The sequence below is a fragment of the Chrysemys picta genome, chromosome 1 (assembly GCF_011386835.1).
Source record: "Chrysemys picta bellii isolate R12L10 chromosome 1, ASM1138683v2, whole genome shotgun sequence".
Classification (NCBI taxonomy): Eukaryota; Metazoa; Chordata; order Testudines; family Emydidae; genus Chrysemys; species Chrysemys picta.
The window spans coordinates 63,158,783-63,302,961 of NC_088791.1; the positions used below are offsets into that span (position 1 = coordinate 63,158,783).

Sequence of the window (144,179 nt, forward strand, 5' to 3'; positions counted from 1 at the left end):
ACTGAAGCTGCCTAATTACATTGTGAGCTCCCTGGAAGGAACACCACTCATAGCTAGGAATGATCAGCTCCTATTGTCTAGTCTAAAGAAAACCCTTGAGTCATCAGTTTACCATAAACAAATCTAGTGTTCTCCCTTGAACCATTGTTGTTTCTCTACAAAAAAAAAAAAAAAACCCTACACATGCTCAAGTGTTCTGATGCATGGATCTAAACTCTGCATCAGTTCCACTGGGATTTCATCTTCTCCTGACTGATCGTGCTGGGGGCTCTGCCTGTCGCCAGCACTCAGGACCCTGAGCTACCACCATCACCTGGGAACCCTGACCAGTCCAAGTTTCATGGAGTGGTGAGACCCCAGCTCTCTCTCTTTCTCTCTCTCTCTCTGTTTTCTTTTCTACATCAGGTATAACTTTCTAACCCTGACTTGTTTGATCAGGTATAGTTGTCTATATATGACTTTTGTGATCTTTAATAATGTAACTATTATGTTTGTTTAGGCTCTCCTTGTGTAGTTATCACTATTATTCAATAAATAACTTTTATGGTTAAGCTGGTTGCTTCCCTCTCTCTCTGAACTTTACTCTTTTGTGTTTTTTGCTTCCCCAGAGCAGCAACACTCCTCTTACCTAAGCTAAAGATCCCTGTAGCCCCCAAAATACTGTGGGGTTTTCTCATCAAGTGGGCTACTACCAGTACAATTGTAACGTGAAAGTGGGGATAGAGACGTGCTGAGCCTGTGACATACCAGGGTGGCAGCTTGGAAATGCTGCTTGACCCAGACTACCGAGTAGGGTGACCAGATCACCAAAGACAAATATCGGGACGCGGGGGGGGGGGGGGGGGGGGGGCGTGGCGGGGGGCGGGGCCAAAAAAAAAAAAAAAAAAAAAACCTTCCTCCGCAAGTGCTGGAGGGAGGCCCGGGAGACTCAGGGGAAGCGCGGGGCCGGGGTAGTGAGAGTCCGGCCTGGCCCCGAGCAGGCAGGACTCAGTTGGGAGGTAGGGCGAGGAGGGGGGCGGCCCGTGGGGCCAGGCGGCGGCTGTTCTCACCCCCGGCCAGCGGGACTCGGGAGCAGCCGCTGCTGCAGCTCCCACTGCCGCGGGGGGAGGAAGCGGCCATGGCACTTGGCGGCTGCGGCTCTGGCGCCCCCGAACCCCCCGAGCCGGGGCCTGCTGCGGGGACCCAGCAGCGTGCACGCTGCGCCCAGCCCCTGGCCAGCGTCTGGGCTGCCCAGCTGGTGCTATCGCGCGGCGGCCCCGGAGTGGGGGCAGCAGGCCCCAGCCCCCCCGTCCCGCAGGGGAACGAACGGGGCTGGGCGGCCGATGCCTCCACCCCGGGGCCACCGCGCGATAGCACCAGCTGGGCAGCCCAGACGTGCCTAGCCAGGGGCTGGGCCCAGCGTACGCGCTGCTGCAGGCCCCGGCTCGGGGGGTTCGGGGGCGCCAGAGCCGCCGAGCGCCATGGCCGCTTCCTCCCCCGTCGCCTGGCCCCGCGGGTCGCCCCCCTCCTCTCCCAACCACCCGAGTCCTGCCTGCACTGGACCAGGCCGGACTGTTACTCACCCCGGCCCCGCGCTGCCTCTGAGTCTCCCGGGCCTCCCTCCAGCGCTTGTGGAGGGAGGGGGAATGGTGAGCCCGGGGAAGAGGCGGGGATTCGGGGAGGGAGCCAATCGGGGGAGGAGGGGGCGGAGTCGGGGCAGGGGGGGGGGGGCGCGAGCACTTCCGGGCTCGAGGCTCGGGGCATTTCCTTGTTTGTCCGGTTGTCCCGACCGCACGTCGGTCGGGACGCGGGACAAACAAGGAAATATCGGGACGGTCCCGATAAAATCGGGACGTCTGGTCACCCTACTACCGAGTCCAGGGGCATATAAGGGTGGCAGCCTGGAAGTGCTGTTCGACCCAGCCTGCTCAGGTTTACTCCATTCCAGTGCAGTACCTGTGGCATATAAGGGTGGCATCTTGAAAGTGCCGCTTGACCCAGTCCGCTGAGTACAGGGACATATAAGGGGTCAGCTTGAGAGTGCTGATTGACCCGGTCCACTCAGACTTGCTCTGTTAATGTGTTTGTGTGTTCATCTGGTTCTGGGGCTGGAGGAACCCAGCCCTGGGGAACCTAAGTCCTGCAGGATAGCTCCATTGGAAGGGGACTTGCAGAAGGGAGAAGTAGAGCTCCATATGAAAACACAAGTGACACGAGCAGTACATTAATAGAATTACAGACACCCCCCAGAAAAGTCACCCTAATAAATGAGCGTACCCCAAAGTAACGGGCAAATCTGATAACATGGTGCAGTGGGGCTGGAGCTGTCAGCCAGTGGGGTCCCTGGAGCTCTCAGCCACCGCAGGCAGCTGGGCCACCCGCAGCTCCCAACCGCTGGCCCCAGAGCTCCGAGCCATGGCGAGAGGCTCCTGCAGCTCCCAGTTGTTGCGGGCGTTGAGGAGACCCCTGAGTTCTGAGCTGCCATACGCAGTGGGGAGATCCTGGTGCTCTCAGCCACTGTGGGCGGCGGGAGGACCCTGGATCTCCAAACCGCCACAGGCGCCTCGGGAACCCTGGAGCTGCAGCAGCAGTGGGTGCTTTACCCCCCTCCCCATTTTGTCATAGTTATTTTTAGTAAAAGTCACAGACCGGTCACGGGCTTCCGTGAATTTTTGTTTAATACCTGTGACCGGTCTGTGACTTTTACTAAAAATAACCGTGACAAAATCTTAAACTTAACCATAACTATAGTAGTATAAATATATTGGTATACTTTATGTCAGTAAATTTCCCTTTCTCTGGTCTGCCTTTGAGATAACTGACAACACTGAAGAAAGAAGTACACAAGAGATTCAGCAATGCACATTACAGTGAAGATATAACAAAGGTGGGAGACATCTTAATATAGAAACCTTCATTAACCATTTGATATGGGACACAGAACTTACAGATGATGTCTGTGACAGGCAACTTAGGACATTTTGGGTTGCTGCACTGTATGTTGTAATTAATACATTAAACTGAACATAAAAACCATTTGGAAAAATACTGTATAGAGTGGGTGAACAGTATTTTGTTGTGAACAGCTGAGGCAAATGAGTGATCTCTGGTCATAAAAGACAGTTTCTTGCATTGTTTTCTATTACTGTGTTAGGCTTGGGATAGGTTGCTATTACAATGGCTCCCCCCTGGGGACAACTGTACAGTAGAACAGGTCATTTTCAGCAACTTTTGTTTTCTTTTGAAAATAAAATTGCCATGGTAACAGTGAAAAACAATAACCTGAATGAATGACTAGGCAGAGTTGAGGACGGGGGATGAAATTCAGGTGCAGTCTTGTGAGTCTACAGCTTCTGAATTGAGAAAATTATACAGGAGCCTAGCCAAGAAATATACTACACAGAGAATTTTTAAAGTGACTTTGTTAGCGCTACGCTGAAGTCCAGGGTAGCGGAGCTAGTGAAAAGAATCACAATTCCTATTATAACAAAACTAAATATTACTTATTGTTATGTTCAAAAGGCCAATGCCATCTGTGCAGCTGGCTACTGCTGAGTAAGGGAAAGAGAGAGTAGTGGACATAGCTTGCTGCTCTCCTCATGTCTGGCTCAGGTACAGTAGCACAAACATATACATCTAGCAGGCTGTTCAAAAAAGAAAGGTAATCAGGTGCTGTGTTGTCATGTCATGTGTCAATGGTGAAAAGATCACAGAAACAACTGCTTCCTTCTAATATTGAACAGAGAACTGTATTAGAATAAAGAAATCAGTGTACTCTCTAACACTACTTACTCACTCTGCATTTTCTCTCCAACCAGGTCATTCATTCCTGGGAGAATTTAGCTGCACAGCCAGTACTGAAAGTTAGTGTGGTTTTTCTCCTGGTGCTTCAGTGATGAATTTCCACTGCAGACCCAAATAACATTTCACTGGGCCCAAGCAAATTAATAACACGCCCCCACCCCATCCCACACAGCTAGATACATAGGTACAAACCTACTCTCACCAGGTTTATATAAATAACATTTAATCAAATTCAAATATCCATAATTTAGTCTGCATGTTTTTTCTGACAGGTGATGGGCTTGTGGCCCTGTGGCCATGCCCCTCCTTTGGACCAGGCCCTGCGAAAGTCGCCCCCCCCCCCGCAGCAGCTGCAGTGTTCTTGCAGGGGAGTCCGGGTCCCCACCCCTCTGCAGCAGGTGCAATGTCCCAGGACGAGATCCCCCGAAGCAGGTGCAATGCCCCAACCCTGTACCAGGGTGGCGTGTACCACTCAGCGGGGGGTGTTGCGTCTGGCCGGCAGCTCCTGCAGGCAGACAGGTACAGAGTCTCCCCCCGCTGCCCGGTGTAGAATAGGCTGAACCCGGAACTCGGCCCGACGGCCGCAAGGCAGGGGCGGGAGCTGCGAGCCGTGCTGCATGGCTAGTCGGCAGCTGGGGCGCGGGGCGAGGCGAGGCTGTGCCCGGCCGGGGCTGAGGACACGGGCGGCGGCCCCGGGGGATGGAGCTGCTGGAGATAGACCTGGAGGGCGGGAACTCCTGGGAACCCGCGGCAGGAGCGGGGAGCCCCGGCCCGCAGCGCCAGGGCGCTAGGGGCAGGGGCGGCAGCAGCGCGGACAGCCTGGCCGAAGAGGAGGAAGAGGAGGATCCCGCGGGCAGGTACCGCAGAACCTCGTCCCTAGTGAGCGGCCTCCTGACCGAGCTGTATAGCTGTGGGGGCCGCGCCCGGCACCGGGACAGCGTGGACAGCTCCACCGAGGCGTCCGCGGGCTCCGATGTCTTCCCCGGGGGCAGAGGCAGCAGCGCCGAGTCCCGCTTCCTCCAGGAGCTGCAGCAGCGGCGGAGCCAGCGGCACCAGCTCGAGTATCTGGGCCAGAAAGGTAAAGGCACTGGACCGCCTGCACCCACCTCCGCCCTACCCAGCTACGCCATTGGCACCGGGAGTCTCCCGCCCCGTGCCCCCTTTCCGCCCTGCCTGACGACTGCGAGTCTCCTGCTCTTCAGGCCAATCTCAGCCTTGCCCAGCCACCCCACTAACACCGGGAGCATCCTGGCCCTCACCCCAACCTTATTCTTACCCAGCCACTCCAACGGCACTGGCAGTACCCTGTCCTGGCTCGCATCTCCGCCCTGCCTGGCCACCCCAAGGCACTGGGTGTTTCTCGCCCCATGCCCCCATTTCCGCTCTGCCCGGCCACCTCATTGGCACTGGGTATACCCCATTCTGCACCCCCATCTCCACCCTGCCTGGCACCCCACCGCACTGGGAGTACCCTGCTCCACGGCCCCACCTCATGTTGCCCGGCCACCTAGGGCCGGATTAACCTTTTGTGGGCCCGGCACCAAACATATTTGTGGGCCTCCATGTAGTCGTTATGGGCCCAGCACGATGGCGCCATTGGTGCCATAGTAAACGTGGTACTGTTGGTATGGGGATGAAAACATTTATTCAAAAACAAAATAAGATATCTGAAGCCATGCTTGATTGAGACCTCCACTCAGCCCATAGAGAACAAACTAGGCTAGCATCAATATACCCAGAATATTCTTGAATTTGGTTTACTTGTGTGGGAGGGTGTTGTTTTAGTTTTGTCTTTTGTGTTTCAATACTGAGGGCCTGCTTGGCGACCTGAATACAAGTGTTTAATTTTCACATTTATGAGCCATATTAAGCCCTGATATAGCAGTCAATGGAGTTGCACCTACACCACCACCTCCTCCACCCAAAGTCATATTTCGTAAATACATTTTTTTAAAGCTGGATTTTCTATTTTGGTACAATAATGTTTAAAAACTTTTTTTAAAGTTAGTTTCTTTAGCCAATTTCTCCCTTTGCCTCACCATCCCTCATGACTTTAAGTGAAACAGTAAAGTTACTGGGGTGGAGTGTGGGGAGGAAAATTGTGGGGGAGAAGTTCCTGGGCATTCCCGCTGGTGGGAGGGCGGCAGTCAGCCCTGCTGTTACTGCCCCCTCTCCCCCCGGCCCTGAGGGCCACTGACAACCAGCCTCCCCCATGGCGGTCGAGAACATACACACACCTGGTGCAAAGCTGCAGGATCAAGATAGTGTCCAGGAGCCCACGGCTGGGCATCAGGGTTGCCAGGGGGCCGAACGCCGGGAGTCACAGCACTGCTGCCACCCCAGGAGAGTGGAGGAGACATGGGGGGGCGGAGGGGTCGAGCCAGGAGCCCCTACCCTATGCCCCATGGGCAGGGCTGGCTCCAGCTTTTTTGCCGCCCCAAGTGGCGAAGCAAAAAAAGATAAAGCCGCGATCGGCGGCACTTCGGCGGCAGCTCTACCGCGCTGCTTCATTCTTCGGTGGCAATTTGGCAGGGGGTCCTTCGCTCCGAGAGGGAGTGAGGGACCTGCCGGCGAAGACCCGGACGTGCCACCCCTTCCCATTGGCTGCCCCAAGCACCTGCTTCCTTCGCTGGTGCCTGGAGCCGGCCCTGCCCATGGAGAGGATCAGCGCCCCGGCAGAAGCTCACAGCATGGGGCAGGGAATTATGGGACTACTAGTGTAGCTGGCGGCACAGGTCTAAGGGCCCCAGTGGACAGCAACGGCACGCGAACTACAACTCCCCACACACCTTGCAGCGCACTGCTTGGCTGTGGCTAGGCTGGATTAACCGTTTGTGGGCCTCCAAGTTGTTATTATGGGCCCCTTCCAAGTGTGGGTCTGGTACCATTGGCGCCATTGTAAACCCAGTACTGTGGCCACCCCACAGCAGTAGGAGTCTCCTGCCCTGCAGCCCAACCTCAGCCCTGCCCAGCCACCCTGCCGGCACCGGCAGTATCCTGCTCTGGCCCCCACCTCATGTTGCCCGTTCCACCCCACTATCACTGGGGGTATCCTGCACCACACCCTCACCTCATCCCTGCCCTGCTACCCCATCAGCACTGAGTATCCTTACCCCCCCCATGCCAGCTTCATTCCTGCCCTGCCCTCCCACTGCCATCTGCAGGCCAAACTCATCCCTGCAAACAGAATAAAGTCCAGACCAGCAACATGTATACATGACCCTATTAAAGCAGCAGTTTCATAAAGCTGAAAACAACTATGAGCCCAATCAGCTGGGAGAGTGGATTTAATCATAAAAATGTGAACGATAATTGGGAATCTTTTAAGAACATCTTACTATATGCTCCAAAAACCACACTCTCACAATTGAAGAAGGCAGCTGTGCTGGTGGTTTTTTTTTTTTTTTTTTAAATCTGGTTTAGAGGGGAAGTGAAAGTAGCTATAATTTTTTTTAATGTAACAAATGGAAGATAGGGGAAATTGATAATAATGGATATGAATCAGAACTTAGGAATTGTAGAAAATTGATAAGGGAAGCAAAGGGACACAAGGAGAAATATATGGCCAGCTGAGTTAAGGACAATAAGAAGGAGTTTTTTAAATGTGTTAGGAACAAAAAGAGCCTGGACACTGGTATTGATGAAAATGGTAGAATTATCATTAATAATGTAGAAAAGGCAGAAGTGTTCAGTAAATATTTCTGTTCTGTATTTGGAGAAAACACAGATGATATAGTCTCATCATAGAGTGATAACACTCTTTCCATTCCACTAGTATTTCTGGAGGATGTTAAACAAAAGCTACTAAAATTAGACATTTTTAAATCAGCAGGTCCAGATATTTTGTATCCAAGACTTTAAAAAGAGCTGGCCGAGGAGCAAGCTGGACCAGTAATGCTGATTTTCAATAAGACTTTGAGTTTTGGGGAAGTTCTACGAGACTGGAAGAAAGCTAATTTTGTGCCACATTTTAAAAAGGGTAAACAAAAAGATCCAGGTAATTTTAGGTCTGTCAGCCTGATGTTGATTCTGGGCAAGATAATGGAGCAGCTTATACAGGTCTCGATTAATAAAGAATTAAAGGGGGGGTAAAGTAATTAATGAAAGTCAACATGGATTTATGGAAAATTGATTCTGTCAGACTAACTAGATATTTCTTTTGATGACATTACAAGTTTGATTGATAAAGGTACTGTTGGTGTAATATACCTAGACTTCTGCAAGTCATTTGACTTGGTAGCACATGACATTTTGATTAAAAAAACTAGAATGATATAAAATTATGGTACACATAAAAACAGGCTAATTGATAGGTCTTAAAATGTGATTGTAAACAGGGAATCATCATCATCAAGCAGGTGTGTTTCTAATGGAGTCCTACAGGGATTGGTTCTTTGCTCTACACAATTTAACATTTTTTATCAGTGACCTGGAAGAAAACATAAAATCATCACTGATAAATTTTGCAAAAGACATGAAAATTGGGAGAGTGGTAAATAATGAAGAGGACAGGTCACTGATTCAGAATGATCCGAATCACTTAGTAAACTAGGTGCAAGCAAACACTATGTGATTTTTAATGCAGCTGAATGTAAATGTATTGCATATAGAAACAAAGAATGTAGGCTATATTTACAGGATTGGGGATTTTATCCTGGGAAGCAGTGTGTCTGAAAAAAGATTTGGGGGTTGCGGTGGACAATAAGTTGAAGATGAGCTCCCAGTGTTACACTGTGGCCAAAATAGCTAATGTGATCCTTAGAGACATACAGGAGAATCTTGATTAGAAGTAGAGAGGTTATTTTACCTCTATATTTGGTCCTGGTATGACTGCTGTTGGAATACTGTGTCAGTTCTGGTGTCCACAGTTCAAGAAGGATGTGATAAATTGGAGAGAGTTCAGAGAAGAGCTACAAGAATGTTTAAAGGATTAGAAAACCTGCCTTACAGTGATAGACTCAATGAGCTCAATCTGTTTAGCTTGAGGAGTGACTTGATTGCAATCTCGAAGTACCTATATGGGGAACAAATATTTAATAATGGGCTCTTCAGTCTGGCAGAGAAAGGTATAACATGATCTAATGGCTGGAAGTTGAAGCTAGACAAATTCAGAATTGGAAATAATGTGCAAAAATTAACAGTGAGGGTAATTAACTGTTGGAACAATTTCCTCAGGGTTATGGTGGATTCTCCATCCCTGACCATTTTTAAATCAAGATTGGATGTTTTTTATGAAAACTATGCTCTAGGATAGTTAGGGGGCAGTTCTATGGCTTGTGTTATACAGGAGGTCAGACTAGAAGACCACAGTGGTCCCTTTGGCCTTCGAATCTATGAATTCCTGCCCCACTGATATGGGGAGCATCCTGCCCCACCACTCCACCGGCACAAAGAGTATCCTACTGTGCACCCCAACCTCAACCCTTGGGTCAGATTGGCAGAGACCCTGGGGGGTTTTCACTTCCCCCTGCAGCATGGGTCACCTGCAGGTTTAAACTAGTGTAAATGGTGGATTGTCTGTAACTTGAAGTCTTTAAATCATGATTTGAGAACATCAGTAACTCATTTAGAGGTTAGGGGTCTATTACAGGAGTGGGCGGATGAGGTCCTATGGCCTTTAATGCGCAGGAGGTCAGACTAGATGGTTATGATAGTTTCTTCTGACCTTGAAGTCTATGAGTCTATCCCTATGTAGCCGCTCCACTGACACTGGGAGTGTCCTGATCTGCACTCATCCCTGGCCAGCCACTAACACGGGGGTTACATTCCTCCAAAATTATCCATGACTTCACAGGGAGTAACCTATTCTGTCCGTTTCCCCCAGCCTCTTTTCTCTGCCTACTGTAAATCCCTTCCCTGATCTGCGTCAAACTCTTCCTCGTACAGAGGCACGGTGATATCACTCAGATCCTTCACATTTGCTGATGAATGACACCTTCTTTGATCCTGTCTCCTTTCCCTGCACTCCCATCTCGTCCTCTCTATTATCCTGGACTTATTTCTCCACTCACCTCTTCACCTTCTCTGCCTGTGCAAGTGGTACCTTTTCCTCCGTCTGCACAAAAGTTACCTCTCCAGCCTCCCCCTGCCCTTGCCAAAACAAACAAATCAACAAGCCAGAGCTGTTTCTCCTCTCCCAGAAACTGCCCCTTCCTCCACCTGGAAAAGGAGGGTGGGATAATCAGGATTTTATCAAAATATTCAGTGCTTGGATGGTGATAATGTCAGGTGCAGCATGAGTGTGTTAGGCCTTTATTTTCAGTTACACGTGTTCATATTTTTCTGGAATCTGTCACACAGAACATGGGTTCCAGATTTTTTTCTTTATGAAAATACATAAATCTCAAATAGTGACCAGCTGTCACTTGTTCCTGAAAGATTTGTTGACCTTAGCATTGCCAGATAGAGGGCGCCTTCAGGAAACCGGTTTTGTGAATTTATTTAGTTCTGTGTGACCTTATGCACAATTTCTATAGTTTTAAACCAGCGAAGCATAATAACTCTGTAAACTTGGTCATGCATTACAGATTCAATATTGTTCAAAGTAGTCAATATTTGGATCACCTTTTTTTATTTCTGATGAAGTTTTTGACATATTAGCTTGTTTGGAAATAAATTGAGTCTGAGGGGGGAAAACCAAAATTTTAAATGTAAAAAGTAAACAAAGCTGTTACACCATTTCCCTTACACTTTGGAAAACTTGAACTCAGACAATAGCAAAATGAATCTATCCAAGAATGTTCATGAAAACTAAGCAACCGTGGCACTAGATATTAAGAAAAGGAGGACTATACAAAGGCTGCTTGTCTCCCGATGTTAAATCAGTCTTGTTGTTGACATGGAAAAAACCAGGAAGTGAAACCTGCCAATTTCTTCAAATCTGTGCAAAGAGCTTTTTGCTTCTGTATCTGGCCTGTTAAGGTGGTATTGCTCCATCTGATGTTATGGATGGTAACCTCAGTCTCTAGTGGAAACTTGCAATTTCAACATATGATTAGTTCAATCTAGAATGTGTTTAATGAACCAAAACTTGTCAGGGTTTGCATGAGCGTAACTATAACTTAGGGAACAGCTCTAGTGAACGCAAGAAAGAATAAAATCCAGCTCACTCCCTCTGTTGATTCTACATGGTAACCAGAGTAAAAAAGTAAATTCTTACTCTTAAGTCCATGAACATGATTCTGAATACATACAGGGATCAGATATACGAATAAGAACGTTCCAGTTTTCCATACATGGTTTTTAGAGAACCATATTTTAAGGCATACATGTAACAGCATAACTAGTATGTATTTTTGGCTACATCTGTCACAATAAACACAAATTTATAAATTAGAAAAATTAAAATTCTGCCCTTATACAGCGTGTGCAAGTTTATTATTGACTTTGGCCCTGCTCCTAAAAGCACTTATGCATATGAATACTCCCATCCAATAAAGCTACTATCGTTAGAAAATCTACATATGTAAAAGTCTGCAGCAATAGGTCCTTGGAGTGGCTGCTATAGCAGTTACCCTAGATGACACACTGAACTCAAGTCATATGTCTTTCAGGCTGGACTGTAATAATTTTGTGTTCTGCTTATTGACAGATGCTGATGAACTGGCAACTATAGTACGAGAACTGAATTACAGAATTTGTGTTCAGTCAGCAAAGCTGCTTCGTCATCTGAAGCAGAAAGATAGGCTTTTACATAAAGTGCAGAAGAACTGTGATATTGTCACAGCATGTTTGCAGGCTGTTTCCCAGAAACGCCGTAAGTACTGTTTTGTGTATGTGTTTATTAGTTGTGAGTAGTTTATTTAATTAATATGGCAGTATTTCAATTAAACCCTTGAATTTCATAGTATGAGACTTCTGAACAAGTTCTAAAATCAAGAGGCTAGTTTATGCTATTAGATGCATATAACTAGCTCCCATTGAAGTCAATGGGAGTTGCATGTGAATCAGTTAAAAAGAATTGGTCCAAACAATTGATAAGATATGCTATAATAGTCCAAGATGGATGCATTGAAGAAGTTGTCTCTCTCACAGAGTACGCTCTGTAATGCTTTTTCAACTTAGAATAGGGGAAACATGTTGATTCTGCTTGCTGTGTTTAATTGTAAACTTTTGTATGGCTGGGGGGAGATAGTAAGTGCCATTATTTTCTCTTCATTAGTAACTGTGTGTTGTATGTATGTTTTTCATTCCAGAATAGTATTTCTAGTATGCCATTTCTTTACTAAGTGGATTCAGAACTATAGATATTGTTAGGAAGCTTGAATATCAACATCTGTCATTTATGCAAGGGTTTCAAAATAGGAGTTGTGGGGAAGAAGAGAAATGTTGCGTTCTGAGTGTTAGTTTTCTTCTTTAACTAAACAGAATATTTTTGTATTTGATTTTTCATCATTGTCGAAAGGCACTAAAATACTTTCAGTAGGTTCTTGTACAGTGAAACTGTAAAATGTCATATCTAAAACCTTATCATAGCTTTAGAAACAATATATGAAAATTACCTAACATTCCGTCTTATTTTTTTATTAACACGCAGCGTGACAGGTACAGTAAATGTTCAGGTAAAGTAACTATAAGCATGACCACTTAAAAAAATGCCTGCAGCAACTTTGAGGTGCATGTAAAAGATTTATTTTAAAAACTTACTGTAGTGACATATATGCTAATGTGGTGTAGTTAAGGGTTTGTCTGGTCCTCTTGTAAAATTAAATCTTTGAGAGTTTATGAATGTTGATGTGCTCTACGTGAAATTTAGCAAACGAGTTCTCAGTCAACATATAGTACTTAACATACATGTTCTTCCTCTAATCTCTCCTTTTCCCCCAGAAAAATCTTTAAGGCCTCAATTCTGTAAATGCTTAAGCACAAACATAACTTTAACCTTGTGAGTAGTCCCAAGATTGGGTCCTAAATTCTGACAGTGAAATCCTGGCCACAGTGAAATCAATGGCAAAACTCCCATTGACTTTACTAGATTCAGGATTTTCCCCTGTGAGTGTAAAAGAACTGTGAATCTGAGTTTTAGATGTTTTTGTTTTTATTCATGCTATTTGGAAAGTGGCACCGGTTTTTGAAAGAAAACCAACTAGCTATCCCTGAGAAAGCAATTTCAGTTTTGAAATGTGCAGTTATTGTTTAGCAGCTGTGTGTGTGTGTGTGTATGTATGTATGTATGTATGTATGTATGTTTGAAGTCTGGTTACTGGTATGCAGTATGTCTAGGGCCCTACCAAATTCACGGTGCATTTTGATCAATTTCACTGTCATAGGATTTTAAAAATCGTAAATTTCATGATTTCAGCTATTTAAATCTGAAATTTCATGGTATTGTAATTGTAGGGGTCCTGACCCAAAAAGCAGTTGGGGGTGGGGTGGGGTTGCAAGATTATTGTAGGTGGGGGTTGTGGTACTGCTACCTTTACTTCTGCGGCTGCTGCAGGCGGTAGCATTGTTTTCAGAGCTGGAGAGCTGCGGCTGCTGGCCAGGAGCCCAGCTTTGAACGCAGAGCTGCCGCCAGCAGCAGTGCAGAAGTAAGGATGGCAAGGTATAGTATTGCTATCCTTACTTCTGCACTGCTGCCTTCAGAGCTGGGCCCTCAGCCACCGCCGCTCTGGCCGCCCAGCCCTGAAGGCAGCAGCGCAGAAATAACGGTGGCATGGTCTAGTATTGCCACCCTTAATTCTGCATTGCTGCTGGCCGGGTGCTGCTTTCAGAGCTGGGCACCTGGCCAACAGCTGCTGCCCTCTAGCCTCCAGCTCTGAAGGCAGCGCAGAAGTAAGGGTGGCAATACCATGATTCCCCTAAAATAACCTTGCAACCCCCTGCAACTCCCTTTTGGGTCAGGACCCTCAATTTGAGAAACGCTGGTCTCTCCTGTGAAATCTGTATAGTACAGAATAAAAGCACACAAAAGACCAGGTTTCATGGGGGGGGGGGGGGGACGACCAGATTTCATGGCCGTGAATTTGGTAGGGCCCTAAGTATATCTCTTTAAATTAGGCTTTTATATTTAGTAAAAGTTGTTTAACATCTAGATACACAAAAATCAGGAAGTTCAAAAGTGTGTATCCCAAAGCAACTGTAATTTAGTCATCATGTACATTTAGGACGTAATCCAGTGCTCACTGAAGTCGGTGGAAAGATTCTTGTTGGCTTAAATAGGCTCTTGATCAGGTCCACACAGTGTTCATTTTTATGCCTTAATGTAAAAATACTAACACCATGTATGTACAAAATTATATTTGCTGTGGGAATATAACTTTAAATGTTCTGACATTTGTACATCTAAAATCTCAGAAATATTATGACATTAGCATAGATTTTTCCGCTTGTCTTCAATTTTTAAAAAGACTTTTTAGAACGCACAATTATTGTGATGACATTGAAATAAATGCATAATATGAAATAACCAAAATGAAACTGAATTTATTTTAGTGTATAGCACTCCAGCTATACACACGCTCATGAATGCATATTTTGTCTATATGCCTCAGTACCTATTAAAAATATTAGTAGAAATCACTGGACATAGTACATTATTGTACTAGAAGCATAACTTATTTTTGAAACTCATCAAAAGTACTTGTAATTGAAAGCCAAGTGCACAGCAAGTTCAAATGTTGTTTCTAATGGACACTGAATTTCTTTTTCAGCTTAAGATTTTAAATATCCAGATAGAGGAGCCAATAATTATGTTAAAAGTATTTGAAGAAAAATGTTGGCAAGCATCACAAAAGATTTAAAAACATTCCAAGAATACATTTTTATTATGTTATAGGCAGTAAAGCTTTCTAATGTGCTGCTCCATGTTAGTATTGGAGTGTCTTGTATTACTAATGTTTGTGTCAAGAACTCATTAAGGAAAATTGGGCAAACCACATCGCGCTCTAAAAAACGTCTAAAAGATTTTCTTAGTGACAGGCTAAAAAAATGCTTGGAAACATAAGTTAAGTCATTTAAAATATTGCCTAAACCTATATATTTATATAATGGCTCCGTGTCTGGTGTACGAAGTTTCGCACTATGTTTGTGCTATATTTAAAAAAAAAAAATGCACGCAACAGCACTGAAATTTGCATCTAAAGCTAAGAATCCAGTCTTAATTTGCCTGTGATGTTCAGTGGCCCCCTCCCACATATAATAATAGATCAAATTCAAACAAGTACTGTGGTGAAATAGTTAATGGTAGTGATTCGGCTCAACTCCGAGCTTTGTTTATGTGATATAATTCAGACCCTTAACTCAACATGGTAATCTAATTAATCCCTTATGCAACGCCACTTAATCAGTGGAGTTACATGACAGGGGTAAATTTGGCCCATTATTTTGTGGCTAACCATACCATACACTAATCTATTCCTCTGCAGTGAATAAACTGTCAAAACCCTTTACAATGATCATTTAAATTCTAAGTGATAACATAAGAATTTAAAATTTAAAACTTTTATTATACCATGCAGATAACTAATCATCGATCAAATACTGAGGGGGATTCACTCTCAGGCCTCTGCTGCAATTCATTAACTACTTAAAGTATGGTCTTCTGGCAGCTTTAGAGGCCTATGACTGACTTTATTATTCCAGGGCCATCAAGAATCCAGTACATTGCACATAATATTAACTTCTTTGGTAGTAAAAAGAACTAATAGAACAAGTGTGGAGGAATGAACTGTCAACATGCATGTTGCAACATTAGATTCTAACAGAGTGCACTTCATACTCTTAGACATTTTGTGTGTTGATATAAACATTTGTCATTGGTAGATGAAATGCATTGTGGTCACAAGTAGACACTGCTTTAGAATATAAAATGCATTGCAGAATGAAATGCATTTTGATTAGAAGTATACATTGCCAGGGTTCTGTTAGACAATGCATAAATGCTAAGAACAGTACACCATGTTGGAGTTTTAATTTGAAATAATTAGTGGTTGACTACCTTTATTTCAATGGAACCTGTTTGAAAAAACTAAAAATAAAAAAAATGTTAAGGGGTAAGTCAGTTGGATAGAATGTCATAGTGGTCTCCTGATGCCAGATATTTTTTCCAAGCAGACACTTACCTGTAATTTAGTAACTTTATCGTATTTATTTGATATAGTAAGAATGATGCTGAGGCATAATAGATGTCCATTAAGGTCCACATGCCTGAAAAGTAAATTGCCTAATATTATGTTGGCAGTTCTCATTCAGAGAATGTGTAAGGGTGACGCCTTTTTTCTCTAATGAGATTACACAAACTTTTTGGTTGATTTCTTGACAGTAAGCTTGTGTCACCTATTACATTTCCTTTGAGTGGCCAAAGTGTAAACCAGAGTTTCTTGAAACGACAAATTTTAACCCCATATTCTTTTTATTTTAAAAACATGTTTGAGTGGCTTAATTTTATTTCCATTTAACTTTTGTTTGTAAATAAAGGGTTAGCCATCCATCAGTTAGATTTCCACACATTTAATTTGGTTTCCTAATAGAGATGTTTAAAACTAAAATTGCATAAACTGGATTGAAATTGATGTCAAAGGAGTGAGTAGTAACATTTTTTTGTATTTTTTCCCCTTGAAGCAATACACTTTCTTTGCAGAACCAGATGAATTAAATTTCCTTTCTGTGAACATTTTTTTATGAGATTTAATAGGGAATAAAATTATTCATGAAGTTACAAACTTTTCTTTTGATATGTTTAAAAAAAATATTAAATATTTTCTGTTGTAATGCCTTTTTAGAAAGTTAAAAATAAACTATTTTATCAGTGTTACAAACATTTTTTCCTGCAGAGTTCCATTAAAGACACAATAAATGTGTTAGTTTTTCAGGTTTCCCCCTGCCCCTTCTCCTGGTTTCCTATCCAGCTTCCTCTGTCAAGTGACAGTATCGAACTGCTGAGCCAGCAGGGGGAGCTAGAATATTTTATTTCATGAAGAAGTGGAGATTTAAAGGTGGTGGTCTTTTTTTGTTTTTTTTGGTTTTTTTCCCCAATTACAATAATGGTTATATTGTCCCTCGTTTTTGTTTTTAAAGGATGTAGAAATGACTTGCAATATGATATTTCTTAGATTGGTCTGAAATATGTGATCAGACAAGAACCTCATTGATAAGTATTAGGCATAGATTGACATTTTAAAATTGTATTCATGGAGAGAGTATTCGGCTCCAGAAATAAGGTATAAAACAGGTATAAAAATAATAGAAAAATGTCTTTAAATTTATAGCTGACACTGGTGAATTCACACTCATATAACCTTCCACCCCACACTTGTTCTCAGTACCAGTCTCCCCGCCCCAGCTCCTTATCCAGTGTCTGTTTTTCCCTCAGCAGCTCCCTGTCTCCTTCTCCCCACCACACCCTAGCTTCCAATCCTAGTCAGTCCCAGTCTTCACCTTCTAGCTGCCAGTCAGTTTCTTTATCCCCTCTCTCCATTCATCTCTTACCAAGCTGCATGTCCTAATCTACTCCTTTCCCATTCTCGTCATTCTGGCTCATGTCTTCTCTCCATTAGAGTCAGACAGATTTTTCCTCCATATTGCCCAGGTATCAGTAGGGAGGTCATTGAGAGCACTGGAGAGATGGGCTCCCTGCTCTCAGTTCTGGTGTCTGGCATCACCCTGCCCTGGGAAAGTCTGGCTTCACCCTACAGTCCTGGTTTGGAGCATGCTGAGTTACTCTTTGGAGATGGCTGAGTTAGAAACCTTTGGGGGTGGAAAAAAATCTGTTTGCACATGCTTAGTACAGACTTCTTTGGGTTTAGCAGCTAAAAATCTCCAAAGAGTCCATCCCCACTGAGCATGCTCCATCCTCCACTGTTTCTAGTGCTGACTGGATTGTGCATGTTCAGCACGGCTGCTGACGTATTCAGAAGTTCTGGATTTCAGTGACTGAACAACTCAAACTATATGGTTACATAGTGGCTTGTTCATCTGCTGACTTGCAGTATTGGTAATCTCTTTGCATTTGATTTAAACTGATATAAAGCCACCATATACTGGAATCATCTTCGTGTATACGAGTTTATTATGTGTTATTGCAGGAAACATTCGATACCATGAGTAGAGGAAAGGATTGTGCCTATGCTGCCTGTTTTCCACTAGTAAATTCTAAGAAAATTGTGAAAGTCCCACTTGAGGTTGTAATTGCATAGGTGCCTGGCTGGGTGGTTTTTAAAAGTACATCATCATCTTAGAAAGGACAATTCTATATGCATTTTTTAAACCTACATTTACTATAAATGACAAAGCATGGACACTTTTTTTTTTTCTTTCCCAATTTTTTTTATCTTTCACACATAGCACCAGATGAGAGAAAAACATTTGGAAAAAAAAAGACAAACTTGATTTGTCAAATTAATAGATTTACAGAGACATTCAAAGGCAACTGTATATTTTTTTAATAGCTAGATTTAAATTGGAGTCTCTTGATGTTTTATCTGTTTTTAAATGTCAATCTTTGGTATTTATATATTTGCAAACACAAAACGATCCTAAAAAAACATTATTAAGGTTGAAAGTCAAGCACTCACAATTATGACATGCCAGAATTAAGGTTTCCTGTACAACCTTAATTCAGCTCCTTTGTGTGTGTGTGCGTGCATTATGATACAGTCCTTTATTACATGATCACATACTGTTTCTTTCCACAGGCTCATACCTCATTCAATGCACAGGACTGACATTTAATGAGCAGCTATTCAATATTTTGTTTTCTTCTCGTTGTTCAATGAGGCCACAGGCCTTGTTGACTGCACAATATTAAAACCTTCTCAGCATATAAACGTATTAATTTTTGGGGGAGTTTTCTATGGCACTCATCCCATCTGAGTGTTCCATAAATATGAATGAATTTATTTTGACAACACCCTTGTGAAGTGAGGAGGTGGTACATTCCCCATTTTACAGATGGGAGCTGAAGCACAGAGTGATTAAGGTCAAGAGTATCCACTAATTTTATGTGCCCAATTTAAGACACTGAGTACTTGATTTTTTTCAGAGCACTTAGCATTATAGTACAAAGCACAATTCCCATTTCCTTCCTTTCTCTGTGAGGAGGAACCTGTACTCAATGATTGTTGCTTCCTATGCAGGTTGGGCCTACAAGAAACCTTGGTCTCCATTCTGGTAGGCTAGTGGCTGATTTTAAACCTTCATTTTATATCACACTCGTTTAAATATGTTCCTGCCTCTTCACTGAAGAAAGAGAAGTTTCTGTTAAAGGCCTGGTCTACACTACAGCATTAGGTTGACGAAAAACAGCTTACAACGACCTAATTATGCCAGTGTACACACTGCAGCCTTGCTCCTACTGATATAAGTGCCCAACTACACCAACATAATAGTTCCACCTCCACAGGAGGCAGGGGGCTTATGTCATTGTAGTTAGGGCGACACAGTGTCCCTATAGACACTGCATTACTTACATCTATGGGCTGTCATTCTTAGTCTTAGTCACCACTGGAGCTGTGAAATTGACAAGAAAGCTGGCTCCCGGCTCCCTAGTTGGGCTGCCACTCAGGCTTGGGATGTCACTCAGGCTTGATCTGCGCTGCCCAGGCTCCTCTCTCCCCACAGAGAGCCCTGCTGGCACCCCCCTCCCCCCAGGTCCTGGGTCCCTGCTTGCACCTGGGCTACAGTCTGGGCTCTCAGCTCCCTGCTCCCCACTGGGAGTATGGTAGCCGACTGGACTCTGGGTGCGGTTCTCCCCACCAGGAGCCTGGCTGTCCCCCCGGGCTCTCGGCTCCCCAATCCCTACTTGGAGCACAGCTGCACCCAGTGGGGAGCTCCGTGCCCAGAATCTGGTTGGCTGCTGGGAGCTGGGGGTGGGGGGGTGGGCCCTGTCCCATTTCCAGCAGGGAGGGGGAAGCCAGGTTTCCGGCAGGGAGCTGCATGCAGAGCTGGATGCCCTGGTTCTCAGCCTCCCATACTGTCCCTCTTAAGTTGGTGGAAACACTCCTGGTGAGGACAGACACTACCGACAGAAAGGCAATGTGGATGTGAATCACCGCAGTAATTTCTGCGGTGGCTGTCAGTCAACCTAACATAGGTCAACGTAAGTTTATAGTGTAGACAAGCCCTTAGAAAACTAAGATTACTCCTGGGGGAGTTCTTTGCCACTGCATGTGTGCAGAATTCATGTCCCCTGCAGATTTCTTTGCTTCCTTGCAGAAAAATGACTTTCTGACAGGGAAGCAAAAGGAAGCTTCAAGAGCAGTCATGCACCACTCCCTAGCTGCGCAGGTACATCGTTTCAGGCATCTGGAGCAGCCAGTGGAGAGGTAAATCACCACAGTGCTGGGGATACCCCAGCCAGTGGCTCCTACCCTGAACTGATAGTCAGGATTAGCTAATAGTCTCAGCTGGGCTGGAGGCAGAAGGGGACGGGGCTTCCTCTTCACCTGCAGGGAGTGGCTGGGGCTGTGTCAGACCCACTCCCTCAGCTGCAGGAAGCTCAGCATCCTCCCCTGTTTCCTGCCCCCATCACTCCTCAGCTGCAGGGGGAGGGGTCACTGTATGGGGAGCTGCTCCCCCATCCACCCAACCTCTGTGCATCCGTACTTCCCATACCCAGATACTCCCACCAAGCCTCACACCATACACCCAGAAACCCCCTAGCCCTCTATACCCGAATCCCACCCCATTGAACCTCAACCCCTGCATTTGGAGCCCCCTGCACTGGAGCCCCCTGCATCCAAACCCCCTGCCTCCAGACTCCCCACCCCTGCACCCAGACCACCCCCCACTGAGCACCGTGCACTCAAACCCCCATCCTGACGAGCCCCACCCCTGTGCACCACCCTGAGTCCACACATCCCGATCCCCACACCACTGACCCCCAATTAGCTGTACCCAGACCCCCACCCCAACAAGTCCCACTTCTCCAGCACCCAGACCCCTCCACTGAGCCCCAAGCACTTTCATCTGGAAGCCCCTGCAGAGTTCCATTGCACCTGGAACCCCCCCAGTGAGCCTCTGTGCAACCAGATCCTCCTACACCTAGACCCTCCACTGAGTTGCCTGCACCCAGATTATCCCACTCAGAATCCTCTCACCCCACACCTGGATTCCCCCACACTGAGCCCCTCCACACTTGGATCCTGCCTGGTTAAGCCTGCCTGCCCCGCACCTGGCGCAGAGGGGCAGGGCCCCAGGGTGTTTCTGGGGCAGGCCCAGGCCTTGTGCTGTATCAGGGTCGAGTGCAGCCTCTTTACTGAGTCCGTATTCCAGGGGAGGGGAGGCTGCAGGGTGATCTCCCACTTTCGTGCAGCCAGTGGCCTGTGTTCCCCACTGCCATGCTGGAGCCTCTGCATTTATTAATTAACAAATAAAACTTGCATAATTTTTATTTTTTTGTCAGAGTGCCCTCAGGAGTATAAGATCATGATGTCTTTCTCTTGCTGTTTCCTCCAGAAACGTGAATTAAAGATTAGTAGATGCATCTAACTCTTCTTTAGATGTCCACGTGAGTGAGAAGCAGATTACTCACTTTGAAAAACACCCCTTATTGTCTCGGGGTTTGATTAATGAATTTCAAAATGAACACACGCAGTTCTGATGTGTGAAATAAAGCAAATTCTCTATAGTAACTTTTTACAGAAACAAATTAATTGAACTATTCAAAAATATATTCTCTTCTGATGCAATTATAGTAGACTGTTTGTTACAGAAACTGATCTCTGATGAGGCATCTTCAAATGATTCAGTTGGTTAAATGTGTCTGACCTTTCCATCTCTACCCATTTGTATCTGTCTATTCAGTTAAATTACAATCACCTGTGCGTCAAAGGCATTATGAATTTCATATCTGAGATACTGTGTCCTTTAAAAATACAGACATAACTAATGTTGAGAGTGCTTGGTTCTCTTCCGTTGCAATGGCTGGTTATTATTCAAATTCTTTTTGATCTTCTGTCCTGTATATGGGTCTGTGAAGAATGGGGAATAGAAAGAATCATGCACCTCACATACAGAACAAATCATATTTAGTTGCTTTATTTGACTGGTATTGGTGATGGGCTATCATGATGGCTGTCTGCTCTTACTCTTTTTTCCCCCTCTCCCTTGGGTGTCAGGATCGGTTGCCCGTTTGTAATAAAAAATGAAAATGGAATGTTGTTACACTCCTGTGCTTTGAATTACTCTCTCTCTCTCTCTCAATAGCAAACACTCAGTTTCTCTCCAAGGTGTGAAGGTAACCCTGGTACAGAGGGATGGTCAAAGCACTCAGCAGCACTTTAAGAGTTGCATTGGGGCTACTTGAGGGAGAGCTGGGGGATTGGGGGACTTTAAGTAGGGCATCTGTGGCCACTACTGGGCTTCTGCATTCCCTGAATGCCATGGAGAGAGTTTCTGTAGCCCCACATGGGTTGACAAGGAGTGGAGTGCTGGGGCAGCCACAGAAAGGGGACCATAGAAATCTATATTTAAGCAGATCTAGTGGTCCCAAACATACTGCAATTGGCAACTGTAAGTATTGGCCTATAGGCTGTAGTTCTGCTGTCTGTACCTGTGTTGGGGATGGTAGATTTCATCTTTGGATCCAACCCCTGTATTGGGTCCAGTTACTCAAACTGTATGTGGTTAAAGTGAATATAACTGTGTGTGCAAAATATGTAATGAAGCTAACGTAACACCCAATGTTATCTAGCATAGAAACAAGTACTAAATTGTGCAGTAGTTAAAAATAGTAAGGAAAAAACATTTGAAAAGAGACAACTACTATAACACACACAGTACTGTAAAATAAAATGCCATTGGAGTATTATATTTCCTTATGCCGTGGCTATAGCTATCCCAGACTTCAGGGAATTTGAAAGCATGTTTTGTTAACCAGTTCTATTGCGGTTAGAGCCTAGGCTCCTGGGATAAGAAGTGAGCTTTGTATATTATATTCCTTTGACACCAGGCAGAAGGTAATTGCAACACAAAATAGGTGTTATGGTGACTCTGTGGCCTAGGGGACTGTCAACAGCACTCTTACACCATTACTCCTTGCATAACTGTTAATGGGGAAGTGTTGCAGTGAACAGCTGCTTGTTATATTTATAACACTTGACAATGTAAATTATGCTGGGAATGCTAAATATCTCTGTTAGTGGGAGAGGAAAGAGAAAGAAGAGTGAATACTATAAAATAACATAAGTCTAGAAGGAGGTATAGAATATTGAGCAACAAGATGGCCACTTGTGGGAACTATAAAATATAAAACTCTGCATGACCAACAATTTTTGTTCATAAACCTCACTTTGCCTACAAATGCTGAAATCTGAGTACATTATAATAGTGCTTTAGGTGGTGCTAGAGCATTTTACAATTTCTGTGCACGCTACACCACTGAAATACAGCCACCTCTGTACTCAGGAGTGGTGGCCAGCTAGTATGCAGAACAGCATAGGGGAACGTTTAGGCAGCAGAGATGCCAGGGTTATTTCCTATTCTTATCAAAAATATCCTGAGATCTTTAGTGTGTACACAGTACAGGTAGGACTCTGAGAACTGAGGTGTATCCGTTGCCTAGGAGGGAGTTATTTAACAGTCTCAAGTACAACTCCCTGACCAGCGTAGTGGTGAATCGTCGTCCTATCTCCTGGGGGATTTCCCTGTAAGGATTTTCTGCTTTTTTTTTCAGGACATAACATTCCCATCAATGGTGCTATAATGTGTGCACATTGCCTGGGGCATGTGCCCTGGGTATGTATTTTGTGTGCTGTTCAGGTTGGTAATGAATCTTGTAGGTTTATTTTGTTCTGACTTTCAGTCCTCTAGCAAAGAGCAGTATTACTAATTCAGGTGAGGGAAGTATCATATCTGATTCCCTTGTGCTATTTCTCTGGGCCTACCTGTTGCTAGCCTTTTGTGCCAGCTGATGTCATTGTATAAGACACCCTGGCTGGCTAATTCAGAATATCCACTGGCTATCTATTCTTCTGCTATCTAATATTTTCCTTTTAAAGGAAGCAACATCAATAGAAATTTAATTTGACAATCTGTCCAACCTCTCTCACTTTGTTACATACTAATAAAATTCTGTTGTTGGGCAACGGTAGATCTGGAATTCTTCTGAGATCACTTTAGGTTCTGGATCTAATTTTCATTCCTTAGCTATCAAGAAGAAGAAAAGGTTCTTTGTGCTTTTGGAGCTAAATACTTTACTCTTTCCCTCTGTCTAGCCAAAAAGGAAAAGGCACCAATGTGTGCTATGCCTGGGTCATTCATATGAGACCTAAAACATTTCCTGTAGTCTCAGTACTTGCCAAGGTGGTCCTAACGCAAAAGGTGTCAGAAACCAGTGACTAGAGCTGCGTGGGAAACAGCATTCTTATTTTTGGGGATGGGGAGAAGTTTTGCGATTTCAAAATTTCTTCCATTCTAGAACAAAACAAGACCATTTTTAGAAATTTCCTGCAAACCAGAATTCTGAAAAAAATCTGGTTTGGGTCAAGTGAAACATTTTTTGTTTTGATAAAATATGAAAGATTTTGTTCTGATTATGGCTTTTTAAGTTTACATTTTATAATATCAAAATTTTTTAAAAATAGAGTAATTTCAAAATGGAAAATCAGAAAGTTTTGAAAAGGTAAAAGTGGAATGTTTTGACTTTATAAAACCACTTTTTAAAATTTTTGTTTAGAAATTAATTGTTGTCAAAGGTGACCTGTTTCTGCAAAATGTTGCACTTTTGACAAATCAGCATTTTACAATGAAAAAGTGTTCCGTTGGAAAACTTAGGGCCAGGTCTACCAGTGGCCTTCCTGTGAGTAAAGAACCAGTTCCCTCTGCAGTTCATTTCCAGGAGTCTCTTAGGGTACGTCCACTCTGCAAAAAAAATAAAAATAAAAATAAAAAAAACCTCTAACCAACCAAACAAGAAAAGGTGGCAGCAAGTCTCATAGCTCTTAGGATTGCCAACTTTTGTAATGTTTGAAAACTGGATACTCCAACAGGAGTGCCGGAACCTCCTCTTCTTCCCCCAAGGTCCCACCCCCCCATTCACTCTTCTGCCCTCCCCCGCTCCCCCCCCCCCCCCCCCCGTCACTCACTGCTTTTTCCCCGTCCCCTGGGTCAGGAGAGACTTGTCTGCGGAGGTGGGACTGGGAGCTGTAGTTGCCTGACACAAGTAGGAAGCGGCCCCGGCTGAGTAGCGGCTGGCACATGTGATGACCCAGCACGTCCCCGCCTGCCGTAACCAGACTTTGGGTGTCTAGTCAATAGCTCTGACTGGACACTTTCAGGTCCCCTTTTTGACTGGACTTTCTTGTTGAAAACTGGGCACCTGGCCGTCCTACTCATAGCCTGGATGTACAGACTCAGACTTGTGGGCTCATGCTATGATGCTAAAAATAGCAGTGTAAATATTACCGCTCAAGCTGGAACTCTGGCTCTCAGACCCACACCTCTTGCTGGGTTTTAGAGCCTGAGCATCTGCCCACACAGAAATGTCTACACTTCTATTTTTAGTGCCATAGCACAAGCCCGAGTCTGTAGACGCTGGCTCTGAGGCTGTCTACATTACCGTGGTAAGTTGACCTAGGCTACGCAACTCCAGCTATGTGAATAACGTAGCTGGAGTCGACGTACCTTAGGTTGAGTTACCGTGGGGTCTACACCGCGGGGGGTCGATGGCAGAAACTCTCGCGTTGACTTACCTTGCTCTTCTCATTGGGGGTAGAGTACAGCGGTTGACTGAGAGCGATCTGCTGTCGATTTGGCGGGTCTTCACTAGACCCGCTAAATTGACCGCCGGTGGATCGATCTCAGAGCATCGATCCTGGCTGTAGTGCAGACATAGCCAGTGAATTGTTGCTGTGGTGTTTTTTTTCCCCCCCAGTGTAGGCATACCCGAAGTAATTCTGCACTGGGACTTCCTCGATGGTTCAGGTTGCTGAGGAACCAAACTTAGTTCCTTGAGCCAGCTGTGCTCCTGTTGCCTGTTTCAGACTGTTGATGACCCTCCAAGTCTCCTGTGCAAGTGTTCCTTTCAACGTCCCCCTGGGCTGCCCCCAAGTCCTGCTTCCTCATGTAAGCCCCAGCTCCCCCTGCTCCAGTGTCTCTCTTCCAAATCTCTCAGCGTATGTCTACACTGCAAAGAAAAACCCACAGCTGGCCCATGCCAACTGATTTGGGCTTCCAGGGCTGGGGCTGTTTCACTGGAAGCCTGAAAATCTACATAGCAGTTAAATAGCCCCTTAGCCCGAGTCAGCTGGCACGCGCCACCCTCTTGGTGTCTAATTGCTGTGTAGGCATATCCTTAGACCCTGGAACCTCTCCTATTTCAACCTCTTCTACAGATATTCCCTGCTTCTGCTCCTTTGCCCCACCTTAATCCCACCTACCCCTTCATCAGCACAGCCCTACGTAAATCCCATATAAAGCGGAGACTTGCACAGGATTGTAACATGGGATTTTTGTTGGGTTGTGTAGCTGAGGGGGACTGGACAGCATGCTCCTCACAGAGCTCCATTCCACCCTCTCCATGATCCCTGGCCCTTTGCTAAAGCCTCAGTCTACCCTGCCCTAAAGTGCACCTTGCACTACTGCCTGAGTGACTGTCAGCAATAGCCCTACTTCTCACTATGAATGGCTTATGTCCTGCCCAGAGACCTGCTTCCCCAGGAAAATTTCCTGGATGTGCTTTAATTTCTAACTAAAATGTGTGCACTTACTTTACCTAATTTGAAGAATAAATTGTTTCGGCTTAATGCAATAACACTACCCCTAACTCACCCAGCAATATAGTAAATCTATCCAGTTACACACTCAACCCAGCAGAAGAGTCTGTCCTATCTCGGGGACTCTCTTTTTGCCCCAACACCCCCACAAACATGATACAGTTCTGCGGTGATCTGGAAGCCTACTTTCGCCGCCTCCGACTCAAAGAATACTTTCAAGATAACACTGAACAACGCACTGATACACAGATACCCTCCCACCAACAACACAGGAAGAAGAACTCCACATGGACTCCTCCTGAGGGTCGAAATGACAGTCTGGACCTATACATAGAATGCTTCCGCCGACGTGCACAGGCAGAAATTGTGGAAAAACAACATTGCTTGCCTCATAACCTAAGTCGTGCAGAATGCAATGCCATCCACAGCCTCAGAAACCACCCTGACATTATCATCAAAGAGGCTGATAAAGGAGGTGCTGTTGTCATCATGAACAGGTCTGACTACCAGTAGGAGGCTGCAAGACAACTCTCCAATACCAAATTCTACAGGCCACTTTCCTCAGATCCCACTGAGGAATACACTAAGAAACTGCACCATCTACTCAGGACACTCCCTACACTAACACAGGAACAAATCAACATACCCTTAGAGCCCCGACCGGGGTTATTCTATCTACTACCTAAGATCCACAAACCTGGAAATCCTGGACGCTCCATCATCTCGGGCATTGGCACTCTCACTGAAGAACTGTCTGGATATGTGGACTCCCTACTCAGACCCTACGCCACCAGCACTCCCAGCTATCTCCGTGACACCACAGATTTCCTGAGAAAACTACAATGCATTGGTGACCTCCCAGAAAACACCATCCTAGCCACCATGGATGTAGAGGCTCTCTACACAAACATCCCCCACACAGATGGAATACAAGCTGTCAGGAACAGTATCCCTGATGATGACACAGCACAACTTATTGCTGAGCTCTGTGACTTTATCCTCACGCACAATTATTTCAAATTTGGTGACAATATATACCTCCAGACCAGTGGCATCGCTATGGGCACACGCATGGCCCCACAATATGCCAACATTTTTATGACTGACCTGGAACAACGCTTCCTCAGCTCTCGTCCACTCATGCCCCTTCTCTACCTACGCTATATTGATGACATCTTCATCATCTGGACCCATGGGAAGGAGACCCTGGAAGAATTCCACCATGATTTCAACAGCTTCCACCCCACCATCAACCTCAGCCTGGACCAATCTACACGGGAGGTCCACTTCCTAGACACCACCGTACAAATAAGCGATGGCCACATTAACACCACCCTATACCGAAAACCCACCGACTGCTATGCCTACCTTCATGCCTCCAGCTTCCACCCCGGTCACACCACACAATCCATCGTCTACAGCCAAGCACTGAGGTACAATCGCATCTGCTCCAACCCCTCAGACAGAGACCAACACCTACAAGATCTTCACCAAGCATTCTCAAAACTACGATACCCGCACAAGGAAATAAGGAAACAAATCAATAGAGCCAGACGTGTACCCAGAAGCCTCCTGCTACAAGACAGGCCCAAAAGAGAAACCAACAGAACTGCACTGGCCATCACCTACAGTCCTCAGCTTAAACCTCTCCAACGCATCATCAGTGATCTACAACCCATCCTGGACAATGATCCCTCGCTTTCACAGACCTTGGGAGGCAGGCCAGTCCTCGCCCACAGACAACCTGCCAACCTTAAGCATATCCTCACCAGCAACCACACTCCGCACCATAACAACTCTAACTCAGGAACCAACCCACGCAACAAATCTCGATGCCAACTCTGCCCACATATCTACACCAGCAACATCATCACAGGACCTAACCAGATCAGCTACAACATCACCGGCTCATTCACCTGCACGTCCACCAATGTTATATATGCCATCAGATGCCAGCAATGCCCCTCTGCTATGTACATTGGCCAAACTGGACAGTCACTACGCAAGAGGATAAATGGATACAAGTCAGATATCAGGAATGGCAATATACAAAAACCTGTAGGAGAACACTTCAACCTCCCTGGCCACACAATAGCAGATGTAAAGGTAGCCATCTTACAGCAAAAAAACTTCAGGACCAGACTCCAAAGAGAAACTGCTGAGCTCCAGTTCATTTGCAAATTTGACACCATCAGATCAGGATTAAACAAAGACTGTGAATGGCTATCCAACTACAGAAGCAGTTTCTCCTCCCTTGGTGTTCACACCTCAACTGCTAGCAGAGCACGTCACCCTCCCTGATTGAACTAACCTCGTTATCTCCATACTGATTTATACCTGCCTCTGGAGATTTCCATTACTTGCATCTGAAGAAGTGAGGTTCTTACCCATGAAAGCTTATGCTCCCAATACTTCTGTTAGTCTTAAAGGTGCCACAGGACCCTCTGTTGCTTTTTACAGATTCAGACTAACACGGCTCCCCCTCTGATACTTGACTGCCTGTTATGCGGCTCAGCACCCTATTTTTTGCCATTGAACATAAAATATATGCAGGTCCTCAATTACCTCTAAGCTGCACAGCTGGGCGGCCACCCAGCGGGCTATGAAGTGCCACACGCTTCAGGTGTCCCTCCCCTCACTGCCATCCTGCTCCTGCCCTCTGCCTTGGAGCTGCTCCCGGGAGCCTCCTGCTTGCTGTGCAGGGGGAGGGGGGCGCTGATGTCAGCGTGTCCCCCTGTCCCCGCCCCTGTACCCCATCTCCACAGAGCAGGGGGATGATGACAGGGCTCAGGGCGGATGGAGCTTGCTGGTAGCTGCTGCTGTGTCTGAATGTGCCTATCTACTTAAAAGGGCAGCATACTTAAAGAGGCAATGCGCCTCTCTCTCTCTCTCTCTCTCTCTCTCTCTCTGTCTTTCACACTCACCTCCCAACACATACTTATGGTGGTGGAGTTTCTTCATACTTCTTTCAAAGTGTGTTATTTTAGTTTTTGACTAGTCTATGCATTTCATAACTTTTATTACTCTCTTTTTTGCTTAAATTTAATTCTTTGAGTAGTGAGTTCTAAAATGCCTAACCTGTCCTGGCTGGAGTAATTATCCCTGTGGTAACTTTTAAAAAATATATATTCTATCTAGATTTTTGATTTCTACTGATGGCTCACATCCACACATTACCTCGATATGGTGCACATAAAAAAATTCATTCCGCACATGGATGAAAAAAATTAGAGGGAACGCTGTGCAGGACCCCACACATTCTGAGATTCTGTGGCTGTACAATTCATCCTTTGCTGCAAAACTGTGTTCCAGAGTCTAATATTTCTTTTTAGTCCTTATCGTTATAAAGAAAACCTCAACTTACATTTGTTTAACTCTTTTATGACCAAGTTGTCTTTGAGTCTGCAGACTGCCCAAAACAATAGCTCTGGGAAGTGCAAATCACTCTATTCATGTCAATGGATTGTTAACTGTGGATCCTGAGATGACTTAAATGTAACATTCCGGTGCTGATCACTTTACTAGAAACATCCAGGTTCTGTGCTTATTCCACAATCTCAAATTGCCTCCATCTCCTGAGGTGCTAAAGCATTAGCTATCCCCTACTCAGCTGTCACAATTTCCAGTTCTCCCTGAAAACATCTGCCGTGCTCTTATGCATTATACAAAAGTTGGCTGACTATCAAAAGCTGAATGCAGAAACACAGTAAAATAAATGGTATTTAATAACAAAATAAATAAGAGGCTATAGTGCTTGCTGTGTATTTGAATATTTAATTCAATAAAATTCTCCCGAATCTGAATGTTTTTGCCGCAGAGTTTAGGCCCAACGTGTTGTGGAGTACCCCAGTCATTAAGCATATGTAAGTTTAGAATTCCTGGATCTCTGCCAAATTTATATCCTTGACCTTTTGGGACTGGCTGTCATGAACATTATTTTCTTTGACAGTCTGTTAGCTACCATGGTAACACTGAAATGGTAAATTCCGTTCTATTTTATCTATTCACTTTCTATCTTAGATATCCATTTGTGGAATTACCACTCATGGTTTGACTGCTTAACTTCTGTTCCAGATTCCTCCATCTGAACACATTATTGGGCACGGGTACATGCTGGTGGTTGACTTCATTTTTTTTTTTTTAATGATTATTCATCTGATGCATGTGAATTTTGATATATTTGCGGTGAAACATATAAGTGAGTGTGTCTTAATAAACTGATATATAGTACTTGTTATATGATACATTTGTATTAATATTTAAGGGAGCAGACCCAGCATTTGGTTCAAATACTATTTCTACCTATTGGTTAGTTACCCAGATGCAGTGAGGCCTAACACTCAATTTGATGGCCTGTTTCAGCTCCTCAGTTCATCTTTTGAAAGTGTTGTGCAGGTTTTGAGGATGAGGACTGAGAGGTCAGACTTTGTGAAGTGTTCACCCACAGGTGAGGTGTTGTGTACCATTTTCCTGCGTGAGTTCATTCGAGAGCATACTGATTGTCTGGTTTCACCCACATAGTTGCACTAAATGCCACAATAGCACTGGATGAGGTACACCACATGTTGACAGTCATGTGTAGGACCCATGGATCTTGAAAGATGTGTTGTGGGGAGTATTGATCATTGTAGCAGTGGAGGTACATCTACAGGTTTTGCATCTGTTGTTTTGACGGGGTCTGGTGCTGCTTTGAGTTAGTGTGCCCTGATCTGTGGGGACTTGCTTCTGACGATGAGCTTGGAGAGGTTGGGGAGTTGTTTGAAGGCCAGAAGTGGGGATTCAGGAAATATTTCTTTCACAATGGGGTCCTCATCGAGTATATGTCTTTGGTGTTTGATGATTCCCCATATGGTTTCCATTGTTGGGTGGTAGGTGACAACTAGGGGTGTGTGGTCAGAGGGGTTTTTATTTCTGTATTGAAGCAGGTTCTCTTGGGGTATTTGGGTGGCCCATTCCATGATGTGATCTGCTTCTCTTGTGGAGCATCCTTGTTTGGTGAAGGTGATTTTGAGTGTGTTTTAAGGTGTATATCCCCCACAACGCATCTTTCAAGATCCATGTGTCCTACACGTGTGCTGTCACACCATGTGATGTACCTCACCCAGTGCATTAAATGCCCCCATAGCAACTATGAGGGTGAAACCAGACAATCACTATGCTCTCGAATGAACTCACACAGGAAAATAAGACAAAAACACCATATCGCCTGTGGGTGCACGCTTTTCACAAAGCAATCACTCTGTATCTGATCTCTTGTCCTCAAAGGAAACCTGCACAACACTTTCAAAAGATGAACCTAGGAGCTTAAATTCATAACTTTCCTAGACACGAAAAATCATGGACTGAATAGAGACACTGGACTTATGGCTTATTATTACAACCATCTGTAACCCACTAACAACCCCTGCAGCTGCTCCCCACCGACCTTCCTTTCCTCCTTATCACTGGAAGGGTGTTATCAGGCCACTTCACTTTGAATGGCCCCTAAAAATGTGTTAGCTACTTATACTAAACAATCTTGTATTTAGCAGTGACGTTCTGAGGGTATGTCTGCACTACAAAATTAAGTTGACTTAAGTTACGTCAATGTACAGTGACTGCAGTAATTAAATCAGTTTTGTGTGTCCACACTAGCTCCTTCTGTCGGCTGTGTTTGCACCAACTGTCATTGTGGGGCTCTGACTGCTGGAACCCCACCGCCTGGCTCTGGCTGTCAGCAGGAACAGTCAATGTAGTGTCTACTCTGACACTGCATCAACCTAACTACACCAGCCTAAGCGCTATGCCTTTTGCAGAGATGGAGTTACTAAATCGATGTAATGGGTGACTGTAACGGGGTGGTCACCCCGCTCCTGCCTGGAGGAGTTAAAAGCAGCCCTGGAGAGGGCTGTGGCTGGGGAAAGGCTGATTGGGAAAGCAGCCACAGCTGAGGCCACGCCCCAATCAGGCCACCGCTGGCCCTATAAAAGGGCTGTGAGCCAGGAACACAGAGACACACTCTCTCTCTAGCCTCTTGAGAGAGAAGGACCTGGCTGCCTGGGAAGCTGAGGGGGGGGGGCGTACCTAGGGTGGAGCAGTGCTGGGGAAGGGCAGAGGGAGCTGGAGACCTCCAGCCTAGAAAAGCCCCAGGCTGCAGGCCGAGTTAAGGGCCCACAAAAGGTTACTAGGGCTGCAGAGTGGCAGCTCAGGAATCGGCAGAGGCAGCTGGTCCAAGTGAGCGGGGGCTAAATGGAGACTGGCAGTAGCCACTGAGGCAAGGTGGGAATAGGGGATGGGGGAGACCCAGATTGTGGGTTGCTGTGGTGGGCGGAACCCTTGGGCAAAGGGCACCGGGATGCAGGAGGGACACGGGGACCAGTGGCAGGTGAGGCATCAGCCGGCAGAGGGCGCTCCAAAGCTGGAAAAGAGCTAATTCCCTGGACAACCAGCAGGAGGCACCATGCCGGTGAGTCATCACCCTGCCACAATGACTTGTATTGATGGGAGCAACATTGTAATGTAGACTCTTACAGTGTTAGGTTGACGTAAGCTGCCTTACGTTGACCTAACTCTGTACTGTAGACCAGGCCCGAGTTAGTTTCCAAGACCTGAAGAAGAGCTCTGCATAAACTTGAAAGCTTGTCTCTCTCACCAACAGAAGTGGGTCCAGTAAAAGATATGACCTCACTTACCTTGTCTTCCAAGGAATGTTCAAGGCATCAATGGGCACAACCCTATTGATTTATGTGAAAACAGAAACACCTGATTTCCAGTAAAGTCACCATTTTGTCACTCAGTATCATACAGGGGTGAGGCACAGATCTGAGGGCTAGAGTTTAGGATTAATGTGAGGGTTAGAGTTATGTATACAAAGTAGAATAGCTCCAACAAGTGAGATTGAGAGACCCAATCCAGAATAGCCAGTAGCCCAGAGATTAGGTTCAAGTCCGTGCTCTAAATCAGGCAGTGCCGTATCCACTAGACTGTTGGCTATTCTCTCTCTCTCGTTTTGATCAAGCATTCCTTCCTGAACCTAAGAAACCTTGCCAATGAAAAAATGTTTTATCAAAAACTCCTGACTAGCTCTATTTTTTTCCGTAGGTGAAATTTGAAGAGACTGTTGATGGAATAAAACTAAAAATGTCCAACAAACTATGTTGGGATATTAGGGCTTTAAATGATACTGAAGAATTTAATCTCAGAAAACTGCATATTCTTCTTTGAGTGCTTGCACATGTCCATTCCAGTGTAGGGGAGTGCACACCCTGACTGCACAATTGCTGGCATTTTCCCCCCTAGTAGTATATGTTGGGTCAGCTCCAGCACCCTCTGGTGCCACACACTCATAGTGCCAGTATAAAGGGTCCTGCTAACCCTGCACCCCTTCAGTTCTTTCTTACCACATGTGATGTGATGGACGGTTGCTGGAACTTCTCTCATTGCTTCAGGCAAACTTCCCAGTGGTTTTCTGCTATTTCTCTTCTTTTTCAGTGTATGCAGTTGTTATAGTAGTGATAGTCAGTTTTTTTTAGTTATATATTTGTTGGACTACTTCACGCTTAGTTAGCAAGGTTGGTCCACTCTCTGGTGCCAGGGTATGCCTCGGTCACCGGGCTTCAAGCCATGCGCTTCTTGCGGCAAGTTGATGCCATTGAGTGACCCGGACTTGCATTGTCTCAAATTCTTGCAGGAGTCTCATAGAAAGGGACCACTGCCAGATCTGCAAGGATTTCAGACCTCCCACCAGAGAGGACCAGAAGGCGAGATTGAAAATCGTGCTCATGGAGACAGCCCTGAGACTTGCTTCAGAGCCGTGCTCAGACTTGGCACCAAGCACCTCAGCTTTGGTGCAGAGCACTTCCCTCACAAGTCATGAGTCTCAGCGCTGGTCCCCATCTCCAGTGCCTAAGAAGAAACATAGGAAGCAGCCAGAGAAGAGTCTATCCCTGGTGCTGAAGTCAAGCAGGTGTGGGGACCGGTTTAAAGTGAGACCTGCGTCAGGCACTGCAACAATCAGGACCGGTAGGCCCCAATGACTCCAGCGCTAGAGACGCCACCCTCAGGCAGACAACACACCAATCAGTTCACAGTGCTGTTGACTCCGGAGACGTTTGCAGTAGTCAGGGACCTACTTGGTATACCGCCCTTGATTTAAAGGAGGCATACTTCCACATATCGATTTTCCAAAGCCACAGAAAGTTCCTAAGATTCACCGTGAACCAGGTACATTACCAGTCTGTGGGGCTTCTGTTTGGCCTGTTGGCTGCTCTGTGGGTTTTCACCAAATGTATAACAGTGGTGGTGGCTTTTCTCAGGAAACGGGGACTGCATGTCTTCCTGTACCTTGATGACTGACTAGTCAAAGGCTGGTCCAAAACTCAGGTGAAATCCAACATCCATCTCATCCAATTGACCTTCCAGGCCCTAGGCCTACTGATAAACACACAGAAATCCATTCTTGTCCCGAGGCAGAGTATAATTAATTGGTGCAGTCCTCAACTCCATTCAGGCAAGAGCCTTGCTCCTGGAAAACCGGTTTTGGGCAATCATGGTCTTGGTAAGGTCCCTCCAGATCCACCCAGTCACAACAGCTCGAAAATGTCTGAGTCTTCTGGGCCACGTGGCATCATGAACTTATGTAGTGTGACACGGGAGGCTGTGTCTTAGACCTCTCCAAGTTTTGCTGGCCACAGTGTATTCACCTACCTGGCATCATCTGGATTCAGTGCTCACCGTGCCTGCTCAAGTCCTTGTTTCACTGACTCGGAGGCTAAACCACCACGTGGTCTGTGGTGAGGGAGTGTCCTTTTCGCAGCCCCAACCATCATTGTCTCTGGTCTCGGACGCATCAGCGCTGGGCTGGGGAACCCACTTGAGGTCCCTCAAGACTCAAGGCCTATGGTCCCCAGAAGAGCTCTTCCTTCATATCAGTGTCAGGGAGCTCAGTGAGGTCCGTTTAGCCTGTAAAGCATTCCTGCCCCACGTTATGAACAAAGTCATTTTGGTTCTCATGGACAACACAACTGCCATGTTCTACATCAAGAGGAAGAGTGGAACTGACTCCTCCCTCCCTATGCCAGGAAGCAATCCAGCGGTGCGAGTTCTGCATAATGCATTCAATCCATCTCCGGATGTCGTACCTTCTGAGACCGCAGAACTAGCTGGCGGATCACGTCAGCAGGTCTTTCTTCTCTCACCATGAATGATCCCTTCAGCTGGACATTGCAAGGGGCATTTTCCAACAGTGTGGGACTCCCCTTATAGACCTATTTTTCTACCTGTGATAACAGGAAATGCCACCAGTTCTGTTCCCTGCAAGACCTCAGCCCGGGGTCTCTTAAGGACATCTTCCTGTCATCATGGATAGATCACTGTATTATGCATTTCTCCCATCCTGATGATGCACTAGGTTCTGATGAAGATCAAGCAGGACCAGACACGGGTCATTCTCATAGCCCCAGCATGGCCCAGGCAGCATTGATTTGCCACCCTATTAGGCCTCTTGGTGGAGACCCCGCTCCTGCTACACCCAGACCTGATCTCCTGAGATGACAGTCAGCTGCTCTACCCAAACCTCAGCTCTATTCATCTGATGGCCCGGAAGCTCCATAGCTGAATCTTGAGGAGCAAGCTTGCTCGGAGCAAGTCTGTAGAGTCCTGCTTTGCAGTAGAAAACCCTCCACCAGGACCACTTACCTTGCAAAATGGAAGCAATTCTCCACCTGGTCCTCCCAACACAGCGTTCTGCCTATGCAATCCTCATTGCAACTCATATTGGAGTATCTATTGCATCTGAAACAACAAGGTCTGGCTATTTCTTCAATCAAGGTCCACCTAGCAGCGATATCAGCCTTCCATCCCTGGGTCAACAACTAGACTATCTTTTCACATGAGATGGTTATCTGTTTTCTTAAAGGCCTGGAGAGGTTATACACCCAGGTAAGAGAGCCTATTCATCCCTGGGTCCTAAACCTCATCTTGTCAAAGCTTACGGGTCCCCTGTTCAAGCTGCTGGGGACCTGCTCGTTGGTTCACCTATCCTGGAAAGTGGCCTTCTTAGTGGCCATTATCTCAGCTAGAAGAGTTTCGATAATCTGTACCCTCACATTGGAGCCCCCATATATGATCTTTAAGGATAAGGTGCAGCTGTGTCTGCACCCGGTGTTCCTCCTGAAAGTGGTTTCACAATTCAGTGCAGTCAAACAATCTTCCTACCACTGTTCTTCCCAAAGCCGCATGTGAACAGGGAGGAGCAATGACTAAACTCCTTGAATTTTAAACATGCCCTGGTGTTCTATATACCAGCGTTTCTCAAACTGGGGTCTGTGGACCCCAGGGTCCACAGGCCCCACTGATCAACTCCTCCCCCTCCCTCCCTCCCAGTGCCTCCTGCACGCTGGGGAACAGCTGGGAGGGAGGGGGAGGAGCGGGGACTGGGCACGTTCGGGGAGAGGGTGGGAAGAGGAGGGGCAGGGCTAGAGCGGGGGCAGGGCCTGGAGCTGAGCAGGGTGGCTTGGGGGTCCCCAAAACTTTTAAAATCAAAATGGGGGTCCGCAGGTTGCTAAAGTTTGAGAACCACTGCTATATACAAAGAACCAAGCTGTTTTGCAGATCAACCCAGCTGTTCATAGTGATAGCAGAAAGGATACGAGCCTTCCTATCTCCATCCAGAGGATTTCGTTCTGGATTACATGATGCATTTGTGTGTGTTACGAGTTTGCTGGCAAGCAGCTAATCTGACTGCTCATTCTACAAGATCACAAGTCTCCTTAGCTGCTTTCCTTGTGCAAGTCCCTATTCAGGACATCTGCAGGGCAGTAACCTGGTCTTTGGTGTGTTCTCAATGCACTATGCCCTCAGCCAGCAGGCCAGAGATCATGCCAACTTCAGCCACGCAATCTTGTAGTCAGCTTGTTCTTGAACTCCGAGCCCAGCTCCTGTGCAATTGCTTGGAAGTCACCTGCATTGGAATGGACATGTGCAAGCACTCAAATAAAAAATGGTTAACATTTCTGTAACAGTGCTTCGAGATGTGTTGCACATGTCCATTCCAAAACCCGCCCACCTTCCCCTCTTATTGGAGTCAGCTGACAAGAAACAGAAGGGGCGCAGGGTCAGCAAGGCCCTTTATACTGGTGCTATGAGCGTGTGGCACCAGAGCGTGCTGGAGCTGAACCAATGGATACCATTAGGGAAAAAAATTCCAGCAACTGTGCTTAGGGCACACACCCCTACATTGGAATGGACATGTGCAATACATCTCAAAGAACAACAGTTACAGAAAGGTTAGTAACCGTTTTTTCTATAAATTGCTTGCTTGAGTTATTCTGTGAAAGAAAGATTTCCTGTATCCTGAAGATCAAATGGAAGAAACAGCTGTTGGGGTAATTAGCACTAGGAATATACTGATTTATTGAGAGTCAGGAAGTGCTAGCAGGTACTGAATTGCAGCTTTGCAAGATAGATTTGTCTTTAAAAACAAGGTGATGGAAAACTGTATATCAAATTTAGTCCACTCAGATCTGTTTCTTTTTATAACTTTTACTAAAGAAGCTCTGGAGATGATGAAAAATGTGACCATTAGATTTTAAAATATTATGATCACTGTAGTTGCATTATGACTCTGAGATTGGTCATTTTAACTGAGTCTGCTATGGACTTGCAGAGTAGAGTGTGTATGCCTGAACACTGTTTGCCGTGGGTTGCATTCACAACTTGGTAGGAATGTGAAGCCCGCATTTAGTTTAAAGATACATTTTATAGAATACTTATTTACAAACAAAAATCCATACAAGCACATTATTTTATTTATTTGTATCTTCCTTGTTGTGAGGCTGGAAACTGCATGTTGTATTTGCCAGCGATCAAAAGCTGTAGCTGATGAGCTTTGTTCCCTCTTTATGATGATTAAAGTAGGATTCTGTGAGCACTCTGATATATTGAATTCCACAGGCAGATTTAAATGGTATATCTTGTTGAGGCTAAAGCTTATTCACTGTCCCTTTAAAGAAATCTGGCATCAGCTTTCAGCAAAGTATAGTAGCTTTTAGTAAAATTGCAGTATTCACTTTGTGTCTCTTTGACTGTCAAATATCTCCATCTCTCCCATTTCTGGAAGCAAGAAGAATTGAATTATCTGCATGTCCTCCATTTTGCTGTAGAAGTAGTTCTAGGTACTGGTGTTGAGGGACATCCTTTCTTATAGAGAAACCTGATAAGAGTGTATAACAGGACTTAGCACTTTATGTACTACTGTACATATTCAAAGTGCTGTACAGACAACCCCAGTGGGTTGAATATAGTAAAACCTGTAGCTGATTAGCTTTCGAGCAACCATAAATTTAACAATTATTTAATTTTCAACATTTGGATTTCAGAATAGTCACATCAGTAAACTTGCCTTATAAAAGGAGAACATAAGTCTTGTTTCATCTGCCCAGGAATTAGTCAGAATAAAAAGAGTAATCATAATAACCTATTATCCTATGCTATTCTTATACATAGACCAAGAATCTGTCTATTGGTCCAACTTGCTTTTGTTTCCAGCTGTTTAATATATTTATTGCTCTGATAGTTTCCACTAGCCATTAGGTACATATTTGTTCTTAGCCATGCTGTAAAAATCTAATCATCCTCACATTAGAAATGTACTTGGTTTATCTTGCTAAAGAAGATCTATTTTAGATTATGTTGACATTTAGATGTATAGCAGTCTATTCCTATTAATTCAGGTCCTCCAAATTGCATATTTAAGGCCACACAAAATCCTGTATCCGATCAATGCTGAATAATTGCTGGCTGTATTTTACAGAAGAGAATAGTTGTCAATATGTTCTACAAATCCAATCTAATCCTGCAGAATTTGACTGCTGAACTGTAAGATTAATATACTGAAGAAGGACGTTTGATTATTTGAAGAGGCAGTTTCCCTTTTTAAAAAGGATCAGGGAAACCTTCACATATTTTCATTTCTGATTATGTGTAGTATATAATCCATTAGATTACTATCCTGCAAAGTCAGATAAAGGGTGAATCAATGTATCCTCTGGTATCATGACCTTTTTAAGATAAAAATGAGTGAACAAATTATTTTACTGTATAGTAATCTAGAGGCAAGCTGCCAAATTTTTATTCTGGCATCCCATTAAATTGTGGAATCTGACCCAAAAGTGAGAGAGATGCATTATATACAGTCGGAATTGTGAGAAACAGAGATGAATAGCAGGGATGGAGAGGTGAAGAGATTGCATTGGAATTTCTTTCAGTTACCAATCCAAAAGACTAAGAGAGCCACCCACCAAGAACCACCACCACTCTAACATGTATAAATGCATTTGTCCTGTAATGTTGTAAAACTCATTTGTAATCTAATGTTCCATGAGCACATTCCATCTGTGACTATTGTAAATATTTCAGTGGAAGTTCTCAGTGCAGCTCTGGGGTCATTACTTTGATATTTTCAAGAGAGTCACCCTAAATCAAACCAGAGTGATTTTGAGTCAGACTGTAAGTTCATGTTGTCTTTATTTCTCCCCCTGGCTTCTGCCCCTCTCCCCCAACAGCCAATAATGTGTCTGTTTCCTTTGCAGCTGGGGCTTTCAGCAGAACCAAAGTTAAAACAGTTTATTGTAACCCAACTGGGCCTATCCAACATGGATTGGACTAACCTGTTTTTGGCCCCATCCACACTGACTAGTGAAATTGTTGGGGGATGGTTAGGTTGTGCTCCCTAGAACCAACCATGGATCTCCCCCCTTGCAAAGGGTGGGGGGTGGGGGCTCAGCTTTTTCCATAGCAGTCACTTGCTCTTCCAAACAGTATAGAACAGGGGTAGGCAACCTATGGCACGAGTGCCAAAGGCGGCACGCGAGCTGATTTTCAGTGGCACTCACACTGCCCGGGTCCTGGCCACCGGTCTGGGGGGCTCTGCATTTTAATTTATTTTTTAAATGAAGCTCCTTAAACATTGTAAAAACCTTATTTACTTTACATACAACAATAGTTTAGTTATATATTATAGACTTATAGAACGAGACCTTCTAAAAATGATAAAATGTATTACTGGCACGTGAAACCTTAAATTAGAGTGAATAAATGAAGACTCGGCACATCACTTCTGATAGGTTGCTGACCCCTACTATAGAATGTGCTTTGTAGGTCTGTGGCCCATATGGGGATGGGGGCAGTGACTAGGTAGGCTGATAGGAGTTGGATTTCTCCTTTCAGGGGATCCTAGTGGCAGCCCTAGACAGAGAAGTTCCCCTGGGACCAGGGTGCCTGGAGCTTTGGGACAGCATAGAGGTACAGAGCCTCCATGCTGATCCCTCTCCACTCGTGCAAGATTTCTCTTGGGGATCCCTGGGGCTTGTAGGTGGGTCCTGCAACCTATTGCACTGGGATGCACCCCTCTCCTATCTGGAACATAACATAAGAACATAAGAACGGCCGTACTGGGTCAGACCATAGGTCCATCTAGCCCAGTATCCTGTCTACCGACAGTGGCCAATGCCAGGTGCCCCAGAGGGAGTGAACCTAACAGGTAATGATCAAGTGATCTCTCTCCTGCCATCTGTCTCCACCCTCTGACAAACAGAGGCTAGGGATACCATTCCTTACCCATCCTGGCTAACAGCCATTAATGGACTTGACCTCCATGAATTTATCCAGTTCCCTTTAAACGCTGTTTATAGTCCTAACCTTCATTATCTCCTCAGGCAAGGAGTTCCATAAGTTGACTGTGCATTGTGTGAAGAAGAACTTCCTTTTATTTGTTTTAAACCTGCTGCCCATTAATTTCATTTGGTGGCCCCTAGTTCTTGTATTATGGGAATAAGTAAATAACTTTTCCTTATCTACTTTCTCCACAGCACTCATGATTTTATATACTTCTATCATATCCCCCCTTAGTCTCCTCTTTTCCGATCTGAAAAGTCCTAGCCTCTTTAATCTCTCCTCATATGGGACCCGTTCCAAACCCCTGATCATTTTAGTTGCCCTTCTTCGAACCTTTTCTAGTGCCAGGAGTGATAGGTAAGTAAAAAACTGCACCAAAGGTCTCTTGCAGAATTTTCCTTACTGCTCCCTCCCTTCCACTGATTTACTGTGGAAAGGGATGATCTGGCTCCACGTTAGAAACTGGGTTCTCTTAGGCAGGAATTGTTTCTTCATTGTGTATCTGTATGGTGCCTAGCTTAATTTCATGCTGATCTTTGATTGGTGCCCCTGGAGCTACTGCAATACAAATAGTAAATAACATATGAAAACTTGCATGTTAAACAAGTTCCTTAACTTGTTTCCCAGCCCAGTGCAAAGGTGTCCTAACATTTCTATAGCTATGGCTGTTACCTTTTAATCAGAAGTCTAAAATGTACTGCTGGCTGCCTTTTGAAGGTGTGCTCTCTGTGGAGAGATCTTGTAATACGCTTTGGGGGACATGATTTGGTTTTGCTTTCATTTGTTATGTTTGGGGATTAAAGCCTCACTGTTTCTGCGATAGTAGTCCAGACTAATTAAATTAGCTGTAAAATTCAATTTCTACACCAGCTGCCAAGCAAATAATCAAATTAAAGGAATAGAAGAAGAGCTCTGTTTTAGAGCTGAGGGGTCTATAATGCATCATGTGACTATCATCCCAGTGCAAATATCTTTTTAAATTTATTTACAAATTGAAACTGTCAAAATGGTGGTTCTTTGTTGGGTTTTTTGCACATGTGGTGCTCCTTGTTCTGTTAATGTGGTGATAAAGACTGTATGACATTAGCTAAAGTAGTGTTCTGTGACCTGAACATTGGTCAAGACATCTCATTTGTCAAGACAAAGGGATGTTTCTTAATATTCATGCTCATGATTTTGAGCAAAAATTTGATTGCATACAGGGCTTCTTTCAGGATTTCTTCTCTTTAATGATCCCCCAGCAAAAAATATTTGCATTTTGCAGCCCAGCATCTCCCACCGTTCTTGACATCTAGGCTGCTCTCCTCTGTCTGCAGCTCATAGAGGCAGATGAGTTTTTGAGCCACATGCTCTGGCCATGTACCCTCAGCATGTTTTCAGTTTCTCTGCATTTATGGCAATGTGCGGATGGTGGTTTTTACAGCTCCCACCTTCACATCTGCTGATGGTCAACATTTTTTGTCAAAATTTGGGGCAGTGGTGAGCAGTGATTTCCCTCAGCCCCTTTTCCCCCGGCACAGTTTTTTAGCCAGGTGTTGTAACCCCCAGACCCTCAGTTGCAATGCCTTCCTGTTGGCTTCCAGGTTTGACAGCATAGCCTAAAAAGCACCAAATGAAATCCAAATGGTGCTCCATCATGACTGTCCTACGAGGCTCAGCACACACAGTGAGTTGTGCCCAGCCTGCACCCAGCATTCTGTCCCTAATTCTCTTAGGTCCAAGGGTTATGAGTTTGACAGGCATATCAGATCCTCTATCCAGCAGAGCAGCGTGACTTTGACATGGTAAATGTGGACCAGGAGTCTCTGGGCAGAGCAGGGAGAGTCACCAAACATGAGGAGGTTCCCACTCAGCTGACTCAGGGGGTAAGCCCCAATGGACTTTTGGAGCTGACTTGCAGGGTCACAACTCCGTCCCCCACAAGTCCTAATATGTGTCCTGAGCACCCTGGGAAGAGAAGCAGGGCTCATAAGCGCCTCCGCGCCTTCCAAATTTGTTCAGGAGGACTGTGGAAGGATTTCCCCTCCCTAAAGAAATGGGACCCAGCAGGTGAGGATTCAGAAGATCTTGCAAGAGGACTCCAGGCCCTCAGGAAGGCTAGCCACAAAAGGCCTCACCAAAGCCATAATGGAGCTCATCCACTCTTTAAGTGAGCTTAAAAAAATCAAAGAAAGTGAAAAGGGAGAAGAAAAAGCATAAAAGATCTAGGAGGTATAAGTCCTGACTCCACTTCCTCTTCCACAGAGGGTGGTGAATTGTTGGGCTCTGACTCTGATCAGGACTGGAGAAAGACTCAAAGTTTGTTGTTGTTTTTTTCCCCACCCTCTGAGAAATTCAAGGCCACGTGCAGTAAAGTTTAATCTACTATTTCGATTCAACCTGAACAAAATCCAATGAGTCAATTTCTGAGCAAATTGAAAATCCTCTCCTGGAAGCCACAATTCCCCTATAGTCCTCCTTCAGAGATGAGTGGGATAAGCCAGACAAGGGCAAGCACATTAGCAGAAATGATCTTAGGTTCTATAGGATTCAGGAACTAAAAGTCCCTAATACTGAGATACTGAAGGCTGACGTTGATGTACTGTCCTTGGTTAAAGATATAATTATCCCTCAGAAGGGGAGTTCTATCCTAAGAACCCCACAGAGAAAAATTGAGGCCACTCTCAAAGAACACTCTGAGGCTTCCTCAGCCTCCCTTGGGGTGTCCCTAGCAGCTACTTGCTTTGTGAGGTCGTCATTCTCCTTGCTGGAAGATCTCAGAGCCCTCAAGGATAGAGATCATGCTAACTTTCGCTCTATTTTAAAGAAAATTCCCCTAGCAACAGCGTTCATTGCTGACGCTTCAATGGACATGATGAGATTCTCAGCTAAAGGCATGGGCTCTGGCTCAGTGACTAGGCTCCACCTATGGCTTCGTCCCTGGAAGGTGGACTGGCACTCAAAGCAGGTGCTGTGCTCTGCTAAATTCACAGAAACCCTGCTTTTTGGAGAGAAACTAGATAAGATAGTAGAGGACAATGCTGCAATATCTAAACTGTCCCTCCCAACACCACATCAGCCCTTTAAGAGAGCATACAGGCTGGACTTCAGACAAAGGCATTTCTTTCGGCCTTCATCCTTGCAAAAATACCAGCAAAGAGACGGCAGGATCTCCTATGGAAAGCCATGGTACCATGGCTCAGGAGAAGAGTCCCAAGGCAACCCTGTCACTCCCAAAGCCGTTTTATAACAAAGACTGCACAGGTTTTTACTCAGAGTGGAAGTTTGGGAGCAGGATTTCTCATTTTCTGGAGGAATGGGTTTCTTGCTTCGACTTTGGATCAGTGGCTCAGGGAGGTGTGACTTAGGGATACTCCCTAGTGTTAGCAACAAAGAGTCCTGTGGCACCTTATAGACTAACAGATGTATAGGAGCATAAGCTTTCATGGGTGAATACCCACTTTGTCGGATGCAACTCTTTGCTGCTTGTACAGATCCAGAGTAACACGGCTACCCCTTTGATACTTGACTCCCTAGTGTTACAGGCTCCACCCCATCTGTTTTTCTTTAAGTCCCCCATCCCAAATGACCCCATAAAGCATAATCTAATCCAGAATGACATTTCTCACCTGCTGGATATCAGCGTAATAGAGTGTTCCCTCAGAAGAAAGATTCTCACGGTTCTACTCCATTTTATTTATTGTTCAGAAACATTCAGGGGGAAATCTGAGTCATTCTAGATCTTAAAAAGCTCAACAAGCAGATGAAGAAAATGAAGTTCTGGATGGAGACCCTAATCTCTACAGTGTCATTCTTGCCCCAGGGGTATTTTCTGACTTCAGTGGATCTGGTGGATACATACCTCCACATCCTGATCAGACCCTGCCATCTCAGATTCCTAAGGTTTGCCTATAGTAAGAAGCATTATCAATATCAGATGTTCCCATTTGGCTTGTCCTTCAAACCCCCCCTCCTACCCCTGTCCCTTCAGGTCTTTACAAAGATGTTGGTGGTAATCATACTCAGACTCAGGCCACAGAAGATCTTCCTTTACCCCTTCCACGATGAAATCTAAATCAGAGTTCCATCCCCAGCAAGGGCACGCAGAGCTACGTCCCTGACCTTGAATCTCCTGCAGGTGGATAGCTTTCTTATCAACCTCAAAAAAAGCTCCTTGATTCCATCCACCCAAATAACTCACTTGGAAGTGAACACAGGCATCTTGATAGCAAGGATATATCCATCTCTAGAGAGGTTCCAGAAGATTCAAAACCTCCTTGTATTGATTTGAAACTGCTGGCACTGAGACTTCAACCTCCTAGTACTGTGCATAGGGATCACTCCATGGGCTCATTCACACATCAGGCACCTTCAAGACTTCATTTTAAAGGTATGGGACCACTTCCTGGAATGTGTGAGAGATCAAGTGAGAGTTCCGGCACAGGTGGTTAGCTCAGTGCAGTGTCCACAAGGGCATGCCCATATGCCTTCCAGATCCCCGATCATCACAACTGATGCCAGCCTAGAGGGCTGAGGAGCACACTTGGGGAGACCCAAACAGTTCAAGGCATCTGGAATTTAGAGGAAAGGACCCACAGCATAACCCTCCTTATAACTAAGAGCAATCAAGCTGGTGCTACGAAAGTTCCAGCCCAGGCTGAAGGGGAACCACGTCCTGAGTCAGTCAAACAACACGACCATGGGGGAAGAAGAGGCCCACAGCTACATGCTGAAGCAATGGAAATCATGCAGTGATTCTCCCTCAGGGCATTTGTCTAGGGCAGGTGGGCTCCAAGGACACAGAGTAACTTGGTGGCAGAACCAAGATTAACTAAGGCCTAATCTGCTAGCCCACAATGACCTTCTTCAAGCAAATCCCTAAACCTGTCTTTCAGTTTACTTGTTGTAATGCCTGGTGGCTGAGGCAGCTAGGGGGCAGTCCAGAGCAGTAGTCAAGTGTGTGCGGATGGTCAGGTAGCCAGCAGGTAAATCTGTATTGGGGCAGTCTGGGGCAATGGTCAGAGTTCTCGCAGGGATCCATAGCTAGAAGATCCACTCCAAGGGACTGGGTCAGATGAGGCAGCACCTAACAAGGCAGAGTTAGGCAAAGCAGCTTGGCAAGGCAGTCTGGGGAGTAAGCACTGGTCTGTTACTCAGACAGCTTCTGCTTCCTGTTGGGGCCTTGATACAGTCCAGGTCCCCAGTGAGAGTGCTGACTGTCCATCCAATCGGGTTTGGGGTGTGGCTTCTGTGGGCCTGTAGGCCTTTAGCACTAAGGCTATTGGTTGGGGTGGGGGTTCAGCTCATTACCATGTCACATTGGCTGTGTCTCTAGTCTCACCTGCAGACATGGGTTCAATACAAGAGTCCTGACATTTGTACAATGGAGATATCTACCTCATAGCAGAAGTAAGAAGATTAATTAGTATTGATACCATGTCTTAAAACTATAAAGTATTATCAGGTTCCCCTACAGCTTGTATGAGGAAGAAATACTACCTACACAGGGGAGAGCAAACATTGTTCCTTCTAGCCTCGCTTCCTGTCTTCCACGGAGCATGGACAGGTGAGAGGGAGGGAGGCTTTTAGGGTTGAGAAGAAGACAGAGTTCTGGGAAAGAAGTATTTGGCAGAAGTATCTATAGATCTCTGTATGGTAAACATTTTATGATCCAATCAAGAGGATGGTTTAAATATCATGTCTGAAATAGTTTGTCTCCTGGCAGCCTCAGATTGGCCTAGCCCTTCTTTCTTCTGGAAGAAAAATGTTGAGTTCCATTCAATCTGTTATGTAGAGTTCTCATACAAAACCACAAAAATTAGGTTGAAATCTTGGCTCTGTTGAATATCTTGGCTCTGTTGAAATCTGTGTGAGTTTTGCCAATGACTTCAAAGGGCCTACGATTTCACCTTGAAATTCTGTCCATTCTCTGTGCACGCCAAAGGGCCTATGGTGTATTTTGTACAAGCAGAGTTTGCTCCAGTGTTGTACAGAATTTCCCCTCCCTCCACTGTTGTACACCATCCTGTGTGTCCATTGTCTGTTCTTCTCCCGAAGCAAGTGCAGTTCAGTGATGTGGTATGTATAGAATTTGTAAAATACTTTGGGATGAAAGGTGCTATAGAAATGTAAAATATTATTACAGTATGCACCGCTTGTGACAGCTGCTTTATAATGGCATCTCCCAGGAAACAAATAGTGACTGTTACTTAATTAAGAGGGAATCGGCATAAATCTCATTTGCTGCTTTTAGCCAGTGCCCAGCAATTAAATGTTCATAGATTTTTAAGGTGTGAAAGGACTTACCATTATTCTCTAGTTTGACCTCCGGCATAACGTGGGCCTTGGAATTTCATCCAGTAATTCTTCAGTGTTTTCTCTCCTACATTCTATTTGTCTTGACTATTTAGATGTAATCCCCTCAGAGCAGATGCTGTCTCTCACTATGTGTTTGTACAGTGCCTAGCACAATGAGGCCCTGATGTTGGTTGGGGCTTTTAGATGCTACTATAATATAAAGAATAGGAAATTTATTCTTCCCTACCATGTAAGTGAATGCTATCAAGCCCAATACTTATTTGGACAGCTTTCTAAAAGATGTACAAATCTCTATGTAAAATTATATGAATTTACCAATTTCCTTGGTTCCAATGGTTAATTGCCCCCATATTAAAAAATTCCATCTTATTTCCAATTTGAATTTTTCTAACTTCAACTTCCAGACACTGGATCTTGCTATGCCTTTGGCATTAGATTTAAGAACTCCTAATATCAGATATTTTCTCTGTGTGTGGTATTTATAGGTGTTTTCATCAGATGTTTAAATGTGGGAGAGATTCTAAGTCAGGGGTAGGCAACCTATGGCACGCATGCCTATTTTCAGTGGCACTCACGCTGCCCGGGTCCTGGTCACTGGTTCCGGAGGGCTCTGCATTTTAATTTAATTTTTAAAATGTTTAAGAAGCTTAATTTAAAACCTTATTTACTTTACATACAACAATAGTTTAGTTATATATTATAGACCTTATAGAAAGAGACCTTCTAAAAACGTTAAAATGTATTACTGGCACGCAAAACTTTAAATTAGAGTGAATAAATGAAGACTCGGCACACCACTTCTGAAAGGTTGCCGACCACTGTTCTAAGTGCTGGTCTTCTAACCCAGAAATTGCCAAATAAAGATTAAGGGGTATATTTTTCTGAGTAGTTTCACCACCAGTGGGATCCAAAAGCATTGATAGGCGAGTCTCCCTCTCCTCCAAAGTTTTGTTACTTATCCCCTCACTGGGATGCTGCAGTGTGTGTGCAAAGCAGCAAAGTCTCAGAAACACAGGAAATCTGTATGCCTGGGTGTGGAGCAGGCCAGCAGATTATATGCTCTATTGCAGAAGTGTACCAGGTTCAAAGTGTCTGCAACCACAAGGATCCTGATTAAGGCTAAGATTTAGTCACAGGTATTTTTGGTAACAGTCATGGACAGGTCACAGGCAATAAATAAAATAAAAATTTCCAGTCCCTGACCTGTCCATGATTGTTACCAAAAATACCCCTGACTAAATCTCTGCTTCTGCGGCCCTGCTGCTCCAGGGGTCCCTGGCTTTTGGGGGGGGGGGGCCTGCTCCATTGCTGGGGGTTGACTGCCCCAGCCACTGCTCCTGGGGACTGCTCTCTGGATGGCCTCTAGGCATCCCCTGGGGCCACTGCTCTATTGCCCCGGGACCACTGCTGCTCGGGTGGACCCTAGGGCGCCCCCAGGACCACTGCTTGGGCACTCTCCGGATCTAGCTGCACCGGCTGCTGCTCAAGCAGTTCCCGGAGCCAGCAGCCAGTGCGACTGGCCCTGGGGGACCACCCGAGACCACTGCTCGGGCACTCCCCGGGTCCGCCCCCAGGACTGCTGCTTGGGCACTGCGCAGGACCAGTGGCAGCAGCCACTGCTCGGGTGGTCCCCAGGGCCTCCCGAGCAGCAGCTGGAGTGGCTGGTACACTCCAGCAGTGGCTGGTATGGCTGGCCACGGGGCGCCCGAGCAGCTGACGCCAGGGTCAGCTGCTCAGGTGGCCTTGGAGTCAGCCACACCAGCCGCTGCGGAAGTCACGGAGGTTGCGGAAAGTCACAGAATCTGTGATTTCTGCGACCTCCGTGAGAGAATCGCAGCCTTAATCCTGATCAGGGAACAGTAAAGAGCAGGCCTAGCCACTGGGAAGTAAGAAGCTTTGCCTGGTGTGTGGGAAAGGGACCAGTGCCATCTACTCCTGTAGAATCTAAGCTTCATTTAAAATAAATTTTATGCTTGGCGAGAGGCTTAACTGAATCACTATAATGCATTTTGTTTACTGGTCCACCGAGTCATCAAACCCATTAAGTATGACTATTCTTCATCTTAGCTGTCTGCTGCCTAGGGCTAAAGGCTGCTGTTGTATTTCTCTGGGGAGCAGGGAAGAGAAGTGGGCTGGCAGACATTAGTGGAATGGCTTCCTCATCCTTAGAAGTGGCCAAGTCCTGAGCCACAGAATACATGCCCTGTTTTGGTCCCAGTCTTCATGGAGGCCAACTTCCCAAGGTTGTTAGTGACAACCTAGAGATAAAATGACACTGTCTGAGTTAGTTGGCAAAACGATTGACTAGCCTAGAAAAATTAAATATTGATACTTTTAGGGGATGCAGTTTGTAATTGTTTGAAAAATGAACGTTACGTATATATATTTTCAGTTTTATAGGGTGACTAATTCCCCCTACAGATTAGCCAGGCTATCCGCCCAAGCCAGGTCCCATAAATTTTGGCCAAGGATGTCCTAGTAATACTAAATGGTCTTTACTTTACTTACTTTGGAAGGATGAAAGACTGACCCTGATATGATGTTCCAGGGATAGTAGGAGGAAAGGAAGCAAGTGAGAAATTTTTAGTTATTTCTATTTTTGAAAAAAGCAACAGAGTCCTGTGTCACCTTTAAGACTAACAGATGTATTGGAGCATAAGCTTTCGTGGGTGAATGCCCACTTGGCATTCACCCACGAAAGCTTATGCTCCAATACATCTGTTAGTCTTAAAGGTGACACAGGACTCTCAGTCTGGATCTGTAAAAAGCAACAAACACGGCTACCCCTCTGATACTTCTATTTTTGAGACACTCCTAGCGGTACCATCTCTGTGGTATCTGAGTTGCTAGTTAGAGTGATAAATTTAAGGCCTGATAGTTTGACCATTAAATCATCTCCTCCGGCTGGCACTGAAATAAAAAGCAACTCTGAGTCATCGATTATATCGGTAGGCAAGGGTCACCTTTTAAAAAGAACTGCCAATGTATACATTTAATTACCTGCTTAATGTATAAGCTTGTAGCACAGATGTAGCATTCTTTTAAATACAAAACCAAACAATTTAAAGGAACATGATGAAAAATCACTTCTCTGAAATTTTAATAGTAACACCTAGAATGACTAGACTGAAAATTTAGAAAAATATCCGTTGTTTTAGTTTGTTTGCTTTGACAGCATTTTATGTATAATTGGCTTCACTTTTTAACTACATTGTGGTATGCGGTGGTGTTGTAGCTGTGTCGGTCCTGGGATATTTACACCTGAGGGAATTCTGCGTCACTGCGCATGCGCAGAATTCATGTCCCCCCTCAGATTTCTTTGCTTCCCTGCAGAAAAATGACTTCTGATGGGGAATCAAAGGGAAGCTGCAAGAGCAGTCATGCGCCTCTCCCTGGCATCACAGGCAGGTTGGTTCGGGCACCCAGAGCAGTCAGTAGAGACGTAAATCATCGCCCGAGGTGGGGGGATGGTGCAGTCTTGGATGTGGGTGAGAGAGAGAAACTCTGTCCCTCTCATTTGCTGTTGCAGCATGCTTGGCATGGAGGAGCAGGGCTTCAGGGTGTTTCTGAGGAGGTAGGTTGTGGGACAGACACTGTCCCCTCAGGAAGAGCAGAATGTAGCAGCCTGCCTGCTTAGTGAATTGTTCCCATTTTTTTTGTGTGTGAATTCCCTCAGGAGTATAAAACAGGTGTAAAAGTTTTAAGGCTCCTTTACATTGCCAGAGTGGTGTAAAGGACAGTATGGCCGTATAAATTCTTATGGTGCTTTAGTGATTAGAACTGGTCTAAATTTTTGGACTGAAATAATTTCCTATCAGAATGTGCTCCATGAACTGTTTGCTATTGACCTTTCTGGAGATGGTCAGTAGCCAATATAAATTATGAGTTTGATTCTCCAGCCCTCACTTGCTCTTCAGTTGTCTATAATTAAGGCTGTTTTAATCACAGGTATTTTTAGTAAAAGTAACGGACAAGTCATGGGCAGTAAACAAAAATTCACAGCTTGTGACCTGTCCATGACTTTTACTAAAAATACCTGTGATTAAAACGTGGAGGGGGGCTACCTGGGGGCGAGCGGGTGCTGAGGGAGTGTGGCCTGGATGCTGCGGGGGGGGGGGAGCATCATCGTGCGGTCCGGGACCCCCGCTGGTGCTGCGGGTGGGCGGGGGATGGTGGCAGGGCCGGCAGGCTCCCTACCTGGCTCCGCATCTCTTCCCTCCCCCCTCAGCAGCAGCAGCAGTAGAGTTTGGTTGTGAGAAGGAGCAAGGGCTTGGGGCACGGGACGGGGTGAGGCGGCTCTAGGCGGCGCTTACTGGGGGGGCTCCCCAGAAACCGCGACATCCCCCTCACTCAGCTGCTAGGCAGAGGCGTGGCCAGGCAGCTCTGCGTGCTGTCTCCGCCCAGAGCGCTGGCTTTGTAGCTCCCATTGGCAAACTCGCAGCCTTACCTATAATGTAACACGGAGCATATGGCTGCATATATTTGTTGACTAATAACTGGAAATAGATGGTCAAACCTAGTTATATTACTGTTAGGCAAGGGGGGTTGGGAATTTCCTTCAATGCTCCCCACTCCCATTCTCCATCCATTGTATTGCCATTTAACTAAATTACCGAAATAATTGAAACCAGAGGGATTTTGTGTTATTTTGACAAATAAAATATGGAGAATTTTATAATATTGTAGAATATCTGCAGAATTTTTATGTTTTTGGCACAGAATTCGCCCAGGAGTAGATATTAGAGAAACAAAGTGGGTGAGGTAATATCTTTTATTGGACTAACTTATGTTGGTGAGGGAGACTAGATTTTGAGCTTACACAGAGCTCTTCTTCAGGTCTGGGAAGAACTGAAGAAGACCTCTATGTATGCTCAAAAGCTTATCCTTTCTCACCAACAGAAGTTGGTCCACTGCAAGATATTACCTCACCCACCTTGTGTGTTTAACTGGCGTCAGTTTGCCTGTTGTTTGTATGTCTTTCACAAAGAAATAAGGGAGATAAAAATGTATTTTAAAAAATAGCAAACTTAAGTTTTTCAACAACAAAAATTGGCAGGTGCAATCAGAAGCAGGTGTTAGTATCTGGAACGACTTGTAACTCAATTTTTGAGATTGACTCAATTAAACTGACATAAATCCATTAACCTTTCACTGAATAATAGAACAGCAAGAATTGTAAAAACTACCCTTGTTTGAAGTGCTTTTCCCCTATTCATTATATCAAAATCTGGTTTGAAGTGAAATTCTGTAGTTACTCCTTACGTGTGTAACAAGCCCTCTTAAAATGTTGTTGGAAATAGCTAAATTTTCAAATTTAAATTTTAACAACTCTTACAGGGTAGAGTACAGTTTTTGAATTTAGCATATGATGTATCACTGTAGTAGTAAACTTTGTTCCAATTCAGATACATGGAGGTTGCTATTATAAAGATGATCTTCTCCCTGAAACAAAATATCTGTTTTAAACATAGAAAGGCAAAGAAATGGAGCTGAGCCTTTTCAAGCTGACATTCTGGGCATGTTCCCTACCTCCAGGGTTGGACTGCAGTACTTGGTGTCAGACTGTCTTAGTGAAAGGAGTAAGCTGTAGCATCCTTCTTCCTCTCATTGCTTCAGGGTATTGCAGCACATATGGGCCTCTTTCTCAGGAGGGCTGTCATCAGTGGGTGATGATACAGTACATACCATATGTGTTTCTATGCATGTAGGTTGGAATTTAATGCTGAGAGTGATTTTAAAACACATTCTACTCTGGGCTTGTAAGGGTGTAACTGCTATTAATCCTTTGCAGAAATATCAGTCTTGACCATTGTTGAAAAATAATAGGCATATAGGTTCTTCGACATGTCATTATGGCTTGTGCTGGCTTATCTGTTTACAAAGCAGAGACAGTAGCAGCTGCTTTCCTGCACTATTAAAGTGCTGTATGCATAGCACACAGAATGTACCCAAGTGTTTAGTGGCGCTGCTCCTCCCAACCCTTCCTGTGTTGCGGTGACAAGCTCTTTGATAGATGCTGCAATCCAGTTACTGTTGAGATTCATTTTATTTTTAAACCAAGCTCCTGCTTCCTTTAGATTGCTGCCTGCTTGTTCCCAGGTGGTGCTGGAGGAGGCGGAGGGAACTCTGCTGGGTTTTCAGTCAGTGATGCTGGGAGGGATTGTGGGCGGGCTCCGCTTCCCCCCCCCCTTCTCTTCGGCACCTCGACTTTGCTGTCTCTGCACTGCAGATGTCCTCCAGCAATGAGAGCTTCTGCAACATACTCCAACGTCTTGCACCCTGTCTCGGTATAGTGCCTCGCAGACCCGCCCGCCTGCTGCCCTAACGCCTTGTGTGGGAGAGATTTCGGCCTCAGAGGAAAGCCTTGCAAAGCTGTAAATAAAGCAGAACTCCAGCTGAATTTGCGTCACGGGGGGAGCTGGGCTGCACCTGCCGGGGAGAGGCCGCTGCTGACATAGCGTGGATGGTTTGTCTCAGCCCCGTGGGCACCCATGAGACAGGACAAGCTGACGGGCTCCCTGAGACGTGGGGGAAGATGTTTAAAGAGGCAAAACACAGGTGGCGGCGTGGGCACCATCCTGAGCAATGTGTTAAAGAAGAGGAGCTGTATTTCCAGGACGGCTCCTCGCCTGCTCTGCACCTTGGAGCCAGGTAGCGTGGGCGTGGGCAAGGGGCGGGCGAAGGACCTCGAAGGGCTTTGCTCCCCGGGCCCCTCCGCTGGCCCGGCCGGCCTGGGCTTGGGTTTAAAAGTGGCGCTTCTGTGCCGCGGCTGCTTCCCTAATGCTCTTAGCCAGGCTTACCCCGGCCGGGGAGCGGTGTGGGGCGGCGGAGAGGAGCGCGGGCGGCCGCTGCCTGTCACGGACACGCGCTTCTCCCGGGCGGGGAGCAGGACGGAGATGAAATCCCTGGGTAGGCGCCGCTCGCGGGGCTGGGGGGGTAATGGGACCGGAGGTGCCTCGGGCGTGTCTGTCAAGGACGTGCCCAAGGCAAATGGCCGCTCCCTGTCAGCCGCAGCCTCTCCAGCGCCGTGCTGCAGGGCTGTGCCGGGAGAGGCGGCGGCCCCTTGCCGGGATGCAGCGATTGCCCTCGGCATCTGCATGAAAATCCTTCTCGTGCCGCTTGCGTCGGGCTGCCGAGAGGGGACTGTCCCTTCCCCGCCCTCTCAGTGTAAACCCCCAGGCGCGGGCTCTGGGCAGCGGACACGCAGCTCCTGCCCTGCTGCGGGCTCGCTCCGGGCGGCCTGTTACACGCCAGCGAATCGCCGTGTCCTGCCGAGGCTGCTCGGCGGGGCGGGCGTGAAGCCAGGCCGGGTCCTGCCCGCACTGTCAGCGCTTTGCCGCTGAATGAGAGTCCTCATCTCTGTGCGGAATGGCTGAGGGCACTTTGCCATCCCTGCGTGACAGGCCCTGGCGGGCAACCCAGTAGGACAGGGAGAAACACTACGTATGAACGTGGCTCTCGGAGGTGCCTTTGGAGCCCTGGGGCCATGGCAGCTGGGGTGGTACCTGAGGACTGGCCTCACCGCCTGGGAGCAGTGGCAGGACCCACTGGCCAATGAGCCCTCCCAGAAGGGAAGATTGCCACTCCTCTCTCGGGAGTGGATGGGTGGAAGCAGCCCCACCAGCAATGATGTGCAGTCTATCGGGAGGCCTGCCCGAGTGGGACAGGCCACCCGCAGTTCTGCTTGCTCATTTCCCGACCTTCTCTGGGAATGGTTCTTGGCCCAGCTGGCCTGCCCTTGCTCTTCTCCAATCTGGCTTGTGCCTGTTCTCCCTCCCCCTAGTCTTTTCTTTCTTCTTTGCGTTGCACTGCTTTGCTACCCCCTTTCCCTCTTTGTGAAAGCAGTTCAGCCACACTCTAGCTGGGTGGGTCTTTTTGCATCACTCATCCTCATCTGTATGGCAGAGCTCCCTGCAGTTGAGCAATCTCTTCTTCTCCCTCCCTTCCACTTTCTGTACCACTCAGCCATGCTCTCAGAGCCCTACTCTCCACATTTCCCCACCATTACTGGGAGCACTTGACCTGGGGAAATTCCCTTGGCCTATCCGCTCTTTGAAGAAGTATATTGTCTAAATACACAAAGAAGACGGTTTTCTTAAAGGGGCAGTCATCAATTTTGCATCTTTTTTTTTTTTCTTAGAAACTACTTCAGTTTCAAATAGAGTGAAACCTTTATTAAGTGGCTGCTCAGGGGACCAGCAAAATGAGGTCTCTTAAGAAGGTGGCCTTTAACAAAGGTGGATCTGCAGCTTCCTAGAAAGCCAACTGGACTCAGTTATTTGATTCCAAAATTTATAAAACACTGAAAATATAAATATTTAAATCATTTTATTTTTATAAAATACTAGAAATACATATACTTAATAATAGATGTTTAATGTATAAACAACCATTTGTAGCGGAGACATTAATTTGTGTGCGGGTTATCATGAGCATAAAGGAAGTAAAACTGTAACATAATTCTTTTTAATTAATGTCTCATGAATGAGTATTAAAATTTAAAGCAATACACAGCACTATGCAAAGTGCAGTTTCCCATTGTGTGTATACAATGTGCCTTATGAGCACTCAAGTGCAAAGTGAGTAAGCTGATAATTTAAGCAAGATTTCTTCTGTATTTGAGAGCAATTCTGTGTGGTCTCTGGTTATGTTGGAGAAGTGGTTGCTTAATATATTTACATTATAAAGTTTTTGTGAATAGCCTGTTTCTTAGGGCTGCTGGTTACCAAAAATAGGGTTCTTTAACACAGACTTCATTGCATTCTTTTTAATATGCCCCAGGGTCCCAACTGCTCTGTGGGTCCTTCCCCCAGCTGACACCAGCTCATGCAGTAGCCTCCTAATATTGGAGACACTGCCATTATTCTGTCAAGCTTTATAGATAAATTGCACAGAGATTCCTGCCTGCAGCTGTTACACCCATCCTTCATCCTCAGGAAAAGGGTAGAGGAGCTGATACCAGAAGCACATCACCGTCTCACATCCAGCAGTGGATTAAGTGGTGGTATGGGGTTTCTGTAGTCCCAAAGTGAGCTGCTAGCAGGAAGCACAGTGATGCCATAGCTGGGGTTACCTGCTACCACATCATCATCCTGGAGATCAGGGAGGATTTGAACATTTTGTGCCTCATTGTTGAATAAACTTAAGGGGTCTCATTCTGGCTTTGTATGTATCTGCTGATATCCATATGTGTTGGGAAGCCTCTGGGGGCCAGTTTCATTGCATACTTCATTATGTCCTGGTGTGCCTGGTGGTTGCTAGGGTAGTGGATTGCATGGAGGATTGCTCTGGACACTGCTTTCACTATCCCTTACATGGGTGAATGTAAGTTATAAAACAAGTTGTGGGACAAAACTGCATGGCTTTTTTTGTTTTTGAACCAACAATTAGACTGAAGTTTGCATCACTAAATTTTGAGAGCCCAGCTGCTGTAGGGCTTTTCCTCCTTTGTTTAGGACACCACATCAGTTTCTGGTTAGGTACAGCCTAGGCATTGATTCCAGCATTGCTCACTTTCAGTCACTGTCAATGGAAGAGGTTTCAGCAGCTGCTCTGAAGGTACAGTCAGAGCCTGTGGTGATTGGATTGGAAATGTTTGGGTGGGTTAGAGCTAGTTGACTAATCCATGCCGCCAAGAACATGAGGGTCATAGCATACAACCTTCCTGTGCATCCTTCCTTTGGAGCTACTAAAGAGTTCCCAAACTTTTAGTGCAATATGCCTGTCCCCGTGAAGTAGTTCATTGCTGAAATTGAGGAGTGGGGTTTTGATTATTCCACCAAGACTTCTTACTTGGCTACCATATCTTTCTGTGCTCAAGTAGCTAATGACCCTGACGTGTGTCAGATGCTCATGAGACAGAAAATGGAGGGCTGTACTAGGTTTTGGGACTCCTGAAAGGATAGATATCATTCCAGTAATATTCCACTGTTAGGACATGTGGCGGCAGCTTTCCTCTGGTTGACTAACTTGGACGGGGGGGAAGGGGAGAAGGGGAGATTCTCCTATGTCAGATGGCTTCTCTACAGCAATTTTTGGTGTGCTGTGGATTAGTAAGCGGATTGCTAGGGTTCCTGGTAGGCCTCATTCTGGCACTCACCTTGGAGATGATGCCTCCTCTATGCCTCCACATTTTGATCTGTGGCTCTTTTATATAAGGCAAAACTATATGGTAAGGAGTTATTAATTAATCGTAGAGAGATGCCCCGATTGGTCTAACTCAGGGTGGCCATGTCAGCGTATCTCCCTGGGCAATCTGCAGACAGCTCTCTCTCTTTTCTGCCTAGTGACATCACACCTTTATTAATTCAATGCCATCATCTGGAAGATATTTGTGAGTTGAAATCTGGGAGTCCTTAGATCTCATTTATTCGGAACAAGTCTCCACTGTATCTGCTTCCATGTCTGGGGTCTTTGATCTTGAGGTTCAGACACCAGGTGGATAACATTCTGCCTGTTTTCAAGATTATATTTGTCCAGACACACCCTTCACTATTCCCGGCTGGCTTTGCTAGTGGTGTTTTCCTTGTGTAAATTGCAGGAATACAGAGGCCTTGGTATTAGGTGGGTCTTTAAGCTCTGGAAAGCTGGAATGCTCTCTGTATTTGAGTACTAAGTTGAGGGGAAGTGCCTGACTATTCTGGAGGGCTATTGCTTCCATCTACCTTTTGCTGATACCAGAACATGTTACCTTAAGGTGTCATCTGGAGTTACACTTCAACAAAAGTGCAGCTAGCTATTCGCCTGAATTTACATAAATTGCTGTATTGTTTCCTTATTGTTTCCTGTACTCAGTAATAGACAGTTTAGGGATGAGACATGGTTTTGTTGTACTGACACATGTTTGCAGCAAATGTGATCTGGCTCCTTTTGCGTGCCGGGGGGTGGGAGGTGAATCCTAATAAGTAATTATTGCCAGGTATAAGCGCCAAAATGTTCAAAAAACATCTCCTTTTTTTTTAAGGTATTGAAAATATTAATGTAGACAAATGCTTTAATATCCCCAAACCCAGTAAGGCTGTTGTTAGCTGAACAGTGCAGATAAAAGCATCCAAATGATAAATTCCCTGATACAATTTTAAAATGACCAAATCTAGGGTAGAGATTTGTTTGCTGTTTTTTTTTAAACTTTGCTTTCAGTCTAAACCTTTGTATACCACCTTCTCCCCCCAAGTCATGTTCTAAACATCTCATAATCAGTTTCATATGGAAATACTGTCAAAGCTTAACTACCAAGCATTAGCAAATGGCACTACATTTTTTTCCAAACACACAAGGCCTAATCCAGTAAAATGTGGCATGTTTCTGATGAATTACCTTACATTTAAGGCATTTGGCAGCTTGCAGCACTGAACTCTTTACGTTGATATAAAAAATTATATACAAAGTGTTGATCCATGAATCTGTATCTTAGGAAAGACCACCTTCATATGGAAACATTTTAAATACAAAGCACACATGGTGCCATTAATCAAATGTTACTGGAAAAATGTCTTTAAGAAGGGCTTTATTCTTTTGTATGCATTCCTCTGATAACAGTGCAAGAGAATGTGAAGAATGAAATATTGGACTGTTCAGCACCTTGGTTTTGGACAGCGACATTCTGAATGATTGAGGACTAATTTAATCTAACATGCATGACATAAATCAGATTATATGTATTTTTATATATATTATGGTGTGTCCAGATGCCATAATCAGAATCTATTACAGGCCAAGCCTGAGATCCTAGTCTCACGCCTGAGTTTGCATTTGAAAAATGTGTCATCTATATTAAAAAGATTAATTAACATTAATAGCCAGAAGAAATTCTTAAGTTTAAATGGGAGTACTAGCCAAAGTTAAACAGAATATGGATAAATGATACGATATTAAATATTACATACTGAGCAATATACTGATTTTATTAATGTAACAAAATAAAAATGAGCATCCAGTGTTTTAATATCCATAAATTGAAGCACATGGAGAGAAAAGGTATTTTATATTTTTATAAATAGATATCATGCTTTAAAAATGGAATGATCCCCTGTTCAGTATATTACTGTGGTTTAGCATAAGATACTTTAAGGGTCATGCAGCTCACTGCATACCGAGGAATCCTTACATGGACATTGTACACTGTGCACACATTATGAAAAAGTCAGAGCTTTTTACCTTCCCTGTCTTCTCTGGTGGACTTTTCCATTGCAACAAGTTTTTATTTTATTTATATAACATTCCATTACAACAGGTTATTTATTATAAAACCTATGGTAATGGAAAAGTCCACTGGAGAAGAGAGGGAAGGTAAAGAGCTCTAATTTTCTCATAATATGCACACAGTGTTCAATGCCCATGTAGGGGATTCCTCAGTATGCAGTGATCTTAGCAAAATATGTTATGCTGAACCACAGTAATATGCTGAACAGGGGATTATTCCATTTTAAAGTGTTATATGTATACTTTTTAACATACACCTTCAGTTTACTTTGAAAACAGGAATTGATGGAAAAAAGGAATAGAATGCAGTCATTCAGAATTACATACAGTAGTTCAATTTAGAGTTCTGTATTTTCTTTTGACTTAATTTAATTTTTTTCCTTTTCTAAATAGTGATCATGATTGTGGTTTGTCTTTTTTCCCCTTTGTTTTACTATTGTCTCTAGGGGTTGATACAAAGTTGAAGTTTACTCTTGAACCATCTTTAGGTCAAAATGGTTTTCAGCAGGTAACTTCATTTATTTTCACTTGTTTTTAAAAGACTGAAATTTCCTTTTCACTGTACTTGTGTTACTTACAAAACAAAGCACGTTTCATCTTAATGTGGGTATATTAGTTGCCACTACATAAAGATTTGTTCCAACTAACATTTTGGAAATTGTAATGCAATTTCTTTGTTTTCCCTGACATCTCAGAATTCTCATAATGTCACAGTCTTATATTTTTTGTTATATACATAAATTATTAGTCTTCTAAGATTATATTTTGCTTTTAATTAGGGTTTATTTATTAACTCTAGGCACTGGTCCATTTTATAGCTAAGCATGTAATTTCTTAAACATGGGAAATAAAATGAATGTTTCTTACCTGCAATATTGCACATATTCACATATTTCTGAATTAAACTAATTCCATATGTTTTCTGTGCTGGATGTTTTTGCTTTTAGTGGTATGATGCTCTCAAAGCAGTGGCCAGATTGCCAACAGGAATACCAAAGGAGTGGCGGAGGAAGGTAGGTAGATCTGTACACTTCACAAGATAATTGCAGTCACATGTGGTTTAGAGACGGTATGAATTTGAGAGTCTTAAGCTTTGTATGCACTGGGGATTTTTGCTGGTTCAAAAATATCAAGGACCAGCCGCTTGTGGAGCTGCACTGTTGCATAGACAGGCAAAGCTGCTGTTTACACTAGTGGTGTTGCTCATTCTTGAAACTCAGGTAAGCTGTACTAGCGCAGATTTTGGCTTTTACCACTTTACTCCGTCTACACCAAGAGTTTGCGCTGATGAATCTTTCCCAATAGCTGAACATTAATGCCTGAAATCAGGGCAACCCTCCAGGGAAGACAAGCCTTTACGTTTATGAAGTTGAAGTTGATAACTGCTGTCACCAAGGCATAGTGCTGACAAGAATTCCCACATAAACATTTGGTCAGGGAAAGGCAGAGTGCTGGAATAATAGGGGAGCTGAGGGTAAGGAATGATGTGCATTAGAGACTGCTATTAATGTGAAACAGCACTGGGTTAGTGCTGTAGAAATGTACCCACTGGGAATTACATTGAGATCACTAAATCCACCTTAATGCTTCCTTAAATAAGATTTGAAGCCATATCCCCAACATTTAAAACCTTGTGCAATAGACTTTTGTACGGACTAAATGTGGGACATATTCTGGCCTCAGTTTCATCCAAGCAACCCTACAGAAGGATTAAAACATACGTAATATATATACATGGTTTAATATAACGTTGTGTGTTGGGATCTTTCTCCTTTTCCTTTCTTACTCCCTGTTGGAATTATTATTATTTATGCAGGGTATTACCATGACACTAATTTAACCATAAATTCCTTTATTAAATCCAAAGGGCAAACAATTACTCTAAACATGCCTACAAAGCCTAAATAATAGCAATTTACTCCAGCCAAACCGTAACAAAATATTTATAGGCATATGATCAAGATTCCTTACAAATGGGCTAAGGATGCTTAGACCCATATTGGTCGACTCCCAACATGGTCAGGCAGGTATTAGCAATGAACCCTTAAGAGTTTACTTTTTTATACCCTTTAACAAACAAGTGATGTCACTGCAAATTATCGCACCTTAGCTAAGGCCGTATGAAGTAGTTTCTCATACAGCCAATTATTTACTGCACATGTTATTTACTGTTGTTTACAATTAATTACTGCACATGCCCAGTTAACTGTGTTTTATTTCTATTATTTCAATCCAAACCTTAAGTAAGATAAGACGGGTATTTCACAGGGTCACTAGAGGTTTAACACAACAACTCTTCTTTCTCATGATCTCATTCTTTTTGGTCAAAGGCTTTGGGCCTATTGCTCCTGCTAATATCCTAACTCGGTTTAAAACCATAGTTCACCTAGGTCTCACTTGAGCCTATAGTCCCGCACTCCCTGTCCCCAACCCAAACCATTTCCTCTTTCAGATTAAGAGAGAATAAAATAAACAATCATAGGGGTATCATTCCCCCCTAATTCTTTTAATAAGTAATCCATTTGCATCACATTGGAGTCTTTCAGCTGCCATTTTCTTCCCTATTATGAAGTCTTTCTCCCTGCTCCCCTCTAATAACCTGTCTGCTATTGCTCCGTCACTTGTTCTGTGAAGCTTTGCAAAGAGTGACACAATGTACAGACTCTTTTTCCTCCCCCTCATGAAGACCATATCTGTGCTGTTGCTCATGCACTCATTGTTTAGCTAGCCGGAGGAGCAAGTGGAATGAAACTGGCATTGCCTCCCCCACACTCTTTCACATTTCTGCTGAACTAGGAAGAAGCATTCTATATGGCTGCAGCCCAGTGAGAGATCCTCCTCAGCTGGTAGGGGTGGGTAGGGGCAGGGCAAAGGTTTAACTTCCTCCAGCACAGGTGGAGGACAGTATCCGTGCTGCTCCTTTTGTACAGGACACTTTTCCTCTTGACCCAGCAGAAATGGAGTATGAAAACAGCAAGCATTACTGGAGTTTCATTTTACTGCTCTCCCTACCAGCAAATGCTGTGTGGCGGTGCAGCAGCAGCACAAGTCGTTCCTCTGCACAAGAGACCTGTACTGTGTGGGAAAGGGGAAATGCAGGAAATCTATGATTCTGCAAGCTGTAGGTGACTATTTAACTGTTTATTACTGTGGGAAGTGTGCGAATAGCTTTTCTCATTTAGAATATGTAGATCAACTCCCCTTCCCTTTCACCATTTCTTCCACCCTCCTGCAAAGCAATCCTTTGTCATTATTAACCATGGTTATGTTGTGGCCTACCACCCTGCCTTGAAGTAGGTAAAATTATATACCAATGCTCTTTACTAAATTGTTATCTGTTAGCCTATTAATAATCGACAAAAAGTCTATTTGGAATGGGAGTTCAAATCTTACTTAGCAAATAGGTTCTGAATCTGCATTGTACCTGTGTGCTCTTCTGATATGTGCCACCATTTTAAGCACTGATTTTATTTTCCTAGTGTGGATGTAGAAATCTCCCCTTTAAAGATGGGCTCATCCAGTTATCATTTAGAGATAATGACATTTGCCATGATATCCCTATCTCTAAGGTTCCTTGTATCTTTGTTTAAAGTCCAGCATTTCTTTACGGAATCCAATATTTTCTGCCTAACTTCATAGGCTGTATACTAGCCTAGAGTCACAGATGCGCCTCAGAGCATAAGAACATAACATAAGAACATAAGAAAGGCCGTACCGGGTCAGACCAAAGGTCCATCTAGCCCAGTATCCTGTCTACCAACAGTGGCCAATGCCAGGTGCCCCAGAGGGAGTGAACCTAACAGGCAATGATCAAGTGATCTCTCTCCTGCCATCCATCTCCATCCTCTGACAGACAGAAGCTAGGGACACCATTCCTTACCCGTCCTGGCTAATAGCCATTTATGGACTTAACCACCATGAATTTATCCAGTTCTCTTTTAAACTCTGTTATAGTCCTAGCCTTCACAACCTACATAGCATGCTATGTATGTAGTCCCTGTGCTTGAAACCAGGCTAATGTTTCAAAAATACACCTGAATGCCAGCAGTTCATGAAGCCACAGTCACAGTAGCTTAGTATAAACCAAATAATTCTTTGGATCCAACCCTGAAGTCCCTCCTCCGGGCCAAATCACCTGCTCCTTTGTATTGAAAAACAAACAAAACAAAAACACAACCCTCCCTCCTCCGAAGAGAGCTAGCAGAGAGAGAACTTGTACAAGGTTTCTCTTGCAGGTTTTCCAGCAGATCATTCCATCACAAAGTTTGTGGAATGTGCAGCTTGGGGCTGTGTTATCTTTTCAACAGATTCCCTGTTGATTACCGTGTGGTGGAAGGGATGATGTGAGCAGAACATCGGGCCCTACCTTTACCAGTCTTGCAGATCAGACTCTCCCTTACATTTGGATTCCTGACCCCTATGTCTGTGGGGGATAGTGCTGTGAAGATAGCTAGCACCCCCAGTTCTTCTCATGCACAGAAGACAGTCACATGGAGGATCTGCAGGAAATGAGTGGGGCCTTGTTTTTTATTCACACAAAGTTTCCCTGGAAGTCGATAGGAGTTCTACCTGAGTAACACCTTCAAGACTGGGCCCTCTATTTGCATTTTAGAAAGCAGGGATATTGCTTTTATTGTATAGAAATTGTTTAGACACAGAAAAGATTTACATCCTTCTTTTCCTCCTTCTGCATTTGTTGTATCTAAAGGAAAATCAGAACTGGTGAGATTCATAGAATTACATACCAGTATGTATAAACTGCTCTTATTTTAAAGTAGGAATGGAATAATGCATCTTATTGTCATGTTGTATGTATCTTTAGGTTTGGCTGACCCTAGCAGATCACTATCTACATAGTATAGCAATTGACTGGGATAAAACTATGCGCTTCACTTTCAATGACAGAAGTAATCCTGATGATGACTCCATGGGCATTCAGATTGTAAAGGTAATTGGCATTTCAGCTGATATGTTTGTGTGCATAAAATATAATTTTTTTAAGATTTCTCCATGGAAAATAAATAAATGTTTTTTGGGAGGTGTTGAATTTGTTTAATTTTCTGCTACTGCATTCCTAAAATGTACTTCTCCTTGTTACTGTTCCTCTGGGCATTCTTGCCTATTCTTGCATATTAATTGTTGAAATTCAAGAAAATAATTTGTTTCAGTGCTGTTGGTAGAAAATTCTTTTTGCCTGATTTCCACCTCCAGCGTTCCTGTTATTCAGAGAGAAGTAATGGAGAGAGAGGTTAATGAAAGGCACATTTTACTCTTGCTTTGCCAGTGATGCCATCTGCTCAGTTTGTCCCCTCCCAACACTCAGAGTTGGGCCGGGGGAGGAAATCTCCGTGGGGATCTCTTTGTGGAGGTCCTCAGACATAGTCCTATTTGGAGAGGCTCATTTGCTTCTTTCGACATCTTGTAGAAATGGTTACATCACCTGTCCCTAAACCTTGCAGATCTCTAGGCACGTCCATGCAGAAATCCTGGACCTTTACAACTCAGTCCCTTAAAGGTCTCCTGCCTCTGGTCCTGTGCTACCCTGGCAGAAGTTGGGAGGGCTACATGGAAAAGACAGTATATCCTGGGGCTCGATAATATTTTTACCGAAAGTCTGTGGAGCTGGTTGGGAGACAGCCCCTCTGGCCCACCCAGTCTCCAGTCCTTCCCCAGTTCATATCTCTGGCTCTGTGAAGAAGCCTGAGGGGGGTGGTGCCAGGGAGGAAGTTGAGTCCTCTCTTCCACTTGGGAGAGTGGGGAGATCTGTGTATGGGGGGGACCCTCTATGCACAGATGTAGAGGGCACAATATGAGCCTGTATTGGAGAGAGATTTTTTGCAAAATACTTGTTTGTTAGCATCTATTAGCAGAGAGACAACCAGTTGTTATAGGGTAGTTCATCTTTTCCTTCAGTATATTGTATTTGTCTACATTCTCTCAATTGTCCACTGTACTGTCGGTCATGTATAGTTTGTAGCCCAAAGTTGTTTTAGTTGTGTTTGTAAAGAAACTTTCTAGACCTCCTAGAGATGATGTAATGTTCTGATATGTAAAGTGATGTTTGTTTGCTCGTTTGAGGATCATACTTGCTGAATTAATAATGGTCTAGCAAATTTCTGATTAAGGTTTTGGTGGACCTTGTATAATATAAAGAAAATATTTGCTGGTATCCACCCGTGCTGTGATGTAATAAGTTGATCGTATTGTCACATAGACTACAGTAGTGAAATATCCTTCACTCTGTATGTGTTTCAGTTGTTGTCATTTCTTTTTAAAATAAGAGCCAGTTTTGGGAAGAGAACATCATAGTTCAAATTATGGTTTACATAGCTCTAGTGTCTTGCAGCTTAGTCTGTTTTACATTGATCATTTCATGAAAGTAACATCTTCTAAATTCCATCTTTGCTTTAGCACCAGTATACCTAACTGATGATGCTTACATTTCTGAATATTTGTTTGAAAAACACTACCCAGACTTGGTAACTCTAAATTCTAGATATTGCCTGTACAGTACCTTATTAAAAATTAAAAGTGCTGTACAAGTTTGTGCCTTTCACTCACAAATGAGTTACAACCTCCAGAACAATGTGTTTTTTGCTGGCATAAAAAATAAGGAGTCTGGCAATATTTTTGCAATTTGATGTAAATGATTCCTATTTTCTCTTTGCATGTCAAAAAGGATGTTGGCTTTATTTATTTGCTAACACAAAGTGCAATTACAAAGAATGCACTGTTAACGTCTAAAGGACTAATAGTTTGCTCAAGCACAGTGTTAAAAAGAGTCTTTAGAAAATAGTATGTATAACAGCATAAAATTTATATTCAGCTCTAGAACTGAACTTGAAATTGCAGCTGCTAATTTTAATGTTAGTCGCCTACAACCACCCACTCTAGTACCTTGTTCCATACTTTATAGTGGCAAGAAATCACGATATTCCATTCACTAAGATTAACATTGTAATTCTTTCTCTATGCAGAGAAGTGTTTGAAAAAAGGAGATATGTAATATTTCTCTTTTAGGCTTCTGGTTAAGATATGGGTACAACTTTCTTTTAACACTTTTTTCTGGATTTGATAATTTTTCAGAAGTAAACAGCACTTTACAAATGATAATGTTTTAAAAATAATTTTGCAGCTATTTATGTTTTATCTCTTTAAAGATAGCTTGTAACCTTATTGATATTTCAGGGACAGTCAGATACCGGCATACTTTTGGTAATTTATTTATCTAGGACAGTTCAGATGCACCATCTGGTTTAGAGTGGTCGTCTTTACACCCAATTTTCCTGCTCTGTTGATCGGTAACAAGGAGGTCAAGTATGCTGGTGGCTCAGTTCCTGCTAGAACTCAGGGCTTTCCGGGATTCCAGCCCTTTGCTCAAACTACATCATTCCTTCAATAAGCTAAACATTTTAAAATAAAAATTAATCTCTTCAAACAGTGGGAACATAATTGCGTGTGCGTGTGTGTGTGTGTGTGTGTGTTTGGCAGGATGGGGGAGACAAGAAGTAAGGGAGTGGAATAGAAGAACCTCTCAAATATCTTTTCTGTTTTAGGATCTTCACCGAACTGGTTGCAGTTCTTACTGTGGCCAGGAGGCAGAGCAGGACCGAGTCGTGTTGAAACGAGTTCTGCTGGCTTATGCTAGATGGAACAAATCAGTTGGATATTGCCAAGGCTTTAATATACTAGCTGCACTCATCTTAGAAGTAATGGAAGGCAATGAAGGGGATGCCCTGAAAGTGAGTAAAACCACGTGCTGTGTTTCTAACTCTTGTGATAGTGAGGATTACCTTTAAAAGGTGAACTTAGTGTAAACAATGCATAAGTTGGCAGACAGCCTAAATCAGCAGCTCACAGAGAACTGATCCATCTCAATGGGTCTTTTTAAATGTCACCCCTGTTAACATCCACTGATGACCATTTTTGCAAAAATACCCAGATAATGGGTAAAATCCTGGCCCCAGTGAAGTCAATGGCAAAATTTCGATTGGCTTCAATGGAGCCAGAATTTCAGCCAATCCCAAACTGCCCCCAAAGCACCAACTGGCCCTTTTCCTAGCAACCCAAGCTTCCGACTTTCCTTAACAACTACCGTGATGAATTTGTGTGTTGTCAGTCCAAAAATCCATAGTCCATAGATATCTGATATGTTGCTTTATTATAGAGAGAGAGTTGTAACATTAGGAAAATATTATAATAGTTCCACTATATATCATGGAGTAAAATTTGCCTTGTATAATTTTCTCCCCACATAATTGCCTTGTGTGATTGCCTAAATAATTTACAATTATAATCTTTTATTTTTTGACAACCACATGTTCTCTAGTTTATTAAAGGAGCAGTTCCTAAGACACTGCACTAGTTAAAGTAAGCACGTTAATGTTAAATCTCCAGTTCAATACAGATAGAAACTGCTTATAAATTCAGTAAATGAAATTAACCTAACTGAAGTAGAAGTGGATATGGTAGATAAGAGTGCCATAGTTTGTGTGGAAAAAAAAACAATCACACATGTGATTCATCTAGTTTAAAAAAAATACTAAAGAGATTTTATAAAAACAGATTAAACAACAGATTGGCATGGGGAAGAAATTACAGAATTGAACACCAGTGAGAAATATCCCAATTGCTGAAAAATGTACCACAGGATGCTAATAAAGTACATCACTATTTTAAAAAAATCCCACCCCTAGACACTTTTGATGGCAATGAAGTAGGCAGAAGTGAATATTTAAGTCTTATAAAAAGCTTTGTTTTCTTTCTAGCTCTCTATTTCATGTCTGGAGTATTTAAAGCAAAATCCATTTTGGAAATAGAACCCATTGCGCATGTGGCTTTGTTAAATATAGTGCTTTACAACTGAAGTAATAAGAAATTAGCAGAACTGCAAGGATATATATTACAGTTCTAATTAAGATTAGATTACTTGTTCCAAAGGCTTGGGAACAGGATAAAGAAATAAGGCACAATTTTTTTTCACAAGGGAGAAAAAAATCCTAATGCAAACAGAAGACTGATAAATGTATTTTGAGAAATAAAGGATTCTTAATTATATTGCAAAGAAAGAGTAGAGGTTGTTCTGAGAATCATGCAGACAAAAATAATGCATTGCTGCAAAATAAATGTCATGCTTATTTGCATATAACACTTTTTTCTGATAATTCTATGAAATCCGTAGAAGTGTAAAAATTTCTAATAAATGCTTAAAAAGTCACAGGCAGAGAAGACAGATATTCAGTGCAAAAACATCTTGTATGTAAATTGCAGGGGCAGGTGGTATATCAGTGCTCTAAATACTGGCATATAACAATTTCCATCGAGATGGTAGCAATCATATTTGTCTCATTTTATGATCCTTAAATATTTCACCATAATCAGTTGGTGAATTATTGTCAATATAGTGGCCTTCTTTGTATAATTAAACATATTTGTTGAGCTGTGCATTGTTATATTGCTCAGTTTATTACCTTGTATAAGGGCAAGATGACAATAACACATCACACCAGCTAAAATGCAGGAAGAGCATTCTAAAGAGCAGCATCACATACATTGCCAGTAATTTAGATGCTGACTTGGATAGCAAGTCTTCCATTTGTGACATTTAAACAGCACAGACTTAATGGATTTAAGAATTTCCTAAATAATTCAGAGCATCTCACTAGCACATACAACAACAGAAGTATCAAAAATTGGCTTTGATTAACAGAATATTACTTCAATTATTGTGTGGTGTGGCTTCTATTAGTCTTTTTTACATCCTGTTATTTTTTTTTGAAGTTATCCAGACTCCTCCATTAGCAGTGCAAGCTGCTGTTGAAGAGTTGACACTTAGGACCCAAACCTACAGGTGCTCTGCAGCTGGAATGTCTACGGATGCTTAAAGCAGGGCCAGCTCTAGGCACCAGAGTTCCAAGCATGTGCTTGGGATGGCACTTCTAAAGGGGCGGCATTCCGGCTCTTTGGGGCGGCACTTTTCAATGGGCAGCACGCCGCTTTTTTTTTTTTTTTTTGCTTGGGGCGGCAAAAAACCTGGAGCCAGTCCTGGCTTAAAATAATGTTGCCTTCTTGAATTAAACATCAGACACCTAAGGCACATTTTGCCAGGGTGTCTAAGCTATAGCTCAGTGGAATAGAACATTTTAGTGCATTTTATATTTTATAATTGGAGTTTTTGCTATTCTTGGAAGATCATTTGTTCTCTCATTATCAATCCTAAATGATTGACTGATCTTTTTCTCATTTTCTTACAGATCATGATTTACCTAATCGACAAAGTACTGCCTGATAGCTATTTTGTCAATAATCTTCGTGCATTGTCTGTGGATATGGCTGTTTTCCGAGATCTTTTAAGAATGAAACTTCCTGAACTGTCCCAGTATTTGGATATGCTTCAGAGAGCTGCAAACAGGGAAAGTAGAGGTGGGTTCAACAAAAATGGTGTAGAATTATTTTCACATTTGCCTCATTGAGCATCATTTTTAAAAACACAGTGGTTTAAAGATGTATATACGCCTCTACCTCGATATAACGCTGTCCCCGGGAGCCAAAAAATCGTACCGCATTATAAGTGAAACCGCGTTATATCGAACTTGCTTTGATCCACTGGAGTGCGCAGCCCCGCCCGCCCGGAGCACTGCTTTACCGCGTTATATCCGAATTCGTGTTATATCAGGTCGCGTTATATTGGGGTAGAGGTGTATTAAAACTTTGAGAGCAACTACATTTTTTTAAAATTGTGTAAGGATACAGTTGACCTTTTACTAATTGACTAACATAGTTAACATGACAGGAGATTGTTCTTATACTGGTAACTGTATCTTGAACCAACAGCTCTTTCAGGTGAAGCAAATGAGGAGATACTTTAACCTCATAAGTAGCTGTGGACAGAATTGGGTTGACAGTGCCATAAATTATGTATCTGACAATACTACATCACATAGCATAGTACAGTGGATGTCCTGGAAAGTTCTCTGCCTAATTGTATGGCCTTTGATGTCCTCTTCAGTTTCTTGGTGGAATCTGTATTTGAATTATGTTATTCTTGTGGGAAGACTGATTCATGGCAGTAGATCGTGTCTGGTTGCATAGGCGTGCGCACGGGGTGTGCCGGGTGTGCCCAGGCACACTCTAATGCAGGGGTGGGCAAATAGCCCCCCCTCTCCTGGCGCGGCAAGCTGCGGGGTCTGCGCTCCCGGGCCGGAGCACCCGGCCGAGCGCAGCAAGCCGCTGGCCCCTCCCCTGCCTTCCCCCCTCCCCTGGAGCCATACTGCCGTGCGCGCAGCGCTCCGGGGGCCGGGGCTGCGTGCTCCCGCGGGGCAGTGTTTAGCTCCACGGGGAGGCTAGGAACCTCATCTCATCATGGTAAGGAGTCCGGGGCCAGGGGGGTTGGATAAGGGGTGGGATCCCAGGGGGCTGGTTAGGGGTGCGGGGTCTCTGGAGAGGGCAGTCAGGGAGCAGGGGGGGTTGGATGGGGCATGGGAGTCCCGGGGTCTGTCAGGGGGTGGGGGGTGGATAGGGGTCAGGGCAGTCAGGGGACAGGGAGCAAGGAGGGTCCTGGGGGGGCAGTTAGGGTGGGGGGGTCTCTGGAGGGGTGGTCAGGGGACAAGGAGCTGGGGGGATTGGATGAGTCGGGAGTTCTGGGGGGGCTGTCAGGAGGCAGGGGTGTGGAGAGGGGTTGGGGCAGGCAGGGAGCAGGGGAGGTTGTGTGGGTTGGGAGTTCTGGGGGTCCTGTCAGGGGGCGGGGAGCGGTTGGATAGGCGTGGGAGTCCCGGGGGTCTGTCTGGGGGCGGGGGTGTGGATAAGGGTCGGGGCAGTCAGGGGACAGGTAGGGGGTAGGGTCCTAGGGGGGCAGTCAGGGGGCAAGGAGCAGAGGGGGTTGGGGGTTCTGAGGGGGGAAGTCAGGGGGCGGGAAGTAGGAGGGAGTGGATGGGGGCAGGGTGGGGGTGGGGGTGGGGCTAAGGCGGGGCTCCCTGGGTGCACACCTTAATGAAATGGGCTGCGCATGCCTATGTCTGGTTGTTATTTTTCTGGTTAGATGCCTAGTGACACAGGGTGTAAAATGTCCTTGAATCTGAGAGCTGATCTTTGTTGTCTGAAAATGGCTCTGCACCCTGAGCTCTGAGACATAACACTCCTCAGAACGTTCTTTCCTTAACAAGATATAGTTTTTCGTTATTCTACAATTTAATGCCCCTTGAGTTCCAAACCTGAACATTACGAAGACCCCTGTAAAGAATGAGTCTTCTAAGAGAGAGTCTTGTGAATGGCTGCCTGAATAGTATAAAAACAGATAAACAAAAAGCCTTTAATTCATGTTTTGCAGGCTTGGTGATCAAGTAATTTTGGAGGGTGATGGGGAGCATTGCTGACCTTCTATGAATCAATCCACACTACCAAAATTCATGAAACATACTCCAAGCACCAGAAAGTGAAACTTCAGAATTCTAAACTGAAGGATTAAATCTTTTATGAAAGTGCTAACAAACCAAAAGGAAAACCAAATACATTACAGCTATGTCTGCTGAGTCAGGACATTAGGATTTTAATACAATAGACAGGACTTAAAAGAACGATTTCCCCATCTGGCAAGTAGGAGAATTTTTTTTTTTTGGACAATTGTCATCAACTTCTGCAGAATTTGAGTTTTATTTTTAAAAAAATTTAGCTGTTGTACCCTACAATCACAATAAAAACCCTCCTTCCAAATATGAAATGGGTATTAACTAAGTGATGCTACCTTCTGGGATCTACAGACATCACCAGCACCTCTGCTGCTGCTCAGGTCATGTCTACACTACCACATACGTCAGCAAAACTTACGTTGCTCAGGGGTGTGGAAAAACATAGCTACCACTGCTTGTTAGAGGTGGTTTAATTATGTCAACGGGAGAGCTCTCTCCTGTCAGCATAGAGTGGCCACATGGGAGATCTTACAGCGACACAACTGCATCAGTACAGCTGTGCCACTGTAAGGTCTCTAGTGTAGGCATAGTCTCAGTTTTCCTACACTGCGGCAGAGTGATTCGACATGTTACTTTTCACTGCTGTTATTCAGAACCCTGTAGACAGCTGTAGACTGGGAAAGCTTTGAGCAGCAGCAGAGGCCCTGGAACTGTTGGCAGTCTTCAAAATGCAGCACTGCACCAGTTCGCACAACATTATAAAGTAACTTCGGGGAATAATGAATTGTGAATGACTTGCTATCTTAATTTTTCCATTTTAGGAGGCTATGAACCCCCACTTACCAATGTCTTCACAATGCAGTGGTTCCTGACCCTCTTTGCTACATGCCTTCCTAATCATACAGTTTTAAAGATCTGGGATTCAGTATTCTTTGAAGGTTCTGAAGTTATACTGAGAGTAGCACTGGCTATCTGGGCAAAGTTAGGCGAGTAAGTGACTTTTCTTTCTTTTTGTGCAATGCATGCAACGTATATGGTTTTAATACGTGTTATTTTTCTGAAGTGAAAATTCCAGGTAAAACAAGACATGGCCTTGCAGGAAACTATTACTTTTAAAATAGATGTACAAGGTTGCAATATAGCATTCTATAAAATGTACTCTAGGGAACCGTCTGGCAATGGCAGAAAGAAGGGTGGGATGACTTATTGGTCTTCACCCTATCAAATGTCTATATTTAATTACATAGCATATATAATATATGTTTAAATGTTGGGTCTGATTCTGTAAGCCCACTGCACACACAATTCTAGGTGAAATCAATGGGAGTTCTGTGCATAGAGGCTCCTTGTCTGTACTAGATGAAAGGCACATTAGATTCACAGGCCGTAGGACTTCTCTGAATTAATTCTTGTTTATTTAGAGCATATCTTTTAGGAAAAAAACATTCAATCTTGATTTTTAAAGTTGCCAGTGATGGAGAATCCACCACAATTCTTGGTAAATTGTTCCAGTGGTTAATTACTCTCACTGTTAAAATTTGTGCTTCTTTTCAGGAAGAAACATATGTTGCTAAAGTGTAGTTACAGTAGTGTTCAGCTCATTACAAGCCTCAATCTGTTCCTCTATACAGCGCATTGCCTGGTGAATGGGTGTTAACCAACAAGTTTTCTAGAAACTATTTGTGGAAGCAATTGCTTTAAAGAACATTTTTAACCAAGATTTTATTAAGGGTAACGTATAGGTGCTAAGAAATCTGCAACATGCAAGTTGTCTCATTTTGTAAGGGAACAATCATGAATACAAATCTAGGTGTTTTTTTAAAAAAAGGATACTTGGAATAATTTTTCTGAACTACTACTTTCGTCACTGCAAATATTTACATTCCAAACAGAGGGCCAAATCCCTTTGGAGTTAATGAGAGTTTTGTCACTGACTTCATTGGGAAATGTGAGCAGGAGCAGGCCAAGTATCTACTAGTGTCAGCTGGAAAAGTCTGTTGGATTCAGCAGCTGCATCCAATCTTTTTCTCTGATACTCAGCAACGCCTACCTTTCTGGCAACAAACCTTTTCCTTTCTTTTAAAATTAAAATATTAAAGATATGCAGCAGTATCCCAAGAGGTCTTCTAAATTTGCAAAATAAATTACCACTTAAAACTTCAGCACCACAGGCAAGTGCTTTTACATTATATTTGGTTTTGTATCTTGCATGTTTAATCTGAAAAATAATTACTTTTTTTTTGTAACTGGCAAATGGTGAATAATTAGCTAAGAACTGTTCTTACTCAGGCTTTATTCATGAATTGAGCTGTTTACATTCAGAATAAACTAGACATAGCATTATTATTATTTTGTATTATGTTATTTGCAGACAATAGGCCCAGTCCCACAGGACCTCTGTGCACAGACTTCCCACTTCACCTGGAATTCTAGAGGCCTCAGTCAGTATCAGAGCCCAGTCTTGCTAGGTATTATACAAACATAGAATAAATGAAGTTCTCTGATGTGAAGAGTTTACCATACAATCTAAATAAGACAAGACTTACAAAGTGGAAATAACAAACAATTGGAAGGAATGGCAGCAGGCGGTTGAGGGAAACATTAACAAGAACATGTTTTACAAAGGCCAAATAAATAAGATAAACACCAGAAATCATACAGGGCATCTTTATAGCCATTGTTAGCTGGCATCCTGGTGGAAGTAGGTTGTGATGAGGGACTTGGAGAAGAGGGTAGGACTTATGGGCTAGTTTGGGCAGGGTGTTCCAAACGTAAGGGGCAGCATGGAACAAAGCTCAACAGTACTTGCGGGAGAAACAGTCAAATAGGCAAGAGATGCTGGCTAAATAGGAGTAGAAAGGATTGGGAGGATAAGATACTAATAGACTCATAGACTCTAAGGTCAGAAGGGACCATTATGATCATCTAGTCTGACCTCCCCCGTGATGCGGGCCACAAAAGCTGACCTACCCACTCCTGGAAGAATTCTCTCCCTTGACTCAGCTGTTGAAGTCCCCAAATCATGATTTAAAGACTTCAAATCGCTGAGAATCCTCCAGCAAGTGAGGAGCTATGTTGTGAAAGGCCTTAAAGGTAAGGACCAGAAGCTCGTATTTGATGTAATGGAGGAGGAGCCAGTGAAAGACTCAAAGACAGAAGTGACATAGTCAGAATGATGGACAAAGAAAATTATATTAACAGCAACATTTTGAATGGACATAAGGAAAATGAAGTGGGTGTCATGAAAGCCCAAAGAGGGGAGTATGCAGTAGTTGAGACAGGAGATGATGAGGACTCGGATGAGTTCTCTTTGGGTAGACAAAGAGATGGAGGAACAAACAGTAAGATTTTGGCCTGGCGTGGACATTAAGTTACAGTTGCCAGCCAGGAAGAGATGTCAGAGTGGTAGGCTGCAATGCAGGACTGAAAGTCAGGTAGTTGAAAGGCAGATTTGAGAGTCATCAGCACAGATGTGGTAGTTGAAGCTGTTTGAGAAAATGGGGTCACCCAGAGAAGAAGCATGAGGGAGAAGAGGAGTGGGCTAAGGACAGAATTCTGTGGGACTTCCACAGAAATAGATAACGAAGTGACCAGAGATGTAAAAGGAGAAGCAGGAAAGGACAGAGTCACAGAAGCCAAATGACCAGATTTCAAGAAGGAGATTCTGAGCATCCATGTCAAATGCAGCCAAGAGGTGAAAGAGGGTGAGGTTCTGAGATTTGGCTGAGGAGGGATTGTTAGTGATTTTTATTTCAGTAGCATGTAGAGAGAGAGGAAATTAGATTGTAATAGATCAGGATTGGAGCTTGGGGAAAACGAACTTGAGGCAACGATTGTAGATGTGTCACATTCGGTGAATTTAGAGGTGAAGGAGAGAAAAGAGATGGGGTGTTAGTTGGAGAAGGAGGTGCTTTTACTTCGGATGGGGGAGACCATAACACATTTGTGTTCAGAGGGAAAGGAACCTAATGAGAGTGAGAGGTTAAGGAGAAAGGGGTGGTATGGAGAGTGGGCAAAAGGAATATCATGAGGTAGCAGGAGATGGGTTGACTGGAGCAGGTGAAAGGTTAGAGGAGGAAGGGAGGCAAGAAACTTCAGTGTCACTGATAAGGGAGGAGGATAAAACACATGCCGTTTTCCTTGGAAGAAGAGAACATATTTTTTTCCCTTCACATGAGGTAGGTGTTATCTGGAAGGCAATTTTTAATAGATTACCACTCTCAGTAACGGTATACTATAGTCACAATTCTATTTATGGTCTTATCTTTGACAGTTTTAGCCCACCTCTGCAATCTAGTTTCAAATGATCTTTCACAAATGAATTTCTTTTGAAATAATGCAGAGACTCATGATCTGCTTTTGCCTAAAATGAATTAATTTGTAAATGCGTAGGACTGCTGCCCTAAGCTCTGTCATAGATTGCAGACGTTGGTGCTTCTCATGAGAAGTATAATTATATATTTAACTCATAGTTGTAGTTATTATAGTAAGAATTGGTCAGTTCTCACAACAACCCTGTAAGGTAGGCAGGTGATGTCTTATCCCCACTTTATAGATTGGGAAACTGAAATAAGTGAAATGACTTTTTCCCAAGAGCACAGGCAGATTTCCAATCTTGTATTTAATCCCTTAGCCTATAACTGTCTCTCTCCTTTCTCTTTGAGAATTTTTCAATCTCTAGTAGTAGTAGTAGTAATAATAACAAAAGAAATGTCTGGAAATAAAAGTGGAGTAATGTCAGCCTTTTGCATTCAAGTCTTCAGTAGTTCATGGAGGTGCTGTTTTGGAGGAAATGGAGCACTGCTTTTCTGGCCTCTGATCTTGTACATACATAGACCGACATCAGATATAAACTGTCAGAATCAAGTATCTGAAAACCGAAGTAGCTGTTAAGCCTTGCTGTAATATCACATGCATGTAATGAACGTGTACTTATGAACACTGTATGAAAAACTTACTGTCTTTATTCTTTTGCACTGATCGGCCTTCATTTCAGCTAACATGTCCTGACATTTCAGTTAGAAGTAGCAGCTCCAGATTCCTAGGACAACTCCTAAACTTAGACACCCACAGTAGGTGACTCAGGTTTTCTTTCTATACTCATTCTCCTTTATAGGAGGCAGGCTATAATGTTTTCAGTGGCTGCTGGAAGTCACAGATGATCTGGAAAGATTAATTTGTTGTAATTCCAGGAATACCACTCCATAATTGATTTCTTCCTCCCTGCTCAACAATGTAGAGAGAAAAATTGTGAAGGTCAAGGCAGTAAAGATTCTCCTTCATATCAGAAGCAGCTCTACATAGAACTCCTATGTAAACAAATAAGAAGACACCTGGAGTTCTTTGCTGAGCCAGGAGGCAGAAAAAGTCTTATTGTTGTTAGAGATCAAAAGGAGTCATTCAAAGCGGGATCTATTGTCAGTGAACTGAATTCCTAGACAGACTGGCTCAGTAGGAAGTCTGTCACTGACCAAATGGAGCTGGATCAGCAGATGTTCAATATCATGTTATCCAGATGGGCACTTTCTCAAATTAGACCCCTTTGCCTCGAGACACAACATGCAACTTCTGTTCATCTTGACAGTGTGGCTACGTTGCACCTCTTGTCAAAATCCCTGGTGCATGTCAGGACCCTAGAGCTTACTCTCCCCCTGGATCTCCTCGTTATCCTTGGCCAATTCTCTTCCTCTCAAGGGAGTGACTGAAGAGCTCCTCCTTGCAGCCTCTTCCTGCTCTCACTTCCTGGCTTTATACTCTTATCCCAGCTCTTCCCCCACCCCCCGGGCTTCATCTGCAATCAGTGCTTATCAAGCTCTGGTTTCCCTCCAGGTGCAGCATATAAGATTAATTGGCCCCTTCTGGCCCACATTAACCCACTCCAGACTTGTGTGGGGTGGACACCCCACCACACCTTTTCTGTCAAGAGTTGCCAAAAAGATACTACTTATTCCATGCTGGCCCCGGAGACCTTGATTCTACCGACCAATGGAAGTCACTTTCTGCAGGGTTGGAAGCCTTCCATTGACACAGTTCTTCTCAAACAGTACCATCCCTGTGCCCCTCAAAGTCAATAGATTTAAATTGGTAACATGGAGGCTAAGGCCAGGTCTACACTACAGACCTGTATCGGTATAACTATGTTGCTCCGTAGTGTCAGAAATCCACACCTCTGAGTGACATTATACCAACCTAGTCCCCCAGTGTAGACAGTAGAGCTTCTACATAGCTACCACCTCTTGGGGAGGTGGATTCACTTTGCCGAGGGGAGAAGCTCTCCCGTTGGCTTAGGAGCATCTTCACTAAAGTGCTACAGTGGCGCAGCTGCACCGGCGTAGCTGCGCTGCTATAGCGCTGTTCATGAAGACGAGCCCTATAAGATTGCAATTTAGTGAGTGTGTCTATATTCTTTAGAAATCCAGGAAAGTCTCTATACTATAGCCAGCTTGTAAGGGGATTTGTAAAGTCCTCTTTGTTTGTTTGTTTGTTTAACTTTGACATGGTTAAAGGTAATATAAAATAAACTAGACTTGGTAGAAACAGTGCCTAAGATTTTCAAAAATGACTAGTGATTTGGGGTGTCCAATTTGAGACACCTAACAAAGGGCCTGCATTCCAGAAAGTGTTATGCACCTGCCCTTAGAAAATCAGGCCCTTTAAAGGTGTGTCAAGTTGGGCACCCAAAATCATTGGTCACTTAAGAAAATATTCACCTGTAACTATTTCTCGGATGTCGTCTTGGTGACTTAAATCCACATATTCATTTTCTTTTCTCTTTATATCTTCATTAAGTGTATTTCTACCTTTCTTTCCACATAATTTCTTTCACACAGGAAGAATACATCTCCCATTTACACAACAGGTATATAATGTTTGGGAGAGCTTCTGTCTCTGCAGGGGACTTACCCTGCTTAAGGTGATTTGCTCCTGACTGCATATACTAAATGAGCCTGAAAATCTGCTCCCTGGCACCTTTAGTTTCTACTTCTGTAATTACAGCAACACTTGGGTCTAGTCACAGGCCTGACTCATCTTCTGCCATTAAAAAATAAAGCTTTCTATACAGTATATGCTGCTGTGCTGACAAAGTGCAATTCTGTTGAACTTTTAAAATTAAAAATGTAATCCTTATAGCCTTCACAACTGTAATGTTCAACAACTTTCCATATAGCATGTGTAGGGCCCTACCAAATTCAGGGCCATGAAAAACACATCACGGACCATGAAATCTGGTTTCCCCCTGTGAAATCTCATCTTTTGTGTGCTTTTACCCTATACTATACAGATTTCACAGGGGAGATGCGAGTTTCTCAAATTGGGGGTCCTGACCCAAAAGGGAGTTGCGGGGGGGGGTCATAAAGTTATTTTAGGGGGTCACGGTATTGCCACCCTCACTTCTGCGCTGCCTTAAGAGCTTCGCGGCTGGAGAGTGGCAACTGTTGGCTGGGTGCCCAGCTCTGAAGGAAGCATCCCTCTAGCAGCAGGGCAGAAGTAAGGGTGGCAATACCATACCATGCCACCCTTACTTCTGCATTGCTGCCTTCAGAGCAGGGCGGCCAGAGAGTGGAGGCTGCTGACTGAGGGCCCAGCTCTGCAGGCAGCAGCACAGAAGTAAAGGTGGCGATATCATACCATGCCATCCTTATTTCTGTGCTGCTGCTGCTGGTGGCTCTGCCTTCAGAGATGGGCTCCCTCCCAGCCAGCCACCGCCGCTTTCCAGCTGCCCAGCTCTGAAGGCAGCACTGCCGCCAGCAACAGCACAGAAGTAAGGGTAGCAGTACCGCAACTCCCTCTACAATAACCTTGCGACCACCCCCCTCCCCAACTCCTTGTTGGGTCAGGATCCCTACAATTACAACACCATTACATTTCAGATTTAAATAGCTGAAATCATGAAATTTATTATTTTTAAAATCCTATGACTGTGAAATTGATCAAAATGGACTATGAATTTGATAGGGCCCTAAGAGTGCGTAACACTAGTGACAGGCAGATGACGGCACTGCAGATTTTTCTTTTTCACTCCATACTATCCACAGTGTTCAGACTGAATTTACAAAAATAATCTCCCTACCAAAAATATCCTCTTTCTTTCCTCTGCTACTAGACTCTGGCAGCCATTCCTAGCATATCAAGGGTTTCATGTGTTAATCCGTATTTGAATTCCTAACATGCACTAACACAGAGTGAGAGTGGCCTACTCTTTCCGTACACTGAACTGTGCATATTCATCCCCCTTATCGTATAAAACTTCTTGTGATCTGCTAGTTTTTATAATGGTGGCTTTCTTTGCAATAAACTGAAGGGTTTAAGTCAGTAATATAGGGGATATTTTGTATGATTACCCTACAGCGAATACAGTTCACTTTGAAATGTATAATTAGTTTAGATCACAGAAAAATTTGTGTTGTGATACAGGCAGATTGAATGCTGTGAAACTGCAGATGAATTCTACAGTACTATGGGCAAACTAACCCAGGAGATGCTGGAAGACAATCTGATTGACAGCAATGAACTCATGCAGGTTAGTAAGCAGCGCTTAATGATGTAATTCTTGTTTGTGAATTTGTATATTGTCAACAGTCTTTAGCTTCCTGTGGCTAAAGGATGAGATTTTTGTTGAAATGTTGTTTCAAGAAGAAAAATTAAGATAACTCCCTACTGTCAAACTAACCTGTCAGTGGAGCAGATACATAAATAATATCAGCGGTCAAAGCTAAAATACCTCTAAATTATAAGTTAGATGTAGAAAACCGCTAGACCTCCTTTGACAAGGTGCCAGTTTATTGCTTTCTGCAATGTCAACAATTAAATATTTGTGCGTTACACTCAATGGGTTTGTCTAAATTGTGAGCTATATAATGCTCTGTATTTTATTTCTAATTTTTCTGTCTTACATTATATTCATTACAATGTAATCTTTGTATTCAGTAGACTTTGTGGGTGGCTGACTAGCTCAACTGAAAAATAAATCCCTCTGTTTAAAAAAAATAAAAAATAAAATCCATTGACCTGTTAGTTGTGAATTACGCCTCTACCCCGATATAACATGAATTCGGATATAACATGGTAAAGCAGCGCTCGGGGTGGGGGGGCTGCACGCTCCGGTGGGTCAAAGCAAGTTCGATATAACGCGGTTTCACCTATAACACGGTAAGATTTTTTGGCTCCCGAGGACAGCGTTATATCGGGGTAGAGGTGTATGCTCTAATTACCTTCTTAAACCCCAAGTCATTGAATAATAAACAGAAACCTAAAGTGTTTTTTAAAAAAGGCCTTCAGTATTGCAGATGCAGTTTTACACTTGCAGTTCAAGTACTAAATTGCAGACACATTTTTTCTTACCCCTGCAGTTGCACTCATTCAGAAGCCTAAGTACCTGTGTGCACTCATAAACTTGGGAGCTAGGGCCTGGATCCTACACTCATTTAACTCCGTGGCAAAGCTCCCATTGACTTTAATGATACTGGTTCAGGGCCTCAGTGACTAAATAGGTGCAGTTATGGGACTGAATAATTCAACTGTAGTATTGGAGGCTGTGTTGAGGCTTAACTTAAAAGTTCTGGTTCTAAATATCTTAAATTAGATTGTCTCAAAATAAGAAGCCTATGGTAAGTTTTTGGCACTCATTCGGAGAGTTCTTGTTGACTATACAGTAGAATCATCTTTCAAACTCCAATTTAGTGTTGAAGCAGAGAATCTCTGTAACAATATGTAATCATGGACAATTTACCTTCCTTTTTTCCTTGTGAAAGTGTTAGGGATGGAGGAGTTGAATAATTTGGCTTTAGTGTCCTTTTTTTTAAAAAAAGTGAAAATTTACTATCTGAATTGCCCACATATATTTCTAAATAGATTTTACAGATCCTCTCAACATAAGTCAAATACTGAAGAGGAAATGATGAATGCCAGTTCAAGCTGTTGCCTTCTCTGTATTCATTATGTCTCAATTCTGGGCTTGATGCACAGTACAAAATCGAGATGTGGCATGTGTCACAAAAATAACGTTGGTGGACCTGAAGTGGGTAAAGTGACTCAGAGCAACAGATTTTTCTTTTCCTTTCTGTTTGTGCATAATAGAAGACAAACCACAGGTAACTGTAGGCTTAAGGGAAAGGAAGGGATGGAATAGTCTTTTAACTGTTGTAATTATTAATGGTACTCTCCCTTTATATTTAACTTACTTAATAATTTCTTCTGATCTCAGCCAAAGTGGTAAACAGTGTGAAGTGTATACTTGTGTAGCTGATAACCATTAGGAGAGGCTAATGTTGTAACCTCTCCCAGCAAGGCTCTGATACTTTTGAAGGTAAAAGTGTAAATAGCATGTTTAATTTTCCCATGACCTCTCTATTAAAGAAAGCACACCTGGTCTTATGTCTTAATGCACTTCTTGAACTATTTTTTCTCTAAACAGAAGAAGAAATGAAAAACAATAGTAAAACAGGTTTCAGAGTAGCAGCCGTGTTAGTCTGTATCCGCAAAAAGAACAGGAGTACTTGTGGCACCTGCCACAAGTACTCCTGTTCTTTTTAATAGTAAAACAGTGCACTGGCACCTGTGTGGTGCATACCATTGGCATGGGTGCCAAATCATCAGCGTTGAGCCCTCCCAATGGCAGCAGTGAGGAGGAGCAGTGCTGGCTGCCTCACCTCCTGCTCAGGTTTGGCCCCGTGGCCTCCATCATGACAGGGGGACCATGGGACCAAAGTTGAGTGAGTGGTGATGTGACCTGGTACAGGGGGTTGCAGCACCACTCAGCTTTGGTCCCAGGGCCCCTCCATCAGGATGGGGTTGGGGTTTACAGTGCCAAAACTGAGTGGCATTGCAACTTGCTCAGTGCTGCTCAGGTTTGGACAGAGGGCTGCAGGGCCAAACCTGAGTGGGCAGTGAAGTGGCTAGCACTGCCCTTTCTTGCTGTTGCTATAAGGCCTGTTCCTGCAACAGGGGCTCCCCCTCTCCCTCTGGGGGTCTGCCCAGCTTCACTCCTCTTCCAGTAGCTAGTGTCCCCTCTGCTCTGCCCACAGAACTCGCTCCTTGACAGCTTCAGGAGGGGTGGTATATGCCCACAAGGGGGAGTCTGCCAGGAGAGAGGTGGTGGGAGTCCTGGGCCATTCTCTGTGGAAAATTTTTTGCAGGCGTTCCTGAACCAGTGTAGTGAAAGGATCAAGATTGTTAACTAGAATCAGTGTTGCAGATTGTTTTCAGCATCTTCAGAGGAGTCAGCCAGAAATGTTTTTGGGAGTGATGCTCCTACATTCTTGAAAGGTGTTTTACCAAATTGGAAATATAGTGAACACTTGTCTAACATATGTTGAGGGTTGTTTTTTTGATGGGGGGAGAAGGGAAAGGTTGAGCTATAGTACTGTAATCCGTTTGGTTGCTATAGTACTGTAATCCGTTTGGTTTTCCCAATCATTTCAATAAGGACAGTTAGTCTCTGCACCTACTATTCCAGTGGCTCCCAACCTTTCCAGACTACTGTACCCCTATCAGGAGTCTGATTTATCTTGCGTGCCCCCAAGTTTCACCTTAAAAATGACTTGCTTACAAAATCAGACATAAAAATACAAAAGTGTCAGAGCACACTATTACTGAAAAATGTCTTTTACTTTCTCATTTTTACCATATAATTATAAAATAAATCAATGCTAATCTAACTAGTGTACTTAGATTTCAATGTATAGTATATAGAGCACTATAAACAAGTAATTGTATGAAATTTTAGTTTGTACTGGTTTCACTAGTGCTTTTTATGTAGTCTGTTGTAAAACTAGGCAAATATCTAGATGAGTTGATGTACCCCCTGGAAGACCTCTGTGAACCCTGGTTGAGAATCACTGTACTCTTCCACCTATTTCCATATGCACATATTCTGTGTACACCCAGCCACTCCTTTAAAAAAAACACTATTTCTCTTGCATGGAGAATATGCATACACATAGGGCTCAGCAAGTAAGCAAGTTTTTGGAAATTTGACTCTTCAGTGGTGAGGTTTTTGTCTGATGGTGGTAGGAGGAGCTAGACTGGAGGAGCAAACAAGTCCCAAAGTAAACTTTTTCAGATTAAACAATTTAGGAAAGTGAGCATCAGTTCCACAAATTTTAAATAATAGACAAAATAGCATTTTTAGGACTAGAAGCTAAACAAATACAATATTATTGGTCTGTTAATAAACACCTTAGTTCTGAGGTTGGGCACAAGGCTGCATGCCAAGTATCTGCAACAATTTGTGTTAGCCTGCCAAGTTGTCTTAATACCTTTATAACAACACTTGCGTCTTGAAAGTAGTGAAATTCATACAAAAGTCTGGGGTATTTTTTAAACATTTTATTCTGGAAGGAGAAGAGATAATAGAAAAAAGGGAGAGGGAGTGGCGAGTGTGTATCATGGGGCATAAATTAAAACTTTGGAAACTAGGAGCAAATGGAAGAGTTGAGCAGAACTGTTTCTCATAAAGGATAACAAGCATATGGAATATGGAATATGTTGCCTGGAAAGGCTACTGACATAAAGAATAGAGATGAATTCCAGACAGATCTAGAATTCTTTCTTCATGGGGGGGGAATTGAGGGATATAGTGGAAAAAGCAGGAAGGTGTGATTGTGATCAAACAAAAATGGGTAGATATGTTGGGCTGGAGATGATTTCCCCCCTCACCCCACAACCACAAAATTTCTAGGCTATGTCTACACTACTGCGGTAAGTCGACCTAAGTTACGCAACTCCAGCTACGTGAATAACGTAGCTGGAGTTAACGTAACTTAGATCGACTTACAGCAGTGTCTATACCGTGCTGGGTCAACGGGAGACACTCTCCCGTCGACTTACCTTACTCTTCTTGTTCCCGGTGGAGTATCGGTGTCGACCAGAGAGCACTCTGCCATCAATTTAGCGGGTCTTCACTGGACATGCTAAATCGACCCCTGGTGCATCAATCGCCAGAGCATCGATCCAGTGGTAGTGCAGACATAGCCTTAGTCTAGTAGATTTGAGCAGTATCACTGTTTGGGGCCCAGAGAACATTTCTTTTTCACAGTTGCAGGAAGGTTCTATAGTTTCATCTAATGGGAAAGCTTCACTTCATGCTGTGGGATTTTGGGGGCATTCTTCTGACCTGAGGTATGTGCACATACCTCAAGGTATAAAAGTTTCTTAATGCCAAAATCTGGTCTACTGCACCACTTGTCCTCTTTTTCTAATCCAGCTATGAATGTTCCAACTCCTGCTTCTAATTGCTTGCATCAGCGCATCTGGACAAACATATTTTTCCTCCTCTGTCAGGAAGGACTTGGCATTGAATCAATTTTGTGACATTCTTTGTGCATTAAGCACAGAGTCATGAACAGATATTTAGAAACCATTCAGAATTTACTTTTATCTTAATTGAGACCATTTTGCCTTCAGATCAAAATGTCACTGACTATAGAACAGGAAAAACATACAAACCAAGAGTTCCTCCCAGAGCTAATGAGAAATTTCAAAATTCCTGGCTTTGAGAAGCCACTTATTTTCAAAATGGGTAAAAGTCATACTTTTAAAAATGCTCTGAAACAGTGTTTCATTTACAGTCTTTTACTCTTAATATCAGTTTCTAATGGAGTGTGGAAGTTCTGAATAATTGTACAAAATGAAAGCAGAGAAACTTTAGCCGCTGCTGAATTAGGTAGTTACAAGCTGAGCAATATCATTGCAAAGGATGATGTACTGATGCTGTGACCGAATGCAACTCTGTATTCACACTCTACACACTATTGTAATAATCTTTGTGCAAAATATGCCTTGTGAGGTATCATTTGAAAACTAATAACTCACTGGCCAATAATATCATGGTGGAATGTATGTAGTAACATTATATGTAAAGTTATGAATTCCCCTGTATGATGTTGGTAGCACATGTTCAGACCCAGGTAGCCCTGACTAGGCAGACATTGCTAAACAGGTCTATCCTAAACAAAGGAATGTATAAAGCAACAGAGGGTCCTGTGGCACCTTTAAGACTAACAGAAGTATTGGGAGCATAAGCTTTCGTGGGTAAGAACCTCACTTCTTCAGATGCCAGTACTTGGTTTGTATGTTTTTGTAAGTACTTGCATCTGAAGAAGTGAGGTTCTTACCCACGAAAGGTTATGCTCCCAATACTTCTGTTAGTCTTAAAGGTGCCACAGGACGCTCTGTTGCTTTTTACAGATTCAGACTAACACGGCTACCCCTCTGATAAAGGAATGTATGTTTACCTCAGTTTACATGTAAGTAGGAAACAGGGTCCTCAGGACAGCAAGAGTTTCTCAAAGACAAAGGACAAGCTAACGCCTCTAGCCAGGTATCATCAAAGTTGATTGGCAGTACCCTGGAATGTGATAAATACTTTTGAGTAGCTAAACTTAATAGGCTAGACTTGGTTCAAGTAAAATCCTCAGCACATATTCAGTGACGTAGCCAGGTGGAGTGAACAGGGGGAGCGATCACAAAAAAAGGCGCCACCCACTGTGGTGCTTTTACTCACCCAGCGGTGCTTTTACTGATGGGGCGGCGCTCCGGGTCTTCGGCGGCATTTCGGCAGCAGGTCCTCCACTCACTTCGCGGGTCTTCGGTGACATTTCAGGAGCGGGTCCTTCAGTGCCGCTGAACACACCCGGAGCGAGTGAAGGACCCGAAGCCGAAGTGCTGCCAAAGACCCGGAGCGCCGCCCGATGAGTAAAAATTAAAAAGGCGCCAAGAAATTGAAAAGGTGTCACTTGTGCTCAGTGGGAGGGCGGCCGCTGCCCCGCTCCCCCCCCCCAGCTACTCTACTGCACATATTCCCAGCAACACTGCTGACCAAATTATCAGATTGGGACCTCCCCCCGTGAAGTCAAAGGGCTGGTTCCTTTGTTGTCTTCAGTGAAAGGATGGGGGGAAGATAGAGAGACCCTGGGGTGTTTTTGCCCTCCACTTTTATAGTTGAGTCACCCTTTGAAATGCACTTTCCTGAGGGTTACCTTTAAATCAGCGATTTTCAACATGTGGTCTGCAGAACCCTGGAGGGTCCGTGGACTATGTGTAAGAAGCAAGGGTGGCTCCAGGCACCAGCGCAGCAAGAGCGTGCCTGGGGCGGCAAGCCACGGGGGACGGCCTGCCGGTTGCTCTGAGGGCGGCAGGCAGGCGGCTTTCAGCTGCATGCCTGTGGGAGGTCCACCGGTCCCGTGGCTTCAGCGGCGGGGTTGCCGATGGTGCGGCACCGGTGGACCTCCCGCAGGCATGCCTCCAAATCCGTGTGACCAGTGGAGCACGCACAGGCATGCCGCCGAAAGCCGTCTGCCAGCCATGCTTGGGGCAGCAAAAAACATAGAGCCGCCCCGGTAAGAAGTCTGCAAAAGGTTGTCATTACCATAGAACAATAGTTTTCAACCTGGGGTCCACAGATTATATCTAAGATTTCCAAATGGGTCCGCACCTCCATTTGCATTTTTAGGGGTCCGCAAATGAATGATAATTGAAAACCACTGCCCTAGATAAAGTTCCTTCCTGCTGTGAGAATGGAGACATGAAGTCTCGTGGTGAAAGAGGTTCCACGTGGTTGCTTGCTAAAATGCAGATTTATTTGTTTCTGCCCCCCTTCGTTGCCAAAGAATGGCCACTTGACAGGTGATTTCCCATCAGCTTTGATGACACCTGACTAGAGTGTCAGCTTGTCCCTTGTCTTTGAGACAGTGATTCACCCACTCCCCAGACTTGGCTAGTAAACACATTGAGTCATAATTTCAGCTTATGTTCATAACTCTTAATAGGCATTTTGTACATACATTTCACCATGAGATTGTTGACCAGCGAGTTATTAGTTTTCAAATGATACCCCACAAAGCATATTTTGTACAAAGCTGGTTACAATAGTGTGTAGGGTGTGAATACAGGGGTGCATTCGGTCACAGCGTTTTATCTTTATTTCTCTTGTAAGCATTTCTGAGTTCAGTGTCTTATACTCACTTAAAATCTATCTCTTTGTAGTTAAATAAACTTTTTATTTTTCAAGCTAAACTAATCCAATGTTGTATTTAAACCAAGCTGTTTGGTAACTCCTTTCAAAGTAGTTGGTGGTTGCTTATTGACCCCCTACAGGGGCAATGAACCTCTAATATCTGGACTGTCCAGAAGTGGGCTGGAGATTGCAGAACACATGTTTTGGGGGAAATTTGGGACTGGGACTGTGCTGAGGTCACCCTGCAGGTAGTAACCAAGGCTGGTGGAAGCCAGAGTGTGGCTGGTGTGTTGCTGACAGGCTGCTGGAGTCATTGTTGCTGGATCAGGACTGCAGCTATACACAGACACTCAGGGCTTGACCTGCATGCTGTTTAGCTCTTTGTGAGCGCCAGGAGGGGAGCTACACCAGCAGAGCATTGTGAGATGCCCAAGGTTGTAGGGCACGTGGTGACACAACCTCTCAGTGGTCTGGGTTGCACCCCAGAATGTGACAGATGCCACCACACAATGTGTCTGCCACAAATTCCATTGATCAGAAAATGATTAAAAGTGAAAGAATTTTAAAATTCAGTACATTTGTCATTATGTTTTGTTTACTTGCATTTATCTTCACTTGGGCAACAAAATCAATAAAATCCATTTCACTTTGATTTATATTCACCTTTATTTCAAATCTTAAGGGCTGCTCTGTTTGGATATCAGACCCTTAAGGGGATTATTGGTTTTACTAAAACCAAGTGCTTACTGGATTTTTTTTTTTTAATTGCAGAAACATTTTTATTATTCTGATAATGGACAGAATAATGCTAGCTTGCCAAATAGCCTTATTTCAAATTTTATATAGAAGTGCAGTACCATTCTTTCGTATCTGCTATGCATGCCAAACATACTTGCAGATCCAACATTACTATTAATAAGACCTTGAGTAGAGGATGTTCAGCAACTTACAGGAATTTCTCAGTATCCTGCAGGATCAGGCACTTAGGGCCTGTTCCAAAACCCTTTGAAGTCACTGGAAAAATGTCCATTGATTTCAATGGGTTTTGGATCAGGTCATTAGTTACCATCAAAGATAACTTAATGGCTGCCAATTTGTCATCAGTCCACACTGCAACCATATTCTTTTATCACCCTTGAGAAGCAGTTACCTTTCAAAGTAGAATTCCTACTAATGTGATTCCTTGTCTGTTTTAAAAATCTATATTCTTTCAGCCCGTCTCTGGTCACTACGCAGGGCCGGCTCTAACTTTTTTGCTGCCCTAAGCAAAAAAAAAAGAGTGCCGCCCTCCATAGCGTTGCCATAACACACCCCCTCAGCACTGCGCTGCCAGCCCCCTCCCCCCCCCCACGCGCGGAGCGCCGCACCGCCAAACCCCCCCAGCGCTGCGCCGCCAACCCCCCCAGACCCCTACGGAGTGCTGTGCCGCCGAACCCCCCAGCCCCCTGCAGAGCCCTGCCGAACCCCCCAGTCCGCCGCGGAGCGCTGCTGAACACCCCCCCCCACTGCAGAGCGCCGCGCTGCCGAACCCTCCTGCCACCACACACACCTCCCGCCGAGCGCCGCTAAACACCCCCACCGCCGAGTTGCGCTGCCAAACACCCTCCCACCCTCCGCGGAGCGCCCCGCCGCACCCCCCCCAGAGCGCCGCTGCTGAATTCCCCCCCCCCAGCCGCCAAAACAAAAACAACCCACCCCACCCCCAGCACCACCCGACCAAACACCCCCCAAAAAACAAAAAACCCTGAGCGCCCCCCACCACCCCAAGATTGGCCGCCCCTTACCAGGTGCCGCCCCAAGCACGTACTTGGTCGGCTGGTGCCTGGAGCCGGCCCTGTCACTACGTAGTAGAACTCTATCAAGCTTCACTTAATGTTAATGTTGAGAAGTTTTATGCTATGCAACAAGATCAGAGTTTGTCTGGACTCTGATAAAACTTGTGTTGCCAAAGATCTTCCTGTTTGGCTATGATTTTCATGGCTGAGGAAGTGTTGGGATTTCCTTCTCTGAGACTCATGGGGGCAGATCCTCAGCTGGTGTAAACTGTCATAACTCCATTTATGTCAATGGGCCTGTGACAGTTTACACCAGCTGAGGATAGGGTTGCCAGTTTTGGCTGGACGTATTCATGGAGGTTTCATCACATGACCTATTTATTTAAACATTAATCTTTAATTCCTGGAGACTCTAGGACAATCTGGAGGGCTGGCAACCTTAGCTGAGGATCTACCTTATGGTGTTTCTGATGGGGTCAGCCTTTGTTTGTCACTTGAGCAGAGCAGTACAGGAAGAGCAGGGAAAACCTGATACTCACTTCCATCAGCAGTAGTTATAGTTGGAATCCATTTTTCTTGTTAGAATGTGCCCAACTTGCCTCAGGTGGCACATGACCAGGATTCATCCACCACTGGTTAGAGCTGGGTACTGATGGGGCGCACGACATGAATGTTGATCCATGCTCCCCTTTGGAATCCATTAATAATAAATAGGGGTAAAATCTTGGTCCCATTGAAGTCAATGGCAAAACTCGTATTGACTTGAGTGGAGGCAGAATTTCACCCCCAGGGATTGAGAAACTGTAATTATCTAAGCAGGTGGAGAAAACACAAATTAAAGAGGAGCACTGAAAACTAATTAACTATTCAGTGTCTTTCTCAGCCTCAATATAGATAATGAATTCGATGCTTTTACAAGCGGAATTTCTGTTGTGGGTAACTTTCCCTAAGTTTTGTTTTCCAGTCTTTTACTATTGTGCCATCAGTTAAAATGCATTATAAATGTTCCATTGTATTTATTCTCCACTGCCTCTGCAAACAACATCTGTAAGTCTGCTATAATTATTATTTGTATTACAAAAGCACCTAGAGGCTCTTGCTAAGTGTGTGACCTGCCATATGTTTTGTTTGCTTTTTGTTTTAATGACAATTTTTTTTAGTAATTTCTAATGTAAATCAGTGTTTGAGGTTTTTGTAAGTTGCTGGCAGTGAGTGGATTAGAAGTGATGCTAAATAAATACAGTAGTTGAAAGGATCTGACCTTCTTGTATTAGGGCAAGTGAACAATCATGTCAGAAACCACATTTTCATAAACCGTCTCTTTCAAAATATCTTATATACCCAGGAGATATTTCTTTGAGACACACAAACCATTGTACAGGCATATGCTTATACACTCATGTTACCAGTTATGTATGTTTCTTCTTTGGACTATATATTTTTCTAGTAAGTCATTCTTTGTTTTTCCTTGAGGAAGTGTCGATTGCATCATAAAATCAGACTTTCACGTTTCCTTTTCTACATGTGAATGCGCAGTGTTTAATCCTGCAAGCCTATGAAATTTGTACAGTGCTGCAGTTTTTAGTGGGACCATTGTTAACAGCACAATTTTAAAAGGTGCATTTTTTTTTCTAGACCGTTTATTCCATGGCTCAGTTTCCTTTTCCACAACTGGCAGAATTAAGGGAGAAATATACATACAACATTACTCCATTCCCTGCAGCAGTAAAATCAACTTCAGTTTCAGGGTAAGTCTGTAATACATCCAGAAAAATCTTTTATTCCCTGTAGTCTAATATAGCCACTATTCGTCTGTACAGCAGAGAGGCTAATACAGTTGCTTTTTCCATTGCACATCTAAAATAGATGAAGGCATTTAGTAATGATCAATTAGTAATTAATGCACGGATGTATCTAAGATCTGCTTTCTTTTCCATTTGTTTCCATTTGGCAGAAGGCTAGGCAGAACCAGAGATAGTGATGAGGAGAATGACCTGGATGATGAAGATTCAGTTGCCAATGCAGTTGGCTGCCTTGGACCATTCAGTGGGCTCTTGGCACCAGAGCTACAGAAGTACCAAAAACAAATCAAAGGTAAATGCAACTTCAGTTCGTTCTGAATTATGCAGTCCAATTTGTGAGAGCTTGATTCACCTGCAGATTAATTGAAATTATGAAAGTTGTAGTTTGAATTGTATGCAGAGACCATTATGTTTCTTCTGTAACTTGCTGTGCAATCTTTGGATACTCTGCCTACTAAATTGAATGTCTGTGTGTGTACAATACGTGATGGTGTGGAATAAAGATTTTAGCCATGATTATTACCCCAAAAATCCTAAAACTAAGCTGACTAGGAGCTGTTAGGTGCTTAGCACTTTTGAGAATCCCAAAGATAATGAAATATGGCCTTAAGAGTCTAACTTAAAAAAAAAATCCTGTTTTTTGTTACCATGTGTTTATATAGCATCAGAATCCACGAGTGAGTTATGCAGGTCATCCCCACCCCACTCTCGTAAAACCTTTATACCATTCCACACCATCATTTATTCTGTAAATAACAAATTTTATAGAAAACTATTTTGATATTTTTCAGAATATTATACACAAATTCATTGATTCTATTTTCATATCCCTCAATCTTTCACTCAGTACCTCATAAGGACAGCAAAATTCTAATACATTCTAGAAACCTAACATTTTACTAAAATAGCTTTCCTATATGTGATATAATAGCTTTAGAGTCTGATTTTTGTGATCCCTGCTGGAGGATTCTCTCTGAACATTTTCTCTCAAAGATACAACTTTCTCAGGTTTTATATCATTTTCTTTCAATAGTTCTTGAAACAGGAGTGGTTACAAGAAAAACCTTCTTGGTGTCCCTGATTGGCAGCCAATAATATTGTTAATTTTTTTTATTGTTCAGGTAACACCAAAAATCTTCCTTGGATCTCTCAGGCCTTTGCCTACAAGTGGAATGGTTACAGTTATGCTGTCTGCCTCTTTACCAGAAACTATTTCTGTTGGATTTAATTTCACCATTCCTTCTGCTTGTATTTGCCGAGATCTGTATGCTAGAATTCTCTGTTTGATGTTGTTTTCTTTCTTTTCTTGGAGGACGGCAAGTCTCCAGCTGCTGCCTCAGACTGACACTTACTCAGAATGTTAAACCATTATTTCAAACTAGACCTAATCCAAACAAACATCCTATGAAATAAGTTATCCCTTTGATTCTGAATTGCCATTTTAGCGGCACATCAGAAACAGCTGGGAAAATAAGTTGTGCTGCTCCTGTTGCTCTGCCACTCTTTGATCATACAAACTCCCTAGCAGCCTGCCTCTTCCACTTCCCCTCATTCCTGATGATTCTGCTGCTCCCTCCCTCCTTGCTGATCTCTGTCAGATAGTCACATTTGACCAAATGACTAGTTTCACTGTAACAGAGTTACATATCAGTTCATGGAGTGGTGGCCTCAACTTCTAATCACTTTGTAACTGAGAATTTTTGTTTACTACTTGGTCATGTGAAATGCCCACTTTAGTGACTGTGCTGTATGTTTTTTATGCAAACAAGACATTCAGTTTATATGTTTAAGGTATATTGCAAGGTTTAATAAATTATACTAAGTTAAATATTTAGACTTATATTATAATACAGTTATAATAGCTGTTTTTATTACACAGTGTAGTTAAAATAACAGGAGTTGGGCATGTAATTTCCTCGTGCATTTCCTTGGTTAATGATTAGTAGAGCACAGAAAATTCTGATGTATTCTTCCCCCTCCCTTTTTCCGACTGTGTACAGATCAGAATGAAGAACAGAGTTTGGGGTCTAGTAACATTGCAGAACTAAGTCCAGGGGCAATAGACTCCTGTAGAAGTGAATACCATGCTGCTTTTAACAGTATGATGATGGAGCGTATGACCACTGACATTAATGCATTGAAAAGGCAGTATTCCCGAATAAAGAAGAAGCAGCAGCAGCAGGTTCATCAGGTGTATATCAGAACAGGTAATGTATCAGAACATGCTCTTCCCCTTTATTCTTTACAAGTCAACTTCACTATCTGAAAAGAGAGGCATAAGTGTTTTTTGTGTCTTTAAATTATTCATATGTAGAGAAAGGACAAAAGAGAATGAATGAACTTGCAATACAATACATTCGTGATATGGCAGAAGCAATTTCGTACAAACAAATCGTATATAAGATGATTTCTTTGTTTTTCTTTTATCAGGGTCTGAAGATGACGACCCTGGGATCTTGTTAGGTCCCAGGGACCAGCTGAATAATGGTATCTAAAAATGTCTTTGCTATCTGGGTATATCACATTGGTTTCACTGCTGAACGTGTTAAAATCTGCGGCATCCTTGGACTTGACAATACTTATACATTGTTAAAGAAATGACAGTAATATACTTTAAGAACCAAGGGGTAGATCCTCAGCTGGTGTAAACTGCCACAGCTCCATTTAAATCAGTTTGTTGACGTCAAGGGAACTGCGTCACCAAATAGTCAATTGTAGCTCCAAGACTGACAGTTCAAATCCAGTCCAGGTTGGTAGTGAGTATGTGGGAAATGAGTTTGTTCCCAGTCCATTTCCTCATGGAGAGAGATCCACATGATAAAAACTACTACCACAATTGGCACTGATTGGCAACCTTGGGGGCAGCATCAGCAGACAGGCTGAGGATTTTAATAGGCATGGAGACGGAACTCCCATCTCACTGCTAGAGGTGGTCCCTCCAAGTCACAGTTGAAACACATTGATGGGCCACTGTGGGAAAGTTTGTTCCATTAGTGCTATACCTATTCTGTACATGGAGGATTTTAGTCCCCAGAACAGTCAGTCTAGCAGGTTTCGTGATCGTTACATTCACATGAAAGGAAAAAAAATACTTATTTTTAAAATACTGGTGATGCATCGAGTGCAAACAGAAGCTCTGGCCAAACTGAAACAATGCAATAGTAAGATCCTCATTTCCAACGATTGCCAAACCCTTTCTGATTTTGCTAATCATGATTAATGGGCTAATTTATAGTTTTAACACACTAATTCTGAGTCTGTCACTCTGGTAAAATCGGAAGTTCTGATGGAAATAATAAGCTAGTTTGTCCTGGTTCCGGTTCAGCATGGACAGATGTCTATTAAAAATAAATTGGTGCATTTTCCAGACCTCTGCTCAAGGAGAGGCCTGTGTGACTGAATTGCCTCTCACTATTGAAGGAAGAATCTAAGAGATGAGGGACTCGCTAAGGCCAAGGTTAATGTTAACCTTTGTATTGTAGCAGGTATAGGTACCCTATAAGAGTAAAAAGCCCTGTGCAGGGCTATGCTCAGCTCTAAACAAATACAAAGCAAAATCATTTTGGCAATACTTTCCACATTTTCACAGTGTCCCACCTCCTGTCATGCTCTCACCTGCAATTCCTAAAATGATAGAACCAGTTTCCAGATATCTATTATCTTAGCAGTAGTTACTGGTTTAGGAATTACCAATAAGAAAGGAGGTGGGACGAGGGAAAGCTTTTACCATACTTTTCCTCTCTGTTTTTGACTTGAAGATACAATATAGTGTTAGAGGAATTCAGTTTCCACTAGGGTCGGTCCTACAAATCATCACAAGAAACAGCATCAAGACTGTTTGATTGGTGGGTGATCACTGATGTAATGATTTGTTTTTGTTCTTTAAGACTGTAATTTTTTTTAACTTTTTCTTTCAGACAAAGGGCCAGTTACCAGTCTTCTCCCCTCTCAGGTAAACCATTCTCCAGTGATAAACCACCTTCTTTTAGGAAAGAAGATGAGGGCAACCAATAGAGCTGCCAAGAATGCGGTCATTCATATCCCAAGTCACACAGGGGGCAAAATGTCACCCATTCCCCATGAAGATCTTAAAACGAAACTCAACTCTCCCTGGCGCACTCACATCCGAGTACATCGAAAGAACATAGCTAGAGCCAAATGCCAGCTGGGATATGGGGATACCATAGGACTCATAGAAGAGCAGAGTGAAGGCTGCAAACCAAATAGCTGCAGTGCAAAGGAGGACCCTCCAAGCAATTCTGATTTGGGGGAAAGAGAGGGAAGTGGCTTGGATAACAGGACTATTCGGAAAGCTGATGGACAGTCAGCTGAGGCACTTTACAAGGACACCAATGCAAATATGTCCGTGGTTCAGCTGAAATTAGAAGCACTGGAACTAACCCAAAATGACAAACCTGATGTTGAGCCAATGTCCAATCAGTCCTGCCCAACACACTTATCAGAATCACCTAGTTTATCCAGTGACAGTGGAACATTGGCTAAATCTTCCCAAGCCAGCAATCCTAAATTACAAGTGTTTAGCCCTTTCCCCAGCGTCAAACCCCTTCGAAAGTCAACTGCAGCCCGCAATTTAGGTTTATATGGCCCGACCGAAAGAACTCCAACCGTGCACTTTCCACAAATGAGTAAAAGTTTCAACAAGTCCGCCAACGGGAACAGCGGGACTAAAAAACGATGATGTACCATCAGCACTTTATATTTCTGGAAAAAATATGGATTGATTGTTGTGTGTGTATATGTGTCCAAAAGAGTTTCTAAATAGTTTAATTCTTTAAATGAAATAATGGGGACAAAGTGGTTAACAGATGTATAAATATGTATCCTTGAAAATTGTGCTCTTGTAATGTATGGATAGATTAGGGAAGATGCACTGTGGCTCACCATGTAGATTATAATGGTTCTGTGGTAAAATAAACATTGATTTGCAATGTGAAGCATGCTTCTACTTTTTAAATCTAATTTAGGAGAAACTGTAGGGCTGCCTCCTTCCCCCCTTCAAAGGGTGCTCCATGTCCCTGTCAGGGCCCTGAAGATAACTTTTCCATCTTAGTCACCTATACCCATCTACAAAGCATTCTGTATGACTACCTGCCTTATGGTTAAGTGGAACTGCCTTTAGATCTCATCAACATGGCTCCCTAACTAGCTAGCGGAACTGCAATTAAACAACAATAAATCAGGCAGATGCAGAAATCAAAAGCATCTCTTGCAGTGCAGAAAATTACCACTAATATATGGGACGAGCTGGATGGTGATTCAAAAACTATTCAGCAGCATCTAATGTTTCTGTTCCTGTGGCAGGTCTTGTCTGCTGGTGTTACTTCTTTTCAATTTTCAGTTTGAAGTTGGTCAGCTAAGCTAAAATAAGAAAAACATACCCCCTTTCATGACATGGCAAATTGCTACTAAAAAGAAAAAATCTGTGGAGAGTCATAAAGTAAGAAGATTAAGGATATATAGAGAGAGTTGTTGATTTATTGGTAAACTTCTTGGCTACAGTGGATTTAAAAAATAAAATCTGTAGTTTTTTGCCATTGTAAGGAAAGTCAAATTTAACATTAACTGTTGACCGTGGGCAGAATTTTCAAGTGTTCAAGTGACTTAGGAATTTAAGCCCCACTTGCAAAAGTGATTTAGGAACCTAGGTCTCATTGGAAGTCAACCCACCCATTTAAGCAAGTGGATCCACTCCAATTGACTAAAATGGATTCAGAAATAGGCCTGTGTATAGGGTATGGAAATTTAAGATTAATTGTTAATTCCATTCTAATTTCTTTTGCCAGTTGCTCATAATTTTTTCTCAAATGCCCAGAATACTGTTTCTCTTTTCCGCAGTTGTGAAACTTTCAAAGCTTGTAAGTTCCTTACGCCAAATAACTCTGGATTTCTTTCCATATATATTCAAACAGGGAAACTAAATGTAAAACCCTAGGGATAATTCAACTTCAAGGTTGAAAACTCAAGCACTCAACTTCCAAAAAATTCAGATTGCTCCTATAATGTTGACTCTACCCTTATGAACATATTGGCCCTGGTTCCCCACTATGTTGCTTCAGAGTTCCACAGGCATACGGAAGTAATGCAGCAATGAATCAGCTCCAATGTGTGTAGTATTTGTCTCTTCCTATATTCTTTAAATGTAAACTTTAATATATCATTGTTTATTAATGTATCCCATACAATACATAGGATGTACTATAGTAATTAATGTATACCATAAATTTATATAGGCTGTACAGTATGCCCTGTTGGTTGTTGTGAGGACAACTTTATCTTGTTCTTGTATTTTATATAAGTGTATGGGTGTAATATAAATATACAAATATGTATATTCTAAATTTTAAACAGATGGAGATCAGTCCTTGCCCCCTGCCTCATTTTCAGGGCTATGTAGGCTACTTACTAATGCTTATCTATGAGGTTGAATAAATTTTTAAAATATGCAGAATTTAGTCGTTGATCAGGGACTGTACTTGGAAGTTTTAAAAGAAGTGTAAACCAAGAAGGAAACCTTACTGTGAATCAAACTCCCAGTGAATCAAACTCCCATTATTAGTGTACTGTGTACGTACACACAGACACAGAGATATAGATAGACCCAGTAAAAAAGAAAAGGACTGACATTCTAAAGCACAATGATAAAATGTCAAAAGTGTGTGCATTTTCAGCACATAATATGACTAAAAGATTTAACAGCTGGTCAACTGTTACAGCTAGATGGCAGTAAGAGTAAGAAATGCCATCAAAGAAAACTAATGCCAGAGAGTCGCATGTAACCAGTATTGGATAAAGCTGGGGCACCTGTTCCTTCAATAATGGAGCACTTTCCTCTTCTGAATATGAAGATTTTGAGTAATCAAAGTAACTAAACACGTTTAGTTCTGCTGCAGCCTGAAACATTCTACCCATAATCCTGGCACAGATTCCTCACTTCCTGCCATGCCTTCTGCCACCTTATCGAACAGTTATTAGCAGTATCTCAGCAGTTCAGTGATTCAAAGGACCTTTGGCACTGTAACCTTAAATTCAACTTCCAGAATGCTACACTAAGTGGCATCAAATTTAAGTATCATTCTGTCCTGAAAAGTGCTCAGAAGAGGGCCAGAGAAATTCCATAAGATATCTGTCCTGGGGTTTCCAATATAGAATCTGTTAAGGGGAGTACTGTGGAGTCCTGCAGTGTTTGGAGATGAGTCCTTATAGCAATGGACCTTGGGATTCATAATGGCAGGAGTTATCCATGTGGACAGCTGTGTGTCTGGTCCCACAAGAACTCTGACAACTTGGTATCTGCAGGAGATGTGCTATTTACAGGGTTTGGCTGTGTGCAGTAACAGCCACAAAGAGGACCTAGGTAGAGATAACTGTAAACTATTCATTCCAGGATGCACTGCATGGAACACCAGCATCTCCACAGGTTCATTTCTGTCCCTGCTCTGTCCGTAGGAATTGCAAATACTGATAAAATGCTATGCACTTCACAGTCCATCAGGCTTCCTCTTACTAATGCTTTTTTTCCCCAGTAGACAAGTAGATCCATTTTTTTTCTAGATCTTACAGTTTTTTTATTAGAATACAACATATCCAGTGTGTCATTAAGGTCAGACTAATCATTACTACTGTGATTGCTTTTAAAAGTACAGGAGACTTGAAATTTACTAAATAGAAGCTCCCCAGAGATGGGTCAGTGGATTAAATTTGAGGAGATATACAGTGTCCACTCATTTCCACTAGGAGCTGTTGATCATTCAAAAGAGCTCAGCCCTTTGTTGATGAGAGAAATCTATTTTCACACTTGCTTGTTGGAAGCAATTGATTTTTGTTCTCAGAGTTAGAAAATTGTGTATCATCAACAGAAAACTAAAATGCATTCAAAATAATGAATACGAATGGCAATGAACTGGACTTCTTTCTTGATGTCTGATACATGGGTAGCAGATACTCAGGGGGAAAAATACATTCACCTGCGGTGATATTTTCATTGGAACTATTTCCTTTTCAGATACAAGTTAATAAAATGTGTTCTTAAAAGCAATTTTAAAATGAACATTTCAATATAAACTTGTCTTTATTGAACTCTTAACATTAATAAAATGAAATAATTCTGATCATGAGAATTTGATGCTTTCACCAAAATGCAGAATTACTTGAAGTCTGTTACTGTAGTGAGTTGTCTCATGCTCTTTTAAGGATAACAATCACCTGGTTTAATCGGAAGAGGCCAAACTCATCCTGGGTGTGAATTCATTGGCTTAAATGGCGTTACAGCACCGATGAATGTGCTCCAAGATGTCTTCACTATCTAACAAAGATAAATCACTGCATATTGTGCCATGTGATCATAATAATAAGTAGCAGCACTCCAGGTACTTAATATAGTGCTGTCACTGTACCACCCAGGATTAAAACTCAGCCCAAAAAGCATCCTGCTCTTGCCAACCCTTAGCTCGTTTTTGTTCTTCACGCTTCTCTTGTTGTAGGAAGGTTTATGCAAAGAGGTGGGTCTTACACCGAGCTCTGAAAGTGATCTGGTTTGAGCTCTTTCTGATCTCCCAACCTAGCTCCACACCACTGTAAATACTCTGCCTCTGGCTCCCTCGGGTTTCTCCCTCAGCATTCTCTAGATTTCTTGTTAGGCCACGAATGGGAAAGGCAGTTACTAAGAGAGCCTGCTTCCAGCTGCTGAAGGCCTCAGAGTGGCCACAAAACTTCGAAGTAGACCTGGATGTGAACAGGGACCTAACATTGGGAATGGTGTTAATGATGTTACCCCCCAAAATAGACCCAGGGTACCTTAGAGTAGCTCATCTATTGCCCCTTTCTGGGTTTATCATAGGTTCCCTTTAGTTGACTCATTTAACTGTGAAGGGGGCCCACCCTAGAGAAATTGTCAGGGTTTTACAGGAAACACTTTTAGGAAAAACTTCCCAGTACAGTTTAGACCTGCTACCTTTGGGAGGACACCGATACAGCCTTCCGATATAATTGATTGACATCTTGGGCGTATTCTTCCAAACCAAAGTATTTTCTTTACTTAGTGTAACCAATCTTCCCTGATACAATTAATCTAACCATAAGTCAAACATAAATGTAAATCCCTTAGCACAATTCTTGAGTACAGGTTAAAAGTACCTGAACCATAAACATAAATAGAGCAATACTAAACGGCTGTGTTCTGCATGCGGTGATCAGTTGCCTCCAGTCGCTGACAGCAATCTTAACTTTATACATGTGAAACAATGTAACATTCACAACCCAAACATACATCTTTATTACCCAAACCTACAGACACGCATCATTAATCCTATTTCTATCTATATTTTACTATAGCTAGCATGCTTACTCGCCGTAGGCTTCTCTCTCTGCTCTGTCTAAGGCTCCTTCTGCTCTGTCACTTCAGCTGCTGTAGCTACTGCTTCTTTGCTCTTTTAGATTTCTTTCTTCTGATCTTATAGTCCCCTGGCTCCTTATCTTGACTGACTTTTGCCTGCTGACTGCCTGTCTTTTATTCAGTTTTACCGGCCACTAGACCAGGGGTAGGCAACCTATAGCACGCGTGCCAAAGGCAGCACACGAGCTGATTTTCAGTGGCGCTCACACTGCCTGGGTCCTGGCCACCGGTCCGGGGGGGCTCTGCATTTTAATTTAATTTTAAATGAAGCTTCTTAAACATTTTAAAAACCTTATTTACTTTACATACAACAATAGTTTAGTTATATATTATAGACTTATAGAACAAGACCTTCTAAAAATGTTAAAATGTATTACGGGCACACGAAACCTTAAATTAGAGTGAATAAATGAAAGGTTGTCGACCCCTGCACTAGACCCTTTCAGATTGGATTGTTTCCCAATCCTATATTAGCATACTTTATCTTCCGATCTCCTTTAAGCCCCCTCTGATCAGTCCATACTTGTAGTTCAATCACAACTGCTAAATCTGGCTGTCAATCAAAATCGTTGCATAACAAGTGCTAGTATTATGGTCTGTTTACTATTATTGTCTGGTGACTCTCACCTAGTTTTGAACTGAGGATGCCTGACTGACCCCTCACTGCAGTGTTGGAGCTACCAGCTTTAGAGAGAATTACAGTAGTTCTGGCCCAAGGGGCCTTCAGTGAGTGCATTAATACTCATTAATACCCATACTCATGCTAAAATACTGTACAAAAGAAGGCAGTGCTGCTGCTTTTCATATGTACCTTGATAATATATCAAATGGACTGAGGTAGGACTGTATTATCTCATCCAAGTAAATTATGCAGGGACAGAGGAGGAGGATGTGTGGATCCCAGATTATTTAAGAGGACATCACCAAGGGGGCAAATGTCATGGATGTTGAGGGCTGTCCTGTGCAGAATGGGGGGCGGGGTGGGAGGGAGGGGCAAGGACACAATCTGGCATTATTTTTTATGTGGATTCCAGGCCAACGCCAATCAGAACCACTGTATACACTACCTTCATAGAGGGCTTCCTGTCTTGAAATAGTTTGGATTCCAACATAAAGATGCCTGGAATCAGCATCCATTGCTGGGGAGAAGCCTTGTAAATTTCTCAGAGTCCTGACACCTGAAGAGACCCATAATCCCTCTTTCATGTCACACATAAAAACAGGATTAATGGCAGGAAAGTCAGATAAGGGGAAGATTAGGCTGAGTATCTGGAAGACTTTTTGACTGTAAGTTTTATCAAGCTATGGAATCTCCCTTGAAACTCTTAAAGAAACTAGAAAACAGCCTGTGCTCAACAGGGGAGAGATGAAATGGTCTATGCGATTTTTCCTCCATCACTTATTTCAGTAATTCAAGGAGCCTGTAGACTCCTCATAGTCTCTGTTGTCCTGCTACGGCAGGGGTCGACAACCTTTCAGAAGTGGTGTGCCGAGCCTTCATTTATTCACTCTAATTTAAAGTTTTGCGTGCCAGTAATACATTTTAACGTTTTTAGAAGGTCTCGTTCTATAAGTCTATAATATATAACTAAACTATTGTTGTATGTAAAGTAAATAAGGTTTTTAAAATGTTTAAGATGCTTCATTTAAAATTAAATTAAAATGCAGAGCCCCCCGGACCAGTGGCCAGGACCCAGGCAGTGTGAATGCCACTGAAAATCAGCTCGCATGCCGCCTTTGGCACGCGTGCCATAGGTTGCCTACCCCGTGCTACAGTCACTTCTGCTTTACCTGACTCAATCTGTGCCATAGAATTAGTGAGACTTTCCCCGCCTTTATTTTCTTTCACCTCCTCAGTAATGGAATTAGGTACACTTTATGTAGTAATAAACCGAATGCTTGTTCTGAACAGTTGCTTGCTCTGAATTCTTATGAAGTCAGGCTTTTAAGTCTGTGGAACTGTGTTTTGTGCAGACAAGGCTTTGTCTTTCTAGTTGGATTTAAGATTGCAATTTTCAGTCTTCTATGGCAAATAAATTCCCAAGCAATCTGTACAAAAAGCATCTATGTTAACTCAAAATGCTTTATTCTGAAGAGGTGACCCCAATGAAAAGTGAACTCTTTTTCATGAAACATCTTTACAAATCTGAGTGGCTAATAAATGTTAAGACCAGGGCTACTTGAATGCAGAGTTTGCAACATGAGTGAAAATGATTCGGTATGTTGTGTCTCCCCTGCTCCTTCGTCAGAGAAATGCTGTTTCAGCTTCAGCTAGAGCAACAGCAACATCCAATGGTCACAGGGTTCACCGCTGGTTTTAAAAAATATTTGTCACCTTTTGAAATAGCTTTTTGATAAACCTATATTTGTTTCCATAAATAAGCAGGGAGTGTGTGGAAGGGGAGGTGTCAATTAAGGTGAGAAGGATTTTTGAAGGGCAAGGTAAATCTCCTGCTTATTTGTGTTTCCCTCTTGGATGAAACTTCTATAGGCAGAAAATAGAAGGACCAAAAAGATCAGCTGATTCTGTGGGCTGCTCACTTCAGTATGTGATCATCTCAAGAGAGCCTAGCGCCACCAGAGTTGCACCCTCGGCCAATTTTCAGCAGTGAGTAAAGTTCACGCTGTATCTGACTCAAAAGTCTACCCCGGGGATGGCTCTGTTGCATAATCCCTGTTTTTCCTTTGCTGGATGAGGAGGGCTCAGGTCTTTTTTCTTGAATCAGTATAGTCAAGTAGTGGAACAACTTAGATGGACGCCAAGTAGATTTGTTCAAGCAGTAAAGGCCTTGAAAGGGCAATAAAAATGACTCTGAGAAAGTGAAATGACACTAAAAAGTCTAGATTACACTGTACTAAACAGCTCTTGCACAATTAATGTATATAATATAATAAGCAGTTTTATTACTACATGGTGCAAAGGCATTGCTTCCTTTCTCCTATAGCTCTTAAACAGAAGTCTTAACATAGGAAAGGACTCTCTTCAAATGTCCCATTTTCCTACTATGCTACATGTTTTAAAGAAAATCCTTTACTTGCCTAGATGTTGCCCAAATTTCAGGGTGTTGCCATTTTGTGATGTAATTTCCTGACTATTTAGCCATACGGTCACTCCCAGAACACTACAGCAAAAGAGGAGAGGACAATTTAAAATGGTATGATTCAATTATGAGACTTTGCTGCCATGACAAACCAAAAACATAAGCTTTCGTGGGTGAATACCCACTTAATCAGACGCAGTGGGTATTCACCCACGAAAGTTTATGCTCCAATACTTCTGTTAGTCTATAAGGTGCCACAGGACTCTTCGTTGCTTTTTACAGATCCAGACTAACACGGCTACCCCTCTGATACAAAAAGAGACAGAGCATCCAGATATTGATCAGAATGAGGCATGATCCATCCAGAATAGGTCTTGAGTTTGATTCTCATGTCCATTTCTCAGTAGTAGCTTTTTCTTACCCGGTGCTTGGCTGCAACACAGGATATTGCCATCTCTTTCCTTTCTCCCAGATAGATTTTCCTTCTTGCTCATTAATGAGACATCTGTTATGATTCCTGATCATTTGAGATATTATTTTTCTCACAATCTCTCACTTTTCAGACACTGAAGAAGTCTCTGTTTCATTCTGCCCTCTGTCGCACAGTCGTCTCTCTTTAGGTTTGCACTATGCTTTGTGTCCCACCAATGTCCACCTCTAATTTATACTAACTGATAATATATTTGCTGAGAGTTTTTCTTAGTTATGCACATTTCACTGTGTGTGGGGCGGGGGGAAAGTGGGTCTGCTAATTTGATAGCTCAGTGCAGGAATCTAGAAAGGATTCTAGTCTAGCTTGATGGTGGTGATAGCTTCATTCACAGCAGCTCAGTAGCAGCACTTCCTATTTCACTCAACGAAAAATAAATAAAATGGGGACACAGACAAGTGAAGGGTAAAAAGCACAATAAACACATTAAGATGAAAGACACTGAAATGGTAAATGTCAGGATTCACTCAGGCCTTTGCTTCCTCATTCCCACTGAATTGTCGTTTTGTTGCAAGGTGCTGTACAGGAAACCCCTTGTATTTGTAATTCAGTACCTCCACCTGGATTCCACAGTTACCCTGTTAGTGTCAATAAGCACAGCAGGATTGAAGTGGTGTTCCTGATACAAAGCCACACATCTCAAACCTCCATTGTCTTCCTTCCTTTGATCTCTCACCTGTAATATAGGTGCAACTCAATGGTCATAATTTGCTTTCACTCTTATGAATTATTTGTCAAGTGTCAGAAATGTTGATTTCCAGGACAGGACCCTGCCTAGAGGAGCTTACACTCTGATTCAGACATAGCACAGCAAAGGATGGTAACATCCAAAGTGTTGTGCAGGTCTGAGAAAGGATGAAAGTTACAACAGTGAGATAATGTTTTGTGTATATTCCACACACACACATCTGGTTAGTTCCTGTTTTGTTCTTAAATACCAATGCACTGTGTAAACCGTGAAAAGATATTGTCAGTTATGTAGTTGTAATTAGGGCCCTACCAAATTCATGGCCATGAAAAATGTCTCACAGACCGTGAAATCTGGTCTCACATTGTGAAATCTGGTCTTTTGTGGGCTTTTACCGTATGCTTTACAGATTTCACAGGAGAGACCAGAGTTTCTCAAATTAGGGGTCCTGACCCAAAAGAGAGTTGGAGGGGGGGCCATGATGTTATTTTAGGGGGGTTGTGGTAGTCCCACCCTTATGTCTGTGCTCCTTTCAGATCTGGGCGTCTGGAGAGCAGCAGCTGTTAGCCAGGTACCCAGCTTTGAAGGCAGTGTCCTGCCAGCAGCAGTGCAGAAGGATGGCAATACCATACCATGCCACCCTTACTTCTGTGCTGCTACCTTCAGAGCTGGGCGGCCAGAGAGTGGTGGCTGCTGACTGAGGGCGCAGCTCTGCAGGCAGCAGCGCAGAAGTAAGGGTGGCAATGCCATACCATGCCATCCTTACTTCTGTGCTGCTGCTGGCGGGTGGCGCTGCCTTCAGAGCTGGGCAGCTGGAGAGCAGTGGCTGCTGGCCGGGAGCCCAGCTCTGAAGGCAGAGCCGCCGCCAGCAGCAGTGCAGAAGTAAGGGTAGCAGCACTGCAACCCTCCCTATTATAACCTTGCAACCTCCCTACAACTCCTTTTTGGGACAGGACCCCTAAAATTACAACGCCCACCATGAAATTTGAGATTTAAATAGCTGAAATCATAAAATTTACAATTTTAAAAATCCTATGACCGTGAAATTGATGAAAATGGACCATGAATTTGGTAGGGCCCTAGTTATAATAGATTTAGGATCAAGGGAACAAAGTCAGACAAAGATTGCAGAAGTGGAAGCCAAAGATGGGAATGCTAATCACGAGCAGTGACTCTTGAGGGTGGTATAAAATGTCAAGGAAGTTATTATGGTAGAAGAGGGCAGTGTGAACAAAATTGGAATTGCTTGTAGGAGAAGACTAGGAGCCCAATCTGATTGCATTAAAATCAGTGGAAAAACTCATTATCTCCATTAGGAGTTGGATGGGACCCCTGAAGAGCACAGTAGGCCAAAAGCTGGGGAGTAAGAGAAGACTAGCGATAAGGTGTAGATAGTGGCAGAAGGGAGAGATAGGTGTAGATAGAGACTTCAGGGGGAGAACAAAGAGTCTGAATCTCATACAGTTAGGAGATAGGAATACAGTGAAGGAAGTACTATCCCCCTGTTTTGACCCTCTGTGCACTATGCTGGAACTCTGACCTGCACTGCAAACACTCTCACAGGTTCACTGGCTTCTGAACGTTCCTTGCTTTGGATCTGCTCATGGACATGATATTAGTCTTTGAAGAATCCCGCTTGAGACACTAATGAGTGGAGGAAGGATTGTGTCTCTGAATCCCACTGTGATGAAGTGTCGATCATGAGTTTATGCTTGCGTCAAGTGTTGATCCATGCTTCAGCTGACACTATGGCTGCAGAAATGTCAGCAATCATTCAAAAACATTCTTTCAACCCTGAGAAGAAATCTACTCAACTGCTGCCCTCTGCCCATAATAGTTTATATATTATAATTAAATGAAGAAAGAGGAAGGGGGAGAGAGAGAGAAAGCGAGAGTTCCTTTTATTCCAAAAGATCCTGAAGCACGTCACAGGGATGGAGGCATCCTATACAGTTCTAGCACAGCACACACTCAGGGATGGAAGGCAGCAACAAATCAGCACACAATATGCTACACAACAGTAGTTTTGGTGGAGCAATTCTGGCTAAGGACCACTGACGCTCAGAATTCATCAGCAGCATTTCTGGCCCAGTCCTGATCCAAGACATCCACAGAGCTGCAACCTGGTCATCAGTGCATACTTTCTTCTCACCGTACACATCACCCAGCAGGCGCGAGATGATGCCAGGTTTGGGAGAGCAGTGTTGCAATCCGCATGTCCCAGAACTCCAAGACCACCTCCTTGGGTACTGCTTGAGGGTCACCTAATGTGGAATAGACATGAGCAAGCACTAAAAAAAGAAAAGGAAAAAAAATGGTTACTAAACTTTCCGTATCTTTTGTTCTTCAAGATGTGTTGCTCATGTTCATTTCCACGACCCACCCTCTTGCCCATCTATCGGAGTTAGCTGGCAAGAAGGAATTGAGATGCGTGAGGTGCCGGCCAGGCCCCCTTATATTGGTGCATGAGTGCACGGCACCAGAGGGCGCTAGAGCCAGCCTGACAGATACCACTGAGGAAAAAAAATCTCTGGTGATGGGTCCATGCAGCCACGCACACACCTAACAAGGAATGGACATGAGCAACACATCTCAAAGAACAACAGGTATTGAAAGAGTAGTTTTTTAAATTGTAAATAATGGTAATTTTCCTGCCTTATCACTAGATGCCACTGTTGCTCTACACACAAATTGCTGAACGGGCAGCTCCATCCAAGAGTAACACTGTGCCACAAGTACTCCTGTTCTTACTGTGATTCTTGGCGAAGGAAGTATGCAAATAACACAGGTGGTTGGGGACATTTCTCCCTAGATCCTCAACTCTGCAGGGAACAGCTTTCAAAACAATCATGGTCTCTTTTTTCAAGTTGCAACCTCTGAGGCCTATGTGAGTCTTTCTATTGAAAAGGGCCTTAAACCTGAGCATTCTGGGGATGACAGGATGAAGACAGTCTAACAGCTTACATACCAGAGAAGGATGTCTTCAGTGCTTTACATTTTATACTGGGTAGAAAGATAACCAGATGTCCCCAAAGGGTAGAAGACCCAAAGCAGCTTTTTATCTTTGGAGGATTAGTTTGCAAACCTGATTTAGGAGCACAGGTAAAATAAGCTTGGTACACCTCTATAACGCTTAGCCAAAAATTCTTACCGTGTCATAGGTGAAACCGCGTTATATCAAACTTGCTTTGATCCGCCGGAGTGTGCAGCGCCCCCTCCCCCCCAGAGCGCTGCTTTACTGCGTTACATCTGAATTCGTGTTATATCGGGTCAGGTTATATCAGGGTGGAGGTGTAGATCAACTGGATGCCCAGTGAATACTCATGTTGTCTTTTACTTAAGAGGGGCTCAGCTATGGAATAGCTGGTATACTGCAGGAGATGAGTCAATTAAGGGGTACTGACAGGTACATAGCGACACACAGTGCCTGCTTACAGCTTGCCTGACCTAAGTCTCTATGACGAGCATTAAAACTGACCAACTTCACTCTGAAGGGTAAAAGAATTAAAAAAAGTTCTATGAACGCTAAATGTTGCTTAAATAATACCTAAGCTTATATATTTGTCCGGACAGTGCTTCCATGAGAAAACCTGGGACTTTGCTTTCCCCCCCTCTACCTCCCCCAAAGAGGCTGGATCCTTGTTATCCCACCCTGCTTCTTATTATTTATTATTTGTATTGCAGTAGCCCAATGGAGCCCCAGTCAAGGACCAGGACCCCATTGCGATAGGTGCTGTGTAAACAGACCAAAATGACCTGCCCCATAGAGCTTAGAACAGGGAGAGTCAGTCCTAAGGGTGGGTGATGTGGGCAACTGCCTGGAGCTCCGTGGCCAAGAGGCAAGGAGCGGGGTGGGCCTGGTGTGTGAGGCCATGGAAGGGAGCTCAGGAGTGGGGGTGGGAGGAGGCAGTGGTGCCCAGGGGTGATGCAGGGGAGGCAGCGGGGGCCAGGAGGAATGGGGGTTAGATAGGAGGCTGGGGGACGGCAGGCAGGGCCAGGGGTGCCAAAATATAAGTTTGCCCCATGGTGCCATTTTCCCTAAATCCAGCCCTGGCTTACAATCTAAGTAAGCTGGTTACATGGCATGAGTTCCTGAAGATTTGGCTCTTGTTATACAGAATTTTTTAATGGTTTTAAACTATCAGTTGATATTATAGAATTGTTTAAAACATTTTAATTGTACAATAAAGGGGATTTTATTTTCTGGGTCTATGAGGCAAATCAAAAACCAGCAGTATGATGGAGTTACTTTGCACCATTATCTTAGAACCATTCGTACGTTCTTGCTGAGCACACCAAGCTTTATCTCGATTCGTCCTTTGGGCCAAATTACTCTCTTGTGTTTTCCTGAGCAATCCTGCTAACGTCAATGGGGCTGCTTGGAAATAAATAGGAAAGATCTTGGCCCTCTGTTTCTAATACTGTGAGCTTCAGCCAGGGCCGGCTCTAACTTTTTTGCCGCCCAAGCAAAAAAAAAAAGAGTGCCACCCTCCATAGCGCCGCCATAACACACCCCCTCAGCACTGTGCCGCCACCCCCCCCCCCGCGCGGAGCGCTGCACCACCGAACCCCCCCCCCGAGCCGCGCCGCCAAACCCCCTCAGCCCCCCGCGGAGCACTACGCCGCAGAACACGCCAGGCCCCCCACGGAGCGCCGCCGAACCCCCCAGTCCTCCCACGGAGCGCCGCCAACCCCCCCCCAGCCCCCCTGCGGAGCGCCGCCGAGCGCCGCTGAACACGCCCCCCCACCGCGGAGCGCCGCGCCGCCGAACCCTCCGCCGCCACACACACCTCCCGCCGAGCGCTGCTAAACACCCCCACCGCTGAGCCGCGCTGCCGAACACCCCCTCCCCCCGCGGAGCGCCCCCGCCGCGCCGCCATCCCCCCCGAGCGCCGCTGCCAAATCCCTCCCCAGCCGCCAAAACAAAAACAACCCACCCCACCCCCAGCGCCGCCCGACTGAATCCCCCCCCAAAAAACAAAAAACCCTGAGCGCCCCCCGCCACCCCAAGATTGGCCGCCCCTTACCAGGTGCCGCCCCAAGCACGTGCTTGGTCGGCTGGTGTCTGGAGCCGGCCCCTGGCTTCAGCAGAGATGACAACTAAATACAAAAGTGAACTTTAAGGTTAGGTTGCAGTGTTCAATCATAGCAATAACGTTCAAACTACTGATGTGCTGTGCAGAGAGCCCAGCAGAGCAGTATGCGCAGCTGCTTATATTGTATCAGGCAAGCAAGCCTTCCATTTTGTATTTCCTAGCTAACCAACAACCATACAGCTCAGAAGGAGCCAGGATTGTAAGGGGTAAAGATTTCTACAGCTGGAGCCAGTGAGGTAATGGCAATTTCTGCAGTGCATATGTACCGTGAGGAGCAGGTTATGGCCTTGGTCCCCTTTCCACTGCACTCAATTGATTGATGGAAAGTGAACCATTTTCTGCCTGGCTAGTCCAGATGGATACTCATGCTTATCTGCTGAAAAGTGAGCACTGTAATTGAAAGGCTTAGAACCCTGAAACCATCAGCTTAGTTTGTGACTGCAGTCAGAATAACAAACAGGTTATTGGGCCATCGGCAATACGTTAGAAATAATGACAGCACTTACATGGATTTTTCACTTCAGCATGCTTTAGATGGATGAAATCTTAAATATTGTTACTAGTATTAATTAGTTAATCTAAAAATCTGTGAAAGTTTTGAGATCACATTTTGATTCAATCTGGGGCATAAAACCACAAAAAGCCATTGAGAGAAGAGAGTCTGAACAGTCCAGAGGAGGTTGACCAAAGGATTAAGAGCATTAGCTTTCTGGAACGTCTGAAGAAAGGAAGGAGGGAAAGGATAATGCATAATGTGGGGCAGAAGATACTCTTTAAAATGAGGTAAGTGATGGGGGAGGCCATGGTGCTTGTCTGTTCACGTGGCTTTTCTGTGAAATGTCATGGGCTTGAGTCATCAAAATGGAGCTCGTGACAATTAGTTTTCCCTCCTTACATCTGGTGGCGAGTCTGGAAATGCAGGGCACTGGAAGAGGGAGAGGGAGGCTGTGTGGGGGGTAACTTCAGCCTGGGGGTTATTTATTTATTGAGATTTATTAGGAAGGGTGGCCACCTAAATTCTCTAGGTGCCAATGATACAACCTAGTGCTTATCAATATAGAGAGTTAGTGCGTGGCATGTTGGGAAGTAAATTTACAGCACTGTAGCCTGCAGCACACTAAGTTACCATGCACACTCTGCTTCTGCACACTGAAAGTTCAATAGTGAGACAGCAGTAGGTCAAAGCACACCACAGAATTTTAGTGTGCAGTAGCGGTGTCCTCACAGCCAATTAGCGTGCGAGAGCGCTATATATTTACATCTCAACTTGCTGCATGCTAACTCTTCATGTACACTTGCCCTAAAACTCACACCTTAAGTGTCAGCAGTTTAAAACGATCTACCACAAATCTCCCTCCCACTGGAATAAATCCTCAGCCCTGCAATGAACAATTTTTTCCTCCACCCCATTTTCAAATGTCTTGGGGGGGGGGAGAAAGGTGATCCTTGCAACGGGTCCTGAAAGACAAGAGATTTGGGCTATTTTGGACCAAGGAAAAGATTGAATTTGTTGTTTTGTTTTGGGTGAGCTACAGTGGTTGCTGCCTGCGGTGTGAGGTTTGCTAGGAGTAATTGCAGGGTGAAGTAGACAGGAAATTTCTGTTCTAATCTGTTTTGAATATACTGACTTTTGCAATGGTGCCATTTTCCTTCAAGAACTTAATATGTATGGCATTTAACTGTTATGTTTATTATCTTAAAGTAAGTATTGTTGATCTGTACTGCACATGTTGTTCTTTACATTATAATGGGAGCTGTTCAACCATTACATTATTTTGATTCAGACACTGCACAACACAAACAATGAAAGCCTGTAATAAGCTACAGTCTGCCATAGTGTAGTCTGCTCCTTGAAGTCCAGAACCCCGCCTTCCAAAATGGAGGATGACCTTTTGTCTCTGAAGCCACACCCCCACATCCTTGCTGCCCAATGGCAGCTGCTCCCCACACATGAGTTCCGTATTCACTGAATATTGGAAACAAATAATTTCAATCGTTCGTACAAAAAATAAATGGTAAAAGGACAGTTCTGATGTGCCCAGTGCTTGTTTTGTTTCAGTGCTCACACGAGGTGGTGCTTATACTCATGCAGGACAGATCTTAGCATCCATTTTCCCTAAGAAAAAGTAAGGGGTTAGATATGTGCAACTTTCATTCCACTTAAGCCCTCAAATAGGCCTTAAGGAGCAAAGAGCCCTTGTGCTGTCAGTATTACAGCTAATCAAAAAAATTTTGACCAAATTTTGGTGGCATAGGCTGTTTTCTCAAAGCCAAAATATTTTGCAGACACATTTTGGTTTCAACTAAGACTTCATCGAAAAGGTTGTATGTTTGGGTGACGAGGGGTAAGAAAGAAAAATAAAATGACAGAGAAAGCTTGAAAGGTTTTGTTTTGTTTTCTATGTGGATCAAAAACAATTTTAAAAACCTTGAGTTATCACGAAACAGAATTGCTGTTCTCAGGTCAATTCTATTCAGTATAGAACTTCAAAAGGATTCTCTGCAGATGGGTGAATTTCACCCACACAAAGTAAGATTTTGGGTCTAACGTTGGACTCAGTGGACAAAATCTAAAGGTAAATTAGCAGCAGGGAAAATTTGACTTTAAAATCAGCGGTGAATTGCACAAGCCCTTGTCAAGAGCAGCAGTGGAGACTAACTAGTACACTGTGTTCAAAAAGAACTAGTTAAAAGTACTAACTAGCTAGCTTCTTAGCAGGAAATATTATACAGCTGTTATGGATAAAGCGCTGTACTTGTTAGGCTGGTGGGCTTCTTTCCAGCCTATAGTACTCCTGTGGTTCTTTCTTAGTTCCTCTTGTATTTGTTGAACTTGTTAAGTTTTGAAAACTCTGCAATCTACCAAAAGAAAAACTTCATAGAGAAAATTCAGTGGTCTACTGGGGGGTTGTCCTGGAACTGTGCAAGTGGGCTGAGCCCACTAGTGGGATGTTGCAGGCCCTAAACATAATTTGTTACAAAGTTAGGTTTTGTGTGCTGTGTTGCACACTGAGTGATACTCTTAGTGACAATTCAGAAAATATAAACTATCAAGTTTAAGCAGTGCTGTGTCTAAGTCTACTTGTTTTCGCAGTTTCCCAGGATGTGTCAGCAATCAGCATCTGTTTCGATGATCTACATTGAAATGGAAGCCTTTGCAACCACTATCTGACTGGTGTATATCAAAACTGACAAAAACCAGAATACCTTCTTCATTGCTGTGATGCATCATAAAATAAAATCTAATATTCAGCTCACTCCCTCACACACACTAAAATGAGAAGTGACTGCTCACCTGCCCCACCCCACACAAACATAAATGAAAACTGCTATTAGTATTTTAATTTTTAACACATGTGACTGTGTTTCCCTGCGGTGTGTGCTATTGCCATCTGTGAAGTCTGAGGACAAGAATGCACTCTTTTATGTTACATGATTGAAAAATTATGGGGAAGGAAAAAATGAAGGTGGTTAATCTCTATATCCATAGGCATATATTCTATATTCTGTAGATATTAACCCTTTATTTCCCTCTCTACATCTATATCTATAGATGATTTGCACTGTAAATAATGTCACTAAGCCTTTTTGTTTTTTCTCATGATGGGTTTTCAGTCACATCATACACCTTGTATGCTTGCCCTCAAAATCTCACTCAGAAAGCCATCACCCTTTATACTAAGGTTCCTTTTGTATATCGTTTATAAAGAGTTACGAGATGATTAACAGATGCTTTTAAAAAATTGTTAATTAATTGCATATGACCATGGCTTATAATGATCAATATATGAACACCTTCTACTGGTGTGTTTATAACTGTCTATAACACATACTACTCTTGTTTGTAACATGCTTCTAACACCTTCTAACCATTTATTAACCATTTATAAGTGGAATGTTAATATAAAGAGTTATCCAGAAGGCAATAGAACGTACTGTGATGAACTAGACTTGAATGCCCATTTGCACATGCAGTTTAGATGGTTTCTTTGCCCACCTCCTCAGTGTGTCCTGTTTATTTTGTTTAATTGTTTTCAGGCCCTTATGTCCTATTTCTTGTGTTTAGCCATCTTCCTCTGTGAGACCAACTTCTCAATCAGGTATTTGAACAATTCATCTATTATAATGCTACTTAGTTCATATCAAACTCAAAGCAGAGCAGAGATGTTAAGTATTAAAGCTGCCTGATCACCTGCCTTTACCTTTTCTCAATCTCCATCATCTTAATCCTGCCCTCACTTATACCTATTGAAATTAGATATAATTTCCCCCTTTTTATGTGAGGGTAAAAAAATGCAAAAGCTACAGAGACTGTTTCAGTCTTTTGGATCTCAAAAGTTGGAAAAGTTTTTGGTAAAGGCATGAAAGGGAACTCAGTGGATTCTTCAACTCAATTTTTACATAAAATACCATACTCTGGGGTGTTATTTACCAAGAAGAGCATTATGACTATTCACTGTGTGCAACAGAATTTCACAGTGGTAGCTGTCACAGAGTAAATCTGCTTTACCTAGCTGTGCATTTCATGGCTGCTGCTTGTTCTTGCACAGAAGTATGAGATTTGTGATATGCCTCTAGGGCCCCAAAGGCAATGAGGGGTCCAAGCAAATGGCCATATAATTTTGCTTTATTCCAAAATTCTACAAGAATCTGTTTGCATTGTATATGTTACTGTGTACAAACCAGGCCATTTGCCTGCCACTGGCCTTCTCCTCGGCTGGGACAGTCACCATTTTACATTCCTTCTCCATGACTGTTTATTTCCTCCACCATATTTCCTGGGCCTGCTCCCACGTTACAAACTCTCCCAATCAGATTGTGAGTACTTGTGTCCCCTAAATGGTCCGACACCAGAAGGGAAAAAGAACCAAAAATGGATTTTTTTAAATCCCATGATTTTTAAGCTAATCTCATGATTTTTGAATGCCTGACTTTTGAACATTTGGGGTTGGCAGCACTATACTGCTGTCCTTGAAAGGTGGAGCTGGAGGTCATTCATAATTCAGGGCAGCAAGGAAGTAACCAGCCTCACAGATGAGGCAGAAAGTATCAAAGTTCCAAAGTATACAGGAATAAACCTCAACTTTTGCAAATTTTAGGTGCTTTGTGTAGCTGGTGCCTTCCCTTTCCATGCAGCAACCAGTGCTCTATATTCTTCTGCTAGAATGCAAGTGAACAATATGCATAGTTTTATATTTTCACACTCTGGTACAGTTTTAAAATTATTTTAGTAAAATCAAAGACTATTTAATAGATTTGTAATCAGTTAACGTGGCTGCAGAATTCATTGCAGTTTTGCCTTTTAAATCAGAGGTGAGAGCACTTCTGACATAATTTAGGTCTATTTCACTACATAGTGCACAAGGCTTGCCATCTAATAGAGGAGGTCTGGTGTTGTGAATTTAATGCAATAAAGATTAACTAGATGAATAGTAAAATGAGCACAAAATGCAAATATAGATTTTTCAAGGAAGTATTTTTCAGGGAATTCTCAGATCCTGATGGAAAGTCCACTGAAAGCTGCGGTAACTAAAATTGCATGGTTCCGTGGGTACTTTTAAGATGATGGAAATCGCCACCATGTGGATTTAGAAAGAAAAAAAGCCCTTCTTTCATCTTCGCGTTTTCTAGCACTTTGGAAGAACTGATTGTCAACCTGCACCTGTTCCTGATCTTGATTCTTAACCAGCTTTTAAACCCCACATAGCATTACAGGATAATGGATAATTCCTTGCTGCTGCTGGGCTCCACTCACACAGTACACATACCTACACAGTTTCAAATCTGTGCCATACACATATGCAGATAGTTATGGATGAAATATATCCTTGGTGATGACTTGATAAATTACACCCAGACAGAGATGGACCACACTGGGTCAAAGATCATCTTGTACTCTGGAACACTGAAGTTACATTAAAAACAAAAATGGCACCATGTGAGGATGGAGGCTCAGCTGGATTTCTAGTCTTACAACTTCTTTGTTTTGTGGCTTGAAATCAGATGGAACCCTCCTTTAATGCTCTCCGAACCCTCCCTGCAGCACAGAGACATTTAGTGGCCAAGCAGAATCAGAAAGTTAACTACCATTGTACTAGGGAGCCTAGGAAACGTGTCAGTGTGGTAAGACTCCTCCTCCTCCATTCTGTTAAAAAGGACTTCAGCAAAAATGGACTTTTCATGGGTTCACGGGTTATAACTGATTGCAAAGGTACAGCAAAAAATGTAAAGAAATGAGCAGGTTACTCAGCTACTTAGCCAGCTGACAAAAAAAGGGATTAGTTCATCTCTAGCCATGGAACAGAGAATGAAGCAGCTAACTTTTCTCAGGGACTAGGGCTCCTAGGTACTACAATAATATAAATACATAAATTCTGCTATTGCCACCTTGGTCTTCCTCTCCCTGGGCACTTGATCATGAGCTTTCTTTACGTCACATGGGACTAAAACTGGTGAATGAAGGTCAGAAAATAAGGCACATTTAACTAAAAAAACACGAGGAAAAACACAAAGTCAAGGTGACCTTTGTTACAAAACATTTAATAATACAGAATGCTACAGCAATGCTCCAAACCCCTCCACTACTGAAAGCTGTAGCATGTTTTGGACCATACAGTAGAATCCTGTTGTATTTTTTTAAACTAACAAGTTAAAACAGAGGTAATCTCTCCAGGTGAGAACCTTTGGAGATATGTAAGATGGATGCTAATGGCAAGAATATTAGACTCAGGTAACGCAAGTAAGGAAGTAGCTGTGTGTGGGGGAGAGCAGGGAGCTCTTGAAGGGCGAGAAGTGCTTTTGGGCTTAGCATGTGTAAAAGAACAAGCTCCTATTCTGCCCGCTCTTTCCCTAGTAAGCTGTTGTGAAAGAAACATCTTCTGTCAACTGCTTGCCATGACTTCAACACAAAGCAATCTGTTTCCTTTCTTTTAGGCTCACAGGCTTCTGGTATTCAATAGATTATTTTTTTGACTTGAATCCAAGTATTTGTGCAGTTTACTACAAATTCTTGATGTGATTTAATGTTTCACAATGGCACCAAAGGGAAATCCATCATTCCAGTGATTCTGCTTAATTAAAAGGCAGCCAATGACTGCATTTAAACACAGTGGCGCTGGAACATTTTTAGTAGTGGGGGCGCTGAAAGCCAGCCCCCTTACCTTTGTCCACGCCCCCCCACCTGAGCTGAGGCTGGGAGAAGGGTTGTATCTCTGGGAGGGGGGGATCTGGACAGGGGTAAAGGGGCCCAGGCTCTGGCCACAGCTGGGGGCGGGTTTGGGGCCAGGAGCAGAGCCCCGGGCAGGGCCCGGCAGCCAGGACCCCATGTGCGAGGCCAGGAGCAGAGCTCCGGCCATGGGGCTGGGTGCGGGGCCCTGGGAGCGGAGACCTAGGAGCAGGGGGTGGGGCCAGGTGCAGGGCCCCGGGCCAGAAGTCAGGGAGTGGGGCCAGTGGCCGGGCCTCAGGAGCAGAGCCTCAGGTGCAGGGCTGGGAGTGGGGCCCTGGGCATGGGCCAGCGGTCAGGGAGTGGGACCAGCGGCTGGGACCCAAGCCCTAGGTACGGGGTTGGGGAGCGGAGTGTGAGGCACAGGGCTAGCAGCTGGGGACCAGGGCTGGTGGCAGGGACCCAAGCCCCAGGCGCAGGACCATGGAGGGGAGTCCTGGGCGCAGAGCCAGTGGGCTGGGGATCAGGGTGCATGGCTGGCCTCTGGGACTCAAGCTGTGTGGGGCCGGCGGTCCCACATAAAACCTGGGGATGCTGCAGCACCTCCATACTCCTACTTCCTGCACCTATGTTTAAACAAGAGAGAAAAAAGGTTATTGCAAGACTTGGATGAAGTATGGGTAGGAGAGCTGGAGGAAGTTTTTATCAGTGGACGTTGCATTGGGAGTACTGGGATGAAAGAAAAATGTAGCATAACTATCAAGAAATAACATTAAAAGTTTCTGAAGTCTTCCTCCTATACACCCCCCACCCAATTTGTCTGCTTTGTCCAACTGCTGCTTCCTGTCTAATACCTACTGCTTGTTTACATTGGCCCGCTAAATTGGCGCCGCTGTGATTGATGCAGCGGTGTCAGTTTAGTGAAGACGCAATAAGTCGATGAGAGAGCGCTCTCCCGTCGACTTCAGTACTCTGCCTCCCGAGAGGCAGAAGTAGGCAGTAGACACCACGTTAGGTCAATTTGTCCACACCCCTGAGCGACGTAACTTACATCGAATTAAGTGGCAGGATAGATCAGGCCCTAGACTGTAAACTGTCTGGGGCAGGGACTGTCTTCTTTTTTACTTTGTATAGTACTTGGCACAATGGGGCCCTGCTTCTTGATTAGAGCTGCTCCGCACTGCTATAATATAACAGATCGATTACACTGTGGAATAGTTTTCCCAAGAGGTCAGTTGGAAACCCCATTATTTCAGATAAAAGCACTAGACTGTACTGAGCAATAACAATAGCAGCAATGGCTGATGGACAGGCTAGATCAGCAGTTCCCAAACTGTGGCCCAGAGACAACTTGTGGTTCATGGACGTCTAGCAGGCCACATGATGTTGGCCCCTCCTTGTTTTCAGGTGCTTCTATGGGCCTCCATGAACTTTTGCACAATCACACTGAGTAAAATCTTCGGGTATCAAATTCACTGCACCGGCAGAATCTAGAGTGCTTTCTCTTGAGTCCTCTCCTTTTCCATCCTTCTTTTTCTATGAATGCAAAGGAGCCTGGATTTTATATTAGTAATTATTGTGTAACAACCTTATCATAGTCACAAAGAGTGAGTGAGGCCTCGGTCTTTTAAAGAACTTAGCTACAGGCTGCTTTTTTTAAAAGGTCTTATCTTTTCTGCAGTTAGGGTGAAATCCACAAAGCTCTCTGCACCTCATAAGCCTCTGGCAGGACTGCATGTGGGATGCAGGTGGACAGGCCATATGATGGGGCTGGCCTCTGTCACAAAGAATGGCCCAGAAGATTGCTTTTTGAAGCACCACTCAACCAGGGACATTTCCTACCAGTTTGAAACCAACATCCACTGTATGTGATTCACTTGAATACCAGGAAGGATTTTCAGGCCTCTCAGGAAAGAATATCAGCTTATTAACCAGTGAGCAAAATAATAATCATATGTTTTCTGTTAGATTAATCTCTTAGGGCACCAAAGGCTCCTTCCACACCACATCAAAAGGGGTCCTGTTTCATATGGGGAAGAACCTGATATGAAACAGTAGATCTAACAGTAGACGTTTTTCAACATACTGGAAATGAATTCCTGATGTGTTCCACGTTGTTTAAGTGCCACCGTTGCACACTGGAGTGATAAAAGGTTGACAGGTGCAGCAATTTTCTAATCTCTTAGAACTTCCCGTGGAAATCAGGGTTTGGGAGATTAATCCCAATAGTTGGGAAGAGTGAAGGGAGCAGAAAGGGTTGGGACATATCTCTATGTATTTATGTCTGAAAATCTTTTTAACCTAACATCATCGGACTGGTTTATATTTTTAACCCTTATCTAAGTAAGAACAAATGTAATCATACCCACTTACACAATATCGTTTATCAGGGCGCTGTATACTCCATGGCTCAATGGGGCCCGATTCTATGGCAAAAATCCCTAATTTATTCTGTGTCCCTGAAACATCCCTTATTTTGCAGCAACCAGGTGCCTGAGACATTTTGTTTTCTGTCTTCCTGCCCTGCCAGGACCCTCCCCCACCCCGTGGCTGGCTCTTGCTCTCCTGATTTCATCATAAGGGGTTGTTAATTGGCTTACAGCACATGGTTCCTGCACTGTTCCATGAAGCTAGATAGGAACCAATATAATAATATTTTTCACTTACACACTATCATTTATCAGGGCCCCATATACCCCATGATTCAATGGGACCAGATTCTGTGGCAAAAGCCCCTATTTTATTCTCTTCTCCCAGTAGCAGGGTGGCAAGGAGCCAGAGCTAGATTGCAGCTTGCAGCCAGGGAGTGAGGGGAGCTCGGAAGCCTAGACTGGCCAGCTGGGCTGTCTGGGGAACTGCACAGCAGCTAAGGCCCAAAGAGCCAGGGAAATAAGCTGTGGAGGTTCGTTACAAGCTCCTCCCTTCTTGGCCACACACGGAAGGAGACTGGGAGCTGGGCCATTTGGACAGCGTGGCAGGAGCTGGAGGCCCTGAAGCTGAGTTGCCTGGAGACCGTGGGATGGGGTGGGGTGGAGGGGGAACACTCACTGAAAATATGCACTGACAAATTTTACATCAATGAGTACTTCAGCTCTAGCCAGAAGGGGGTGTGTGAGTTTTGTGAGGAGAGGGCAATGGGAATGGGAAATTCCCAGCAAAAACATTAAAATCTGAGGCATCATGGAAAAATGCCAAAATGCCTTGGCTGCAGAATGACAGAGCCCTCATTGATACAAAAGGGGCATTTCTCAGAGATGGTGTTTTAGGCTCCTTGCAGGCTGAGGAAGTCATCACTGCATTGTTACACTTGGGTCACGTTTTCAAGGTGACCTCTACCACTATAAGGGCTAGAAACACGTCTTTATTTTGAAATCAAAGCTGAGATTCTGGAGCACATTTCACCAAGGGGTGAATTTTGCAGCAAATTCCACAGGTGCAGAATACATGGGGCCCTGCACTTTATTATTAATGTATGTTAAGTAGCACCTGGAGACCTCAACAAAGTTACAATGACATTATGCTAAGCACTGTACACACATATAATAAATTTCAGTCACAGTTTACAGTGTAGTCTGAAGATCACAAAGGTCTTTACAAAGAAAGAAAGAAAGAAAGAAATTATTATCCATAGTATATAAGTGGGGAGACTGAAGTGCAAAGAAGTTCATTGACTTGCTCAGGATCACACAATGAGTCATTGGCATTAGGAACAGAACCCTGGCTTTCGCACTCCCAGCCTTTACACACAATTTTATTTCAATATTTCTTTGTTTTAAACACACCCCGATCCAAAACAAAATGTTCCTCTTGGACCTTACCCAGTGTGACAGGGCACACTTGCCCACAGGGGCGGCTCCAGGCACCAGCGCACCAAGTGCGTGCCTGGGGCGGCAAGCCGCGGGGGGCATCCTGCCGGTCACCGTGAGGGCAGCAGTCAGGCTGCCTTCGACGGCATGCCTGCGGGAGGTCCATTGGTCCCGCGGCTTCGGCGGCAATTTGGCAGCAGGTACGCCGAAGGTGCAGGACCGACCGACCGACCTCCCGCAGGCATGCCACCGAATCCACGTTATCAGCGGACCTCCCACAGGCATGCTGCTGTAGGCTGCCTCACTGCCGTGTTTGGGGTGTCAAAATACATAGAGCCGCCCCTGCTTGCCCATCACTGGACAGGGAAGGGTTAACCCTACATTGTGGACTGAAGAAGCCACGCCCCCTCAACTCTACTGAGCATGCTCCAAATGCACTAGTACAAAAGGGGGCAGTTCAGCTCAGTTGGGGCTGACTGCTGGAAAGGAAGGATGTAAGCTGCATCTGCCAGCTGAGGATCAGCCAAAGCCTGAGGCTGTGGGAGCCAGAGGTGCTGCAACCCAGGCAGATACCAGGGTACCCACAGAGTATCTCCTTGCAGAGTCTGGAGTTGCTGGGGACAGCAGAGATGCCCAGACTGCAGCAGTGGGAATCATGGTAGGAAGCAAACCAGGGGAATTAGATAGTGGCCTGGTTAGTGAACCAGAACTTTGAGTCAGTGTGTTTCAGTTGGACACTGCTGCTGACTCAGTGGCACACACTCTTGCTGCTACTAGGGCCCTGGGCTGGTGAAGAGGGAGGGCCTGGGCCCCCCTACCTGGGTTGCCATCACCCCCCTTTTTGTGTGTGGTGGCTCCCTTCCCTGATTGTGGCCACTTGGCTGTTAGTCCTTACTGCCCTGGTAAGAGGGGCGAATCGATGGACTTTGGCTGCTAGGCCTTACTACCCTGCTAAGAGGGGTGACCCTATTGACTCTGGCCGCTAGGCCTTACTGCCCTGCTGACTGAGCAAATTGATTGACTCTGGCCATTCGACCTCATTACCCTGCTAACAGGGGTGAGTATATTGACTCTGGCTATGGAGGCATAGATGCTGGTTATGGACACCCTGCCCCTATACCCTAAAGGAGGCAGGGTGCACTTGCCCTGCACTGCATGGGGTCCCCCCCAGTCCTGACCCACCTGGTAACCTCTAAACTGTTCTTTCATGTGTAGTACTGTCTGATGTAGATTACCCAGTCTATGGTAATTGGGTTTTCTTCTTTCTAATGTCTCTTTAATTATATTTTGCAACTACTGATGCTAGAACTACCATTTTTGCATGTTTATTTACTTTAAGGGATAGCACATCATTTTATAAAGACAGTGCTGGATTTTGGAGACTTTTGCATTCAGACATGGTTTCTGGCATTTCTTAGTCTTCCACTGTTTCATAATATCTGGACAGTCCCGTATCACATGCCAATAAACTCATTTCTCCTGTGCACATCTTCAGCATAAATCTGTTGCTCTAATCCTTTGTAATGTAAGTGGTGCTCAGAGTATGCTGCTCAGGTTTATCTCTCTTGTATATCATTTCCATCAAGTTGGACCATTTCTCATTGCCATATTTCTTTTCTGTAGTATGTTTCCAGTTTTTATTTTAAATGCAGTTAAACTTATGAAGATCATTGCTGACCATAAAACTATAAGAAAAGGATACTCGGTTACATAAGGGCAAAATTCTCCTTTCTGAGTTTTACGACAGACCTCAGCTCTGATATTTTACTCTACCAATTATGCATATTTCCTATTGATGTCAAGGGGAATGACATGCATATTAGGAAAGCTGAATACAGGCATCACCATATGAATCTGCCAAGAAAATTTTGCTCTTTGTTTTTACTGCCTTTAAAATTGTAGCTAGGATTACCTGTTGGTGATAAACTAATTCCCTCTGATTGTTTAAGTAGTAATGTGCAGTGTAGGTGCAGTATAGCTGTGAAAATTCTATTCTATACAGTCTATATATGTACAGAAGCAATATGATTGTGTTATGCAGGTTAGCAATAGTTTTGTCACATTTGTCCCTAGTTACAAAATACAGCCTGGTCCTGCATTCTTTGAGTACATGCACAACTGTAGCTGACTTCAGTCGAAGTTGTATGTGCCAGGAATGCAGGATCAGGTCCATTAAAAAGTTACCTTATTTGCAAAAGCACAGTATATATTTCCACCCATATGTTTCTCTGGGTATATTCTCCATTAAGCATGGTGAGCAGATCCTATTTTCCATGTAAAAAAACGAGGCATCTGATGGCACCTTAAAGATTAACATTTGTTTGGGCATAAGCTTTCATGGGTAAATAACCCCACTTCTCTAGTCTTTAAGGTGCCACCGGACTCCTTTTTGTTTTTGTGGAGACAGACTAACACGGCTACCCCTCTTATATTTTCCATGTAGTTGCTCTATTATTGGGATCATGCTTATCACCTTCTGAGATTATTTTATTTGGGTTATATCTGAAAATCATAGGAAAGATATTTGCCAACTGAAAGGCTTGTTTGTATTTTTAGTCTAGGTTTGGTACTTCTAATCTTCTCTCTTATAGAGGAGTAAATAACGTGCTTATTTTCCTGCATAGCTTTCCCCCTAGCCCATAAGAATTCTAAAAATGCTTTGTTTAATCATTTGGGGACTTATAAATGCAGCATGAAAAGGGGTCTGAATAGCAGAGATAGCAGCTTCATGATATTTACCCTTCCTGCCATATTGAGCCTCCAATTATCTTAGTTCTTTAAATTGTCCAAAATGTTTGGTATAGCTCTGTCCCATTTATCTACTGACTTTAATTTAAAACCAAAGTAATAGCTTTATCTATCCATTTCCAAATTCAAAGCTTTAAATAATGGATGAGGGACAACATTTTATTGGGTAGCAGGGGGAGTTTGGCTCAGTATAAGAAGGAGAGCTAGTCATGCTTCTGATTTGATCTAAATTATACTGAACCCCAAGGTCCCATTAAAGTCTGATACAAACATAGAAGAGATTTTTATGGAGCTACTTGGATGACAGGTATGTGAACCTTATTTATGAAACCCTAAACCATAAACTGCTTTTGCCACAGAAATAAAACTAGCTGGTTTTCAGACCAAACTTTTTGAGACCCATCAACCTTTTATTGAAACAGGAAATGAGGGTTTTTTGCTGTAGTGGACACAGCATGATTTTTTTTTAGCCTTTTGGATTGGTACATGTGGGGCAAAACTGCATGCCGGAAGTCACATAATAGGCCTTCAGTCTCCAGGGTTCCCAATTGACTGAAACGGTCCAAGGAGGTTAGGCGGGACAACCACAATGTCACTTGAAGTTAGACTCTCACTTGAGTATTGTGCTTGTATTCTCATTTGGGTATTGTAAGTGCATTTTCCAATCATTGCCCCCAGTTATGACTGAAAATAAGTTTCCGTTCTCACCCAGCAAATCACAGCCTTTGTATAGGTGGGAAACAGCCAATGAGCATGGGATTGATGGGAGAGGTTTTGTTTTATCTTTTCCCTTGGTGAAAATTCCAAACACTAAATCATTCATATTTGCAAAGGAGTTGCAGATCCTTGGATGAAAGGTGCTCTATTAGTGCATAGCAGGGTGCAGTCATGGCATGCTACTGCCTTAGTTTCTCTCCTGTTTTTTCAGCAATCTGTAAAGCTTTCTGCACATTTAATGGCTGAAGTTAATCAGCCCTCTAGCTGACTTGTGTAAGAGTTCACGCCTCCAGGCTTGACCAAACAAAATCAAAAGAAAAATCTTCCACCCTAGCCCTTCCTAGGCTCTACTCCATATCTCCCATTCTTGTAGAGTACTGTCTCTCAAAGCAACTTTCCCTGCACTCCATAGGCTCCATCTTGCCTAACCAAGGGGTTTCCATTGGGCCCTTTTTGAAGCTTCCCCCCCCCCTTGGTTCTCCCACTCAGTTGAGCTCTTTGTGGCTTTTATGAACACCTGCTGCTCCTCAGACTATTACCAGATTTAGTCACCTGGCCCTTCAGCAACCCTTCCACCTTGGTAAGATGAGTTAGGTCTGTCACACGTGCAGCTATGACCCAGTGCAAAGCACAAGATTATTGTAAATTTTTTAAAATTACATAAATATAATCTTAAAGTTACAACTTCAAACTCTAGAAAGTCAAGAACTACAACCATGACTCTCCTGGTAATAGTAATTTGCCCACTTTGCATATACAGAACATTTTGAATTTTTATTTTTGCATGTTCTAGTCTACAGAGCCTACTGAAGCATACCCCAGTCATTCTCTTAATACAGAACCCATATGTTGGGGTTCCCCTGAGACCTCATCCACTCGGTTCCCCAAGAATTCAGTCCAACTCCAGTCTCGTCACTCAGGCTGCTTTATTTGGCACTCAGCAAAGCTACACAGAGTTGATCAGGCTCAAGCATAGAGGATGGGTATAGAGTGTACCGCACATCCAAAGTTACACAGCAAACCTCTTCCTTTATACATATTTACACATTACATTGCATTTACTAAACATTGCATCTAATGTTTTGGGATTGGCTTGGTTACTCTGTAGGAAACAATCACTGTACAGCATGCTCTGTCCATGCACGACTTATTCTTAATCTCCCAGACTTATCCATTGTAATCTTGTCCTTTATAAATGAGTCCCTGAGTGTTCCCCCTTATCTTAGCTCAGCAGAATGTCTGTACTAGCTATTTACCTCCCTAATCCTGTCTCCCAAGAAATGAGATCTTACCCATGTCCAATTACTCATGTCAAGCCAGGCCTATACGTGGTTGCATTTTATTGTTTATAACGATTTGCACTAATAGATCCCTCCAGCCAAGGATCTGAAATCAGTTAATATTTTAATTCTCACAATCTGCTTGGAGGTCTAACTTGCACTTGGCTTCCTACAGCCATAAGGGGCTATTGCAACAGCTGGGAAAGATGGAGTGCAGGAGCATTCCAGACACATCCCTTTTTTGATGGGAACACCCTTCACACCAGGAAGCTAGGACAGAGGTGGAGTAGAGCCATCATGCCATCTCCATGGTACTCATTGATTTCCCCAGCGCTCCAGGAATCCCTGAAACTCAGTTCTCCTGGGTTTAGATTATTAGTTTAAGGCCAGAGGGGACCATAACTCAGGCCTACAGACCCTTACATTTTACCATGTTACCCCTGTACTGAGTCCAAAAACTAGTATTTGGCCAAAGCATATCTTACAGAAAGGCATCCAGTCTTCAATTCAAGACATCAAGTGATGAAAATTCCACTGTTTCCCGTAGTAACTTATTCCAACAGTTAATCACCCTCACCATTAAAAATTTGTGCCTTATTTCCACTTTGAATTTGTCGGGCTTCAGCTTCCAGCCATTGGTTCTTGTTCTGCCTTTCTTCGCTAGATTAAAGAGCCCTTTAGTACCTGGTATATTCTCCCCATGGAGGTACTTGTACACTGTAACACTGCTCTACAGCCAAAATGCTTCTGAAATAAATGTAGTCAAACTTTACTAATTCTGGGTCACTGAGAACGAAAATGATGCTTAAAATTGTTGATTGGCTCTAGTTTTCAAGATATGCTATTGGGTCAGTATATACGACCCTTGACTTGGGAAAGGCGGAGGATAAGTGAGTTATAAAGGGAAGGGATCTCAATTTAAACCTGAAATGACTAAAATACATCTTTGACTGGATCTATGAATAAATCTATGACTGGGTTTGGACAGTACTTGCTTTTTAGGCAAAACAATGAATGATGCAATCTGAAGCTGTTATTGCATCATACATGATATGAATTGCATCATGTTATTCCTAGAAGTCATGGATGATGCAATCATAACGAAGCTTACATCACTCTGCTGAACAAATTGCCCTATATCAGCTCTAGAAATCAAACAGTGTCGTGCCCTCTTATTTGTCAGTGTTTGATTTTGCAAAGGGACACATTTCTGTTTAGCCAAAGTGAGCAGAGATGCCTCGTACTTGTGTGAACAGTGCAGATAACTTCTGCTATGTTTGTGGTGAAGTGACTTTTGCATCACAAAAGCGCAGTATAACCACTATGGTTAAGAGAGCCTATCACCTTTATTTTGGCTGCAAAATTGGAGATCAGGACAAGAGGTGGGCCCCACACATGCTGCAACACTTGTGCAACAAATCTTCGCCAGTGGTTGAACAGGAAAAGGAAATCTATGCCTTTTGCAGTGCCAAAGATTTGGAAAGAGCCAACAGATCATACCAGCAATTGTTACTTCTGGATGGTGTCTCCAGTTGGGAAGGGTGTGCCAAAGAAGAAAAAGTGGACTGTGCATTATCCAAACATTCCATCAGCTATACGCCCAGTACCCGACGGAGAAGGACTGCCAGTGCCTGATGCACCAGAATCATTCTCACTTGAGTCAGACGAGGAAGAAGATGAAACTTCTGGTCCTGAACCATCAATGTCACAGGACCCACATTTTCTCCCATCCTCCTCTGAACCACACCTCATAACACAAGGTGAACTGAATGACCTTGTCAGAGATTTGGAACTACCCAAGAGTAAGGCAGAGCTGTTGGGCTCCAGACTACAGCAGTGGAATCTCCTGGCAGGTGATGTTAGGGTTTCCATGTTCTGTGACCGTCAAAAGGATCTTGTCACCTTCTTCTTCATGGAAGGTGATCTTGTAGCCTGCAACAACATCGATGGTGTGATGGCAGCCCTCAACATCGTTCACAATCCAGATGAGTGGAGACTGTTCATTGATTCATGGAAGACGAGTCTTAAAGCTGTTTTACTGCATAATGGCAATGTTTTGCCATCAATTCCAGTTGGTCATGCAGTCCATATGAAGGAAACCTATGACAACATGAAACAACTTTTGAGGTGCATAAACTATGACCAACATCAGTGGCAGCTTTGTGGCAATTTGAAGGTTGTTGCTCTCTTGCTTGGTATGCAGACTGGATACACAAAGTACTGCTGTTTTCTCTGCGAATGGGATAGTCGTGCAAGAGATTCCCACTACATCAAGAAAGATTGGCCACTCAGACAGTCATTGGAGCCTGGGAGGAAAAGTGTTCAGCATCCACCACTTGTTGAATCAAGGAAGATTTTGTTACCACCCTTATACATCAAGCTGGGTCTGATGAAGAACTTTGTCAAGGCCATTGACAAAACACAAGCATCTTTCAAGTACCTCCATGGAAAATTTCCAAGGTTAAGTGAAGCTAAGATAAAGGAAGGTGTCTTTGTTGGTCCTCAGATTTGTGAACTTCTTCAAGATGATGCATTTGACCATGCACTGCGTGGCAAGGAAAAGACAGCATGGACAGCCTTCCAGTTAGTGGCAATAAATTTTCTCGGAAACAACAAGGCAGACAACTACAGGTTGCTGGTGGAAAACCTCCTCAAGGCGTACAAAAGCCTTTGTTGCAACATGTCACTAAAGATACATTTTTTGCACACTCATCTAGATTTTTTTCCACCGAACTGCGGAGCAGTGAGCGACGAGCACGGTGAGCGATTTCACCAGGACGTTGCAACAATGGAGAAACGCTATCAGGGCAAATGGAGCCCATCAATGCTTGCAGACTATTGCTGGACAGTGACAAGAGATGCTCCATTTAATGAATACAAGAGACAAGCCAAGAAGCACTGAGTAGACACTGAATAGGACTAAACTATGTACATAATAGTTTTTTGCCTTTTGTTTCATAATAAATTTTATTTATATAACCCTTTTGCTGATTTTTAAAGTGTTACATAAACAGGACAGGTGAAATATTATCATGTAAAGCAACCATAAACACATGAAAAGACCTAGGTTTACCATTGTAGATTAAAACTCTATCTACACAATATACATAGACATAAAATGTAAAAACTTAAATATCTTAAACAGTAGCCAATCAGTAGTTTTAATTGTCATATTTGAATTCAGCACATCAAAATACATAATAAATAGCACATTTTATCTCTGAAGCAGACGACTTCTCAAAAATTGTAGACCAGTGTAATCAATCATGTTTTTGATAAGCTAAACAGATGGAGTTCTTTAAGTCTGTCACTGAAAGGCATTTTCTCCAGCCCTCCAATGATGTTTGTGGCTTTTTTGTATCCTCTCCAAATTTTCAACATGCTTTTAAAAGCACGAAGGCCTCAATTATATACAGCATTCTAATATCAGTATCCTCAATGCCATATCACCTATTTACACCAACTCATTCATCTCCTGATTATTCATTCAGGGATTGCATTTCCCTATTTTCATGCCATCCGAACACTAACAAAAGACTGTAGTGGAATGAAGAATCAGCTCCAAAGTCATTGACCCAAGAGGCATCTGATCTAAAAATATAAAGATGAAACAAACGAAAGCTGGGGGAAAGGAACATACCATACAAAACTAGCTCATGCTCTTGTTGCTGTTCTCAAACTTTTTTTCTGCAGACCATTTGAAAATTGCTGAGGGTCTCAATGGACCACTTAATGATCTTTCCAAATGTTGTTTGTACCGTTAGCTAACTATTGTAAGGTGCTTTGGATAAAAAGCTCTATTAAAAAAAACTTAATAATAATAAAAAACGGGTTTTGTTCTACAAATAAGAGCACACAACTCCTATTTTAATATCAGTAGTTTTACCTTTCTAATGCGATGGATGTGCCCTCTCTCCCCCGCCACAGCAGCACTGGAGCTGGGAAGGGGGGGGGGGGTCTCTCCCCTGCCATGGCAGCTCCCAAGCTGGGGCTGGGGAAAGTCACCTCTTTCTCTGGCTGCCACAGCCCTGCATGTCCCAAATTCCCCCCCCAACCCCTTTTCTCTCCCCGCTGCCCTCTCCCACCTACCTGCTATTTCCCCCCCCCCAAAGCCACCACCTCATCTTACATGTGCATCTTCTCCAGGGTCCAGGTACCTAATTAGTGAAGCTGTTGGGATCCACTAGGCATAGCTACCAGGTAACTCGGGAGAGTGGAAGGCCACAAGTGCCGATGAAGCTCTTTTGCTCTGGGCCTATCTGAACCCCCAAACTCCATCTTGGGAACTCTCACCTACTTCTGTGCTAACTGCTTACATGCTCTGAAGCAGAAATGTAATGTCAGCTTTCTAGCAGATGGCTGCAGTTTCACTCACACTAGCAGAAATAATAGAGATAAGAAGCGGGGTAGTTAGTTTGCAGGCGTCTAACTCAAGGTCGCAAAGACTGAGAGTTTTCTCACAAGCTTATGTAGAGCTTATTGTAACAGTTGTCTGGAAGGGAGGGGTAAGGGGGAATAGCCAGACAAAGAGATGTATGTAAACAGTTTGGAGTATAAAAGGTAAAAGTTGTTTGTATTTGTTGCACTCGATTTGAGACATGATGGTCTCCTAGTGCCATTTCAGAGCTCTGAAATAAACTTGGCTTGCTTTCTCCCCTCGGTGTCTTTACTGGTGCCAAGCACACCGGGCGACGGACCATTGTTGTCCCCTCGAGCCCTTTAGGGCGGGCAACAAAGCCACACCTGCATGGCTCAACTAATTAGGTGGGTGGCCCTTCATTTTCTTGTGTGCGGCCGCCCAGGCATGCATCTTAGAGGGAACTATCCGCAGATCACATGAATGGAGCTTGCGGACCACTGGTGGTCCACAGACCACAGTCTGAGAACTTCCACGGATTGTGAAAGAGCTGGCAACAAATTAATTGTATTTAAATTGTGTAATAGTTATATGCAAGGTGTGTGTGTTAGGGGGGGACGGGGACGGATCTTGTATTTTTCCTAGCTTCACGTACCTGAGATTTCCTGTCACAAATATAGTACATTCTGTAGTAACTCATCGATTTATTGCTTCTATAGTTAAGGGCTTGCAATCTGTGTGAAACCACTGCGCAAAGCTCCCTTGACCTCAGTAGGCTTTGCAGACTCGAGGCTCTGTCTGCACTCAGCTTATTGAAGGATCAGGGGCTTTATCTTTTGTTACTGGTTCCTTTCCCCCCCTCAATTTATTCTCTGCTACCCCCCAAACATTCTCCAGTTTCACTTTAACTCTAGCTTTTATTATTTCATTATTTTTACAGTAATGTTTGTATATCACTACTTCTGGTAGTAGGGAATGGAGAATCTGCTAAAGAACCTATTCTGGGTAGACCTTTGTTTCTAATTAATCGGTTAATTAAAAGGAAATGCCTTGTATCATGCAGGGCTAATTTCTGATCTGCTGGATGAATTCCATCGGTTAACAAAGAATTTCTGTTAAAATTTAAAAATAATAATGTTGTAGGGCAGATGGGATTTTAAGGCTACAAGTCTTGCACGAGTGCACTTCTTACTTTAAAGGAAGTAAGCATCTGTGTGACTTCTAGTGAAAAGTCTGTCTAGATTTACAGTCTGTACTTTAAAAGTGTTTTAGGGACTTGTGTGGCTGATAGACTTTCAGGGTTTGCATAACTGAAATTGTTGCTTCCTATACTGAGAGAGATTGCTGAGCTCATGTAGGCTATGATTTTTTAATGATAGAAGTGTATGTTGATTTCTGTTTTAGAGAAACAAACACTTGCAGAGCTAATGAAATGAGAGGATTTTTTTCCTTAATTTTTTTTTCAACAGTTACAAAGTTTGATTGCCATTCAAGACACCACCACCACAGGGAAATATTTTCTAATACCATGTGCAAACACCAGTCCTTAATTTTATTTATTTTGATTTCAGCATGTTGACATAAAGGCTATGGACACCTCACCAGATAACTAAAAATGCTATCAAAGTTAGACCGTGACAGCAGTAACCAAACAGTGGCATTTCTTAGCTAACCTTCAAAAACTACTTAAACTCCCCTACCTATCCCCAAAGTCTGCAATATATCAATTCTCTGTCCCCTTATAAAAACCTCAACCTTGTTGCATAGGTTATTCCAAGTACAGAGTACTAGCTGCTGTCAAAAATGTATTTGTTTCCAGAGGAGTATATCTCAGAAATGAATGTTGGTGAACATCAATTGAATGTAAAGATAGAACAAAAACAATTGTCTGAACTTGTTAAGTAAGTTTCTTATGCAAAAGGTGGTTTTCTTGTCAGCCTTGTTTTAATATTATTGACCAGCAAGAAAAAGCAATGGTATTGGAGTACTGCATTGCTTGTCAGTATGCAATGTTGCAATGAGTTTATTGAATGCCTCAGATCCTCTACTTGCAGTTTTGACTTTGACTGCCAAAGATGTGTTTATTTTCTTTACATTTCCAATCCTGTTCATTCTATCTGAATTGCAAACATGATGCCAAGAGCTCAAATAGCAAACAAGTCAACTCCTTTAGTCTCTAACTGTGTCATTGTTTTTGAAATCAAAGAAAGTTTCTTTAAAAAAAAAAAACTAAAAGCCAAACAAATCACCAATTTCAGACTCTCCTAAACTTGTTCTGCTTCACTTAAAGCAAGATGTAGCACAAGTTAAAGTATGTTACGAAACAAGGGGAAAATGAAGAGTAATCTACTCAAGAGCTCCTAAAACAAAAGTTGCAACCTTTAGTGTTTGTATCTGGGCTTCCTTGAAATCTGTCTGACCTAGCCCCACAGAACAATGAACCTTCTCTCAAAGAGAGTGCCAAGTGTCCATCTAAAGTGAACTTCTTCCAACTTGAAAAGAAAGGGAAACAAGAAATTCCATTTAAAATTACAGTGTGTCTTGTATTTGTGATTGACAGCTTGTGGCATTCCAGATGGTTTAATGCATCCTTTTGAACCTATCTTTTGATCTCATTTACATTTCCTTCTTGTTTCACCTGTTGTATGTTGACTGGAGAATAAGTAGATGGACTTACTAACCCTGCCATGGGGCACAACTGGGCTACAGGAAACTTATTTTCAGGGAAAATCATATGACAAACTAGAATAGTTAAGATTTATGGACAAGGGAAGCAAAGTGGAATTTTATTCTGTGATTTATTATGCAAAAACCTCAGTATACTTAGCAACAGACAGACCAAACAAACAGGCTCTGAGGCTCAGTGCCATTGGGTTTTTATTGCTGTGAAGATGTGCCCACAGCATCTAAATGACTTACTCACAGAGGAAGTCTGTGGTAGAATTAAACCCAAGTCTCACCAGTCCCAAGGGCCAGGACTGAATGAGGGCTAGCAGAGGGGCCAGCTATGGTAGACATTGGGTATCGTCAAACCTCCTTGTGTTGCAGAGCAATTGCAGAAAAGATGGTGAATGTGCAGGCTCACCTAAACTAGTATGTACTTAGCAGTGGGAATGAGAACACAAGGTCCATGTGGTGAAGAGCTAGTGACCTTGGGCTAGGGAATTTCCTAGTACAAGCAGGAGAGGCACAGACAGTTTGCTGAAAGCAAAGGACAGAAACCAAAGATGAGAGCAAAAACTGTTTCTTGGCAACAGGGATTGACTCGCCATGTATTACAATAGTAGGGTTACCATACGTCCGGATTTTCCCGGACATGTCCGGCTTTTGGGGGCTCAAATCCCCGTCCGGGGGGAAATCCCCAAAAGCCGGTCATGTCCAGGAAAATCACGAGGCTCGGCCGGGGCCTCTTTGTCTGGGGCCGGGGCCGGTGCGGGGCCGGGCGCATAGTGCCGGGCCGGGGTCGCGGGGCCGGGGTCCGGGCCTGGGTCACGGGGCCGGGCCGGGAGCCGGGGTCGGGGGTCCGGGGTACGGGGGCCAGGGTCGGGGAGCCGGGCCGGACCCGCGGGGGGTGCGCCGGGCCGCCGGGGGTGGTCGGCCGGGGCCAGCACCCCAGGGCCCGAGCCGACCCAGGCTGGAGCCGCCGGGGGACCAGCCTGGGCCACGCCTCCTCCCCCACCCCCACCCCCACCCCTTACCTGCTTCAGGCTTCCCGCGAATTAAATGTTCGCGGGAAGCAGTGGAGGGGGCGGAGACTTTGGGAGGGGGCGGAGTTGGGGCGTGGGCGGGGCTGGGGGCGGGGCGGGGCCCCGGGGAGTGTCCTCCATTGGGAGGCACAAAATATGGTAACCCTATACAATAGCTGTAATTTTACGATCGAATACTGGTGTTTTTATTTCCACAGGCCCCAGTGAATGAGGCTGATATCCATAGAGCCTATGCCTCATTCACTGAAGAAGTTGGAAGATGTGTAGTGAGGGGAATACAAGTAAAAATGGGCTTGTGGTTAAGGGAATGACAGCCAGGAAAACTGAATTCAATCCTGGCTGTGCCCCATATTTCCTATGTGGTGGTAAAGTCATTTAGACCAAGATTTTCAGAAATAGCTACTAATTATGTGCTCCCCAAATTCTTTGCACCCAGCTTGATACTGATTTTTTTCAGAAGTCCTTCATTCCCCTGATCTTGAGTCAAGCCAGGGGCCAATGCAGTCCACAGCATGACTCTGAGAAGCCTGAAGGCTGCTCTAATTTAAACTTTGAAGCAGGGTCTGCATGAGCTCTCCCCTGACATCTTGTGATAAGCTGGGGAAGAAGACTTCATGAACTGACCTTGTTTGCATAGACAGTTGCCCACCTAGGCCGAGTGGGCGTGATTAAGACTCAATGGAGTCTTTTGTTGCAGACCAATAGAGCCGAAATCACCAATAATCGGGTCTAAGCATTAGACCTGCTTTGGGACCGTGTCCCTGATGAAAGAGACTGCCCAGCCTGCACTAGCAGTGAGGCTCCCCCACTAACAGCTGAAATCACTGAGAGCTGTGTTAAGTGGTGGGACCTCAAGACATCTTAGGGTGCACAGTAGCAAGTGGCTGGTGGAGTGGCCTGTGGCCAGCAGAGAAGCTGATGCCAGAGCAAGCACCCAGACAGTGGCGTGAGCAAGGTGCCTTCCCCCTGCCTCAGAGTGGGAGGTGAATTTATGCAGATATACCTCTGAACTCTGGGTCTTCACTGACCAAGAACAACAACTGTGAGTGGGGTGCAGTGAAGGCAGGAGGGAGGGGTACATTAAAGGAACTTTTGGTTATTGGACATAAGAAGCTGAGGCAAAAAAAAACACTGCACATCATACTCTGGGGTGCAGGCATTTCTCATGGTTTTATGCTCCTGAATCCTGCTTGTGGCATTTTCCCAAGCTAATGCCGGGTTACTTTCCTCCTTTTTAGTAAAAATTTCTTTTCAACGCTCCCTCCTCACAAGCACAGAGTCTAAGTGTTCTCTCTTAGAGGCGCCCATGGGGTGGTGTGTAACTTTCCCAGGTTACTGGGTGGGGTCTCGAGCCAGTTCTGTGTTGTATCGTTGTATTGAACCCGGCCGTGGTTGCTGCCAACTCCACCTGGCAGAAGGGTGACACACCCAACTGCCAATGGCCCTCAGGCCATTCCAGTGGTTAAGGATGCTGTAATCATACTCTGTTCCCCATGAATGTCCTTGCTTAAATCTGTGGTACTAATACCATATTTATACTGATTCCATTTAATAGTTTGCATATTTTTGTTTTAGTTTCATAATGGTTTTTCCAATTTATTTTTGCTGAGTTACTATGGGTGAATGGATGGGAAGGCATTTTTAGAAGGTTTGTTAGCTACATCTGGAAACTGTTAACATAGCTATAAAGAAAAAAGGGGGACAAAAACTGCCCCAGAAGGCATACCATAAAAATTTGCCTTAGACTTCAGGAACAGTCTAGCTGATAAAAATTGAGACTTATTTCTGTCCTATATTCCATTGTTTTCCACGTATGTCAGTGAAGCCTGTGGCTAGATTTTTCAAAAGGGCTCGGCATCCACAGCTGCTATTGACGTTAGTGGGAATTGCAGGTACTCAGCCCCTCAGAAAATCAGACTGGTGTTGTCTGGATGTTTATAAACAATTCTAAGTATCAAGCACTTTTTTTTTGCGGGAGATCAGTCACGTTTTACCTTTGAGAAGAGAAAGGCCTGAAAAATCTATCTGAACTGGCACTGAGTATCCTCTAGGGAGGAGAAATTAGCAGGAATATCCAGGGGATAAGACAAATGTTTTCAGAGCTGCCTGTGTTTTCCTCGTGTTACTTTGAATCAGATACTATACTGATGTGGTGAGAAGCTAAAATGGAAGCTATTAATACATGTGAAACATTTTATGTGAAGGGGGGGGGGAAATGTTCTGAAAACAAATTCAGATTTTTGTTTATTTTGGAACAAACACAAAACAAATCGTGATGAAAGGCTCTGTCTTCATATGGACTAAATGCCTCTTGAGGAACCAAGGGGTTTATTTAACACGGGGAAACTTGTATATCCTCCTTTTCCCAAAAGGATGTGTTGGTGGCAGTATTACTATTTAATTACTGTTGTATAGTTTCTTTCTTTAAGGATGTTGCAGATGGAATAGAACATCCTCTCATTATTTTGTTCACCAATTAGGCTTAAGATCTGACACACCAATTTTGGATCATTAATTTCAGGTTCCACATGTTCTGTTTTTACCAAGCGTGATTTTAACATAGTCCTTGAATTATATCAGTGTGGCCTTTTTGTTTGAACTAATTCAGTCTGTCTGCCTAGTTCTCTTGCACCTGTTTATTACATTCATTCCTGAAAACAACTTGACCTACTTTCCAGCAATATTTGTTAGTGTAGATTATTATAACATCTGAACTTCCATTTTATATGTGTACACACACACACACACACACACACACACACACACACACACACACACACACACACACACACACACACACACACACACACACACACAAAATTGAGCTTACAATTAGGGTAAATTTGTAGTCCCAAATATTATAACACCTCCCTCTCTAGCATCATACCCCATCTTCCCCTGTGTCCTATCTCCTCAACCAATCAGCCCCAGGATTTGCTCCCTGTTTTCCTAGTCCCCTCCTTCCCCCCATATCCTAGCTCCCCATACCACATCCTGAATTCAATCCCATTTATCTCCTGTGTTCTGGTCTCCTCCTGCATCCTGGCCCTCCCATCACCCAATGTCCAGTCTCCAGTTCTCCTGTATTGTCCCCCTCATTGTTCCACCCATATATTGCACGGAGACCCTCCTCCCAGCTTCATGTCAGGGACACTCCACACACAACCTGGTGCAACCAAGGTTGTAACCAGGTTTTGCAACATAGTTCGTTGCAGTCTGTGTGGACCAGACTTTGCCTGGTGCTCTTATTTTCAAAATGTTCTCCTACATGGAGGGCTTCACACACAGACCCCCAGGCCTCCCAGTATAGGGGCTCTCCACCTTGCTGGGACCTTCACCCCCTGACTCCTGGTGGCAGATTGTTTTGAGCAACCTATGCAAACTGGGCCTTGGGATCCCTCCATGAGTGGCAGGAAGCTGAGGAAAACTCATTGAAGCTCAGGGGGTGCTAGTGCCCGGGGTGTGCTATGTGGAGGGAAGCAGAAGTTCTGGTGTCCTGCCTCAGCTCTGCTGAAGCTTCTCTCTCCTCCTGTCTACCCACCTGACGCAGCCCACTTTGCTGTGCCCAGACTGCTCTGCTCCAGGGAAGGCAAGGAGGAGCCAGCTGCCTTGACTGCATGGCTCTCTCTCCCTGCTGTGTGAAAGCAGAACTTTACTGCAGCAGAATGTGGTGTAGGCAAGAGGAAGCAGCCCCTCCATTCTGAGCCCTCGCCCAGCAGCACCCTATGTCCTCCCCAGTCATCCCTTAGCTTGCACTGCCACAAATGCCACAGAGTTTGAGAACCTCTGTGTTGAATAATGTCTTTTGGGGGTGGGGCCAGGAGAAAAGAGAACCCACAGGTTCTCTGCCAGAAATCTTTGAGCCCCCACTGAGGTGATGTAGGTGTTTTCCTACCTTCTGGGAAAACAGTCCCAACTTAGTTATCTGAACTCGAAGTTTTCACTCACTCCCCTCTCTTCACTGTAATTATGAAGACTGCTCAGTGCTGGTGTTCACCAAACCCTTGAGGTGCCTTAAACAGTTAGTTTGAAGTGAGCAATAGCAGTTCCTGGCTGGGCTTCTCAGGGCAGTGCAATCAAGAGCCAGGGCTGTTGAGGCCCAGTGCTTGAAGTGTCCACTCTAGTCTCTATGGAAGCAAGTCAGAGCATGCAGATTTCCAGGCCAGGGACACTTGGTGGCATGTCCTTGGGGGCCCTGCTGCATGCCCTGTTACTGCTGCTCCCCCATATGTCCCATACAGACCTGCACCTGGCTGCAGGGTTGCCAACTCTCCAGGAATAAAAGATTAATCTTTAATTAAAGCTTATGTCATGTGATGGAACCTCCAGGAATACATCCAACCAAAATTGGTAACCCTACCTGGCTGTGATGTCTGGCAGTTGCAGCCTGTTCCACACATGGTTCTGCCTACAGTTCCTGGGGGCTCCTCTCTGCATCTGGCTTCTTGGGGGCTCAATCGTAGTGCTGCTATAGCTGCTTCCCAAAAGCATCTCGTCTCTTCCTGAATCAGGGTTCTTCCTCCTAACTAGTCAAGGGAAAGGGAAGTACAGTGGAAACAGGGGCTGATGGGGAAACTTAGGGCCTGGTTATTTCCTGCATCAGGTCCTTTCTCTTACCTGGCCAGGAGGAAGTGGATGTGCAGTGGGGAGGGGTTTGACACACAGTCTTCTGTTTAGCAGGTTCATCACAGCACATTCCCATATCTCTTCTCCCAGTGCATTCCTCCTCCTTGACAAACTGGCACTTGCTCTGTGCTCTCTCTGTGGGGACAAGCAAGAGCAGGCCTCACTTCCTCCTTATTCTGATTCAGCGCTGAGGTCAAGCTCCGTCTGACTCAGAGTCCAGATTCCAAGGGATTTGCCCGCAGCTATCTCTGTGGCTAAGGACTAGAAGGGTCTCTCTTCAGCAGCTCTTTAATCAGCCATTGGAATCACTGGTAAGAAATGTGAGGCACTTCCTCTTCCCATGAGGACTGAACATGTTGCTTTTGAAATGGTCCCAGCTCTTGCTGATTCAGAGAATTGACAGACTGGTGTTGGGAATTGAGTGCAGGTTTCCTCCCTGACAGCACAGAGTGTTAGCGCTACTCCACCAATACAGGCTGAATGTGGTTAGGAAATATTTCCGATGACTGATTTGCCAAAAGTTCTGGTTTGTTTTAAAGCTGTGCTTATACCACAATTACACAACTTGCCCCAAACCAAAGAACTTAGGAGTCCCTCAGCTGAATAACACTTGCACCCAAAGTAAAGCCCTTTTACTTGGCTTTTGATTAATCTACCAAGATTCAGTGGGACTAATCACAGGACTACAAGCTGCATGTTGGACCCATGCCCCTGGTGAGGGGGAGACAAAGAACATTAGGAAATATGGACATTTATTCTTCAAATTATAAATGCCTTTCACCAATTACAAATCTCCTGCCACAACCTCTTTGGCATTTTTTTGGGGGGGAAGGGGGTTGTATTGGCTGCAACCAATTTTTAAAAATCATTGTTCAATCCAAAGTGGTTCATCAGGTTTGAAAGTGAATTTTCAACTTGACAGGCGTGGGTTTGGAAAAAGCGAATGTCTGCTGAATGTCCTTTTTCCACAGTAGACAGTAGTCCAAAAGTTGCATGGAATTTGGTATGGTTTAAATAATAGGCTTTTGAAATGTGAACACGGAAATGAAGTTTTATTTATCTTTGCTGTGGGTGGCCTCTACGTTCTGGGGTACATTATTAGTAGTAAAACAATCTGAATGTTGCTGTGCAGCCCCCATAAAATATATACACATGGAATTTATGTAACCCTTCTGCCAGGCAGTGTCAGCAGCAACAAGGGCTGGGTTCAATATCTGGGTTCCTCTTAACATTACAAAAGGGAACCGGCTTGAGGCCCCACCCAGAAGTCCATGAAAACTAAACACCACCCAAGCACCTCTCAGAGGCAATGATTCCCCACTGGCAAGCACTGAGTCTGTGTATCACAAAAGAAAACATTTATTAAAAGGGAGAGGGGAACTCGGCATTAATTTGGGAAAACACAGCATCAGCAATTCAAAACTATGCAAACCATAAGTAAACTCCTGCCCCACTGTGTCTTTGGCAGTGACCTGTGTCTCAGTTTCCCACTTTGCAGTGGGAAAGTCCAAAGGATGAATATCCCTTGAACACACCACTCCCCTTTCCCTCTGCTGTACCCCAGGTTGTCTGAATTCAGCAAAGTGCCAGAATTCAGGGGTGCATTCACATGGGTTCAGGTCCTACTCCTGAAGGGGAGGAGGGGCATTGAAGAATGCTGCTGACACCTTTGCTACCACTTCTGCGTCTAGCTGTGATGTATTGTGAGGTTCCATCCCTTATCCCCATTCTTAGTGATTTCACCAGAAAGCAGGTAACCTCATTGCTACATCCTCTGCATTACTTTTTACTGCACTGCTAGCTCCATGCTGCAGCTAAGGGTCAGCCCTCTAGACATACTCATCAGTGATTTCAGCTCTTATAATTGCTGATTAGCAGAAACAAGGACACTAACTGGAATCTGGTCAGCTATAGCTTTAAATATTGAAATAGAAGTACCAAATAGTATCCAGAACTCATTAAACAGCCTCCAGGCCAAAGTCTAAATCTTCACCTCTGAGTTCCAGTTGAAGTTGGCATCACTACTCCCTGCTTAGCAAGTGAGGTGCAAGTTAGGGTGACCTCCCTTAATTAGGGCATGCTACATACAGTTCTTTTGCCCCCAAAAGATAACATTTCATTGTCCCTGCATTCAAGAATAAAGTGAATTTTAATTCAAAACAGCCAAAATTGGTCACTTGGGCAAAGCAGGTTTGTCTGCTGATCACCTACACAAAGTAGGTGTGTCTATGCAAATATGGTTTGCTCTTGAGGTCTTTTACCCAGTTCATCAAAAGATGGCAGGGGAGAGCTCATCTAGACATTGGCTTTCAGTTTTACATGCATGGAAGTTCCACATGGAATAGGGTTTTTTCATTACTCAACTTTCAAAGGAACTTTTTAAAAAGAAAAATATATAATATATATAAAGAATAAACAGATGCTTGCTGTTAAATTTTAGGATGTTGTGCAATCAAGTTTACATTAACTTAGTTTATACCTAAAAGAAGTTGTGACCAATGTTTTCCAAGGTACTGTGAAGTCTTCACATGTAAAAAACAAGAAGAATAAGATGAACACACATATGGAGTATTTTACAGTTTTAAAGCATAAAAATGGTCTCATACATGAGATGCTACTTTGGTTTTCAGCGTATAGTAAATAAATATGCCCATAGCTTTTTTGCTGCCCTTATTCACAATTGAGAAACCTTTCATCAGCTTGACTGCTCTGATCTCATTCCATTAAATACTCTCAGAGTAGCTAACAATTGTGAGATAGATATATATACTTTTAACTATAGTTTTTCTCCCTCTGGCCTGAACAGATAGGGGAGATTGGCTTCAGCAGCCAGAAAAGCCCTATATCCTGAAAGCCTTACAGTACTAAAACCCACAAAAACAACTGTAATGATCAATCTTTACAAATAAGCCAACCAAGTGGGTGCATATTGTTAGGCACAGTGGCACTGAAAACAACAACATGCTTGATTACTATGTGGAGCCACCAACAGTGGCTATGAACCCCTCCCCCCCCAAAAAAAGGTAGAATGTAGAAAGAAACCCTTCTTTTTGCCAGTTAGCATTAGCGCTCCCACCCTTCCAAGAAAGGAGAATTATTTTTGGTAGGAAGTAGTCGCTGGCATTAACAGCATTTGTTTTTACATCATTGTTTAACATTACTCTACATGAGGAAAACAGTTTCTGGATCTACGACAGACTAACAGCAACAGAGAAAGACCTTCCTCTGCCCTTCAGCAATAAAAATGTCCTGATCACACAAAGAATCTGATCACAGCTGACTTCAATAAAAAAAACTGATCACAAAAAAGTATTTTTAAGGTACAGGGACTGATTTGATTGTGACTCAGCCGTGCATAAATTCACCAGGATGTGCATTTGCCTAGTTTGAAATAGAATTGAGCCTATTAAAGTTTGAATAATCTCTAGTTAGCTCATAATTCTCATACATTCTGAATCCTCCTCATGTCTGTTGCTCTTATACACCCCTATTCCCTAGCCCTGATTATGCAAAGACTTAAGCATGAGACTAAACTGGGACACAGGTTTCATTAGCTTCAAAGTGAAGTCTGCAGGATCTCTGTAGGATTGGGACCAAGTATTTCCTCCCATCCAAACAAATACACACTCCCCCAAGCCAATAATTCAAGCCAAGGTTGAGGTTTATTACTCTACTCTTTTTACTGAAGAATGAGGTTGATTTCAGGATAACTCATTTAACTAAGCAGGACAGAAACACGTTACACAAATAACTGCCTACGATGCCTGCATTTGGCTAACTGCACAATGGTTTGAGGAACACTCTGTGGCTCCTGTTGTCTCATTTTCAGGATGAGGCTGCTTGAGCAATATTTCAACTTCCCACTAAACTTAAAAAACAGGAGTCCTTGTGGCACCTTAGAGACTAACAAATTTATTAGAGCATAAGCTTTCGTGGACTACAGCCCACTTCATTGGATGCATATAGAGTGGAATAAATATTGAGGAGATATATATATACACACATACAGAGAGCATAAACAGGTGGGAGTTGTCTTACCAACTCTGAGAGGCCAATTAAGTAAGAGAAAAAAACTTTTGAAGTGATAATCCAGATAGCTCAGTACAGACAGTTTGATAAGAAGTGTGAGAATACTTACAAGGGGAGATAGATTCAATGTTTGTAATGGCTCAGCCATTCCCAGTCCTTATTCAATCCTGAGTTGATTGTGTCTAGTTTGCATATCAATTCCAGCTCAGCAGTCTCTCGGAGTCTGTTTTTGAAGTTTTTCTGTTGTAAGATAGCCACCCGCAGGTCTGTCATTGAATGACCAGACAGGTTAAAGTGTTCTCCCACTGGTTTTTGAGTATTATGAGTCCTGATGTCAGATTTGTGTCCATTAATTCTTTTGCATAGAGACTGTCTGGTTTGGCCAATGTACATGGCAGAGGGGCATTGCTGACACATGATGGCATATATCACATCGGTAGATGTGCAGGTGAACGAGCCCCTGATGGTATGGCTGATGTGATTAGGTCCTATGATGATGTCACTTGAATAGATATGTGGACAGAGTTGGCATCGGGCTTTGTTACAAGGATAGGTTCCTGGCTCAGTGGTTTTGTTCAGTGATGTGTGGTTGCTGGTGAGTATTTGCTTTAGGTTGGGGGGTTGTCTGTAAGCGAGGACAGGTGTCTCCCAAGATCTGTGAGAGTAAAGGATCATCTTTCAGGATGGGTTGTAGATCTCTGATGCGCTGGAGAGGTTTTAGTTGGGGGCTGAAGGTGACAGCTAGTGGTGTTCTGTTATTTTCTTTGTTGGGCCTGTCTTGTAGAAGGTGACTTCTGGGTACAGACCTGTACTGGGCTATCTTGATTATCACTTCAAAAGTTTTTTTTTCTCTTACTTAATTGGCCTCTCAGAGTTGGTAAGACAACTCCCACCTGTTTATGCTCTCTGTATGTGTGTGTATATATATCTCCTCAATATTTATTCCACTCTATATGCATCCAATGAAGTGGGCTGTAGTCCACGAAAGCTTATGCTCTAATAAATTTGTTAGTCTCTAAGGTGCCACAAGGACTCCTGTTCTTTTTGCGGATCCAGACTAACATGGCTGCTACTCTGAAACCACTAAACTTAATTTTTTTACGCTGAAGAGCACCTTTTGCTGATTGACAAACCTGTTGAAAAGGGATGACTCAAAGTGAGAGCAAAGGAAAAAGGTACAAAACAGAGCAACAATGTGTAAGTGCCAACATGTCAAATACATCCAGACTCGGGAACAATTTCTTTCCTTGCTTATACCTGTGCAATCACCTGAGGGCAGAATTTGACCCACTTTAGCTCATGGAATTTTTACTGTTGCATTATGCCAAAACAGCCTGCCTTATTGGAATAGGGTCCTGCTGGGTCTGCTATTCAGCAAAATACCCATGAACAAAGTCCTGACACCTGTCTTATTTCTGCTGAGTATTAGGCCTTAAATCAGCTGCAGTTGGACCTTATGGAAAGTAAGTTGTTAGGAAGTAGCTGACAGTGCCTGTGTC

At 43.6% G+C, this 144,179-nt stretch overlaps 1 protein-coding gene across 8 annotated transcripts; it reads left to right on the top strand.

Moving 5' to 3' along the window:
• Positions 1-4,343: 4,343 nt before the first annotated feature.
• TBC1D30 (TBC1 domain family member 30) lies at positions 4,344-96,476 on the top strand. Of its 8 annotated transcripts, none has more exons than XM_024108068.3 (14): positions 4,344-4,861; positions 11,375-11,539; positions 60,032-60,093; positions 60,533-60,598; positions 64,408-64,533; positions 67,142-67,327; positions 69,839-70,007; positions 72,811-72,979; positions 80,405-80,510; positions 91,355-91,467; positions 91,674-91,813; positions 93,522-93,728; positions 93,952-94,008; positions 95,439-96,476. In XM_024108068.3, exons 1-14 carry the CDS (start codon positions 4,483-4,485, stop codon positions 96,218-96,220), a joined length of 2,727 nt encoding a protein of 908 aa, XP_023963836.1. In that variant the 5' UTR covers positions 4,344-4,482; the 3' UTR covers positions 96,221-96,476. The 8 variants fall into 8 exon arrangements, with proteins under 8 accessions (XP_023963836.1, XP_023963837.1, XP_065414359.1 ...); XM_065558316.1 differs by lacking the exon at positions 93,952-94,008 and adding an exon at positions 12,320-12,344 and having other exon boundaries at positions 4,396-4,861; XM_024108069.3 differs by lacking the exon at positions 93,952-94,008.
• The last annotated feature ends 47,703 nt before the right edge of the window (positions 96,477-144,179 follow it).

Excerpts from the sequence above, each read along its gene's own strand:
- TBC1D30 (XM_024108068.3), top strand. The coding sequence starts at position 4,483 with ATGGAGCTGCTGGAGATAGACCTGGAGGGCGGGAACTCCTGGGAACCC. Across the intron at positions 93,729-93,951 it reads TCAGGTGTATATCAGAACAG|GGTCTGAAGATGACGACCCT; the intron begins GTAATGTATCAG and ends TTCTTTTATCAG. Across the intron at positions 94,009-95,438 it reads CAGGGACCAGCTGAATAATG|ACAAAGGGCCAGTTACCAGT; the intron begins GTATCTAAAAAT and ends TTTTTCTTTCAG.